The sequence below is a fragment of the Bos taurus genome, chromosome 19 (assembly GCF_002263795.3).
Source record: "Bos taurus isolate L1 Dominette 01449 registration number 42190680 breed Hereford chromosome 19, ARS-UCD2.0, whole genome shotgun sequence".
NCBI classification, from domain to species: domain Eukaryota; kingdom Metazoa; phylum Chordata; class Mammalia; order Artiodactyla; family Bovidae; genus Bos; species Bos taurus.
In genome coordinates, this window is record NC_037346.1 from 29,447,220 (window position 1) to 29,590,799 (window position 143,580).

The window sequence follows — 143,580 nt, forward strand, 5'->3', positions numbered from 1 at the left end:
CAACAGATGGAGAAATATAACATGTTCATGGATCAGAAGAATCAATATAGTGAAAATGAGTATACTACCCAAAGCAATTTGTAGATTCAATGCAATCCTTATCAAGCTACCAACAGTATTTTTCACAGAACTAGAACAAATAATTTCACAATTTGTGTGGAAATACAGAAAAACCTCGAATAGCCAAAGCAATGTTGAGAAAGAAGAATGGAACTGGAGGAATCAACCTGTCTGACTTCAGACTATACTACAAAGCTGCAGTCATCAAGACAATATGGTACTGGTGAAGAGACAGAAATATAGATCAATGGAACAAAATAGAAAGCTGAGAGATAAGTCCACAGACCTATGGACACCTTATCTTTGACAAAGGAGGCAAGAATATACAATGGAGAAAAGATAATCTCTTTAACAAGTGGTTCTGGGAAAACTGGTCAATCACCTGTAAAAGAATGAAACTAGAACACTTTCTAACACCATACACAAAAACAAGCTCAAAATGGATTAAAGATCTAAATGTAAGACCAGAAACTATAAAACTCCTAGAGAAAAACATAGGTAAAACAATATCTGATATAAATCACAGCAGGATCCTCTATGACCCACCTCCCAGAGTAATGGAAATAAATAAAAAATAAACAAATGGGACCAAATTAAACTTAAAAGCTTTTGCATAATGAAGGAAGCTATAAGCAAGGTGAAAAGACAGCCTTCAGAATGGGAGAAAATAATAGCAAACAAAGCAACTGACAAATAATTAATCTCAAAAATATTTAGCCAACTCCTGCAGCTCAATACCAGAAAAATAAATGACCCAATCAAAAAGTGGGCCAAAGAGCTAAGCAGACATTTCTCCAAAGACATACAGATGGCTAACAAACACATGAAAAGATGCTCAACATCACTCACTATCAGCTAAATGCAAATCAAAACCACAATGAGGTACCATCTCATGCTGGTCAGAATGGCTGCTATCAAAAAGTCTACAAACAATAAATGCTGGAGAGGGTGTAGAGAAAAGAGAACCCTCTTACACTCTTGGTGGGAATGCAAACTAGCACAGCCACTATGGAGAACAGCATGGAGATTCCTTAAAAGACTGGAAATAGAACTGCCATACAACCCAGCAATCCCACTGCTGGGCATACACACTGAGGAAACCAGAATTGAAAGAAACACGTGTACCCCAATGTTCATCACAGCACTGTTTACAATAGCTAGGACATGGAGAAGGCAATGGCACCCTACTCCGGTACTCTTGCCTGGAAAATCCCATGGACGGAGTAGGCGGCAGTCCATGGGGTCGCACAGAGTCAGACACAACTGAGAGACTTCGCTTTCACTTTTCACTTTCATGCATTGGAGAAGGAAATGGCAACTCACTCCAGTGTTCTTGCCTGGAGAATCCCAGGGACGGGGAAGCCTGGTGGGCTGCCATCTATGGGGTTACACAGAGTCAGATATGACTGAAGTGACTTAGCAGCAGCAGGACATGGAAGCAACCTAGATGTCCATCAGCAGACAAATGGTTAAGAAAGCTGTGGTACATATACACATTGGAATATTACTCAGCTATTAAAAAGGATGCATTTGGATGAGTTCTAATGAGGTGGATGAAACTGGAGCCTATTATACAGAGTCAAGTAAGTTAGAAAGAAAAATACCAATATAGTATATTAATGCATATATATGGAATTTAGAAAGATGGTAACGATGACCCTATATGCGAGACAGCAAAAGATACACAGATGTAAAGAACAGACTTTTGCACTCTGTGGGAGAAGGCGAGGGTGGGATGATTTGAGAGAATAGCATTGGAACATGTATATTACCATATGTGAAACAGATCACCAGTCCGAGTTCGATGCGTGAAACAGGGCACTCAAAGCCGGTGCACTGGGACAACCCTGAGGAATGGGATGGGGAGGGAGATGGGAGGGGGATTTAGGAAGGGGGACACATGTACACTCATGGCTGATTCATGTCAATGTATGGCAAAAACCACTACAATATTGTAAAGTAGTTAGCCTCCAATTAAAATAAATAAATAAATTTTTAAAAATCAAGGAGTGATGAGGTACATGAAGACATTTAAAGTAAATCCAAGGAGTTAGAAGTATAATTGATAGGGCAGGGAGAAGGGGTTGTCTTTTGATACTGAGTAGCTGGGAAAGGCCTCTCTAAGAAGGTGTAATAGATCTGAATCCTGCAGCTATGAAGGTGTGAGCTATATGGATGTCCAGGTGAAGAGTACTTGCTCTTCCTTTCCTCTCATGAAATGCAGATTACTGACCTTGTTTCTAGGGGAAGCTTGTCATCAGCATCTCTCACTGATCGGGCTAGGCTGGGTTTCTCACTTCTTCCAGGATTGAATTAGAAGATACTGGTCTAGGTCTCACTCTATTACCTGTTAATTATGCAACTATGGCAAACCGTCATCCTCTTTGTATCTCAGTTTCCAAAAGGATTCTGTCTGTCTCACATCATTGTGAATGTTTAGTGACTGATAAATTGTAAGTGAAAATGTTTTGCAAATAAAAGAGTCTATAGATGTAAGATGTAATTATTTTATATAATTATAATGACAGTGCTTTCCAACATGAGCTCAAAGGCATTTACATGGTATTTTAGTGATTGTTTCAGCTCAGCCTTTTCATTTTATAGATGAAGAAACTGAGGCCCAGAGAGGTTGGGCTGAATTGATAGGTGTATATGTGGGGCAATTGTACATCATATGTAATTTCTTTGTGAAATATTTGGTCATAATTTAGAGCCATGGTTTTCAGAATGTAGTCACTGAACTAGCAGCAGCACTAACATCACTGGGGGCGTTGTTAAAAATACAAATTCTTGGGTCCCAACATAGACCTACTGAATTAGGAACTCTGGAAGTGAGACCCCCAAACCTGCATTTTAACAGGACCTCTAGATGACTCTGATGCATGCTACATTTGAGCAGCACTAAAGAAAGGTTCAAGTAATCTCTTGGCTCCCAAGGAAGGATGTTGGCAGTCTTAATGCTCCAAGGAAGCCCTCAGCAAAATTGTTAGTAAATGGCCTCTGTGGATACTTTTTCTTATTGCCTTTCCCTCTCTCCAGCTTGCCTTCCTTCAGGCACATCTTGAGAGACCTCTTTCTATGCTTTTTAGTTGGTTAGCCAATAATTCTAGCTAGAGTATTAGTTGAGATTAGTATATTCTCAATTTAATTAGAGATTAAAGTGAACATCCTTAAAGAAGCCAAGGGTTCAGTCTCTACGAGTAGGATATGTAGACAGAGGATTGAGAGAAGGGGAAGTACTGTTTTGAAGTAGAGGGCTCTTGAGATTTCTTCTGATTTTGGTGCCTGTTGCTTATGTGGAGACTTATGAATTGAGTTGAGGGAAAAACATTCATGATCTTTTCAAGTATCAGTATGTTAATGGTCCCAGATTTTGCTTTCAGTTTTCATGGTCCTAAGAGCATAGAGAGTAAAGAAACTGGCCTTTGTACAAATTTTTAGGAGACGTTTTAGTATAATGGTGCCTGGCTAGATACAAAAACACTAGGGCATGGCCATCTCTGCTTAGTTCTGCTTGCATACATTTTAAATAGATTCATCTGTAAGTTAGAGAAAATGCCCCTTGCTCTTTGTAACATTTCACAGTCTTCTTCCAGTCTTAGATTCTTTCCATCCTAGTAAGTCCAAGCGACACTTATCAGGAAGGAATTGGACTTAAACTGCCTGCATTTTCCTGATTTAACATTAATCATGGAGACTGCCTTCTGCTTTCTCCTTGCTGGCATCCTGTTTGGATTCTTGTATCTGGTATCAATAATTTAGAAACAGTTCCCAAATCTCAATGATCCCTCATATCAGTTAAAGAAAATACAAAGAGCATTATAAGTATTTATATATGATCATGTGTGGTTTTATTGTAAGACATAAGGATATAAATCTATAAATCAGTTAATCTATGAAGAAGATGAAGAAGAATATTAACTAGCTAAATCCTTGCTGCCTTATTTAATCAAGGACCCCAGAGTAATTGACCCCTAGATAATGAAATCCACTCTCAACTCTCTACATAAGCAATTATTTAAATAGTTAGGAGACAGGATAATAAAGCAATTGCCCAGTGCTTTTGAGGTCAATAGGTTCACTCTACAGAATTTAATTAAAATTTGATAATAAACGCCTACTCCAGGCAGAATATTTCATTAGTCTTCATCATGACCTAGGTAAAATATTCCTTATAATTATGTTCTACTGCTTTTAAATTCTCTTCTCATGAAGCAGGTTCCTTATTGCTAATTAGGATTCCCACACTGGGGAAAGGAGACTTCTCACAGTAGCTTCCTCTTGAGAGAGGGATGCCCTGTAAAAGAGTAAATTGGGATTCGACTAGCTTGTTTTTAAATGTCTACAGAGTGAAACCAAATTGTAAGCTTTAAGAAGTATTTTTAAAAAGTACTCTGGCAATGGCTGTGATAAAATTTCAGTCACATTCTTTTTGATATTAAGAAATTTTTTCTAGTTCTTGTTTGAAATATGTATGGTACTGAGAAAATTTAGGTTTCTTGGTAAGCAGGAGTGTATGTAGAAATTGGGTCAAAAGGAAGATTTACCTTAAAAGTTCTGTCCTTCTTCTTGGAGAGATAGGTGGTTCCGAGGAAAAGCTTTTCCCTCGGAAGGAAATAAAATCTGTAACTACAAAGTAACTGTGAGGTTTGAGTGGTGTGAAACTGCCTACCTTTCTCATGCTCTCCCAGGCCTTTCCTTATAGCAGTGTTGGAGCCTTGCTTTCATGCTGCATTCTTCTTCATTTCTGTCACTGTCATCTGCAGTCTATCTCATGTAAAAAGCTCCACAGTCTTTCCAGGCTCTGTTCTTTCCTATTCTTCTGCATCCTCCACGCTACTACCAGAATTACATCAACTCTCCTCCACATGAAATGCGACCAGTTAGATGCTTGTCCTAATTCCTCAGGCCTGCGTGTGGGGCCGTGCCCCTCACAGTCAGATCTCAGCTTCCATCTCTGGCCTTCTCAGATGCTCTTTGCTCATGGAGCCTCTGCTTCAACTATTCTGAGATCTCATGCTGTTTTCTCTTCTTAGAATGCTCATCTCCTTTTCTCTTTCACATGATAGCTATCTACTCATCTTTTAGGAGCTAACTCCGTCTCCTCTGAGATTCCTTCCTGGATTCCCCAGGTTCGCATCTCATTCTCTGTTGTTACCACACTTTGTTTTCATGCTTCTCGCAGAGTATGCATGCTGTACCAGAATCTGAACTGCCATGACTTGCTGGCTTGAAGTTCAAGAGCAGGGACACAGTAGTCATATCCATGGTGCCCATTTCTGTACAGACACATTCTTGGTACTCAGTAAAAATGGTTGAATGGAATTGAGGGTCCATTAAACACCTTTGCTTCATTTCATTTGCCTTCTATTAAAGTTGGTTCACTGACCGCATTCATTTTTTGTCATTGTCTCTGACTGCACACAGTAGGAGCATAACAAATGTTGAACGAATGACTTAGTTCTAATAGCACTGTTGAGCTTGTAATTAAGAGACACACGTATTTTTAGATTGCAAAATTCTCTACTGATTTATTTCCTTGGTATTAAAATTACATTTGACAGTGACAAAGAATTTCACATTTTGTGCATTTCTTTGGTCACCCTTTCACATTAGAATGAATTACTCTTCACTTATGACTTTTGTGTGAACCTCCCGGCTCTTCACCCGCAGCTTGTTGACCTGGGACTCGGCAATGTCAGCCCGTTCCTCAGCCTCCTCCAGCTCGTGCTGGAGTTTGCGGAATTTGGCAAGATTGACATTGGATTGTTCCTCCTGAGAAAAGAAATGCATTTGAGAGAACAAGAAAATGTGACATTTCCTGATTCTTACTGCCTTTCTTACTAGGAGCAGCTACAGGATTTGCTTCATAAGTAAGAAGCAGAAGGTTCTGATCTTTGGTAATATACCTGTTTGGGACAGGGCATCCCACACATTCGCCCCTGTGTTGTTTGGGCTTACAAATCCCTGTTCATTATCTCTTATTTAACTCTCTTCTTGGCAAACTTAAGATGCTACAGTGACAACAGGGAGATCAAAGTAGCAGGAATTTGAATCAACCTTGTTTCTGTAAAACAAATTCTTAAAAGTAGGTGGAGAAGGCAATGGCAACTCACTCCAGTACTCTTGCTTGGAAAATCCCATGGACAGAGGAGCCTGGTAGGCTGCAGTCCCTGGGGTCGCTAAGAGTCGGACACGACTGAGTGACTTCACTTTCACTTTTCACTTTCATGCATTGGAGAAGGAAATGGCAACCCACTCCAGTGTTCTCGCCTGGAGAATCCCAGGGACGGGGGAGCCTGGTGGGCTGCCGTCTATGGGTCGCACAGAGTTGGACACGACTGAGGCGACTTAGCAGCAGGGTACCGTGGTAGTATTGGATGCAGAGAACCTTAAGGAAGGATTTTAGAATTAATAGTATGAGAAAGTGTGCATTAAGTGCTCAGTCGCTAAGTTGTGTCCGACTCTTTGTGACCCCATGGACTGTAGCCCACCGGGCTCCTCTGTCCATGGGATTTCCCAGGCAAGAATACTGGAGTAAGTTGCCATTTCCTTTTCCAGGGGATCTTTCTGACCCAGGGATTGAACCAGAGTCTCCTGCATTGGCAGGTGGTTTCTTTACTACTGAGCCACCTGGGAAGCCCATGAGAAAGAGAACTGCAACCAAATGAAAAAGAAATGTTCTGAGGTGGATTCATCATAAACTTAAATAAGGCTTAGATTCAGAGCCCTCATTTGCACACCTCTGCGAGTACTCGTTGTTGCTGAGTGTTTTAAATAGGGAGGGAAGTGAGTTACAACCAAGAAACATTTCTATACTACCATGTCTGGAAAAGTACTTAAGGAGACGTCAGAAGAAATGAACCTGAACCTCCAAGGCTCTGGTAATTAGTGTTATGGTTTTTTTCCTTCTAAATATTCATTTTTCAAACCCACTTTCATATTCCCAATTCTGTGTTCTTTGCCTTTAAAAAAAGCCTCTTAAATTCTTTGACCTTTTGTCTCCACAAAACCTGGCCCTGCTCCTGAACCTTTTTCTCTCGCTGTAGAGGTACTCACAGCCTCTTCAGCTTGTCTCTTGTAGGCCTTGACTTTGCTTTGTAACTTGTCCACCAAGTCCTGCAGCCTGAGAACATTCTTGCGGTCCTCCTCAGTCTGCGATGAAAGAGGTAGCAAATAGATAGTGTCATAATTTGAAAACAATTTATTTTTATTTTCTTGAAAGCAGTAGGCCTGAATTACATGGAAAAGCTCGTCACCTGGTAAGTGAGTTCCTTCACTCTTCTCTCATGTTTCCGAAGACCTTTGACAGCCTCAGCATTGCGCTTCTGTTCATTTTCAACCTCATTTTCGAGCTCCCTCACCTGTAAGAGTACAAAGATGGTTAGCCACTTGGCTGTAACTAGCAGCATGGGAGTTGAACGGGTTGGGAGCCCCACCCTGGCTTCTAGTTTCTGGATCTGCTTCTTCCCGCCCTTCAGGGCCAGCTGCTCAGCCTCATCCAGACGGTGCTGCAGGTCCTTCACCGTCTGCTCCATGTTCTTCTTCATCCGCTCCAGGTGGGCGCTGGTGTCCTGCTCCTTCTTCAGCTCCTCAGCCATCATGGCCGCCTAATTAGCAGTAAAACAAAACTAGTTGAGAAAGGTGAGACAGCCCATCAAGATTCTAGCTTGATGACCCAGGGTGGCCCTCTGCTCACATCAGTGATGGCCTTCTTGGCTTTCTCTTCTGCATTGCGAGCTTCCTGGACAATGTCCTCCATCTCTCCCTGGATTTGCGTGATGTCTGTCTCTAGCTTCTTCTTGGTGTTGATCAGGCTGGTGTTCTGTTTCAGATTAGTAAAAAAGAAGACAAGGTCATTTAATTGTATTGTACCTATTTACATTGTTATTTTTACTAGGCATAAAATTATTGATCATAAATATTCAGAATAAAAACCAAATCAAAGGTAGACTCTAAGTTTCACTTCTCTTCTTTCTACATACCTACATCTATTAATAAAAATTCTTTTAGATTCTTCCAGATGAAAATTAATTTTGGATACCGAGCATATTCAACTATTATCAGTGGCTGCTGTAAGTATAAAGCACGACCACTGCCCCAGGAAAAAATGTGAAGTGCTGCGGGTGGCATCACATGGCTCATGATGAATGGATTATTAATTTTTAGTTGTTTATTCACATTTGTTGGCTCTATATGGATAAATAGCATCATTATTGGTACAAAAATGAACCAAGGATCTCTTACATTTTTAGAAAGTTGACAGTATTTGAAATATGCAGTGAATTCAAGGATACTAATGATGAGTAACAAAAATGCATTTTAACTTGATTTTAAAATTATTTTGTAGTATGTGATTTTAACTTTTCATAATGGCTATTTCCATATGTCGCAACTTTAAAAAAGTATAAATAATATATGCTTATTGTAAAAAAAATAGTTGACATATAAACTAGCAAAAAAGAGACAAAGAATAATTACTATATTCTTACTACCCAGAGATGACTGTTGATAAAAGCTTTGCTTACACTTCTGGATGTTTTCTGGGTATTTTTAAAAGAAAGGATAATGCTTTCTATATGATTAAATTGCTTTTTAAACTTATTATATTGTGAATGTCTTTCCATGACATTTATTACATGAATATTAAGTGCTGCTTATTAGCCATTGTGAGGATATAACCACCACTGATTTCACAAATCCAGTATAAACAACAAATGCTGACTGGAGGTACTGTGGCCTTCTTGCATCTGATTTATCTGTTTGCAGCTTAGAGTTACAAGATAAGATGGGTTACCGATGTTGTAAATATGATTATTAATAGAGGGTCTTTTGTGCTTTTTTTAAACAGAAGTTTCTAGAACAGTAAATTATTTCAAATCAACATGATTAAGCCAGCCTATAAGTGTATTTGTGAATCTGCTGGACCCCGGTGCATATTTACTGCTGTACATTTTCCTGAACTCCTGGGAGGGACCCTGGCCAAGGTTCCTCCTTACTGTTGAACAAGCTTATCCTCTGCAATGGTCTTCAGCTTCAGGGAGTGCATTTGCTCAACCATAGTCCCAAACCTCACCTGTGTGTGCAGAAGCTGCACACGCTCACTGGCGTCCAAAAGCTCTTGCTCTGCCACTCGCCTGCTCCTCTCTGTCTGTTCCAGCGATGCCCTCAGCTCTTCAATCTCAGCTTGCATCAGGTTGGCTCTGCGCTCAACCATGGCCAGCTGCTCCTTAAGGTCATCCTGGCCCCTGATGGCATCATCCAAGTGGAGCTGAGTGTCCTGTGCAGATGGAGCAAAGGGCTCTTACACACGCTCCAGTTAAAGCAAATGCAACTTTAGGGTTACGTACACACATTGATCTTGACAACTGAGTGCGTGATTGGACAGGAAAAATCCTTAAGTCTCTTTAAAGACAAATTCTTTGTAGCTTGGGTGGCAGTTCTACCCAAGAACGTGATGTTATATTATTTTAGATCCTGAGTCATTAAAGACAATGCCATGAATAAAGCTATACAATTTTGCATTAGGAAAGTATCCTTAGAGATGAGCTAATAAAATGGTCTTATTTTATCAATGTTAAATAAATAGAGATATACATATTATGTTTCTATTTATACATTAAACACATGCAGTCCACGTAAGTGAAGTGATTTGTGCAGTGGTATGTAGCTAAAATCATTTATCACTACCTCTGTCTTGTCACCGCTCATCACTTTGTCTTCTTTTCAGATGACAAAGTAAATTCTGCCCTAGGCTTTTAAGAATTAAGCTGTTATTCGACTGTGTGCAGCAAAACTTCAATGAATTACTTTACTATTCAGATGACTTATGGCATATAGTCCTCCTGAAATATTAAAATTTGAGTCACACAATTACTCCCAGAGTGTATAACACCACGTTTGTTTATCCCAATGTACCTTCAGTACTCCTTGTGTGTTTCTAAGATTCTTTATTGCCTCAGTAGCTTGGCGGTTGGCATGGTTCAGCTGGATTTCCATTTCATTGAGGTCTCCCTCCATCTTCTTCTTGATCCTCAGGGCATCATTCCTGCTCCTGATCTCAGCATCTAGGGTGCTCTGCATTGACTCCACAACTCTGAGATGGTTCCTCTTTAGCTGATCAATTTCTTCATCTTTTTCAGCGATTTTCCGGTCGATCTCTGATTTCACCTGATTTAACTCAAGTTGGATGCGAAGGATTTTGCCTTCTTCATGCTCGAGAGATGCCTTTAGAAAAAGAAACATTTAAATTATCTAAGGAGTGCTTTTGGGGGGTACATTATGATGATTTCTTCAAGAAGGCATTATAAAAACTCACAAACTCTAATACAGCTTAGTTAACCTTTTAGTTCTATATTCCTAAAGTACAATTCAATATTTCTTACTGAATAACATGAGTTATCCCCTGAAAGTTTGCAGCATGATAGATCTCAGTGGCTATTAATTTTTCAATTTATGTATAATGCATAGGTGAGCAAACAAAACATGTACCTCTGCTTCCTCTAGAGCAGCCTGTAGTTCACCCTTCTCCTGTTCTATTTGTTTCTTTACTTTCTCCAGTTCATGGATATGCTTTCCTCCCTCTGCAATTTGCTCGGTCAGGTCAGAAATCTCCTCTGTAGTTTAATAATAAAACACAAAGTTCAGTTGAGAAAGATGAAAAATTGAAAAGATACCTGTCTACCATTTTTGAAAGTGAAACGCTACAAAGACTCACGCTGTAAGTTCTTGTTTTCTCTCTTTAGGGTTTCAAGTTGGTCCAGGGACTCCTCATAGGCGTTCTTGACTTTGAACAGCTCAGTGCTAAGAGAGCGGGACTCCTTCTGGGAGGCCTCAAGGTCAGCCTGAGTTTCCTCATACTTCTGTTTCCATTCTGATAGGACCTGAAAAGCAGTCAATTGTCAGCTGATGGAGAAAGGGAGACTAAGTATTAATAAAACGTGGGTGGAGTTTATATAGGCTGAGCCACCTTGTCAAAGTTCCTCTGCTTCTTATCGAGAGCCGCGCAGGCAGCATTGGACCTCTCCACGTCGAGCATGAGGTCCTCAACCTCATTCTGGAGCCTCTGCTTGGTCTTTTCAAGGGAGGCGCATTTGGCGTTCACCACTTCTACGTGTTCCTCAGCATCCTGCAGACGCTGGGCCAGCTTCTTCCTGAGAAGTTGGTCAGTGTGAATGACCAAGAGCAGAGTCAGAGTTACCGCCATGAACAGTTATCAAGCTTCTGACTAGCATATTTTCCCCAAGACTTTTTGCTCCTTTGCCCATGAGTTGTTACAGTTTTCTAAAAACACCTTCTCAGCACCTGTTTTATCTCTTCTGCAGTTCTGTTTTCCCTAGTGAATTCTTTTTTATCTTGGAGATATTCAACAATGTACAAGGTCATTTTGGTGTGTGTGCTGGTGGTAATGGTGGGGGGGGTATGGAGATTCTGAGTAAGCACTTTAGTGGAGCAAGTAATGTGAGGGTGTGAGGGTGAGGAAGAAGGGACAGCCATGAACAGGAAGCCTGGCATTAAAGACTTTTAACTTTGAATAGGATCCTCAGCCATTTTCTAGTATTGTCTTCTTTACGAATGAGGAAACTGTGGCCCAGAGTGACACTGTCAATGCCATACAATTAATCAATAGTCTTCTAGGTCTGGTCCCTTGAGAGAATAAATATTATTCCCTTATTACATTTCTCCAAAGTCTTATTGCTCTCTTTCAGCCCACACTCATAACCAGGATGCTTCCTCTGCAAAAGCTCATCAAACTCTCTCATTGTTTAATTCTGACAACTGCTGAGATAAATCAAACTTTAGAAAACTTCCTTCACTAGAATGCATTGGTTATTTTCCTTCCATGTGTACCTCCCATGAGTTTTATTCCACAGCGTGTGTAATTAGTAAGTTCATTGGTACTGGTTGTTAGTTAAATGATGGGAAAGTATGATAGTCTTATTCTGAACTAATAGTACTCCAGGTAAGGATAAACGGATTGCTGTTAATTATAATATTCATAATAATGTACTAGGTAGTCTCAGTGCCTCTGTTTCTCCTTATATTAAAGAAAATGAATTCTTCTTAATTCATAAAGGATATGCTGATAGTTATTAATTCATTTTGGTGGAAAGAAATTTAAGCTGCTTTTGTAACAGACCAGAATAGGGTGAGGGCTCTGGTCTTGGCCCGTTCTCTAGTGGACATACTCTGGGCTGACAGAAGGAGAATATGGTGGAGTCCACCACTCTACATAAATAGGCTGAAATCCTTCCCCTATCTCCATGGAATAGTCTCTTTCTTTTATTTTTCCTTCACTATTTTAAAGCGTCTATTTCTTTCCACCCGCCTTGCTAAGAGCTCATACTTGGCCTCCTCCAGCTCCTCCGTGCGCTGGATGGCATCCGTCTCGTACTTGGTCCTCCACTGGGCCACCTCGCTGTTGGCCTTGGACAGCGCCCTCTGCAGCTCGGCCTTGCCCTCCTGCTCCTCCTCGTACTGTTCGCGCAGCAGGTCACAGTCGTGGCGGGCTGACTGCAGGGCGTGGGCCAGCGCACTCTTGGCCTGGACCAACAGAAAGTGTGCTCTATAAGTTTATGTTCTGATCACTGATAGTCTCAGTGTAGAGTTGGATAGGGTGACATGCTGCAGAGTTCAAGTGACTGAAGGTATCAGCTGGAGAATTCTCACCTTAGTCTCCTCTTCTAGCTGCCTCTTTAATTCCTCAATCTGTTGTGTAAATGCTTGTTTGCCTCGGGATAGCTGAGACACCAGAGCATCTTTCTCTTCTAGCTGTCGTGAAAATTCACCTGTGAGAGACAGAATGTGGTGATTTAGTTCTGTTGTCTAGATGAAGAATAGCTTAATGAATGAAATAACACCAGAACTCTGTTATTTCATATGACAGGGAGAGTAACTCAAGAACTTCGATGCTGTTGAGAAGTTTATTTCTTGCTCTTTTCTGCAAAAAGTGTGGGAGTTTTCTTTGGTATTTTAAGGTTGAGGAGGGTGTTTTGAGTAATGCTGAGGCAAAAAAAAAAAATCTCTTCAGCCCATTGAGATTAAATTTTTTTCTGATTACAACCTGTAATCAACCTACTGTCTCACAGTAAAAAGATGGAGGAATAACATATCAATGATAAAGGGGTGTACATGGCCAAAGAAATGATTCCCTTTTGATAGGTGTACCCTGCACTCCAGGCCCTCCTCGTTCACTGACCTGACTCTGTGTGTAGATGTGCCTTCTGGACTGACAGTTCATTGATTAGGCGCTGGTGCTCCTCTTCCTTACTTTTCACTTCACTCAGTTGGTCCTCTAGTGTACGGCACATTTTCTCGAGGTTTCCCTGCGGTGCGAAGTAGAAAACAGGGAAAGATAACATGCTTCTCTTTGTAAGTCTGGGGAGCTGTAACTCTTTGCACAAAGGGGCTGAGTTTTCTTTACCTTCCTATCTACTGCAAAGCTCTGCATAATGCCTTGGATGCAAAGTCAGAGGCACCTGGTTTTGGCTAAATGAATAAATGAACTATTGTAAAAGTTAGATTATTGTCGTTTGGAAAACTAGAACGTCATTTAAATTCTGCATCATGGAGAATATGGTTTTTACATACTTTTTTTTTTTCTGTATTTTCATTCTTTCGTGGTAATAATGACAAAGTTTAAAGTGATTTTTCTACGAATGAGATAGGAAGATTAAAATAATTCACTTCAATATAGTACTATCTATTAATAATAATTTTAAAGTTTGAGATAACATCTAAGGCTTGTACAGTTAGATTAGATCATATAGAAACTCAATCATTTTGAGTCATGGAAAATAAGATGAAATGGGACAGGTTAGTACATACCTTGGCTTTGGAGACAGTCTCCATGTTGCTGGCCAGGTCGTCGATCTCCATCTTCATCTCGCTCTTCTCCTTCTCCAGCTTCTGCTTGACCCTCTGCAGGTTGTCAATCTGCTCCCCCAGCTCAGCCACACTGTCCGCGTGCTTCTTGCGAAGAGCGGCCGCCGTGGCCTCGTGCTGCAGGGTGGCCTCCTCCAGGTCCCTGCGCATCTTCTGGAACTCGGCCTCCCGCTTCTTGTTCATCTCAATCTGGGCGGAAGTGGCCCCGCCGGCTTCTTCCAGCCGCTCGCTGATCTCCTCCAGTTCCCGGGAGAGGTCTGAGCGCAGCTTCTCTGCTTTGGCGCGGGAGGCCCGCTCAGCCTCGATCTCCTCCTCCAGCTCCTCGATGCGGGCCTGGAGGTGAGGAGAAGCTCATTGTGAGCTCCTTTAAGCTAATTGGTAATTTTGTCATGATGGATGAGACTGACAGAAACCACGGACTTACCTGTAACTCCTTGATCTTCTTCTGCAGCTGCATCGCGAGGGCCTGTTCATCTTCAATCTTGCTTTGCAGATTGCTCATTTCAAACTCCTTCCTGTTAGGAGAGCAGCATGTTAGCTCACGCTATGTCTTCTTGCCAGTCTTCTTTTCTTAGTGTAAGTGAACATTTTTGTATGGCTGGTGATGAGGAAGTGCTAAGTGGGTGTTTTACAAGTCAGAAATGTACCATTTTCATTAAATCAAAAGTCAAAGATGTAATTTTTTTTTTCTGTGTGCCATGAAGTAATATTTTCGAGATCCAGATAGTGAGAAGCTTACAAATGTATTCTCTCATACTCACTTTTTAAGTTTCTCATCCAGTTGCTGCTTATCATTTTCTATATCCATTGTGGATTCTTGGGCCAGTTTTAGGTCACCCTCTAGTTTCCTCTTGGCTCTCTCTAGGTCCATGCGAAGTTTCTTCTCTTGTTCCAGAGATCCTTCAAGCTAAGTTTATAATGCATTTTATTTGTTTCAGTTCTTAAGCACCAAACGTAGCTTTCAAAGGCACAGGAGAATTTTAAAAGATACAGCAAATAGCAGGAAAGCTTTAATTATTATTTCTAAATCAGCAATTAAAGGCTTATGAGCATCACTGATGGTTCCGTGTCACAATAGTTTGTTTTACCTTAAGAGGAAACACTGTGTTTTTCACACTTACATCCTCCACTTGCTGTTCTAGCTTGGTTTTAGATTTGGTCAGGGTGTTGACTTTGTCCTCTTCTGCCTGCAAGTCATCCAGGGTCTGCTGGTGGGCCTCCTGAAGGGCCTTCTTCTCCTTGGTCAGCTTTGCAATGTTTTCATCAAGGCCTGCCATCTCTTCTGTGAGGTTTTTCACCTTTAGAGTTAAACAAATTACAGGAATATTAGTGACATTCTGTTGTCTTGATGAGAAACACAGTAATATTTTAGAATAATGTCAACCTGAGATGAAAAATGGAAACTGAAAGTTAACCCAGGCCTATGTAGCTGAAAAATATGGGAGATAAAGGTCAAGGTAAATGGATAAAAATGATGAAGACTAAAGAGATGACATAATTATAACAATATTATCTTTTCATATTCAATAATTTCACGATTAAATATGCAGTTAAAATATATCAGTAACAAGCTCACACTTGTAAACACTTTAAAATGGGTCATGATTTGTACCTTATTTTCTGTGGCGTGTTTCTCCTTCTCAACCTTGGCCAGTGTCAGCTCAAGGTCATCTATGTCTTTCTTCAGTTCCGAACATTCGTCCTCCAGTTTCCTCTTCTTGGCCGTCAACTCAGCATTAATCTCTTCCTCATCCTCTGCTCTCTCAGTTAGCTCTTTGATTTTTGCCTCAAGTTGGATTTTGGTTTTAATCAACTGGTCACACCTTTCCTCTGCATCAGCCAAGCCATCTGCTTCCTAGAGGGGGAAAGGAAACATATTCATTTGTTTAAGCTGTATCTGCAAATACACAACAATGTATTAAAAGGAGCAAACCTCAATGACTCAGTCAGAATGGTCAACACATATGCCAACTAACTTGTCAACTTAATCAAATGCATAAAATTTTAGTAATTGCAACCTACTGATTAAATAAATATAATAATGAATTTCTTCCAAATATCCGTGTGTGGAAGGTCAAATCAGTAAAAATTAGCCTTTTGGCAAAATCTGCTCCTTGACTACTTTGGAAAAGTTACTTATTCATTCTAGGGATCAGTTTTCTCACATTTGAGAGGGGATTAATTTAGCCTTTTTTCTGTCCTGGTAAAAGCAACATAACTTTCATTTTATGCACAAAAACATTTATTAAGAGTAGAACATTATAATGCAAGGGAAGGTTCTAGAAAGAAAGAATTTTTATGGATTTGTGTGTGTGTGACTTTGCTCACTGATGACCGAACTATGCATGAATGTGCATTGAAAGTAGAGGGCATAATTTGTGACTTTGCGTCTACTCTTCTTTAGGTCTGAGTTTTGAATTTTTGAAGGGTAAACAATTGCAACAAATATTTCAGTGGAAACCATTTATTTATAAATCTTCAGTTTAAAAAAGCCTCATATCCAGTCAGTGATTGGATGCTATGTAGCTGAACTGTGCAATGTCTCATACTCACAGATTGAACTTGGAGTTGTAAGTCATTTTTCTCTTGCATCAGAGTCACCATTTTCTCTTCAAGTTCTTTCCTTTTTGCCTCTGACTTAGCCAGCTCTTCTTTGGTCTTCTCAAATTCTTCCTTCATGTTGGCCATCTCCTTCTCTGTCTCTGCACTCTTGAGGAGGGGCTTGATCTTGAAATACAGCTTCATCCAGGGCCAGTGCTTGACGTTCATGAAAGCACGGACATTGTACTGGATGCAGAAGATAGATTCTCTGTTGGAAGAAAAGAGGCAAGTAAAGAAGAATGTGGAAAGTTAACATCTCTCAACAAAAATAATGACTGGATTAAGCTATGAAAATGTGGAGAAGTGAGACTTGTACTTGTTTCCTCACCTTCTCTCCATCATCTTCCTGAACTCCACTCTCATCAGGAACCCTCTGCAAATGGCCTGAGTGCGTGTGATGAGCTGAGCCAGCTTTTCATCTCGCATCTCCTCTAGAATTCCCAGCAGGCCAGCCTTAAAGAAAACCTTGCCAAAGAACAAGTTAAATATGTTACTTCTGCTCATAAGAAAGCCCAGAGGGGGTGAATTATGATAGAAATTAGGGTTGCTGGTACCTTGGTGTGACCAAATTTGTACTGGGTGTGGTCAATGTCAATAGACCCTAAAAGTTTCTCAGAAGCCTTCTTGCTGTCGATGAACTGACCCTCTGGGATAGCACTTGCATTTAGAACCTTATATCTGTCAGAATAAAAAGAATATAAAAATGTGGGTTTTCACTGAAAAAAAAAATGAAAGTCTTGGTAGCTACCGTTGAAAAAATTAATTTGAGTTTTGGAGAAAAAAATTCCATTAAAACCATCAATGCCTTTTGTAAAACTTGAGAAGATAGGATGAAAAACTTAATGACTATATAAACCAAGGCTTCTTTCTTTTACAATCACCTTTAAAATGGCTGGAGCTCATTTTTCAGGGAAAAGTCTTTCAAATGAGCTTGTGGCAATTTTTATATAGGCTAACACACTGAAAGGGAAAAATAAAGAGACACAAACCTCTGTTTGAAGTCCGCATACAGGATTCTGCTGGGGAAGCCCTTCCTGCAGATGCGGATGCCCTCCAGCACGCCATTACACCTCAGCTGGTGCAGGACCAGCTCGTGCTCCATGGCCCCTTAAAAAAGACATGTTCTCCATATAAGTCTCCTGAGAAGTCACACTGGAGCTTGTCTGGGTATCAGAAGTGCCTTACCAGGAGTTTTAGTTTCATTGGGGATGATGCAGCGTACAAAGTGGGGGTGAGTGCTCCTCAGGTTGGTCATCAGCTTATTCAGATTCTCCTGTGGAACCATGTTAAAAGTTTCAAAATAATTTCTAGTTGCATCAACAAGAGAGTTCCTATCGATGATCCTTAGTGAATTTGTCCCCATTTCACCTTTTAATGAGCTGTCTCAATGAAGAACAAGTCATAATGACCATGAGAAATCATATGTATGGATTATAGAGAGGAAATAATGGATTACAAAAAATCAGCCAACTTCAGTTTATTTTCCTCAAGCACTGCCAATCAGAGAAAATTTGTATTGTGACTTCAGTCATGTGAAGTAGATGTAACTGACTACATCTGCTTCAAAGAGGGTTTGATTTCATGTGAAATTTGCTTACTAGCAGGGCTTTTAGATATTGGGCTTAAGGGGTAAATGAGTAATTTATCCTAAAAGTTTACATGAAGAAGAGACACACCATGGGTCTTTTTGCTAAATTTTTCCTTAAGGAATTTTCCAGTTTTTTTTTTTTTTTTAGTATGTCACTACCTCAGTTTCACCATATATTTCTTTAAAATAATTTTTTAAGTTATGTTAATATTATTTTTTACAAAAGTAATCCTTTGGAATTCAAGAATATACTGTACCCTGAAAAGAGCTGACACAGTCTGGAAAGAAGAACCCTTCTTCTTGCCACCTTTCTTTCCACCGCCACCCTCTGAAAAATGAAATGGAAAAATTAAAATTATTTACAATTATCCACAGACATCATGGCTGCCAAAATTCCCTTGAGAATTTAAATTTGCACTCATTCACTTGTGTCATTCCTATTCTTTCCATGTCTCTCCCCTTTCAACTTTAGAATTAGAAGATATGTGTTGGTTCATGTAATAGGCATTTAGAATAACAGCAACAAAAACAAACAAAAAAACTTGTAGGTGAAAAGAATATATGTGGGCAAGGGATGGGACACAGCTACTCCAAACTGGCCAAGTCTGTCCCCTGCAGGAAGTGCCCAGGAGACAGAGTAGTAATGCCTCTTTAGTGCACACAATTCCAGGAGGGAAGGCAAAGTTGCATGCTTGGTCCCAGATGGTGAACCTCTGGTAACCTGCAAGGAAGTCCTATTTCCTATTTGCCGGTACCTTTGTCCTGTTACTTGCGCATTTGGGGTTTAGGAGAATCGAACTTCAATTTCTTAAGCACTGGTGGGCTGGCAAAAGATGTCCTCATTTCTAGCTTAGCTGAATCCTTGAAAAACCCAATATTGTTAAAATGGTATAAATGAGCTCTATGATCCTGAGTAAGTCCCTTAACCTCTTGGAGTCTCTGTTTCCTCATTGGTGAAATGAGGCTATAGACAAAGATGCATAGTGTCAACTGTAGCTTTGAAAGTCTGTGATCTTAGAATGATACCATGCTTATTAAATATACCTCTTTCTATTAGCTCCACATTGGCCAGTATTTTCAATGGTAGATTTTGTTGTATCTGTCTCTGATAAGCAATGTATTTCTGTTTTGAGACTCTTAAGGATATATAATTGATCTTAAAAATAACCTTCAGCACTTGGACCTCCAGCGAAGAGGAAAGCCAGAGTCTTCATTGCGGACTTCTGGTACAGCCCGACCACTGTCTCATTCAGGGGGTCCTTGTTCTTGTCCAGCCAGCCGGCAATGTTGTAGTCCACGGTGCCCGCATAGTGCACCAGGGAGAAGTGGGCCTCAGCCTTGCCCTTGGCAGGTTTGGGCTTCTGGAAGTTGTTGGACTTTCCAAGATGCTGTTCATAAAGCTTGTTCTTGAAGGACGTGTCTGTGGCCTTGGGGAACATGCACTCCTCTTCCAGGATGGAGAAGATGCCCATAGGCTGAGAGAATGAAAAGCAACATGCCACTTGAATTGTCTGCCTGCAGAAGTAATGGGTAGCATTCTGATCCTACTTGAGTAAATACATCATATCATTCTTTACAGTTAGTGAAAACTGATTTCTTTGGTTAGAAGTTGTTAAATGGCAAGGATTACTTGGGTGTCTATCAATACCCAGATGTGTGCTGGGCTCTGGGATATGATGGAGATAAGATGAAAAAGGAAGGACCTCTGGTAGAGTTTATGTCTTTGCCCCAAAGCCTTGGAGCAATGTTTCTCCAAGTGTGACTGGCAAATGGGTTATGTCAGAAACACCTGGTAAAAATGCAGATTCCGAGGCTCTACCCCACTCTTCCCCCAAAATGTTTCTAGGAGCGAGCTTAGGGGAATGTACAGGTTTACTCAGTACCTGTGGGGTCTTTGGCACAACTGAGAGCCCCTGCTTTCAAGTACTAGGAACTCCATCTTCAAATGCCAGCAGGAATGGCTCCAAAACTGACAAAGAAATAAGTGAATCATGCTCTCCTCAGAGCTCTTTAATAAGGAAAGATGGTTTAAGAATCAGACTTGTCATCAGACTGAGGAAGGGTAGACTTCTGGACTCTAGGAAAGACTCAGTCTCCTTTCATCAGATCATCTACCTCAGAGTTGGCCAAAGGACCTTCCCTGATCTTAGTTACCAATAGAAACCTTTTACCAGAGTGTGCAGTGAGATTTGTGATTTTCCTCTAAATACAGGTCAGCAGTGTGACCTGTGGTCTGAGAAAGGAAGGCGAACCTTCTCGATGAGCTCGATGCAGGCGGCCAGGTCCATCCCGAAGTCGATGAACTCCCACTCGATGCCTTCCTTCTTGTACTCCTCCTGCTCCAGCACGAACATGTGGTGGTTGAAAAACTGTTGCAGTTTCTCATTGGTGAAGTTGATGCACAGCTGCTCCAGGCTGTTGAACTAAATAAGTAGAAAATACAAGTGAACATTCTTCTTGTGATAACAGCTTCTCTTTGAAAGGACTCTTCTGACATAGTTAGCCTAACTGCTTCCTGCATGAAAACACAACCGGACTCAGAGTGATGTCCCCATACACAGAAGCCAAAGAGGTTCTAAGACACGGGTGAACCTTGCAAATACTAGGCTGAGCGGGTTCAAAGCTCTATGTAGTGTATGATGTCATTTACATGAAATGTCCAGAATAGGCACATCCATACAGGCAGAAAGCAGATTTCCAGGGGATGGGGTAAGAAGGAAATGGGAACTAACTGCTTAGGGGGGAGCGGTTGCCCACTGGGTGGATGAAAATGTCCTAGAATCTATTGCACACGTCTGTAAATACATCAGAATCCATTGAACTCAGTACTTTAACTGAATGAGATGAACTGTATGAGATGTGAATTATATCTCAGTAAAAAACTGTTATTGAAAACTCTCAAAAAGGTTGCCAGCTTACACTGTCCTTAGCTCTCATTTGAAAACATGTGATTTACTCTTCATATTGTTGCTTGGAACAAGATTATTCCTCTCTTCCCATGTTGGGTTGAGGATTTCTGGAAATGCTTTTGTTCCTAAACCCAGAAAATCTCATCCAGTGTCCATAAGTGCACTCATAGAGAAAGGTGTGGAAATGAGACCTCTGGATCAGACACTGAGACACTGTTGTTGGGGAGAATACTTGGGTAAACTGTATGGGAGGTATTCTGTCTCAGGCAGATGAATTTGAGTTTCTTTACCGTGCCATTTCCATCCCATCTACTGGCCATGGAGGGCAGGTAGGAATCTCAGAATTGTGCTTTGAATTTGTCCTTGTCTTCCACACAGCCATCTCTGCTAACTATGAAACTGCTAACTATGTGCTGGGGGATGGCGCTTAGGTCTTTAAATGCAGAAATCTTGTAATGGCAAATGATTCACAGAAGTAGATCCATTATCTGGGGTGCTATGAGCTTTCTATACAGGTCTTAGTTGAATTTACCCTGTTTGGGGTCAATACCATTTCCATTATCCAAGTTCACAGGTAGGAAGTGACAGAGGTGGAGTTTGAACCCAAAGTTGATGCCCTTTCATGGACTTTTTGATTGTCTTTCATGTGTCAATTTAAGGTGTTACGGTGTTAACTGGTTGTTTTTTTAAATAGACTCTTTCTAGTAATGACTGCTGAAGCAAGACTGGTAAGCTTTTCTCTTGCGAAGTTTCTGCTAACTCACATCAAAGATCTCAAAGCCAGCAATGTCCAAGACCCCGATGAAGTACTGCCTGGGCTGCTTGGTGTCCAGCTGCTGGTTGATGCGGGTGACCATCCACAGGAACATCTTCTCATAGACGGCTTTGGCCAGAGCGCCCACTGCATTGTACACCTTCATGGACAGAGTAATGATTATTGCTCTTATTAAAGACATGAACTGAAGTCCTGGAAAATGTGTGATTCATGAAGGTTGTGCACTTACCTGCTGCACAGTCTGGCCTTTGGTGACAAACTCATTGCCAACCTTGACTCTAGGGTAGCAGAGGGCTTTGAGCAGATCAGCAGAGTTCAGACTCTGGAGGTAGGCAGCCTTGTCAGCAACTGCAGAGACACAATTCAAACATCCAGCATGGCCTACTGTGGCCCCACAACACCTAGGAGCGGAGTAAGGAGGGAATCACTGCTATGTGGGGTTTGATTTGTGTGTCCATCAGATGCTCAGGTGTAAAAGAGACATGAGCTTGGAGTCGGTTTACTTGCCTATTTTCTCTCATTCAGCCCACTTGGGGGTTCATTTTGTACCTTCAGTGCCATCTGGTTCTGCTTGCTCCTCACGCTGCTTTTGCTTGAATTTTAGGTTCCCATAATGCATTACTGCCCCTGTGAGCTTGTAGATGGACACTCTTTCATCAGAAGTGAAGCCCAGGATGTCAATGGCACTCTGCCAGGAGAGATGAGAGGACAGAATTAGGACATAAGACACTAAATTACTTAGGAGAGTTTGTACTGTGTCCTGAACCACACCTACAGCAGGGTTGTCACTGTCATTCCCATATATACCAATTCGTTTTAAAAACTGCATGTGAAACTTACATCTGTGGCTATCAACTCTTCTTGGTCATCGATGCTAGGGACTGTGATCTCCCCTTGACTCACGTAGGCGTAGTCATATGGGTTGGTGGTGATTAGGAGCATTTCTGGGTACGTAGAATTCAGGGTATATGTTTAATGTTAGAAGGGACTAATAAAGATGTTAGCTTTTAACTTAACATATTTAAGCTTTTTCATACCAATTAGCTCTGGCTTCTTGTTAGACATGATCTGATAAAAAATATGGTAGCTTCTTTCTGCCTTCAGCTGGAAAGTGACTCTAGACTTCTCCAGAAGATCTGCAATGGGATTAGAGGGAAAACTGATAAAGTTCTGGGAGTGACTTTGGTTCTTGGGGTCATGAACTAAAAATTTCATTGGTCCCTTGTGATTTCAGCTGAATGGTCCCATGAGGTACCATGTAATTTTGTCTTTACCACTGTGGTTACTCTTACCCCTCTTGAAGGAAACTAAAGTTGTCTGTCTGAAGACATATTCATTTCTCATACATAGGATCCTTGACAATTGATTCTTGATAACCTGTTCCTCCTCAGTGTCTCTGCTCACTTAATAATAGTTACTAAGAGCAACATTTATCAAGCTTGCACTAAGGAAGAAATCTCATACACTAAACCCAACTAATGTACCCCTAGTCTTACTTTTTACTTAGAAAAATTTGAAATGTCTTGTGAGGCTGAAATCCTTCTGAGAAGCCCAACAATTCCTTGCAGTTTCTATAGCAGAGTTAGCTCCTGACTGAAGTGGGTGAAGCACACCTTTGGCTCTGGTTAGACTGGCATTTCCCAAGAGCTTATTTGGTGTTGCATAGGCTCTTAGTCCCAGCAGGAGCTGTAAGATGTTCCTCCAGTCTATCACTGTCACTCTGGATTCTGTTTAGAAGGTCCTGTTACTCACATGTTTCAATATCAGCAGAAGCCAGTTTCCCTGTGGTACCGAAGTGGATCCTAATGAATTTACCCTTGCAAGTGAAAAAGATGATGTTACATACAAAACAGCTCATGAGTAAGAAGAGATTGAAATAATGACTGAGAGATGCCTTTGTGGGCATTTAAGACCCGAGAAAACCCTTCTGTGACCCAGAGACTCACAAAGCGAGAGGAATTGTCATTCCTCACGGTCTTGGCGTTGCCAAAAGCCTCCAGCAGGGGGTTGGCACTGATGATCTGATCCTCCAGAGTCCCCTGCCAAGGCAAGAGTGGTGCTCACATCTGGGGCTTGGGAGTTTCTCACCTGACAGCCCACATGCTGACCTGGCAACCAGACCCACCTGCATTTTGCCTGAAGTTGGTTCCTCCTTCTTCTTCTCCCCAGTGACTGCAATTGTTGCAAAGTACTGGATGACACGTTTCGTGTTCACAGTCTTTCCTGCCCCGGATTCTCCGCTGTCAGATAAAAACCAAATCAGTATCATACTCTCTTGATGACTGTGGCTTTGTAGTAGAGCCTGAATCAGGCAGGTTGATTCCTCCAGTTCCATTCTTCTTTCTCAACATTGCTTTGGCTATTCGAGGTTTTTGTATTTCCATACTTTGTTCTAGCTCTGTGAAAAATGACCGTTGGTAGCTTGATAGGGATTGCATTGAATCCATAGATTGCTTTGGGTAGTATACTCATTTTCACTATATTGATTCTTCCGATCCAAGAACATGGTATATTTCTCCATCTATTAGTGTCCTCTTTGATTTCTTTCACCAGTGGTTTATAGTTTTCTATATATAGGTCTTTAGTTTCTTCAGGTAGATATATTCCTAAGTATTTTATTCTTTTCGTTGCAATGGTGAATGGAATTGTTTCCTTAATTTCTCTTTCTGTTTTCTCATTACTAGTGTATAGGAATGCAAGGGATTTCTGTGTGTTGATTTTATATCCTGCAACTTTACTATATTCATTGATTAGCTCTAGTAATTTTCTGGTGGAGTCTTTAGGGTTTTCTATGTAGAGGATCAAGACAGTATGGTATTGGCACAAAGACAGAAATATAGATCAATGCAACAAAATAGAAAGCCCAGAGATAAATCCACACACCTATGGACACCTTATCTTTGACAAAGGAGGCAAGAATATACAATGGAGAAAAGACAATCTCTTTAACAAGTGGTGCTGGAAAAATGGAGAAGGTGATGGGACCCCATTCCAGTACTCTTGCCTGGCAAATCCCATGGATGGAGGAGCCTGGTGGGCTACAGTCCATGGGGTCGCGAAGAGTCAGACACGACTGAGCGATTTCCCTTTCATTTTTCACTTTCCACTTTCATGCATTGGAGAAGGAAATGGCAACCCACTCCAGTGTTCTTGCCTGGAGAATCCCCAGGGCGGGGAAGCCTGGTGGGCTGCCGTCAATGGGGTCACACAGAGTCGGACACGACTGAAGTGACTTAGCAGCAGCAGCAGCAGCAGCTGGGAAAATGGGTCAACCACTTGTAAAAGAATGAAACTGGAACACTTTCTAACACTACACACAAAAATAAACTCAAAATGGATTAAAGATCTAAATGTAAGACCAGAAACTGTAAAACTCCTAGAGGAGAACATAGGCAAAACACTCTCCAACATAAATCACAGCAGGATCCTCTATGACCCACCTCCCAGAATATTGGAAATAAAAGCAAAAATAAACAAACGGGACCTAATTAAAATTAAAAGCTTCTGTACAACAAAGGAAATTATAAGCAAGGTGAAAAGGCAGCCTTCAGAATGGGAGAAAATAATAGCAAATGAAGCAACTGACAAAGAATTAATCTCAAAAATGTACAAGCAACTCCTGCAGTTCAATTCCAGAAAAATAAACGACCCAATCAAAAAATGGGCCAAAGAACTAAACAGACATTTCTCCAAAGAAGACATACAGATGGCTAACAAACACATGAAAAGATGCTCAACATTACTCATTATCAGAGAAATGCAAATCAAAACCACTATGAGGTACCATTTCATGCCAGTCAGAATGGCTTCTATCCAAAAGTCTACAAACAATAAATGCTGGAGAGGGTGTGGAGAAAAGGGAACCCTCTTACACTGTTGGTGGGAATGCAAACTAGCACAGACACTATGGAGAACAGTGTGGAGATTCCTTAAAAAACTGGAAATAGAACTGCCTTATGACCCAGCAATCCCACTGCTGGGCATATACACCAAGGAAACCAGAATTGAAAGAGACATGTGTACCCCAATGTTCATCACAGCACTGTTTATAATAGCCAGGACATGGAAGCAATCTAGATGTCCATCAGCAGATGAATGGATAAGAAAAGCTGTGGTACATATACACAATGGAGTATTACTCAGCCATTAAAAAGAATACATTTGAATCAGTTCTAATGAGGTGGATGAAACTGGAGCCTATTATACAAAGTGTAAAAGGTGAAAGGGAAGTTGCCCAGTCGTATTTCTTTGTGACCCCATGGACTGTAGCCTACCAGGCTCCTCTGTCCATGGGATTTTCCAGGCAATAGTCCTGGAGTGGATTGTCATTTCCTTCTCCAAGGGATCTTCCCAACCCAGGGATCAAACCCGGGTCTCCCTCATCGTAGACAGATGCATTACCATCTGAGCCACCAGGGAAGTATACAAAGTGAAGTAAGCCAGAAAGAAAAACACCAATACAGTATACTAACACATATATATGGAATTTAGAAAGATGGTAACGATAACCCTGTATGCGAGACAGCAAAAGAGACACAGATGTATAGAACAGTCTTTTGGACTCTGTGGGAGAGGGCAAGGGTGGGATGATTTGGGAGAATGGCATTGAAACATATATAATATCATATGTGAAACGAATCGCCAGATCAGGTTCGATGCATGACATAGGATGCTCGGGACTGATGCACTGGGATGACCCAGAGGGATGGTATGGGGAGGGAGATGGGAGGGGGGTTCGGGATGGGGAACATGTGTACACCTGTGGCAGATTCATGTTGATGTATGGCAAAACCAATACAATATTGTAAAGTAAAAAAATAAAAAATAAAAAAAAATTATGAAAAACAAATATGAATGACAAAGTTAACTATTATTGAGCCATTGGAATAAGAAAGGACTTAATAACCATGAAAGAAAAGGAAGAAGCTACAAAAAATAGTTTAATTTGAATACACAAAGATGTATTTGTGCATTAAAATTTTTTAATGAAAATAAATATTTGCCCTGAAGTAAGAAATGGCAACTCATTCCAGTATTCTTGCTTGGGAAATCCCACGGACTGAGCAGGCATGCTGTGTATAATATATAATTTTTACAGTTGTGTAAAATAAATAAAGATTAAAAAAAAAAGCCAAATCAGTAGAGTTCCTAAAACCAGCAGCTATTTCAGTCATGAAAACAAAGCATCAAGTCTACTTACGTGATCAGGATTGATTGATTCTCTCGGTCTATAAAAGAGAAATTATAGGCAGTCAATACCATTTTTAAATATATTTGTAAATGGTAAATTAATAAAATGGTATGAAGCTAGTATTTTTCAGCATCCTGAGGGCTTGGTGGTCCCCAGGCCCAGCACCTTTTCCAGCTCCCCTCTTTCCTGCTCCCTGAGGTTCCCTTCATCACATCAGCTTACAGACCACCGCTGAAACAGAACACTGCAAGGATGCAGCAGACTTTCTCTTTTTATACTCCACACTAAATGCACACCAAGTGGACTTGGGTTTTCAGGTGGATTTAGATGACAGGTTAGTAGCATGTTTATTGTAAGTACAAGAAGTAATGGGGAAAAAAGGCATTAGAGATATTTTTAGTGTGGGAGAAGGAGTCAGTATAGTAAAGGTGGTAGCTTTGGAAGTAATCATAGCCTTAGTCATATTTTCAGGGAAAACTAAAGGCTTATTTTGATGTTCTGCTCTCTCTGAAGAGGAAATCTCTCAGTCCTTTCCCCAAGGTGCCATTGTGCCTTAGAATTGTCTAGCTGAGACAGCATTCCAGGAAGAAGATTCATAGTGTGACCGCTCTAATTCCAGATACACCTTATAATCTGGAGTATGTTTTGGTTGGTTCTGGGCAAAGGGCAATGGCATTTAGAGGACCACCTCAAAGAGTGTGTTGAGATGAGTAGAGTCTCTTTCTCCTATGGTTAGTCTCTCTCTCCTAGAGTCTCATCTCCTAAAAAGATGCACATGGAAACATCCAACTCACCAGTCAGCATGAACTGATAGGCGTTGTCAGAGATGGAGAAGATGTGGGGCGGGGCCTCCTGGCGCTTTTTGCCTCGGTAGGCCGTCACCACCTCTGCATTGTACACTGGCAGCCACTTGTAGGGGTTGACAGTGACACAGAAGAGGCCTGAGTAAGTCTGCACCATAAAGGAAAAAAGGAATATAATTATTTAATGAGGACATTAATACTGTTTTTCAAAATATTAACCACCTGTGTGAACAGAGTCCATGAGAACAAACTCACATAGATCATCCAGGCTGCATAACGCTCTTTGAGGTTGTACAGCACAGCGGGCTCATGCAGGTGGGTCATCATGGCCATGTCCTCGATCTTGTCATATTTGGGAGGGTTCATGGGGAAGACTTGGTCTTCTTTCACAGTTACTGTCTGTTAGGTCAAACAAGAGGAGCCAGGTCAGTAAAGAAATGTCGGCTCTCCTAACTGGCAGTGGGGCCCCATCGCATCCCCTCCAGATGCTCTACTCACCGCCCCAGCTTCGGTCTTGGCTGTCACCTTCCCCCCTTCCCTGCTCTGCACAGTCGCTTTCACGAAGGACTCCTTAGGGTCCACCACGAAGACTGAGGTCTTGGCGTCAAAAGGCTTATTCTGGGCCTCAATGCGCTCCTTTTCAGACTTTCGGAGGTAAGGAGCGGCCTCCCCAAAAATAGCCATTTCCTGGTCTGAACTCATGGCTGTAGGTTACTGGTGGCAGCAGCGCAGCAGATACCTAGATGGAGAGACAGAGCTGGATGGTGAACCAGGGCACAGGTGGACCTCGTCCCATTGCTTTTTGGTCAGTATGCTTCAGTGGCTGTGCTTATTCCTTACTCTGACTTGAGGACTTACTCCTGTGTATTATGCCAGTGTGCTGGTAGAGCAGATCGCTGATTTGAAAGTCTTATCTTGATAGCTTAGTATTTGTGATATTTAAGCCACTATTCTATCCTCTGCGTTATTAGCCATCCTTGACAAATGTGGAGTAATTGACATTTCAACCAGCAACCTCTCCAATGTGTTCAGAATTTTTTCTTCTTCTCCTTTTTTTTTTTTGTTGTTGTTTCCTTTTCCAAACCCCCTGCCCTTTTTTTTTTTTTTGACATTGTGATTATAAAAGAAATGGAAAATAACTATTTCTAATGGCTTTACCATCTAAATGAACTTATTTTAAAAACTCAACTACTCAGGGAAATTTTCCTCCTGCCTCAAATTATTAAAACTAGATTTATTAATTGAATGTGAAAATTATTAAAATTGGATGTATGAAAAGGTAAATCTGTTATTTGAACAAAATTCCAGGTTGAAAACACCTGATAAACACAAATATACTCTTCATTAATTCAAAGGTATTAGGTAAGTAAAAGGATAAGTACAGTGAAAGCTGAAAATGCAACAAATGATTTTATCCTAAGTCATATAAAAGTCTTTTTCTGTAATCTGTTCTTAAAATTTGTGGAAGTCAGTGGTTTATCTAAACATAAGATAACTTTAAAAGACTCTTGAATTAAAACATCTGAATTCTTAGTAAAATTTCATAGTGATTGTGTATCTTTGGTCTATGATTTTTTTAAGCTAGATTTCAGCATACCAGTTGCTTTTATCTGATTCTTATTATTTTAGGTATATATCTATATGTTTATCTTCCCCTTTCTCTTTCTTTTAAAAAATATCAGTTCAGTTCAGTCGCTCAGTTGTGTCCAACTCTTTGCCACCCCATGAAATGCAGCACGCCAGGCCTCCCTGTCCATCATCAACTCCCGGAGTTCACCCAAACTCATGTCCATCAAGTCGGTGGACTTGATGGACATGGATGCCATCCAGCCATCTCATCCTCTGTTGTCACCTTCTCCTCCTGCCCCCAATCCCTCCCAGCATCAGAGTCTTTTCCAATAAGTCAACTCTTCACATGAGGTGGCCAAAGTACTGGAGTTTCAGCTTTAGCATCATTCCTTCCAAAGAACATCCAGGACTGATCTCCTTTAGAATGGACTGGTTGGATCTCCTTGAAGTCCAAGGGACTCTCAAGAGTCTTCTCCAATACCATAGTTCAAAAGCATCAATTCTTTGGTGCTCAGCTTTCTTCACAGTCCAACTTTCACATCCATACATGACCACAGGAAAAACCATAGCCTTGACTAGACAGACCTTTGTTGGCAAAGTAATGTCTCTGCTTTTGAATATGCTATCTAGGTTGGTCATAACTTTCCTTCAGCCCTCTAAATCTCTCTTCTGAAATGGATAGCCAGTATAAAGTTTCAAGCCAAAGTGAACTTTTTTTCTCACTCAAAAATTAATTATGAGAAAATAAGTCCTTTAGCCCAGACGAGTGACCAGAGTTAAAGAAGGTGGAAAGCCATGTGTTGGTTGCCAACAGCAAAGACAGCAACAGCCTCAACATTTTGTAGGCTTTCCAGAAGAAGTCTTGGTCCTTAATCATCGGGATTAAACTTTCCTTGACTAAGAAAGTTTGGGTGTTTGCCATGTACTGCATCTCTGAAATCTATCTAATTTGTACCCCTAATAGTCTCTTGACAATTCTGAAATTTAGACATTTTTTTAGATACTGGAACATTTAATGCTAGGGCTTTCTCTTGCAAGGAGAAAAGCTTTTTTTGCTTCTGTGTTTGTTTTCACACCAGGCAGTTTTGAATTAACAAAAATCTACTTTGCAGAGATTACTACGATGCAGTGTATCCATAGAACTCAGAAAGGATGCTTCTCATTTCAGTCTGAGATAAATCATTTCCCAACATGAGGGTCAGAAACCCCCAAGGATCCCCAAGGTCCTTGAATCCACCCGCACAGTGATAATGGTCTCAAGTTCAAACAAGCAACATTCCCAAACTATGTTTTCTCTTCTTTTAATGAATATATCTAATATAGCTGCTATATTTAACATAAACTCATTCAAAATAGTTATTAAATATATAGTATGTTTTTATCATTATGTATATTTTATATTTCTAGTGTAGTAGTAAAAGTACACGTTCCAATACATGGAGTGAGGGAGATCCGTTAAATGTTTCAGTTCCATGGAGAAGTCCTTGGAACCACTGATTTAGATCATAGTTTATAAGAGCTGGAGGCCCTTGAGTAGTCACGTAGGATTCAGCTTCCTTTATTTTACTGATGAGGAAACCGAGTCCCAGAAAGGTGAAGAGTCATGCAGTGTTCCAAAGGTGTGAGTGGTGGTGTTAGGATGTGAGCCCTGTTGTCTTAAGTCCAGGTTCAGTGCTAATTCCACTGCAACATGCTGTATTTTAAGATACACAAAGCCAACTGGCTTGACCCAGGCAAATAGAGTTGGTGCAAAGCCTGGATTGGCACCTGGGAATTTTGACTTCTATTGTTGCACGTTGTTGATTTTATCCCTCCTGATAATATCCTCAGAGGTTAAGTTGCAGTAATAGTTCATATTAAATATTAGATGTGATCCTTACATTCTTTCTGAAGTTCTCACATGTCAAAGAGAAGAGTCACTAGATTTTGTGTGGGTAAGTGGCCTGAAAAGCCAGAATTTTATGAGAAGCCAGTTTTAAAGAAGAACTGCTTCTTGTATCCTATTCCCAATACTAAACTAGGAAATAAACTGGTAGCTCTTTAAGACATAGCAATATAGAAATCTCTTTATTCTTTAGAGTGTAATAATAAATTACTCTTACCTCTTGTGTTACCAGATGCAGAAGGTAGCAGGCTCAAAGCAGAAACTACTGTTGAAAGACAAACAAGAGAATGCAGATTCTTTGATTTTTTTCCACTTAATCACAAAATATTAGTAACTGTATTGTGTACGATGTCATCTTAGGAGTGTCGGAGAGAGAAATTAAAATTTGGGAAATAGTAGCCATCTCCCTTAAGTGAATAATCATTTTTATCAGGAGTGTAAGACTAGCCAAGTGTTCTTCCACGTATACATACCTTAAAGGCTTTTGAGGAAGGACAGGACAGAGGCATTCCAACTCTACTTTTATAGAGACCGTTTTGCAAACACAGCAGCCACCTCAGCTGTCCCATCTGGGAACCTACTTGGCAAAACCTTTTTTAGCAATCTCTTTGCACAATATTCACTGACTGTGGCTGTGAATGGATATAATTAGAAATATTTCTTGACACCTATAAATAATTTGACAGAGGATGATCTAGGGTTCTTTATAGGTATTTGATAGGGATGGGGATTCAGTGCTTCTAAGGTTATTTCTCCAGCTTTGCTGTTGCATCATTCATCACAGCATTCAAAGCCAGGTTCCCACTATTCTCCTATAAAACTGGTCCAACAGAATGAGCTTGACATGAGGAGTTTAGAACTAATGGATTTGTTAGCCCTTAGAGCCATTAAGGAGCTGGGATGAATTTTAGATCTGACAGTATGACTGGAAGCAGTGAGTGATGGATATTGAAGCAGAAAATTTCCATCCCAGGTCCGGATCTTGGAAACACTAGTGATGGATTCTTTTCAAGTCTCCTAAACATGAAGGAGAAAGTTTAGGCAGATTCTCAGAGTAGACAGTAGTGACAGACCAGTGGGGGAGTCATATAGAATTTAGAGTGGATATAAACACGTTTGTCCTTTTCTGGAGGACATAGCTGTCTTCAGTTCACATGTTTTCACTGAAGAAACAACAAGATGCCATGTGATACTCCATGTATGTTTCCACTGAATAATGGAAGGAGACATAATACACATTCCTAGTTAACAGGCAAATCTTCATGACTATTTGTTGCTCAAATGAGGTGGGTAGTACACATTTTTATTGAAGGTGGGAGGAAAGCTATGGTATCCATAAGACTGTCTCTCTCTGAGTTGAGAACATGAGTGGGCTGTCACATATGCCCATAGTACATGTAAATTGGGTTTTGGTGGTTTTGCTATAGACAGCTGCTGCTGAACATGACAGGAAACCTATCTACTTGGTGTGACTGAGATCTGATGTGATATTGTTGGCTATCATCTGCTAGCTTAAATGACCCATCAGTGTGATTACTGTTTTCAAATGTCCTATTAACTTAGAATTTCTTTTTCATAATTTGCAGATTGAATCTTTTACAGGTTTTATTTCTTTGATACACTACCGTGGAAGAGTTGGTCAGTCTGTTCCCCGCCTCCCCTCCCCCAGTCTCCATGGAAATGATTCACAGAAATCTAGTGACTTACCCAAAATGTTAGTCTTGAAGCCAGAAAGAAGAGCTAACTTTTGATTTTTTTCTCAAATTTAAGATTTTCACAACTTATTTAGTTTTACTTTTTCTGGACCTGAATATCTAAATGATAGACATAAATGTTATCAAACACGTGTACTAGTTTTGGAGCTGAAAGATGAAAGAAGAAACTATGGATGAGATCAAGACATATAGGCTGAGTTATACAGGTAGAGCTACTGGGGATTCTCTACCTAATATCACAGCTTTGCCCAGTTGTAGATAGATTGACCATGCAGTTCTTAAAAAGTCTAAAGCAAGGAGTAGGTGGAAGGTGAGGAAGTAGAGTCGGTTTGTATATATAACACTTTTGAGAATTCTTGTAAAGAAAAGCAGAGAAATGACTCAATAGCTGGAGAAAAAAATAGGGTCAAGGGAGAGTTTAAGAAAGGATATAGTAGAGTGGGAGACATTGGAAATAAAACTGAAAGAAAAGGATAGTTCATCGTAGAAATATTCTAAGTAGGGGGAAGGGATGAGACTCAGAGCCAGGCAGAGGAGAGGGCCCTGAATTGGTGGAGAGACCTCCACATCAGAAGCTGGTTTTGCAGTAAAAATGGGTGGCCTTTTTCATCGGCTGACATCCAGTCTCTTTTTTCTTTTAATCAGGATGTGAGATCATTTTGTCAGGCAAAGAGGGAAATGGAAATTTGAGGAGAGTGGGAAGATTTGAAGTAGAGAGAAGTAAGAGTGAGCAAGCTGACTACGTAACTCCTGCACTGAAGGCTCACTGGGGTTAGTGATTGGGAGTTTCTCTGAAGTGTGGAGTAATGAGTTGTTTGATTCATTAGTGTCTTTGCTCTCAAGTGTGACAGGGGATAAGAGATGGCAAGGATGTTTAGGATTCTGTCAGTAGAATAGACAAAAAGCCAAATTATGAATTTTTGCTTAGCTGGGGGAAAAATAAAGATGAAATAGGGGCTGATGGATATGGAAGAAACAAAAGGTCAAAATATTGGAGATGTCAATGGAGTTAAAGAATTGTTATGTTGAGAATAGTCCAACAAGCAAGCTAGAAAATCAGGAGAGAGATGCTTGATTTGGTGACTTAGAAGGTTAGGCATTTTCTAGAGTAAGGCTGTGGAAGAGATGGAGTGGAGGCAGGAGTCAGTGTATTGGATGAACCATCCATGTGGGCACTGACGTCTACCAGGAATGTAGTGCAAATTGCATGGAGAGAGGAGAGGTGCCAAAATCTTCAATGAATGAGAAGTCATTAGGTGTCATCAATAGGTATGTTGAATAGCAGGGTAGCATGATTCTCAAGGAAGAGCTTTCTGTAAGAGGATAAACAGCAGTGGGGGTCAAGGGGGTTATCATTTCTAGCTTAGGACTAAGGCATTCTTAAGGCATTAGGGAATAATGGTCAGCTCTTACAAGAGCTTCTGGAGAAGCACTGATCTTGGTGGGTAGCAGATTTTAGTTCAAGCCAAGAGGTGGAGCATGTTCCAAGAGGCATGAGGAATCTCATGTTTTCCAGCACAGTCAATATTCAGTGAGGTCCCACTAAGACTGGCTGTCATTGTCAGAGCCTGCCTCTCTTTCCTGTGTTTCTGCTTAACATTTGTCCATTTTCCTATTGAGTTTTCTCATTAAGTCAGTAGCCAAATGAAATGGCAATATGAGATTGGAATATTAGGTTGTAACCACTAGCAGAGAATTGAATCATATATTAAGGACTGTTAAAAACTGCTTTATAAAGTATTTTAAAGTGCAACTCGAGGTGTAGCATTAAACAGTTGTCTCTAATGATTGGTAGAAAGCAGACGGAGGTGTGTAATACCCCAGAGGGAATCGTCCCCAGGAGCTGAGATCCAGAGGGTGCAGTTGGATTAACTTAACCTACTAGATAATGTAATTAAAAACATTTAATTTTGTATTGTTCCTTTTAAAGAGGTGTGTAATGTTCTTGTAAGACCTTTGTTGTATACATTCCTAATAGACAAGATAATGCTGTTTAACCTGCTCCCTGCCTGTGAAAAATAAGGGGAAGGCCCATGCTGGCCTCAGCACATGTAAATCTGTAGCAGTAATACCAGTTAGAGTAATGATAGTAATTGCCGTATACTGTAGAGAGGCACAGTGTGGGAACGAAAGATCAAATAATGACAGCAGGGAACCGACTTTTTGGAAAGATCAATTGACCTTCTGTTGCTAGTAGAAGTACTAGGAGAAAGTCTTATAAAAAGCACAGAAATTTCCAAAGAGACAGAACTACTGAAAATATATTCATTCTTAACAAGTGAGAAGACTCAGTAAAACAAACAACAGAACATCTGTAGTAGCAAAAAAACTAACAATTCCAGAAAATCTATAAAACATATTTCCCTCTCAAGGGGTCCTAGTCCCAACTTAGTGGATATAAAGTTTGCATTTTAAATACTTTGACGTGTCTATTCCAATTTTTTTCAACTTTTTTCTTTTATGTAGGTAATTGCTGTTTTATTTGTTCTCAGTCTTAGGATCAAGGATTTCCTACCATTTTATGAAGAAGGTCAGTAAATTCACTAAGAGAAATCCTTTTCTCCTGATAACTAGCTGATGCTCTGCCGGCTGCGATTTACACTCGGCTCTGCATACTCTTGTTTTGTATGTCTGAGATCTGCCTCTAGGCTTCACCTGCTCTTCCCACAGGGCCATGTGGTGTTTAGGGCTTTTCCTAACAGGGGCTGGCTTGGCTGCTCGTTCCATGTTTTATTTTTGGTGACTAAATACCATAAGTTATAAGTAATATGTTTGTTTCTTGTGGCACCAAAAGAAATTGACACTGTAAAAAAGAGACTCACAAGTTCCTTGCTGATAAATTTTTTATCTGCAAAAATCATAAGTACAAAACAGAGTGACAAAGATTTTCACATTTTGTGCATTTCTTTGGTCACTTTTTAGCATTTGGATGAGTTACTCTTCACTGATGATTTTTGTGTGAACCTCCCGGCTCTTCACCCGCAGCTTGTTGACCTGGGACTCGGCAATGTCAGCCCGTTCCTCAGCCTCTTCCAGCTCGTGCTGGAGCTTGCGGAATTTGGAGAGGTTGACATTGGATTGTTCCTCCTGAGAATAAATGGAAATGCATTTAAGAGGGGGAAATTTCAAAATTTCTAGTTTCTTAGATCAGCGGGTCTTGAATTTCTTATTACTTAAAAACAGTTCACTCTAGTACACCTTGTTTTAGCTTAGAGAAATGCTCTTGCATTAAAAAAAAAAAAATTCTCTCATGTTTCTGAAGTCATGGGTAGCAAGGAAGGACAGGTGACATTTGTCTCCAAGTTGTTCTAACTAAAAGTTCTCTTTTTATAACATCTAAACATCTTAGAACTACTGCTAAATATGCCAGCTTTCCAGACTCTTATTCTTTCCCCTTACCTCCTAGAATTCTGAGAATGGAACCAGACCTCTTAAAAATACATGTATACAATTTGTACTATACCAAGCTAGTACCCTTGACTATAAATTATTGTCATGCTAAGTCACTTCAGTCATGTCCAACTCTGCGACCCTATGGACTGTAGCCTGCCAGGCTCCTCTGTCCATGGGATTCTCCAGACAAGAATACTGGAGTGGGTTGCCATGCCCTTCTCCAAGAGATCTTCCTGACCCAGGGATCAAACCTTCATCTCCTGTGACTCCTGCATTGCAGGTGGATTCTTTACCACTGAGCCACCAGGGAAGCCCCATAAATTATTATTGTCACTTGAGTATAAATTATTGCCACTTAATGCAGTTTAAAAATTAAACAGGAAGTTGTTTGCCAAAACAGTCGATGTGTTCCCTGATTATATGAATTATATGAATATTTGAGCACATAGCAGTAAATTTGGGAAGGCCAGTTCTAGTTTAGTCTCTAGTAGTCATTCTTTTTTTAAAGGCTCATTAAGAACTGTCCAAAGTAAGGCTTTCCAATTTAGAACGTTTAGAAAACTTTGAGTCATTAAAAAATAGAACTTGAGAAAAACCCCAGATGGTCCTCTTATAAATGAAAGAGTAGGAGCCAGAGAAATGTTCTCTCTCTCTCTCTCTCAGACCTTAGATCAGGGGAAAAACAAAACCAGAGATGGTCAGAGGAACCAATTTGTGATATTTAGGTATGTATGTATTTATACTTCTATACCTTGGAAATTCATATTTTTATTATTTTTTCAGATAATTCACAGGCTGAAGAAATGAGATGAGGCGGAGTGCTGAGGATCTAGTGGTTGGAATATAACCAAGACCTTCTGAGACTTGATATTTAAAGGCTTACTTGACACCTTCACTGTGTATATATAATGATATCTCAAACAATGTTTCCAAAACAGAATTCCTGTTTTCTTCTTGGCCTACATATGTTCCTTCCTTAGTTTCTCATTTTAGTAAATTTATGTCATGTACCTAGTTACTCAAATCATAAATCTGATTAATTATCCTTGTTTTCCTTTCTCTGTCTTTCCAAGCAAAACCTATTAGTATATCTTCTAGTTTTGACCTCCAAAATATATCTTGAATCTCTCTACTTCTGTTTTCTCCACAAACCACTGGACCACTTGAAAACCCTTCTAAAATGTCTTCTTGTACCTAGTAGTGTTGTCTCACTATCCATTCTCCAATAGTAGTCAGAATTCTTTTTTAAAAAATATAAATCAAGGCATGACCAAACCAGCTTAAACCCTGCTGCGGCTTCCCCAGTGTTTCACTGTACCTCGAATAAAAACCAGACTTCTTATCATTGCCTAGAAGACCCCATGACCCACCCCCTGCCCAGGGCAGGGGGGTCTCTATTGCTGTTCCCCTATTCTTTCCACCTCTCAGACCAGGCTCTTTCCCACTCAACAGATTTGCATTGCTGTTCCTCCTTCCTAGAACACTCTCCACTATCTTGTCAAGTGGTTGGTTTCTGTTCATTCTTCACATATTCATTGAATCATCTTTCATTGATCCTTCCTTATTTTACCCTATTTCTTTCACCCCTTGAACTAAATTGGCTTGGATATATCTGAGAACAGGAGGCAGCCCCATCACCCCGAGGGGGACTGAACTCACCGCTTCCTCAGCTTGTCTCTTGTAAGATTTCACCTTTGCTTGCAGTTTATCCACCAAATCCTGGAGCCTGAGAATGTTCTTGCGGTCCTCCTCAGTCTGAAATATTTCCAAGAGTGAGTTTCTTGAAAGCACAGATACCATCCCATTTTGTTGTTTATTTGGTTTTTTGATCCCTTGTAGCCGAGGGGAAAACAGAGACGGGATATTTTCCTTACCTGGTAAGTGAGCTCCTTCACTCTTCTCTCGTGTTTGCGTAGACCCTTGACAGCTTCAACATTGCGTTTCTGTTCACTCTCAACTTCTCCTTCCAGTTCACGTACCTGCAAGATGAGTATTTTAGAGATGTTTACTCTGGTCCATTCACTCAGTGGATTTCTCCTTCTTCAGATGAACCATAATGCTGCTTTTACTCTGCTTTATATGTAGTATACGATGCCCTAGTCTAGTCACCCCCTTTATAAGCTCTTACAAAGAATATCTCTTCTGAATCTTTGTATGCCCCACATCATCTAACAGTGGGAGATTCTAAAAAAAAATCGCACATTAGATTAGAATGAGATGGGAATAGGCTGATCAGAAGACCCACCCTGGCCTCCAGCTTCTGGATCTGCTTCTTCCCGCCCTTCAGGGCCAGCTGCTCAGCTTCGTCCAGGCGGTGCTGCAGGTCCTTCACCGTCTGCTCCAGGTTCTTCTTCATCCGCTCCAGGTGGGCACTGGTGTCCTGCTCCTTCTTTAGCTCCTCAGCCATCATGGCTGCCTGATTAACAGTAAAACAAAACCAGTTGAGAAAGGTGAGACAGCCCATCAAGATTCTAGCTTGAGCACCCAGGGTGGCCCTCTGCTCACATCAGTGATGGCCTTCTTGGCTTTCTCTTCTGCGTTGCGAGCTTCCTGGATAATGTCCTCCATCTCTCCCTGGATTTGAGTGATGTCTGTCTCTAGCTTCTTCTTGGTGTTGATCAGGCTGGTGTTCTGGTTAAAATACCAAATTTAGAAATATTAATACATGAGAGCAAAATCAGGGTGTCCAATGTTCTAATGAACCCACAAGCTAATTAATTAAGATAACTAATTAGTATCCCTTCTTGTTCCATAAATTATCTGAGTTGACAATACATTTTTACAAGACAGTCAACTCTGAATGTCATAGTTCATATTAATAAAAATATTTGTTAATTCAAAAATAGTACGTATTTTAAACTTTAATCCCCCATATAACACTGTGAATAAATTTTTAAATAATATGAAGATTTGAGCAAGATTTTCATTTCCAGTATCTTTTGCTGTTCTGTTATGCCCACCTGGGTGTGCAGGAGCTGGACACGCTCACTGGCATCCAGGAGCTCCTGCTCTGCGATCTTCCTGCTCCTCTCTGTCTGCTCCAGGGTGGCCCTCAGCTCCTCTATCTCAGCCTGCAGCAGGTTGGCTCTGCGCTCCACCATGGCCAGCTGCTCCTTCAAGTCCTCCTGGCCCCGCAGAGCATCATCCAGGTGGATCTGGGTATCCTGTGGAATGAACGATCATTGAGACACCTTGTTCTCAGGGCTGCAGTCACCCACCTGTACTGGGACCATCTCCTGAACCCATTTACCTTGAGGATGGCTTGAGTGCTCCTGTAGTTCTTCAGGGCCTCAGCAGCCATGCGGTTGGCATGGTTCAACTGGATCTCCATTTCATTGAGGTCTCCTTCCATCTTCTTCTTGAGCCTGATGGCATCATTCCTGCTCCTGATTTCAGCATCCAACGTGCTCTGCATGGACTCCACGATTCTAATGTGGTTCCTCTTCAGCTGGTCAATTTCCTCATCCTTTTCAGCAATTTTCCTGTCAATTTCAGACTTGACCTGGTTCAGCTCCAGCTGGATACGCAGGATCTTGCCCTCTTCGTGTTCAAGAGATGCCTTAACAACAGCAAGGGGGTGACGTTAGCAAGGAGTGGAAGTGTTTAGTATTCTGGAGATAGGAATTAGCTACTACCTTTGTGCTACCATAATGCATCTTTATTCCACTGTTATAGAAATTTCTGCAATGTGGAGTTGTTGGTTTTGTATAATTCTATCTTCCCAGCTAGCTCATGCCCTTGAGTTTAGGGCCCTGACCTCATCTTTATTTTCTCAGTGTCTAGCACATAGTTTCTGATGTCCAGTTATGTTTGTTGTATGCATGGTCAATTTTCCATCCTCATATTTATTATTACAGAGTGAAAATTATTTTTCTTTTATCTTGATTCACCTGTTCTTGCATGTATTCGATCTCAGTTGCTTTCAAAATGGTTTTAGAGTCTACAGTAAAATGTGTACCTCTGCCTCCTCTAAAGCAGCCTGAATTTCAGACTTCTCTTGTTCCACTTGCTTCTTTACTTTCTCCAGTTCATGGATACGTTTCCCTCCTTCTGCGATCTGCTCCGTGAGGTCAGAGATCTCCTCTGTTGGTGAAAAACATTTAAAAATTCATTCAGTGAGGAAAACATTCTTTCAAATTCTTTGTTGGAGAAAAGGTAAAGTGTACTCACGTTGCAAGTTCTTATTTTCCCGCTTCAAGGTTTCCAGTTGGTCTAAGGACTCCTCATAGGCATTCTTGATCTTAAACAGCTCTGTGCTAAGGGAGCGAGACTCCTTCTGGGAGGCTTCAAGTTCAGCATGAGTCTCTTCATACTTCTGTTTCCATTCTGATAGGATCTGAGGGGCAAGGAATGGTCAGGAAATTGGTGGAGAAAGTTGGATGGGATGAAACCATTTTTTCTGGCAGCTTTCAAACAGAGTTGAGATGACTGGGGACTAAAAAATACTTATGAATGAGAAGAGTAGAAACCACAGGAGTGCCCCCTCCTCCCCACCTACTTATGGCAGGAGCTGCTGAGCACAGCCCGTGGATGGTTTGAATAGGCACACGGAAGGTGACCAGCTGTCCTCAGCCACATGTGAATGCTGAGGCAGAAATTGGTGCAGAAGTTACCTTGTCGAAGTTCCTTTGCTTTTTGTCCAGGGCTGCACAGGCAGCGTTTGTCCTCTCCACATCAATCATGAGGTCCTCAACCTCATTCTGGAGCCGCTGCTTGGTCTTCTCAAGGGAGGCGCATTTGGCGTTCACAGCTTCTACGTGTTCCTCAGCATCCTGCAGACGCTGGGCCAGCTTCTTCCTAAAATGTGAAATAAAGGCTCACACAGATACTCTTCTAAGGCATCCACTAAAACATTATCATTCCTGTCTGGCTGTACATTATTCACAGGAGAAATGACTAGATCTCTGCTTAAGTTTTCTCTTGAATAAGCAGGTCCCTTCCTTAAACTTTCTGTAGAATAAGATTCTCCCGGTTAAGTTCAGTCTTGAACTTTTGATTGCATTTAAATCTTTATATAAGAATGTTTTCTTTCTTATTGCAGAATTTAATGTCTACTTTTTAGTCTTTAATAATAGATTTCTTTTTCCTTCTACAAGTAGCTGTACTTTTACATCTCAAAAGGAGGACCTGTGGTTTAAAGCCAGATGTTTTTTCTCTTACATACCTATCACTTTGGATCAATTTTTTCATTAGTGGCTAAGAAGGAGGAGAAGCTCAGGACAGTATAATTGACTCTTACTCTATATAAGATGACATCAAAAGCTTCCTTTTTAAAAAATAATCTTTCAGCTTCCTGTTGCTCATGTCCTTCTTCCTTCTACCCTCTAACTTAATTTCTTTCCCCAGATAACCTAGAGTATTTGTTTTACTTGCTTAAGTTTATATCATGTATGATCTATTCCTAAGTTTTTGTTTGGGGAGCAATGGACATTTGTTCACATGGTATTTAATATCAGGTGCACTTTGATTGTTATCTCTATTTCCATTTTAAGTAAGTCTAGAACATACTTGGCCTCCTCCAGCTCCTCCGTGCGCTGGATGGCGTCCGTCTCGTACTTGGTCCTCCACTGGGCCACCTCGCTGTTGGCCTTGGACATCGCCCTCTGCAGCTCGGCCTTGCCCTCCTGCTCCTCCTCATACTGTTCCCGCAGCAGGTCACAGTCATGACGGGCTGACTGCAGGGCATGGGCCAGGGCACTCTTGGCCTGAGAACATAGCAATTGGTGACTTAATTTTATTATCTTTAAAGTGATGTTTAGTCCCTAAGCTCCTGTAGGCCACCAGAAGAAAATCTGTAGAAGTAAGCAGAAAACAACCTTAAAAGCAAGTATAATGACAGAAACAACAACAGTAATAAGTAGGGCTAACCTTTATCTCCTCTTCCAGCTGCCTTTTCAGTTCTTCAATCTGTTGTGTGAATGCTTGTTTGCCCCTTGAGAGCTGAGAAACGAGTGCATCCTTTTCATCTAGCTGGCGTGAGAATTCACCTATAAAGACCAAGAACCAGAAAACTCAACCTCACTTTGGAAATTAAAACTCCCAAGATACAAACTGGAGCAGGGGAAAGGGAGCTGGGGTTGAAACATGATGCAGAGTGTGGATTACAGCAAACCACGAATTTCTACGTCAACCCTGGTGAGCACATCCATGTGAAAATGAGAAGTAGGGAAGACTTTAAGGCAGATTACACTCTTCTGAACAACAGAAAAGATTTCAGGAGATATTTAAAATTGTTTGATCACAGTAGAAATAGATGAAGAAATATGTGAAAAGAAATATAAATCAGACTAACAAAAAGCATTCCAGTGTTTTTTGTCTATGGCAATGGTGTTGTACTAGTTTACCTTCCACTGAAACTTGACTGAAACAGAATTTATTCTGTGGAAAATAGGAGACTTGGAGCAGCACCCTTTGAACTGATGTTCAAAGAGAAATCCTGGAAGAATTTTTATATCGAGACAGTCAAGCGTCCTTCCACCCCAAGAATGAGTTGGTCTGTGGATAACAAATCAGTTCCTAAACTAAGTGTCATTTAAGTTTGTCTTCCATTCTTTAAGCACCATAATTTGAACATATACTATACAGTTGACCCTTGAACAACCAAGGGATTTCAACCCTTTCAGCAGTTAGAAACCCAGATATAACTTTACAGTCAGCCCTCTCTGTCCACACCCATGGACTCAACCAACTGTGGATAATCTAGTATTATAGTGCATTTTTATTGGAAATAATTCACGTATAAGTGGACCCACACTCTTCAAACCCATGTTGTTCAAGGGTCAAATGTATTATGTTAAAAAGAGGGAAAACCCTTTCAGCACCATTTTTGAACAGATAACCTGGAAGCCTTACCTGTTTAACATTTAATAAGAATCACAACTTCCAATTTTTTTTCATACCACTGGATTACTAGGAACAAACATGTAATGAGGAAAAGAAACTACAAGGGGCATTTTGATTCTTTGAGAAGACAATTTTTTCTTTTCATGAAATGTACTTACCACCTGTATAACAGTAATAACAAGCCTTACTTGAGTTTTGTTCTAGAAAGAACAATATTTGAATGAATATGAAAGAGTAAAAGTGGTTCTCCAACAATTTGATCCACCCATTGCTTTACTGGTTCAAAAGACCCGTAAAGCAATTTCCACCTCTCACTTGGGGAGGCAGAACTTTGGTAGAAAATTGGACAAGTTGGTACATACGGGGAGGAGTAAATGCAGAGACTCTCCAGTTTGGATAATCAGAACTCTTTGAATCTCACTTGCATGCTCCTGGTTAGATCGTGGTCCTGAATAGTTCCCTACTTAAATGTGGTGTTACCAGAAATTGTCAAGACTTCAGGGAAAAGACTGGAGTAAGCATTCTTGGACAGGTCATTTCTCTGCAACCGTAATCTAACATCATTAAAATGGGGATAACATTATACAGACTAATGAGGGTAAAAAAGTAATTAATGTGTGGAAGCATTTTGAAAAGTGAAAGTAAATACTGTTGTTGTTCAGTTATGTCTGACTCTTTGTGACCCTGTGGATTGCAGCATGCCAGGCCTCCCTGTCCCTCACAATCTCCCAAAGTTTGTCCAAGTTCATGTCCATTGCATTGATGAATACATGTCCAAGCCGGTGGTAGCTAAGGTGTTCATATTAGCAGCACCTCCCATGAGCTCAAGTAACTCAGTGCAGGGTTTATCAGCCAGTTGAGAATCCAAGGTAAACTGGTCATTCAAAGTCAGGACTGGTAGATGCCCACCTGATTCTGTCTGCAGACGCGCTCTCTGAGTCGTTAGGTCATTGATCAGCCGCTGCTGCTCATCCTCTTTTGTCTTAAGTTCACTCAGCTGATCCTCTAGAGCGCGGCACATCTTTTCGAGGTTTCCCTGCATTCAAAAAGTGGTAGATGGCATCATCTCAAGTATTTGGATCATGGAAATCTGCAGTAATCCCAGGATTCCATAGGAGCTGCTGTACTCATTTCCTTCGAGAATAAGCTATCTTTACAAACAAAACCAACAGAGGCCTTAGGCTGTGATGGAAAGAGTCAAAATATAACAGTCTAAACGTACTGCCATGAAATTGCCTTGTGACTCAAAACCTTTACTCAGTTGGCTCATCTGTGATATGAGAATAGTGATAGTCAACGATTCAGCTCAAGAAATTTTTTTGAGAAACAAATTATGTATTTGTGCTTAAGGGGAAAACAAAGAGCCTATTCAAGGTGAGGTGTTTTTAAAATTTCAAAATATACCATTGAATTGTATTTTTTATTGGAAAGAACTTGAGTTTTCAGGATGCACAGTCTTGGGGTACAGCTAGTCTCGTGTAAGAGGGAACACTCGCCCCATCACACTGGGGTTAGCCCTTCCTGCCACTAGCCTCCTGTCATAATCTCATCCTGACAGTTGCTAATGATTCCTGAAAGGCTTGCTCTCACCTGTCCCACAGAAATCTCTTTTAAGACTTAAATCATGATTGTACCTTGGCTTTGGAGACAGTCTCCATGTTGCTGGCCAGGTCGTCGATCTCCATCTTCATCTCGCTCTTCTCCTTCTCCAGCTTCTGCTTGACCCTCTGCAGGTTGTCAATCTGCTCCCCCAGCTCAGCCACACTGTCCGCGTGCTTCTTGCGAAGAGCGGCCGCCGTGGCCTCGTGCTGCAGGGTGGCCTCCTCCAGGTCCCTGCGCATCTTCTGGAACTCGGCCTCCCGCTTCTTGTTCATCTCAATCTGGGCGGAAGTGGCCCCGCCTGCTTCTTCCAGCCGCTCGCTGATCTCCTCCAGTTCCCGGGAGAGGTCTGAGCGCTGCTTCTCTGCTTTGGCGCGGGAGGCCCGCTCAGCCTCGATCTCCTCCTCCAGCTCCTCGATGCGGGCCTGGAGGTGGGGAGAAGCTCATTGTGAGCTCCTTTGAGTTGGTAATTTTGTCATTTTGCATGACACTGGTGGAAACCATGGATTTACCTGTAACTCCTTGATCTTCTTCTGCAGCTGCATCGCGAGGGCCTGTTCATCTTCAATCTTGCTTTGCAGATTGCTCATTTCAAACTCCTTCCTGTTAGGAGAGCAGCATGTTAGCTCACACCGTGTCTTCTTTTCTGTGTGTAACTGAACATTTTTGTATGGCTGGTGATGAGGAAGTGCTAAGTGGGTGTTTTACAAGTCAGAAATGTACCATTTTCTTTAAATCAAAAGTCAAAGATGTTATTTTTTTTTTCTGTGTGCTGTGAAGTAATATTTTTGAGATCCAGACAATGAGTGGGTTACAATTGTATTCTCTCATACTCACTTTTTGAGTTTCTCATCCAGTTGCTGCTTATCATTTTCTATATCCATTGTGGATTCTTGGGCCAGTTTTAGATCACCCTCCAGTTTCCTCTTGGCTCTCTCTAGGTCCATGCGAAGTTTCTTTTCTTGCTCCAAGGACCCCTCAAGCTGAATGTAAATAATGTTGAGTCAAAGAATTGCTTAGCTTACTTTCAAAGAAAATTTCCTTGACAGTCCTAGACTTACATCATCCACTTGCTGCTCTAGCTTAGTCTTAGCTTTGGTCAGAGTGTTGACTTTGTCCTCTTCTGCCTGTAGGTCATCCAGGGTCTGCTGGTGGGCCTCCTGGAGGGCCTTCTTTTCCTTGGTCAGCTTGGCAATGGTTTCATCCAGACCTGCCATCTCTTCTGTGAGGTTTTTCACCTAGAAAGGTTAAGAAAGAGATGATCTCTGTTGTAAAGCAGCCTAATTAGATGGCAGAGTCTCTATATGCTGTATAGAAGTATATTTCATACCTTATTCTCTGTGGCGTGTTTCTCCTTCTCAACCTTGGCCAGTGTCAGCTCAAGGTCATCTATATCTTTCTTTAGTTCTGAACATTCGTCCTCCAGTTTCCTCTTCTTGGCCGTCAGCTCAGCATTGATCTCTTCCTCATCCTCGGCTCTCTCAGTCACCTCCTTGATCTTAGCCTCCAGCTGGATTTTGGTTTTAATCAGCTGGTCACATCTTTCCTCTGCATCAGCCAAGGCATCAGCTTCCTGAGAAGGGATGGTAGACACTTTTAGGTCTTGTTCTGTGGACCTTTTCAGATTTTATTAAGAATTGAAACCAAATAAGTAAATTGTACTTTAAAGCTTTAGGTTAATTTTTATTAGTTTTCCATAATTTAGGAAATATTTATTGGGTATTTAAGGCACTGGAGATTTTTAAAAAGGAATTTAAGTTACAATTCCTGGTGAAATTATAATAAAATAAACGTATTAATGATGAGTTTCAGGATATTCTGTCCCAAAATATGGTACCTTGGCACAATGAATATCTTAAGCTAAAGGAGTTTGAGAAAAGAGCAGAAACAGGAAGACCACTCTGAACTATTCCTCTTGCCCCTTTTCCCTGAAACAAGCCACTAACCTTCTACATGGAAGGTTCCCTCTCTGTACTGGGAGGAAAGAAGGCATTCTTATTACAAGAGATGGGGAATTTAGGGCTGAGAAGGCTGTATAAACAAATCTTGTTAAACTAACTCTTATCTTTCTGTTTCTTCATCACTTACTACCCCAGTCCAGGACCCCCTGTCTTGTCAGTTCTTCACGTATTTATCATTTCTTTGTCTCAAAGGTATTAAAGCTTCATGCTCTGGTCACTTCTTTGGGTCTTCATTCTCTTATACAGGCTTACATATATACATAAAAATTAAATAAAGTTTGTATGTTTTTCTCCTATCAATCTTTGTGAGTTTAATTTTCAGACCTAGCCAAGGAACCCTAAGAGGGTCAATGAAATTTTTTTACTCCCCTACATGATAACTCCCCGTGTTTGCAGTCAGATTCTTTACCATCTAAGCCACCAGGGAAGCCCCAACCTGATTCCCATAATTTCAGTTAGCTGACTTTATTTAGCATTGTTTTCCAGAAAGGTTTAGTAAATGAAAAAAAAAGAAATGGTTGGAGCATATTATACTGAGAGGAGTTAATTCCCATGTAGTTATCCCTTGATTTTTGAAGGTATGATAAATCCATCCTCAGTTTGAAAAATCTTGAACTCCATAAACCATAAGGGAAGTCACAACTTGTGACTTGGGAAGTGCCAACCCAAGTATTTATAATTCACTTTTATTTTTTCTAGTTATGTGTCTAAAATGTGTGCACTCCCTAGAAGCGATGTAGATTCCCTTCTGAATTCAGAGAACTAGAGAGTAACTTTTAATATTTCTGTTATTGATTTCATTGGTGGCAGCTGAAATTTTCTTGTCATTTGAGTCACAGAAATGGGATAGACAGTGATGTTCATCAAATATCTCTTCCCAAGCCTCTGGAGACTTCTTAGGACATCACAACAAGAGCATCAACTCATGCTTTGCCTCACTGACACTATTTTTAGAAAGTGCTGCCATTATCTTGGCAATGATCTTATATTTTCAGGTACTGGAGGATTCCTAAAGAGCTAGTTGAGAGGGAAGTTGCCAGGAGGCCATAGATTTAAAAATTCACAATATTGGTTTCCAGTTGGTACATTTTCATCATAGAGTCTCCACCCTCTTTACTGTCTATATTGTTCTTTCTTCACTGTTCTTATTTGCATTTTTCAGTGGGGAGAATCTTAGGGAGCAAAGATCACTTTATTTCCTGCCCGTATTCTGCTAGGAAAAACACCAGGGGCAAAAGAAAATCACTTTTATTACTTTCTTCTCAACAGCACAGGATCCTCCGACAGAGCTGTTCATAATAGTGCATATGAAATTTTATGGAACACTTTGAGGATGGGAATTAGGAAAGACTGGTGATCAGTCCCTCAATAAGGTGCCATCTAGACTCTCCCCTAGTAGCTGCTGAATTGGAATTTTAGCATCAGATAGTAGACAATGGCTTCTGATACTCACAGACTGAACCTGGAGCTGCAGGTCATTCTTCTCTTGTGTCAGAGTCACCATTTTCTCTTCAAGTTCTTTCCTTTTTGCTTCTGACTTAGCCAGCTCTTCTTTGGTCTTCTCAAACTCTTCCTTCATGTTGGCCATTTCCTTCTCTGTCTCTGCACTCTTGAGGAGGGGCTTGATCTTGAAATACAGCTTCATCCAAGGCCAGTGCTTGACGTTCATGAAAGCACGGACATTGTACTGGATGCAGAAGATGGACTCTCTGTGATAGGAGCAGAAATGTTCAAAGTCAGGTATAATAGGAAACGGAATTACAGGGCATAGGCTGATGGGGTTAGAAAGTTTCCCATAGAGTACCTCCTCTCCACCATCTTCTGGTACTCCACTCTTGCCAAGAACCCTCTGCACCTGGCCTGGGTTCGGGTAATCAGCTGGGCTAGCTTTTCATCTCGCATCTCCTCTAGGAGCCCCAGAAGACCAGCTTTGAAAAAGACCTGTGTATGGCCAGAGTTGCAGATCAGAAACTTTACACAGACTCCAAAGGGACAGACACAGTGCCAGGTGGGCCTTAGAGACCATTACCTTGGTGTGACCAAATTTATACTGGGTGTGATCAACGTCAATGGATGCAAGGAGCTTCTCAGAAGCCTTCTTGCTGTCAATGAATTGTCCTTCAGGGATCGCACTTGCATTTAATACCTTGTATCTGTTTGAGCCAAACAAATAAGTGATATAGCTATTGTCACCAACAAGAACTCTTTCTGCCTTACTACAGAAACAGTTGAAAGGTTGGGTGGTCTAACACATAACCAAGTAATCATATCTACCTCTTTATCTATTCTTTGTATATTCAAAGGGTGTCAAACTTTTGGTATATCAATAAGGAATTTGTTAAATTTGTTGCTTTTTCCAGTTTTAATAGATGGTATAAAGGATAGGCTTATTTCATTGAAAAATTCAATAACAAGAACCTTGTAAAATAATTCACAGTGAGAAAGTCTGACCTCTGTTTGAAGTCTGCGTACAGGATTCTGCTGGGGAAACCCTTCCTGCAGATGCGGATACCCTCCAGCACCCCATTACACCTCAGCTGGTGCAGGACCAGCTCGTGCTCCATGGCCCCTAAAAAAAAAGATGTTTTCCATAGAATAATCTCCTGAGAAGTCATGCAGGAGCTTGTCTGGGTATCAGATGTGCCTTACCAGGAGTTTTAGTTTCATTGGGGATGATGCAGCGTACAAAGTGGGGGTGAGTGCTCCTCAGGTTGGTCATCAGCTTATTCAGGTTCTCCTGTGGACCCATATACATATCTGGTTAAAAATGCAGCATTTTTATACATTCATATTTATAGACATAATTGTCACCATCCATGAAATTTGTTTAATTCCAGTGAATAGTATCTAGATTGAATTTGCCAAGGGTTGTCTCTGAAAATAGCTCTATTTTCCCTATCTTTGTGCATTATAAACTTGCTGTTGAAGTGGTTGTTCATTCCTGTTGAATTTCCTAGTTTATTGTGTAAATTTATGGCATATTAACATATGGAAATACTCAACCCATTATGTTTTACGAGATACGGAGTCTGATTTACAAATTCAGAGTCTTCCTCCAACTCACCCCTTTCTTTCTTTTCCCAACTTTTCAATTGTATCTGCTTCTCTAGCACAAGTTTATTCTTTATAATTACATAGCTGTGCCCTCCTGCTGGTTTCATAGAAAGGGCTCTTATAATGCCTGCTTCTGGGAATTGGCAGAAAATGGACAGCCATATTACCAAGTGTGAGAGATCATTCACCCTATGGAAATTCTGAGTTTTCAGAATAACTGGAACTTCAGTTATTATAGATAGAATTCTTAAAAGGTAAGTAAATTTTCCTTAAGCGGTATTTCTTAGCACACCTTCTCTGATTTCTTATTTTCTTCTTTTAGAACAGCCTCCAAGTCCTGCCACTATTTTTTCTACCCTCACTTTTCAAAATCCACTCATTTTAGTTCTGTGCCAAGATGCACCTAAGCCTCTACCTCAGTTAGACACCCCCAGAAACTCAAGAAAATCTCCTGATTTGCTTTTCCAAGAAGAAGCTTTTATGTGTCGAATGACTATATTTCCCAGCCCCAATATTGAGTGTTACCATCTTATACGGAGTCCAACCTTCGGGCACCTGTATTTTCTACCTGCTGACTGTCTCTTCCAAGTTGCCCCAAACCTTCCTGAGAGACTCAGCACCACTACCTCTGCTGCCCTGGTTCCTTGAGTTACATTCAGTTCTAGAATACTTGCAAGACTGCTTCCCCTTCCCCACACAGTAAATTCAGATTTAATTTCCTGAATCTAATGAGAGAGAGAAAATGAGGTCCATACCCTGAAAAGAGCAGACACGGTCTGGAAAGAAGAACCCTTCTTCTTGCCACCTTTCTTTGGACCGCCCTCTGAGGGGAAGAGAAACCACAGGCACTCGTAGTACAGGCTTGCTTTATCTCATTTTATACCTTAGGTAGACATGAATTCTGTTGGTAATTACCTGCTTCACCAGATGCTGGGCCAGAGAACAGTAAAGCCAGAGTCTTCACTGAAGACTTCTGGTACAGCCCGACCACCGTCTCATTCAGGGGGTCCTTGTTCTTGTCCAGCCAGCCAGTAATGTTGTAGTCCACAGTGCCCGCATAGTGAATGAGGGAGAAGTGGGCCTCAGCCTTGCCCTTGGCAGGTTTGGGTTTCTGGAAGTTGTTGGACTTTCCAAGATGCTGTTCATAAAGCTTGTTCTTGAAGGACATGTCTGTGGCCTTGGGGAACATGCACTCCTCTTCCAGGATGGAGAAGATGCCCATAGGCTGAGAGAATGAAAAGAAACATGCCACTTGAATTGTCTGCCTGCAGAAGTAATGGGTAGCATTCTGATCCTACTTGAGTAAATACATCATATCATTCTTTACAGTTAGTGAAAACTGATTTCTTTGGTTAGAAGTAGTTAAATGGCAAGGATTAATTGGGTGTCTATCAATACCCAGGTGTGTGCTGGGCTCTGGGATATGATGGAGGGTAAGATGAACAAGGAAGGACCTCTGGTGGAGTTTGTGTCTTTGCCCCAAAGCCTTGGAGCAATGTTTCTCCAAGTGTGATGGGTTGTGTCAGAAACACCTGGTAAAAATGCAGATCCCAAGGCTCTACCCCACCCTTCCCCCAAAATGTTTCTAGGAGCGAGCTTAGGGGAATGTACAGGTTTACTCAGTACCTGTGGGGTCTTTGGCACAACTGAGAGGCCCTGCTTTCAAGTACTAGGAACTCCACCTTCAAATGCCAGCAGGAATGGCTCCAAAACTGACAAAGAAATAAGTGAATCATGCTCTCCTCAGAGCTCTTTAATAAGGAAAGATGGTTTAAGAATCAGACTTGTCATCAGACTATTAGGAAGGGTAGAGTTCTGGACTCTAGGAAAGACTCAGTCTCCTTTCATCAGATCATCTACCTCAGAGTTGGCCAAAGGACCTTCCCTGATCTTAGTTACCAATAGAAACCTTTTACCAGAGTGTGCAGTGAGATTTGTGATTTTCCTCTAAATACGGGTCAGCAGTGTGACCTGTGGTCTGAGAAAGGAAGGCGAACCTTCTCGATGAGCTCGATGCAGGCGGCCAGGTCCATCCCGAAGTCGATGAACTCCCACTCGATGCCTTCCTTCTTGTACTCCTCCTGCTCCAGCACGAACATGTGGTGGTTGAAAAACTGTTGCAGTTTCTCATTGGTGAAGTTGATGCACAGCTGCTCCAGGCTGTTGAACTAAATAAGTAGAAAATACAAGTGAACATTCTTCTTGTGATAACAGCTTCTCTTTGAAAGGACTCTTCTGACATAGTTAGCCTAACTGCTTCCTGCATGAAAATACAACCTGACTCAGAGTGATGTCCCCATACACAGAAGCCAAAGAGGTTCTAAGACACGGGTGAACCTTGCAAATACTAGGCTGAGTGAAGGAAGCCGGGTTCAAAGCTCTAAGTAGTGTATGATGTCATTTACATGAAATGTCCAGATTAAGCATATCCTTACAGACAGGAAACAGATTTCTAGGGGGTGAAGTAAGAGGGAAATGGGAAAGAGGTTGCAGGTTTGCACTGTCCTTAGCACTTTTATTTGAAAGCTTGTGGATTACTCTTCATATTATTGCTTGGTACTAGATTATTCCTTTCTTCCCATGTTGGGTTGAGGATTTCTGGAAATGCTTTTGTTCCTAAACCCAGAAAATCTCATTCAGTGTCCATGAATGCACTCATAGAGAAAGGTGTGGAAATCAGACCTCTCGATCAGACACACCTGAGACACTGCTGTTGGGGAGAAGACTTGGGTAAACTGTATGGGAGGTATTCTGTCTCAGGCAAATGAATTTGAGCTTATTTACCATGCCATTTCCATCCCCTCTACTGGCCATGGAGGGCAGGTGAGAATCTCTGGATTCTGCTTTGAATTTGTCATTAACTTCCCCATGGCCATCTTTTCTGCCACTGTCACCCTCATCACGTTCTTTATCATTTACTAAATGCTAAACTATGTGCTGGGGGACAGTGCTTAGGTCTTTAAATCCAGAAATCTTACAATGGCAAAAGATTTACAGAAATAAGCATGTTATGTGGAGCTTTCTGTACAGGTCCTAGGTGAATTTACCCTGTTTGGGGTCAATACCATTTTCATTATCTAAGTTCACAGAGGTGCAGTTTGAGCCCAGATCTGTCTCATCCCAAAGCTGATGTCCGTTCATGGACTTTTGATCTCCCTTCATGTGTCAGTTCAGTTTGTAGTGTAGTTATTTTCATGGATCTTTTTAAACATTTACTGTGGCAGCAAGATTTGTAAGTTTTCCTCCTGCTAAGTTTCTGCTTACTCACATCAAAGATCTCAAAGCCAGCAATGTCCAAGACCCCGATGAAGTACTGCCTGGGCTGCTTGGTGTCCAGCTGCTGGTTGATGCGGGCAACCATCCACAGGAACATCTTATCATAGACGGCTTTGGCAAGAGCACCCACTGCGTTATATACCTTCATGGACAAAGTAATGATCATTGCCATTAATAAAGGCATGATGTGAAGGCCTGGGAAGGATGTGATTCACAGAGGTTGGGCACTTACCTGCTCTACAGTCTGGCCTTTGGTGACAAACTCATTGCCAACCTTGACCCTGGGGTAGCAGAGGGCTTTGAGCAGGTCAGCAGAGTTCAGACCCTGGAGGTAGGCAGCCTTGTCAGCAACTGCAGAGACACAATTCAGACATCCAGCATGGCCTACTGTGGCCCCACAACACCTAGGGGCAGAGTAAGGAGGGAATCACTGCTATGTGGGGTTTGATTTGTGTGTCCATCAGATGCTCAGGTGTAAAGGAGACATGAGCGTGGAGTTGCCTATTTTCTCTCATTCAACCCACTTGGGGGTTCATTGGTACCTTCAGTGCCATCTGGTTCTGCTTGCTCCTCACGCTGCTTTTGCTTGAATTTTAGATTCCCATAATGCATTACTGCCCCTGTGAGCTTGTAGATGGACACTCTTTCATCAGAAGTGAAGCCCAGGATTTCAATGGCACTCTGCCAGGAGAGATGAGAGGACAGAATTAGGACGTAAGACACTAACTTATTTAGGAGACTTTATACTGTGTCCTGAACCATACCTACAGCAGGGTTGTCACTGTCATTCCCATATATACCAATTCGTTTTAAAAACTGCATGTGAAACTTACATCTGTGGCCATCAACTCTTCTTGGTCATCAATGCTAGGGACTGTGATCTCCCCTTGACTCACGTAGGCATAGTCATATGGGTTGGTGGTGATTAGGAGCATTTCTGGGTACATAGAATTTAGGGTGTATGTTTTGCATTAGAAGGGACTAATAAAGATGTTAGCTTTTAACTTAATACATTTAAGCTCTTGCATACCAATTAGCTCTGGCTTCTTGTTAGACATGATCTGATAAAAAATATGGTAGCTTCTTTCTGCCTTCAGCTGGAAAGTGACTCTAGACTTCTCCAGAAGATCTGCAATGGCAAGTGGACACGGGATTAGAGGGAAAACTGATAAAGTTCTGGGAGTGACTTTGGTTCTTGGGGTCATGAACTAAAAATTTCATTGGCCCCTTGTGATTTCAGCTGAATGGTCCCATGAGGTACCACGTAATTTTGTCTCTATCACTGTGGTTACTCTTACCACCTCTTGAAGGAAACTCATGTTCTCTGGCTCAAGACATATTCACCTCTCATGCAGAGGATCCTTGACATTTTGGGTATAATTGATTCTTGATAACCTGTTCCTCCTCAGCATCTCTGCTCACTTTATAACAGGGGTTATTACTAAGAGCAAATTTATCAAGCTCACACTTAGGAAGAAATCTCATACACTAAACCCAAATAATGCACCCCTAATCTTAGTCTTTTCTTATAAAAATTTGAAGTGTCTTGTGAGGCTGGAATTCTTCTGACAAGCCCAGCAACTCCTGGCAGTTTCTGCAGCCCCTGACTGAAGTGGGTGAAGCACACCATTGGATCTAGTTAGACTGGCATTTCCCAGGGGTGTGTTTGGCAGTGAGTGGTATTGCACAGGCTCCAGGCCCAGTATGAGCTGTAAGATGTTCCTCCAATCCATCACTGTCACTCCGGATTCTGTTTAGGAGGTCCTGTTACTCACATGTTTCAATATCAGCAGAAGCCAGTTTCCCTGTGGTACCAAAGTGGATCCTGATGAATTTACCCTTGAAAGTGAAAAAGATGATGGTATATATAAAACTGGAAGCACACAGTAAAAGAGATTGAAATAATAACACAGACAGCCCTCTCTGGCATCTAAAAGAACACCCTTCTGTGACCAGAGACTTACAAAGCGAGAGGAGTTGTCATTCCTCACGGTCTTGGCGTTGCCAAAAGCCTCCAGCAGGGGGTTGGCACTGATGATCTGATCCTCCAGAGTCCCCTGCCAAGGCAAGAGCGGTGCTCACATGTGGGGCTTGGGAGTTTCTCACCTGATAGCCCACATGCTGCCCTGGCAACCAGACCCACCTGCATTTTGCCTGAAGTTGGTTCCTCCTTCTTCTTCTCCCCAGTGACTGCAATTGTTGCAAAGTACTGGATGACACGTTTCGTGTTCACAGTCTTTCCTGCCCCAGATTCTCCGCTGTCAAACAGTTGTCAAATAAATGTGAGAATTTAAGCTCTATGACAAGTGAAACTGCTTCCTTTATTACCCTTGACTAGCCAATGTGCCTGTCTTTATATGTCTTTGTCAGAGCCCCCTAGGTTTTTCTCTTCAGCCCGTGTTTAGCTCGTATTATTTCTGTTGCTTTGCATTGATGAAAAGCTGAGACATTCAATCATTAATCATGCAGCACTTGTTTCTTGAGTGCTTAAAATGTGTCAAGCTCTCTTCTATGTGCTGAGGCCAGGGCTTGAGGAGTCCGAGAAGCAACTAACTCAACCATTATGTAGTAAATGAAACGATTAGTAAAAACTCTCTGAAGCAATGCATGCGTTCTTTTGCTTCCTTAGACTAAAGATACTCCCAAGTTAGGTCTTTGAAGGACTAGACATTCCTCCAGTAAGCCTTGAAAATGAACCACTGGTAATATTCACAAAGTGTCCAGCCTTTAGAAGGTATATACGCTTGCTGTCCAGTACTGGGTTCTGGCCACGTGTGGACATAGTGTTTTACATCTAATCCCTGGAAAGCTCTGGGACTTTTAAGGTTGGTCTAGCAAATGATGTAATTTGGGACATTGCTATTTTACATTCAGATGCAATCCGAACCCTATAATAAACAATAACGGTATTTAGTTCCTGGCTGATTTGCCATTGCTTTAATACGGGGGCATGAACTAATTTATTCCTTTGGTTAGTCATTTTCCCAGTGAAAATAAAACTGGAGTGTCAGAATAATAATACATACGTGATCAAGATAGACTGATTCTCCCGATCTAGAAGAAAAACAGTGGACAATCAGATTATTTACCAGCTACTTACACAGAACTTCCCACCGGGAAACATTGAGGGCATTGAGTGTAAGTGTCATATTCAGGAGAATTTTTCAGTATATTATTATAAAGGTACATGCAATGTTGTTATATCTCTCAAGTTGGGGAAGAGAAACATTAAAATGTTGTCACATTTTAAACTCCTTGAACTCCACAGAAAGTGTGTCCTTCTGGTTTGAAGGAAAGAGCAGTTCTTTCCAGAGGCACAGCTGTTCATTGTTATCTCTAGGCTCCAATGGCCTGCTCTTCATGGACAAATGCATATAACTGAGAAATGCAGTATACTCAGGATGCGGACTGTATTTCATAGTTCCAAATAGTGTTAATTAGGCCAAGATTGAGATTTGGTTTCTATGGATCAATCTCACACAGACACACACACACACACACACACATACACACATCTATCTGTCTCAAGATCCCAGACTGCAACCCTAACTGTGATCAGGCTTCCCAGAGTAGGCCATTGGGTCAAAGACAGATCAGAGAGGATGCCTTAATCAGAATAAAGTCTTTTGGGGAGGGGCCAGAAACAGCTTCCATTTGAATGCTGTAGTCCCCCAATACATTTCATTCAGAGAGAGGCTGCCATCTCTGAAATGGGTTCTGATAACTTTAAAGACATACAACACTTCTTAACCATCTAATTCAAAATCAACAAGAAACTTGGGTACTAAAATGATTGAACATATATTTTTCATTTCTGTTCAGGCAATACTATTCAGCTCTAACTTAACCTTTTTTGTGACTTGAATATATAAAATGAATCATATATTTCTCAGCAAGGAGACTGTAAACAAATTAAGCTTAATTGGGTTGGAGCAGCAGTGTGGTCTGATAAAGTTGTGGAGGTGGAATCAGGAGAACGGAGGTTTTTTCCCCACTTGACAGTGTGTGTATGCCTATTGTTTCCTCACTTTTGGTGTGCAACTAGGGGGCTTGGATTTGGATTTGGCTATTTCGAAGGATCTTTTTATGTTTTAGCTTCCCTGTTTGGTGATTATAGATGGTGAAAATTTTTGTATGATAAACGGTCAAGGCTCGTACCAGTCAGCATGAACTGATAGGCGTTGTCAGAGATGGAGAAGATGTGGGGCGGGGCCTCCTGGCGCTTTTTGCCTCGGTAGGCCGTCACCACCTCTGCATTGTACACTGGCAGCCACTTGTAGGGGTTGACGGTGACACAGAAGAGGCCTGAGTAAGTCTGCACCATAAAGGAAAAAAGGAATATAATTGTTTCATGAGGACATTAATACTGGTTTTCAAAATGTTAACCGCCTGCATGAACAGAGTCCATGAGAACAAACTCACGTAGATCATCCAGGCTGCATAACGCTCTTTGAGGTTGTACAGCACAGCGGGCTCGTGCAGGTGGGTCATCATGGCCATGTCCTCGATCTTGTCAAACTTGGGAGGGTTCATGGGGAAGACTTGGTCTTCTTTCACAGTTACTGTCTGTCAGGTCAAACAAGAGGAGCCAGGTTAGTAAAGAAGTGTCAGCTCTCCTAATGGGCAGTGGGGCCCCATCGCATCCCCTCCAGATGCTCTACTCACCGCCCCAGCCTCGGTCTTGGCCGTCACCTTCCCCCCTTCCCTGCTCTGCACAGTTGCTTTCACGAAGGACTCCTTAGGGTCCGCCACGAAGACTGAGGTCTTGGCATCGAAAGGCTTATTCTGGGCCTCAATGCGCTCCTTTTCAGACTTTCGGAGGTAAGGAGCGGCCTCCCCAAAAACAGCCATTTCCTGGTCTGAACTCATGGCTGCAGTTTATTGATGGCAGCCCAATCAAAGACCCTGCCTGGCAGAGGAAGAAAACATATTACAGAAATTCAGAAACTGGATCATTAGATTCATGTTTTTTTTTAAAAAAACAAACAAACAAAAACAAACCCAACCTTATTCCCTGACAGGTTGAGCACTAGCATCTTGCTGGGTATGACTACCTCCCTGGCTTGGCTGGAGGTGAAATGGCAGTCTCTGTGTTCTGTACCATTGCTGACAGATACTTATTTGGCAAGAGACTGTTGGTTCTGGCTCATCTTCTACCCGATATTATAACTCCTTTCTCTGTTTCTTTTGCATAAAAGAAAGCCGCTTATCATCAGCTTATACAGACACAATGCTAAGACGACAGCAGGATTTCTCGAGCTCCTTCACCTGTACTTCTTGTCTTCCAATCAGATTACAGGGACCCTGCAGACTGGGAGTATGTTCCTTTTATAGCATCCTTCACACCTCTTAGAACACATGCTGGGTGTGGGTAAGGACCAGAGTTGGCTTTATATATTAAAAGATCAATACAACTATGTTGCTAAAGTTATATGAACTATTTAGTGCCTGGTGAAAACCTTTTCATTATAGATTTGGAATTTACAAGGACCACATAATAATAAAGGAAAGCATAAATGTGAGGAGCTTTGTTTTGCACTTTCAGTTAAAAAATCCTGTTTTTACATCTACTACTCTTGTTCCTGTGCCATAATTTTGAGAAACTCAGCTTCTTCACCTGTCTTTAATATTTCTCAAAGACATTAGTTATTACTTAAGTTTTCTTGCTTTATTACTAGTATTCTCATAAAAATTTCAGGAAACTTTTTCTTTTCAAATCTGTCTCTTGTCACTTTAACATTCATTAATCCTGTCAATAAGAATCATATATAACCTATTTTATAATTTTTTTTAAATTTTATTTTATTTTTAAACTTTACAATATTGTATTAGTTTTGCCAAATATCGAAATGAATCCGCCACAGGTATACTATTTTATAATTTTAAAAAGATATTTTATTGAGAAAAACTCAAAGCACTTGAGTCATCTTCTCAATATTTTTCTATTCAAACCACAGTGGTTTGGATAGCACAATTAAAGTCCATTGTCTAGACTTTCCTGGCAGTGCAGTGGTTGGGAGTTCACCTTCCAGGGCAGGGGATGCAGGTTCGATCCCTGGCCGGGGAACTAACATGCCAAATGCCTCGGGCCCAAAAACCCAAAGCAGGAAACCGAAGCAATATTGTAACAAATTCAGTAAGACTTTAAAAATGGTCCACAGCAAAATATATTTTTTAAAAATCCTTTGTCCTACTAAAAATGCTCACAATCATTTTTCGTATCATATAATTTTTTAAATGTTCATTTTACAGAGTGTGAAACAGCATGCAGATTTCAACCACTTTTCCAAGTCAAAGATTCACTTCATTTTATTAATCCAGTAATGCTGCATCTCAAGGGTTTTTATATTATATACAGTGGTAAGAGCTGCAGGATAGGACATTTACATTTTCTCTGTAAATGAGCAATAATGGTGTGAAATGCTGCATTGCATATTGTAATTGAATTATTTAAAAGATAATCTGCAATGCTGGAAATAGAAAAAACAATGTATCTAAAAACTCCTGAAGCATTGTATTTATTGCAAAAGATACTGATTAATGAGAACCAGTTTCTAAAGTCTCCCTCTGAGTTTTTCAGGGAAGCATGAACAGCCATGAAATTGAAATGCTTTTATTTTGTAGCCCTTACCCTCAACCACTCTCCAAACCACTGCAGAAGGTTTCCTACTCCTTGCAAGGAATGAGAAAAACAAGCCAGTGCCTTACCTTGGAGATGCAACCTTGAAGTGGGTCAGAACTGTAAGAAAAAACGCAAATGTCCTCTGATTAAATGTGAACAGTTCCCAATAGTAGCAAGAATGATTCTGAATTGAGAAGCAGGAAATGACTGGGAACACCAAAACATCTAATTAAAATTGCTGCGGAGTAAGTTGGTGCTTCACTGGAAGGGCTCCCAGGGGCAGCAGGAGCCAGGATGTGTGGCATGCATGCGGGCAGCCAGGCATCCCTGCTGGCCCTTCAGACAGAGCTCTGTCCTCACACACACTTACCTTGAAGCTTTATGAGGAAAGACAAGTCATACTCATCCCCAGGGTACTTTTATAGGGTCAAATATGGAAAACACGTCGCCTCCTCCTCTTTCTTAAATCATATTTGGCAAAACCTGTTTTTGGCAATGAAGGTCTCCAAGCATAATTCCCTTCATATTAAAGATGTTTGGATATAATTAGAAATATTTCCTCTCACATTGGGTTAAGTGTATAAATCAATCTCCTATAAATAAGTTGAGTTGTTGGCAACCTGAAAGTGACTGCCTTTGGAATAATGTAAGGTGTTGTTTCAGAGATAGCCATGAGCTGGATTCCCTGGACTTTGTTGCCTGCTGCTCTTGTATTTCACTGAATCGCCTGTGTGAGTCTTTTCGACTGCCTGCACAATTGCAGATATTATACTAGGGAGCAAAGTTTCTGCTCTTTACCAGAGCACCAGAAAAAGATAGTTTCTCCCAAGAAGCCATGTTTTTTTTCTCCCAATTTATTGTACTTTTTCAAGGATGCTTGGAAATTTAATTTTACAATTTTCCTCATGAAGAGCAGCCAAAGATACACAGCTTCTTTTTTTTCCTTTGGTTAGTCACTCCTGATTCATTGTCAAATCATTTTTGCCAAGCCAGCAAAATCATTTTCCTTCACTTTTATTTTTTAGATGCAAGTTGCTTGTGACATTTGTTTTCCTCTATGAAACTCACCATAGAAAACACTAGAAAACAGGGCATTTATCTGTCTAAATATATAACATCTGTGACTTCTCTATCAGTTATCCATGGTATATATTTCACATTTTGCTTACAAACAATACTGGTACATTATTTTCTATTTTGATTTTTAATTTTAAAAATTTGGCTTATCGTCTTGATGGTCTTGCATCTCTTATGTCAGCATTGTTTATCTGGGACTGAGACAAAATTTGCTTAATATACCCTGCTTGGCAACCATTCCTGTATTATTGTACTGATATTTCAGTTGATTCAGTGCAAAGAGGCTGCCTTATGAAAGCAGATATCTGGAGATACTGTTTGTAACAGTCACATGATTTTATTGCTGTAATGGACTATCTAACCGCTATTCCTTACTTCACTAATAATGTAACGGAGATTCCAAGAACAGAAGAGAGTTCACAAATGACACAGCAGTGTAGACACTGGGCACCTGATTCGCAGTCTGGTGTGCTTGCTGGTAACTGAGTCGGTTAAAACCTTTAGGAAGGGTCTTTGGAGACTTGAGTCTGAGAGGGGCTTCCCTAGCCTAGCCTTCATCTGCTTTGTAACCACAGGTGCATCATTTTGCTTTTTTACACACTTTATCAGGAAAATGTTGAGTAATTTCAGGAAGAGAGAACATTTTAATAATGCTCTCAATAGAGTTCTGTGGGAATTTTAAGACAGCCTTTGGACTACTCTGGATAGAGTTTCCAATAAGTAGAAAATAGACGTTGGTTTTGGTCATTACTGCCAAGTTCTGAGGCACGCAAGTATTTACAGGTGGTGTGAGAACACAGTGAAAGGGGCCAGGGCAGTGAGAACTGATTCCACATCCTTCCTGAGCCAGTGTGACAGTGTGGATCCAAATTACCTGTGCAACTACTTCCGCACATATGATTAAGTCAATTCTCTCGCAGGGCCATTTAGACTGATGTGCTTTTTATTTAGATGGGAAATCATCATTTAGTCTTTACTTTATGCTGTCCAAGAAGGTTATATTTTTGGCTATGCATTGCAATTAAATCCAGCTTTAAAAAAATCTTGATTCTCTTGGGAAACTCCTCTAAATAATTCAGGTTGCTACTATATCTAGCTTTTGCACCAAATTCTTATCATTCTGTGGGTTTAATATACATTTGAATAATTTATTTGGGATCATATTTTATTGATACTTGTAATCATTTATTTTGACTCTTTACATAATTATAGGAGGCCATAAAGTCTGGAAACATAGGCTAATAAACAGCCTATTGATATTACATAATATATAGAATAATATTTTGCCTCCAGACTTTATGGCTTTCCTAGAGAGAAAAGTCTCATCTGACTGTTTCCTGTGGTTACCTATTATCCAGCACATATACTATGAATATATTGTGTACTGGTATTAATGATGAAAATCTTTCTGTGCTAATAATACCCATACTTGGAATTCATATTAGCTACGAATTCAAGGAGAATTAGCAAGGAGAATTCATGATATGCTTCAGGAGGCACCCCTGTGTGAGAATATAACTAGGGCCATTCCTTGCATAGACCTGGAAAATAGATTCATGTTAGAGGAAGCAGGAGCTTTCTGAGTTCCTACTAGACCCCAGTATCAAGGAAAGATTAGGAAGAAATAAAAGTAATTTCCATATTTCTGTTCATCAGAACAGGCTTCCTTGATCAGTGACAACATTATGGTCTTAAAGTATGACTATTCCCCCTAAGTTGCTTCAGTCGTGTCTGACTCTTTGCGACCCATGGACTGTAGCTTGCCAGGCTCCTCTGTCCATGGGATTCTCCAGGCATGAATACTGGAGTGGTTTGCCATTTCCTTCTCCAGGGGATCTTCCCAACTCAGGGATCAAACCCGCATCTCCTGCATTGCAGGCAGATTCTTTACTGCTGAGCCACCAGGGAAGCCCCAAAGTATGACTATAGACCTAAAATAAAAGCAAGTGCATAATTACTTCTTAGTGGCAGATCAAATGGGATTGTTTATATTCTATGATTATTTCAGTTTTGACTTTGCTTCAGGAGAGAAAGAAAAGACCAGTCTAAGGGTATTGCTTATACAGTGCCCTATGCTCTTTATTTCCTTTGCAGTAGAGTAGGATAGATGATAATTACAGAGAGAAATGACCAAAGACTTCACATTTTGTGCCTCTCTTCAGTCATCCCATAGCATCAGGACACGATCACTCTTCACTGATGATTTTTGTGTGAACCTCCCGGCTCTTCACCCGCAGCTTGTTGACCTGGGATTCAGCAATGTCAGCCCTTTCCTCGGCTTCCTCCAGCTCATGCTGGAGCTTGCGGAATTTAGATAGATTTGTATTGGATTGTTCCTCCTGAGAATAAAAATGGAATTGTAAGGAATGCATACTGAGCATCTTCATAGACTCTGTAGGCCTAAGGAAAGAAAGGACTTGGCATCTACAAAGTTAGAATACTCAACAGGAGACATTATTATCCTACCACCTCCTGGACTTTGCTTATCATTGAAATTAAGATTTATCTGGGGCTTTATGCTTCATAAAGAATTGCAGCTCTACTTTTGCAACCAAAACAGGGTAACAAATATGTACCACAAGTAAAGCAAGAAATAATATAAAAGCAGGAAAGAAGGCAAGGATAAAATCATGCTTGTTAATGCTTGCTGGAAGATGACGACTGTTCGCTTGAGTTAGATATTCTTCATCACTAAGGATGCATTTCTTAATAGCTTCTTTAAGTGGAAATAAATGTTGGATTTTATCATATGTTATTTTGGCACATTTCAAAGCAATCACTTTTTCCCTCCTACTTTGTATGTAATGATTCTGTTGACAGACTCCTTAATATTAAGTAATCCTTAGTTTGTAGGAATTAAATATATTTAATCACTGATGGACAATTTACTTAATAAAGTACGGGTTTCAGTGACCTAGTAATTTATCTTCACTACAACTATACTCATGAATAAAACTGCCTTTAGTGTCTTTCCCCACCCCTGTTCTCTTTTGGACAGGTTTTGGTATGAGGGTTATGCGAGCTTCTTAAAATGATTTGGAAAGCTTTTCATCTTTTCCCATGCTCTGAAGTGGCTTACATAGCTCAGGGATTATCTGTTCCTTCAAAATTTGAAAGACTTATCTGGAATGAGTTCATTTGCAGAAGGAATTCTGAAGTAACTTATTCAGCCAATTTAATAATTTATATTCTCTTATTTAAGATTTCAACCACCTTGATAGTTACATATTTTGCATTTAAAAAAATAATCTTCTTCCTGATATGGTTTGTCCCCTTTCTCATTTGTAATGTTGTGAGTTTTTACTTTCACTCACTTTTTATTTGATTATATATTTATTTTTATTAATTCCCAAGATATTACTGAGATTAGCTGTTGGAAATAGGATATACTCATTCATTCATTTCTATATTACCTTTAACAGTACCTCTTCATTATTTTACTATTATTTTTAGCTTCTTGATTGGACTGTCAGTTTCTTCATTTATTTTTATTTTTGATTCATAATGAAAGCATATAAAGAAATGAATTGTCCTTCAAGGACAGCTCAGACTACATTCAAGGTTTATAAAAGTCTCATCTTCCATGAAATTTTATTTACAGTTAAAAACTATTCAGTAATTGTGTTTTTATTTCAAGTTAATCCAAAAATTTTTTAGGAAAGTCAGTTTTTTAACATTTAAATACTTGGAAATTTTTCTTGATATTTTCTCATCACTTTACAACTTTATCACACTAGGGCTAGAGAATGTATTATTTCTGCTTTGAGATTTTTTTGAGGTTTCTTTGTGGATAGAAGGTCAACTTTAAAAATTAAAAAAAAGTACAAATATTTTTAAGAAGTACTCAGTCTTCTATAATGCAGACAGCTTATTTACTACAGTTAAATAGTAAATCTAAGTACTTATGAGTTTTTCTTAACAGAGGACTTTCTTCCCTTTGTCTTAAGAATACTTACAGCCTCCTCAGCTTGTCTCTTGTAAGATTTCACTTTCGCCTGAAGTTTATCTACCAAGTCCTGAAGTCTGAGAATATTTTTCCGATCTTCTTCCGTCTGAAAGATGATACAAACCACAGAGTCTTAGTTCAAAAGCACACTACTGTTGTGTCATGACATGGGAGCATTTCCTATATATACAAGGAGTGCTTAGCTGATAGAAACTGTTGCTGCACCTGGTAAGTGAGTTCCTTCACTCTCCTCTCGTGTTTGCGCAGACCCTTGACAGCTTCCACATTGCGCTTCTGCTCACTCTCTACCTCTCCTTCCAGCTCACGCACCTGCAAAGGAGTAGGCGCTTAAGAACTTTGATCCACTAAGGCACTGGGAATAAATGGAAATAGATAGATACTGGGAGACCCACCCTGGCCTCCAGTTTCTGGATTTGCTTCTTCCCGCCCTTCAGGGCCAGCTGCTCAGCCTCATCCAGACGGTTCTGCAGGTCCTTCACCGTCTGCTCCATGTTCTTCTTCATCCGCTCCAGGTGGGCGCTGGTGTCCTGCTCCTTCTTCAGCTCCTCAGCCATCATGGCTGCCTAATTAGCAGTAAAATAAAGCTAGTTGAGGAAGGTGAGACAGCCCATCAAGATTCTAGCTTGACGACCCGGTGTGGCCCTCTGCTCACATCAGTGATGGCCTTCTTGGCTTTCTCTTCTGCGTTGCGAGCTTCCTGGAGAATGTCCTCCATCTCTCCCTGGATTTGCGTGATGTCTGTCTCTAGCTTCTTCTTGGTGTTGATCAGGCTGGTGTTCTGTTTGAAAGTAAGTTATATGCTCTTTTAATCATGTTACCAAAGTACGTAGTGGTGGCCACTGTTTGATAAAAATTTCAGATAAAAATTTGGAAGTCAAATGCTCTTGAATATTATTCTGTTATGTAGTACAATTAATTAAAATAGAAATGTTATAGAATATTTAGCATCTTTGTACATTTCTTATAATTAGACCAAATATCTCTATAATTTTAAACTGCCGTTTACCAGTGAAACTACTCACAAGGATAAAATTATAACATGTTCAAGTATTTCTTTTACCACAATAAAAATGTCAATATTGATAGCCAGGGTCAATAAAGATACTAACACAAAAGAATATGGCAAGTTTTAGAATATTTTAAGAAGTTAATCACTAATAATACATGCAAGATGAAATAGCGAAAGATTTCTCAATAATGCAGTGAAAATTTGGTAGAAGTATAAAACCTGACTGTTATATAAAAAATTCAAGTTTATCTTTTCTGGGTCATAGGCATTTACTGAAGGTGAATTCTTTGTGCTGAATCTTACCTGGGTGTGCAGGAGCTGGACGCGCTCACTGGCATCCAGGAGCTCCTGCTCTGCGATCTTCCTGCTCCTCTCTGTCTGCTCCAGGGTGGCCCTCAGCTCCTCGATCTCAGCCTGCAGCAGGTTGGCTCTGCGCTCCACCATGGCCAGCTGCTCCTTCAAGTCCTCCTGGCCCCGCAGAGCATCATCCAGGTGGATCTGGGTATCCTGTGGAATGAACGATCATTGAGACACCTTGTTCTCAGGGCTGCAGTCACCCACCTGTACTGGGACCATCTCCTGAACCCATTTACCTTGAGGATGGCTTGAGTGTTCCTGTAGTTCTTCAGGGCCTCAGCAGCCATGCGGTTGGCATGGTTCAACTGGATCTCCATTTCATTGAGGTCTCCTTCCATCTTCTTCTTGAGCCTGATGGCGTCATTCCTGCTCCTGATTTCAGCATCCAGCATGGTCTGCATGGACTCCACGACTCTAATGTGGTTCCTCTTCAGCTGGTCAATTTCCTCATCCTTTTCAGCAATTTTCCTGTCAATTTCAGACTTGACTTGGTTCAGCTCCAGCTGGATACGCAGGATCTTGCCCTCTTCGTGTTCAAGAGATGCCTTAACAACAGCAAGGGATGACGTTAGCAGGAATGGACACATTTAGCAGCTTTTCTGCACACCTTTCCTTCGGCTAATTTTGTGCCATTTATTCCTCTGTTCAGTGTATGTGGCTAGTCCTAATTCTTTTCTGAATTTGTTTACAATGTACATTTTTGACTCATACCTCTGCCTCCTCTAAAGCAGCCTGAATTTCAGACTTTTCTTGTTCCACTTGCTTCTTTATTTTCTCCAGTTCATGCATACGTTTCCCTCCTTCTGCGATCTGCTCCGTGAGGTCAGAGATCTCCTCTGTTTGGGTGAAAGACGGGAAGAGACTTGATCAGACAGAAAACAGAAGAGAAAGGTACCTCTAAGGCATGAAAACTATTCAAAGTGAAAGGGACTCACGCTGCAAGTTTTTGTTCTCTCGTTTCAAAGTTTCTAGCTGATCCAAGGACTCCTCGTAGGCATTCTTCATCTTGAACAGCTCGGTACCCAGAGAGCGGGCCTCCTTCTGAGCTGCCTCGAGCTCGGCGTGGGTTTCCTCATACTTCTGTTTCCATTCTGCCAGGATCTGAAACACACACCAAAAGAGGTTACGTGGCTGGAAAGGACAGAGAACAGTGGTGGAGGCCGGAGGCTGTGCAGAAGTTACCTTGTCAAAGTTCCTTTGCTTTTTGTCCAGGGCTGCGCAGGCAGCGTTTGTCCTCTCCACATCGAGCATGAGGTCCTCAACCTCATTCTGGAGCCTCTGCTTGGTCTTCTCAAGGGAGGCGCATTTGGCGTTCACAGCTTCCACGTGTTCCTCAGCAGCCTGCAGACGCTGGGCCAGTTTCTTCCTTGAAGATTACACATGGTTGTAGAGAGAGGGAAACCAAACCGAGAATTATGAACTGTTACCGTGCTGAAAAGTGTGGGGAACTTCATATTAAAAATCTCCTTCATTCAAAAAAATATTGATGAGCTCCTTTTATGAACCAGATGCTGAGTACACTGCAGCGAATAGGACAGAAAAGATCCCTGCCTCATGAAGCTTCCAAAGAAGAGAGAGATAAACAATAAGCAAGTCAGAAAATGCATAGCGACTTATTGCAGATGTAAAGTGCAGTGAAGGAAGATAAAATGGAGTAAGGAGTGGGCAGCTATTCTTAGATATTCAGGGAAGTCCTTTCTGAGGAGGTAATGTTTGAGTCAAGATCTAAAAGAAGTCAGAGAGAGCCAGAGGGAGATCTGGCGGGGGGAGGTTGTTCCAGACACAAGAGGGGCTAACAAATTCCTGAAGCATCAATGAGCTTGGTGTGCCTGACAGCCAGCAATAAGGCTGATTATCTGTGTGAGTTATTCTTTTTAACTAGATTTTAGGCTCAGAGGTCAGTGATGGTGTTTGCTTTATTCATATCCTGTTCTCAGGGGCTGATAATGCCTGGCAGATAGGAGCTAATTAATGAATGTTTGTGAGTTAATTCACTGAATCCTCAAAGGTTCTGTTTCTGTGATTCAATGTTCAACATTCTCTGCACATTCTCTTATATCTGAGCACATACTTGGCCTCCTCCAGCTCCTCCGTGCGCTGGATGGCGTCTGTCTCATACTTGGTCCTCCACTGGGCCACCTCGGTGTTGGCCTTGGACAGCGCCCTCTGCAGCTCGGCCTTGGATTCCTGCTCCTCCTCATACTGTTCACGCAGCAGGTCACAGTCATGACGGGCTGACTGCAGGCCATGGGCCAGGGCATTCTTGGCCTGCGAAGAGAGTTATATGTTCATTTTACTGAATACTTAGTGTTTAATTCTTAAGCTTCAAAACCCTGTAAAAGTTGGTATAATGGACTCCAATTAGGGTCAGGGTAGGGGGAAATGAGTCTTATCTAGTTACCTTTATCTCCTCTTCAAGTTGCCTCTTTAATTCCTCAATCTGTTGAGTAAATGCTTGTTTGCCCCTTGACAACTGAGACACCAGAGCTTCTTTCTCATCTAGCTGACGTGAAAATTCACCTGATAGGCAAATGATATGGCACCACTTGTTAAAGCGAAGAAAAGGTTTTGCAAGACTGTATGAGAAATAAGTTGAAAATCTCAACACCCCCTTTTCAGTTGAGTGCTCGGGTGGTTGAATTCTCTATTGACATCATCATGCTTGATGTCAATTTTCTGATTTTTATGGTGAAAATAACCTAAATGAATAAATGCAGCTTAACTTCTCTTTGTCCTCTCCATAACTGATTCTTTCGGGTTACATTATTGTACAAAACCTGTTAATAACTGTCAAAGAAGGGAGTTAAACTTTTTAATTCCACATTGGCCCTGTTTCATAAGACTTTTGAGAGACTGGGTTATCCATTGCCCTATGCAGGAATTTGGTTCATTCTGGTTTAGCTAAAAGGAAGCACGATCTAAAACAGAAGCCCTGGACCCATGATGGAAAAACCCTTGGCCCCAGGCATCCCTTCTATGTGGCCAAATCCTCAAGGCCTTTGTGGAGCAGAGCTTGGCCCAGTCCTATGGAAGTCTTCACCTCAGCATCATCCCTAAGTAACCTTGTACGTGGGGGAGAGTCTGAACTGTCCGGTGAATCACATGTTCTCAGTTGCTTTTATTAGGCTCTCACATATCAGTTGTTTTAGACCACATCATCTCCACTTTTAGGCCTCATGGAGGAGGAGAGAGTTACCAGATTCAGTCTGCAAGCGTCCCCTCTGGGTTGTCAGGTCATTGATCAGCCGCTGCTGCTCCTCCTCCTTGGATTTCAGCTCGTTCACTTGGTCCTCCAGAGTTCGGCACATCTTCTCTAGGTTTCCCTGTGAGAGGAAAAGTGGAAGAAGCAAGTGCAGACATTGACAGCTACCATTTCTTCTAAAATAGAAAAAGATTTATTTTGACATATAAAGTAAATTATCTTGTATGTAATATATAGGAATTTTTTCTTTATCTTGTATAATATGATTGCTGTCCTAAGGTGAAGACACACATTGGGAGTTTTAAAAAGCTAATTGTGAAGCTTCATTCATTATTCCAGGCATTCCTTGTATTATCGCTCTTCCCAGATATCACTTTTTTTTAAAAACAAATTTAGGGTTTGGGCAACCCTGTATCCAGCAAGTCTATCAGCACTATTTTTCCAATAGCATTGGCCCACTTCATGTCTCTGTATCACATTTTGGTAATTCTCACAGTATTCAAGCTTTTCTTCATTATTATATTTGTTTCAGTGATCTGTGATCTTTGATGTTGGCACTGTGACTCATTGATGGTTCAGATGATGGTTAGCATTTTTTTTTTTTAAGCAAGAAAGTATTTTTAAATGAAGGGATGCATTTTTTTTTAGGCATAATGCTGTTGCACACTTAATAGACTACATTATAGTGTAAACATCATTTTTATACGCCTTGGGAAACCAGGGAATTTGAGTGGCTTGCTTTATTTTGATATTTGCTTCATTGTGGTGGTCTGGAACCAAACCTGCAATATCTCTGAGGTCTGCCTGTGATAAAAAAATGAAAGATCATGTACTAAAGATTTTGTGAAAAATGTAGTGACATATTTTCAAAAAGCATTTATAAATACTTCACTGCCTACTTATGTACAGTGAAACTGCATGTTGGATAGTTGAGAATTTTGGAGACCTGTGTTCCCCAGTTGAAGTGCTAGAGAACACGGACAGCCTGGTTCGCTGCAGATGTTGTCCTATGTTAATAGTGTGGTGGGGTTAATATGCTCAGCTTCTTTGAATTTTAGTTTCTTCCTATGATTGAGTGGAAATAATATAATACTGGTATCTTTCTTGTTTACCTCCTGGATTACTGCAAAGAACAAATCACCTGTGTGTAAAGGCCCTATGCAGACTGTGCACATAATGGGTCATTGCTGTTAATAACAATTTCTCAGACTCGGCAGTACCTTGGCTTTAGAGATCGTTTCCACATTGCTAGCAAGGTCGTCGATCTCCATCTTCATCTCGCTCTTCTCCTTCTCCAGCTTCTGCTTGACCCTCTGCAGGTTGTCAATCTGCTCCCCCAGCTCAGCCACACTGTCCGCGTGCTTCTTGCGAAGAGCGGCCGCCGTGGCCTCGTGCTGCAGGGTGGCCTCCTCCAGGTCCCTGCGCATCTTCTGGAACTCGGCCTCCCGCTTCTTGTTCATCTCAATCTGGGCGGAAGTGGCCCCGCCGGCTTCTTCTAGCCGCTCGCTGATCTCCTCCAGTTCCCGGGAGAGGTCTGAGCGCTGCTTCTCTGCCTTGGCGCGGGAGGCCCGCTCGGCCTCGATCTCCTCCTCCAGCTCCTCGATGCGGGCCTGGAGGTGGGGAGAAGCTCACTGTGAGCTCCTTTATGCTTATAACTATGGCTCTTTGAGCCAGACTGATAGAAATATGAACTTACCTGCAACTCTTTGATCTTCTTCTGCAGTTGAATGCCAAGTGCTTGTTCATCTTCAATCTTGCTTTGCAAATTGCTGATTTCAAACTCTTTCCTTTTTGAAAAGTAGTAAAGGATAACAGTTGAGTCCATAGTCAACATTGGAAGCAAGTCCATAAACAATTCTTTCATACTTACTTTTTGAGCTTTTCATCAAGTTGTTGTTTTTCATTTTCAATGTCCATTATGGACTCTTGGGCCAACTTGAGATCACCTTCAAGTTTCCTCTTGGCTCTCTCTAGGTCCATGCGAAGTTTCTTTTCTTGCTCCAAGGACCCCTCAAGCTAAATACAAATAATGCTGAGTCAAAAAGAATTGCTTAGCTTCCTTTCAAAGAAAATTTCCTTGACAATCCTAGACTTACGTCATCCACTTGCTGCTCTAGCTTGGTTTTAGCTTTGGTCAGAGTGTTGACTTTGTCCTCTTCTGCCTGCAGGTCATCCAGGGTCTGCTGGTGGGCCTCCTGGAGGGCCTTTTTCTCCTTGGTCAGCTTGGCGATGGTTTCATCCAGACCTGCCATCTCTTCTGTGAGGTTTTTCACCTTAGGAAGTAAAAACACTTTGCATTCATTACATGTTACATTTTGGTGGCTTCCGTTTTTTGCTTGTATTGCCTAGTAATGATAAAAACATAAACTTTCCTTGTATGTTTCATACCTTATTTTCTGTGGCATGTTTCTCCTTCTCAACCTTGGCCAGTGTCAGCTCAAGGTCGTCTATGTCTTTCTTTAGTTCCGAACATTCGTCCTCCAGTTTCCTCTTCTTGGCCGTCAGCTCAGCATTGATCTCTTCCTCATCCTCTGCTCTCTCAGTCACCTCCTTGATCTTAGCCTCCAGCTGGATTTTGGTTTTGATCAGCTGGTCACATCTTTCCTCTGCATCAGCCAAGCCTTCAGCTTCCTTGAGTTGAAAGCAAAATCAAAATTGGGAAGTAAGAATGAAGTATTATACAATGATAATGGTATAAATCTCCCCCATTAATTCTTTGGATTAAACTTTTATGAACCACTTGTCATGTGTGATTGCCAGATGCTCCACATTTTGGGAAAAACAAAATGTATCAGGTATTGTCCTGTTCATTTAGAAGAGTATATTCTACAGTAGGTTAGAAAGCTTAACCCCAACAAGCTACGATTAATTCAGAAAGCAATTAGTGACATAAAAGATCAGAGAAGTTGTTTCAGATATGATTTAATGAATGAAGTGGCATTTGAGTTGGGCTTTGAGAGATGGATAGGACTTGGTTTTGTAGAAATGAACTTATTGGGGGAAGGATCAGGAGAAGGGAAAGCATTCAGAAGTTTCCAGATGTAGCCACTACTAGCAAATTATTTCCCTTTGTAGTCTTGGAGGATGATCCTGGTTATGATACTTTAAATTCTAATTGAGGCATTAAGTAATCAAATTCCTAGCAACATATGTTTCTACTTAAGAGAGTTGGGGGTGGATGGAAAAGAGAGAGAAATTGATAGATACATTCATCAGTGAGCCTCCATATCAGTCTTTGGATACATAAAAGAAGAAAGTGTGCTGCACACAGGCAGGTAGTAAGCATGGTAATATAGGACAGTAGCTGAGTGATTCTCTAGGGACAAGAGAAGAGACTTCAGGATAGCTTTGAAGGGAATGGGGACAGCAAAACAGCTCTTTTCCCTTCTGTAATCTAAAGGAAGGAGTTATTATACCACCCCAACTTGACAGAAGAGACCAATCTTAATCAGCAGGAAAAAATATATGATTTTGTGATGAGTAAATTATACCAAACCAATTCAGTTCACTTCAAATCAAAGACAGTCTCATAAATTACATTTCAGAGTTGATGAAAGCAGTTGTAAAATGATTGGTTCAGGCATAGCAATGAGCAGGCTGGATGGAGGGAGAGAATTGGGGGCAGGTAGAGCAAGTTAAGTGCTGATGCAGCAACCCGAACGTTATATGATGCGCACTGACTATGGAGATGGATTGGAAAGAGCAAGTCTCATTTTAGAGATCAATAACAAACAATAATTCAGTAAAAACTGATGTAGAGTACTATCCGTTATCAGCTGTACACACTGTGATTTAAGATCCATAAACATCTAGAAGTTCAAGGAAGTTGCAGAGAAAACAAATCACTTTCTCCACGCTGTTCTCCCCCTTTGTATTTGGGCTGCTGCTGCTGCTGCTAAGTCGCTTCAGTCGTGTCCGACTCTGTACGACCCCATAGACGGCAGCCCACCAGGCTCCACCGTCCCTGGGATTCTCCAGGCAAGAACACTGGAGTGGGTTACCATTTCCTTCTCCAACGCATGAAAGTGAAAAGTGAAAGTGAAGTCGCTCAGTCGTGTCTGATTCTTAGCGACCCCATGGACTGCAGCCTACCAGGCTGATAGGCCATAACAGTTCTATAATTGTCCAAGGTTTCCTTTTCCATTTTAAGAATTAGTCTCAAAAGGAATTTTAGAGTATGTCAGAACTTGTAATTTTGAGAAACTATATAACTCAATAAGGTTTTTATAAATGACTAAAGGACTCATAAAAATCAGTTCAGCCACTGACTTATTAGATTACTCTGATCTGGGGAATTTCTTTAACTTCTCAGTGTTTGTTTATATCTTAAGTTTTTAAAATGCTTGAATGAATGATAATGGGGACTTTTCAGGGTTCCTTTGCTTTCAAGTGATACGCTTAGTACATATTTACTCACTGACTAACGATAATACCTATGAAGAGAGGTTAAAATGAAGAGGCTGTGATACTGTGCTTTAAGGAAAATGTAACTCATATAAGTTAATTTGTCAATAGGAAAAGTTGAAAATAGCTTAAAAATTTTAAGAAAGCTATCCTTTTTATGGATTTCTTCATGACATTGTTGGGCTTGCTTGACTTGGACTAAGGAAATGGGAGATTGTAATTGGCCAGAATGTTGATGCCAAGCCTGTCCCACTTTGATTTCAGCTTCTTCTTGAATCAATAAACAGAGGAGAGACCTTAAGAACTCGGGATCTGTATCAAAGGAAGAATCACAGGGTTCACTAGCTCTGCCTTTTACCCTGGTAGTTCAGTTCAAATAACTGCAAGTCAATTTGTTGGGCTAAATCCTGGGGGTTGGGAAAAAGAGATCCAGAGAGAAATAAGAATGACTGTCTTTTTTGAGTTTAAATGCAATCTTATACATGTGTATTCAGAAAATAGGGCTCCACTTTTCAGGCTGGGTTGAAGCATTAAAGCAGTCATTTTCTCAGAAAAATGACTGAGATTTGAGGGCTTGCCTTTAAATTGCTTCCTTCATGGCTGTTAAATTTGTGACATTGTTAAATAAATTCTTCAATTTCCCATTTGCAATTTGGAAGTAGTTCTTGCCTTCTTCATAGGAATGTTGAAAGTTAAGTGAAATACTGAAAAAAGCAATTGGAAATATTCTTTTTCAAGAAAAGGCCATTTGTAAATCCAAGGTGTTTGTGAAGTCAAGAAAATGGTGCAATTGAAGTCACTGACATGGTGCATTCAGCACAGAGGGTACTCACAGATTGAACCTGGAGCTGTAGGTCATTTTTTTCTTTCAAGAGAGTCACCATTTTTTCCTCCAGTTCCTTCCTTTTGGCCTCTGACTTGGCCAGTTCATCTTTGGTTTTCTGGAACTCTTCCTTCATGGTGGCCATCTCCTTCTCCGTCTCTGCACTCTTCAGCAGGGGCTTGATCCTGAAGAACAGTTTCATCCAGGGCCAGTGCTTGACATTCATGAAGGCTCGGATGTTGTACTGGATGCAGAAGATGGACTCCCTGAAATTTAACCAATGCAAATTAGATGCTGTGTGGATGATGGAATGAGATGAAATCTTGGTGATGAGAGTTGGAGGTTCTGCCTTCCACCATGTTCCTCACCACTTTCAAAAACACAAATGAAATAAATTGTATTTGGGGATGGTGGTCAAGGACTCATCAGTCATTTATTTCTCTTCGTTGGTGCTTCTCAAACTTTGGTGTGCATAAGAATCAGCTAAGACCTTGTTAAAATACTGATTCCTGGGCTATTTCCCTAGAGATTCAGATTCAGCAGATATGAGATGGGGCCAAAAATGTGCATTTTTAACAAGTTTTTAAGAGATGCTGATGATACAGGTCCAAGGACCACCCTTTGAGAAGTACTGCTCTGCTTCAGTGCTTTGCAAACTTTCCTATGTGAACACCGCTGAGAGCAGCGAAGGGGGAACCAGACCCCTGCCAGGTGTGAGGTGCAGGATAAAGAGACTCATTAAAAACTCAGTTTCTTTGAAAAATCTCTGGTTTTATATTTTAATGTTGTATGATTTTTGCATTCTATTCTTTAATATCATCACATTTGTTTTAATATAATTATTCTTAAAAATTGCCTTCATATATAGTCAATTGCCCAAGTGTATATATATATGTGTGTGTGTGTATGTGTGTGTGTGTGTGTATAGGGGGGTTATACCAAACTTATTTTTAATGAAATAAAATATAGTAGAAAATATTAGCAGAACTACAGGTGATAGAAAATCTGTTTCACGTAAATTATGTATTTACACACACAGGTATGCATGCATATACAGGGATCAGTGTAAAATACATTTCTCTCTGTGGATCCTATTCATATGTGTCCTACAGTTTGAGACACCTGACCTGTAGCCTTAGAGCACTGTCACTGCATCAGAGTAGATCACTAAAAAGTAAGATACCTTGGTGAAATTGTATTAACTTATTGAAAAAGTTCTTTCACCAATTTTGCCCTTAATAGTTTAAATCATAATAATTCAATAATATAAGTGATCAGACAAAGAAGTTGTTTCTGTATTTCATGTAAAACTGCTGTTGAAAATAAACGTGTGCTCTGCAGTTCAATATCTTATTTAATTATCGACCCAGTAAATTCATGTTAGAACCAAATGCTGGGGCAACATTTTGCCTCTGCTTGCTCAGTGGTATGTTTTCTCGTTAGATGAGACTGACACATCTCTCTCTCTCTTTTTTATTATGCTTCTCTCTCTTTTTAATTTTCTTACTTTTTCTTTTTTACCCGAGCATTCAGTTTATTCCATGGTGATTGCTACCTTAAGTACTTTGGTGTATGTGTATCTCCAGTTTAGCATCAGACTCTTATTCATCCCTCTTACTCTGGTAGACTTGTGATATCTGAGTCTTAATTGTAAGCCACCTCAAATGTGTTTCTGAAGAAGGAAAGTATGACTAAATAAGCAATATATTTGTATACCTCCTCTCCACCATCTTCTGGTACTCCACTCTTGCCAAGAACCCTCTGCACCTGGCCTGGGTTCGGGTCATCAGCTGGGCTAGCTTTTCATCTCGCATCTCCTCTAGGAGCCCCAGAAGACCAGCTTTGAAAAAGACCTGTGTATGGCCAGAGTTGCAGATCAGAAACTTTACACAGACTCCAAAGGGACAGACACAGTGCCAGGTGGGCCTTAGAGACCATTACCTTGGTGTGACCAAATTTATACTGGGTGTGGTCGATGTCAATGGATGCAAGGAGCTTCTCAGAAGCCTTCTTGCTGTCGATGTATTGTCCTTCAGGGATCGCACTTGCATTTAATACCTTGTATCTGATAAAGTAAATATAGTTTTCTAAAACTTGGTTTATTGATGAGACTAGAAGTAGCTAACATAAATGATTGATTTTTAAAAGTCAGAGCTTTAAAACAATTATTTTCTTCACAAGAAGGACATTGTATACGTAGATGGCCAATCTAGTTATCTGCTGTCTTTTTATTCCATTTTACCTTTCTGCGCAGTTGCAACTTTCCATTCTGCCTCATCAGACCCTGTTCTCAGGAAAGGATTCTATAATCTGGTTCACATTAATGTGTAGATGACCAATAAATGCATTTGCTATTGGTAGTGCTTAATCTCTACTGTGGTTTTGGAAGGATTAAATGAAATAACCCCAATATATTAAGCACTCAGAAATGATGTTCCCTAATTATTGAAGTTACAGTGGACATCCGTGAGCTAAGCTAGGAGCATGGTATATCCAGTGAAAAGTCCACAGAGTACCCACCAGGTGGTGTATCTTTATTTTAAAGGTGCTTTGAGGCTTATAACTTTTTACACTTTTTGTGGCAAATTAAAAATAACAAATAGAGGCATGTTTTTTACTAAATTGCTTTGCTTGCACTAAAACTCCAGGACACCCCATAATTAGGAGAGGCTGACCTCTGTTTGAAGTCCGCATACAGGATTCTGCTGGGGAAGCCCTTCCTGCAGATGCGGATGCCCTCTAGCACGCCATTACACCTCAGCTGGTGCAGGACCAGCTCGTGCTCCATGGCCCCTACAAATACATGTTCATGTTATTGCAGAGTTTTATTAAAGGGAGGGATGGCAGTCATGCTTTGTTCTTCGTCTCTGGAATGTCTTACCAGGGGTCTTCGTTTCATTGGGGATGATGCACCGCACAAAGTGAGGATGGGTACTCCTGAGGTTGGTCATCAGTTTGTTCAGATTTTCCTGTAAAATCAGGAAACCCTGTTATCTGAGTTTTAGACATGCTTATGAAAGCTTGGCAATGTCTATAAAATCAGTGTCCATCTGAGTTGAATGACCCTTGTGGACCATTTTCACTTAAGATAGCACCTTGGTAAGCTTCTCCTGAGAGGCAGTTTCCTTCTTAGTACCTCTTGTTCCACTCGAGTTTGCAGGAGTTACACACATAAAGCAGTCTTGACAGCTGAATCTTTTCAGTATCCAAGCACTATCGTCCTCTCAGCCCTGGCCCCTGGCCACCCACAAGCCTTCACAAAGCCATTGGCTTCCCATCCTAGATGGTCACCCTTTCTTCTGCTAAACTCTATGGTTCTCCAGTAAGGAAACATGCCTGCACTGCATTTGGTCTACTTCTCATAAATATAGCTTCCCCTTTTCAACTCTGTCAGCTTTGGGGGCATAAAGATTATCTGTAAGGGGAACCTACCAGTTACAATTGAGAATTGACTAGATTAAGAGCAAGGATACCATATTAGGTTCCTTAAAGACTAGCTGTCAGATGTTCATTAGAGCTACTGAGGACTTAGTCTTTTTGGGTATGTACCATTGCTTATTTCCACAACTCAATTAGATTATGAATAGCAGAGCACTACGTTTTATAACATATAAAATATTTTTTACTATTTGGCTTAGCACAAAAGATGACCTAATAATTTCCAAGTAATTTAAAGCTCTTCTCTCCAAAACTCGATTAACAGAAATCATTAGCTAAGGTTAATCCTGTCCTAAATGACTTGTGCTTTTAAAAACAAATTCACAAAGTAACAAGAGAGTGTCAAAAACAATTTCCTCCTTACCCTGAAAAGTGCAGACACCGTCTGGAAAGAAGAGCCCTTCTTCTTACCACCTTTCTTAGTTCCACCACTTGCCTCTGGAGAAAAAAATCGGAAAAGATGTCATTCAGATATAATTTTAAATTGACAGGGCTATATGCTGCCCATTTGTTGATTTCTGTGTTCAGATGGAGCATTTTTTTCAATGCAGTTGGCCTGTCTGTTTGAGGCTTAATGAATCTTATATGTCAATTAAGTTCATATCCATTTCTCAGTGACACTCAGTAAGCAGCAGATATGGAGGAAGAAGCAGGAGAGAATGATAGAAGCCAAGCCTTTTCATTGCTTAAGATGTTGAAAGTTCCTTTCTGGCTCTTGGCAGCAGGGCCTTCATCAGTGCTGGAGTGAATGTCATGATGCAGCCTGCTTCCTCAGAACTTGGAGGCACAGTGGATTTGGCCACAACCCTTCGTCCTGGGCTGGGATATCACTAGCTTCAGTCTAACACCATGTTTTGTAATATCAGGAGAAAACATTGGGATTTTTTTGAGCATTACCTGAGTCACCAGTTGGAGTCCCAGAGAAAAGGAAAGCTAGAGTTTTCAACGCAGACTTCTGGTACAGCCCAACCACAGTATCGTTCAGGGGGTCCTTGTTCTTCTCCAGCCAGCCAGTAATGTTGTAGTCCACGACACCCGCATAGTGGATCAGGGCAAAATGGGCCTCAGGTTTGCCCTTGACCACCTTGGGCTTCTGGAAATTGGCAGACTTGCCCAGGTGCTGGTCATACAGCTTGTTCTTGAAGGACATGTCTGTGGCCTTGGGGAACATGCACTCCTCTTCGAGGATGGAGAAGATGCCCATAGGCTGGAAGCAGCCCACAACACAATGTTACAACTCTATGTAAGCATTTTTCTCTGTCTATAGGCTTAAACAAGATGTATGAATAATTTAGTCATCATAAAACATAGTTTCTGAAACTTGAAACAGACCTTCTCAATGAGCTCGATGCAGGCAGCCAGGTCCATCCCAAAGTCAATGAACGTCCACTCGATGCCTTCTCTTTTGTACTCCTCCTGCTCCAGCACGAACATGTGGTGGTTGAAAAACTGTTGCAGTTTCTCATTGGTGAAGTTGATGCACAGCTGCTCCAGGCTGTTGAACTAAATAAACAGATGGGTTTACTTTTCTCTCTGCATATTGGGCATTTTAAAATATAGGACTTTTAATTCAAAAGTGTATATTGAATAGCCTTTAGATTATAGATACCAAAATCCTTGGGGACCTATGAAATCTACTGTTTCTCTGCAGTCATTTTATCCAAAATCTTAAATCATTAGTAATTCTTTTTTCTTGTACTTGCTTAAATTGACTCAGGTGTTTTTCTGAGTTCCTGCTTAATCATTCTGTAATTATTTCCTTTATCTTTTGCATTTTCTATTGACTCTGCTGCTGCTGCTGCTGCTAAGTCCCTTCAGTCATGTGCGACTCTGTGCGACCCCATAGACGGCAGCCCACCAGGCTCCACCATCGCTAGGATTCTCCAGGCAAGAACACTGGAGTGGGTTGCCATTTCCTTCTCCAATGCATGAAAGTGAAAAAATAAAGTGAAGTCGCTCAGTCATGTCCGACTCTTAGCGACCCCATGAATTGCAGCCTAACAGGCTCCTCCGTCCTTGGGATTTTCCAGGCAAGAGTACTGGAGTGGGGTGCCATTGCCTTCTCCGTCTATTGACTCACTTAGCAGCTAATTTGCAACCTATTAGAAGCTGACTGGAATGTTCTCTCTGTTGTGTGGAAGCAGTCATAGTCAACATTGCGAGGGAGCAATAATCACCACCTTTATTTTTTAATGTGAGATTTAAAAAAATCAAGTATCTAATATCATGTAAAATATGTTAACACACACTCATATTTTTTTGGAAAAGAAAAGCCAAAATGTTGACATTAAGTGGATATATATAGTGGAATCCCCGGTAGCTCAGCTGGTAAAGAATCTGCCTACAATGTGGGAGTCCTGGGTTCGATCTCTGGGTTGGGAAAAATCCCTGGAGAAGGGAAAGGCTACCCACTCCACTATTCTGGACTGGAGAATTCCATGGACTGTAGTCCATGAGGTTGCAAAGAGTCAGACACGAGTGACTTTCACTCGTGAAAAGTGACTTTTCAGAGTGACTTTCACATATAGTGGAATCAGTCTGGAATTCTTTTCTTTGATTTTCAATGATTTCTGCCATGCCTAAGTGTTGTGTCTATAATTAGAAGAAAATAAGCTTCTTTAAAATTATAAGGAAGAAAAAATGTATTTTATAATCAAACTCGAATTTTTACCCCATATCACATTGAGAATTAAGAGTTCCTTGCATTGAGTTTATTAATGCTGTTTCTAAACTACTGATACTTTCTCAGCTCTTATCATCTGCCTATATGTTTCTGAGTGGTTTCTCTACCATATATTGAGAGCATATTATACATTTCACAGATTTATTTTGATGTTTTATATTAACTTCACTTTGCATTGTGGGATTTTTAGACTTCTCATTACACCAACCTAATTCCTGACTCCCTTTAGATCATGTAGTGAGTTAAAGCATCCTCATTAAGTGGATTATTTCTCATAGTAGTGGAATTGCCACTACAATAAATATTTAGTAGCTACCCATTCACTCTCTTTTAAATTTCAGCATAACTTTGTGACAGTGGTAATAAAAGGTTGTAATATTCACAAATTTCTTCTTACTAAGTATCCGTTGCTTTATTGTAAAAACCCCTTATGAACTGATTACCAACTCACATCAAAGATCTCAAAGCCAGCGATGTCCAAGACCCCGATGAAGTACTGCCTGGGCTGCTTGGTGTCCAGCTGCTGGTTGATGCGGGCGACCATCCACAGGAACATCTTCTCATAGACGGCTTTGGCCAGAGCACCCACTGCATTGGTTACCTTGAAAAAGAAAGGAGTATTTCTTGAGGTTAATAGAGGACTGTAAAATGCCTGCATCCCTGGTGGTGAATTTGAATTATGTACCTACCTGCTCTACAGTCTGGCCTTTGGTGACATACTCATTGCCAACCTTGACCCTGGGGTAGCAAAGGGCTTTGAGTAGGTCAGCAGAGTTCAGACTCTGGAGGTAGGCAGCCTTGTCAGCCACTGAAAGGAAGAAAGGATAGAATGATGTTATTGCCCACAGCAGTCCACTTCCTTAAAAAAAAACAAAACAAAAATAATAAGCTACAGGCATTTTGTGCAGTGTTTTAAGAATATCTTTTGAGTATTCTTACCTTCTCCACTCACCCCCCAATAAGTTCAAGACCTTTATTATGGGTAGTGTTCCCCAAAGAACTTAGAGATTGTAGCAACATGTGTCTAATACCCCTGCCACATATATCCTATCTAGGTCTACTTTCAAATGCAATTCTTGGAAATGAATTTGTCTTCTCGGGAGAGCTCAAGGGTAGCAAGTTAAGAACATCATTTTCAAGCAGACGTGAAGTCAGGCAGGTGACTGGGTTGGTACCTTCAGTGCCATCTGGCTCTGCTTGCTCCTCACGCTGCTTTTGCTTGAATTTCAGGTTCCCATAATGCATCACAGCCCCCGTGAGCTTGTAGATGGAGACCTTCTCTTCATTAGTAAAGCCCAAAATATCAATAGCACTCTGCCAATACAACCAGTAGAATAACTGTCAAGTTAGGATCCACATGCATACTATCAATACTTCACATTTGGATTCCTGATTTTTTGGTCAAACCGAGGAAACTGCCAGTACTGCTGCAGAGCAAGGAACTCCTTAGATTCGAGACCTAGGGAGCTGGTCAGTCAGAGGCCAGCACAGAGCATGGGAATCACAGGTGCATACCTTCTAAAGATGCCAAAAGTAGATTTTAAAATAGAGAATACGGATAGTTATGTAACTTGTTGTTTTGAGAGGTGGAACAGATTCTTGAAAGATAACATAAAGTCATCCAAATGATTGTTTCTAAATTCTTAGAGTAAGTGGAAATATAGAATGGGAGAATAATGACTCTGCATTTAACTTATTTTCTGGATTCAAAGGAAAATTGTTTAACTTGAATCAAATTGCCAGTTTCAAAATGACTGATAGACAAGAAAAGGAAAAATAAGCAACCATAGCAGGGAACTGGAGGCGTGGGGGGGTGCTCTTTTATTGGGTGCTCCAATAAAAGAGCACTTATTACTGTTACGAGGCTTCCCAGGTGGCTCAGCAATAGAGAACCCACTTGCCAATGCAGGACCCATAGGTTTTATCGCTGGATTGGGAAGATCCCCTGGAGGAGGAAATGGCAACCCGCTCCAGTATTCTTGCCAGGATAATCCCATGGAGAGAGGAACCTGGCAGGCTACAGTCTGTGGGGTCGCAAAAGTGTTGGAACGACTGAGCAACTGAGCACACACACACAGATTTTAAAAAATGGTTTAGGGAAATTCAGAAAGGATAGATCATTAAGACTATTAAGAGAAAGTGAGATGTAGGAGCACATGCCAGTCTTTTCTGTTGACTCCAGGTCATGCCCATCTTTGAAGTTTTGTGATTTCTACTGGAAACTGAATGTTTATCTAGAGGGACCATCACTCCGTCCAAAATAATCATTCTAATTTTCTTGTGTTTTACTTACATCTGTGGCTATCAGTTCTTCCTGATCATCAATACTGGCCACACTGATCTCCCCTTGACTGATGAATGGGTAGTCATATGGGTTGGTGGTAATCAGAAGCATCTCTAAGTAAATGGAAGAAAGCAAAAGTAAGCAGAAATATCCTCTTCATTAAAATGAGAGATTATGAGACAAATTCTAAGGCACTAGAATGGAAAAAGCCAGGATATATTATTGATCAGTAAAAAAGGTAGATGATGGAAGAGCATGTAACTCTGATCCTAGTTACTGTATGTATTTAAAGATTTCATCCAAGTGTTCATAGTGGTTGTTTCATAGTGATAAGATTTGGAGGTGTTTTCAGTTTTTCCTTTTGAATTTTTATGAAGAGCACACATAAGTTTCTATCAAACTTACAAAGCGATTTTCAAAATAAAGATAATGTATACAGTTAACAAAATTCCACCATGGAATACCAAGTTGACCAGGCATCGATAGGTGTAGGTGAGATAAATTTTGTAAAGAAAGGATGACATTTCTTACCAATTAGTTCTGGTTTCCTGTTTGATGTGATCTGGTAAAAAATATGATAGCTCCTTTCAGCCTTAAGCTGGAAAGTAACTCTAGACTTCTCTAACAGATCTGAAAAGAAATTAATAACAAACAAGAAAAATTCATATGAAATGCAAATTTTATTTCTGTTCAGTGTTGTAGGTCATAAGAAATAGAAATGGTGGTAAAGACTATCCAGGCACTTACATGTTTCAATATCAGCAGAGGCCAGTTTTCCTGTAGTGCCAAAGTGGATTCTAATGAATTTACCCTTGAAGGAAAAGTTAATATTACTACTTCGTTTCTGAATCATATCAAATCTTTGAGAAACTCAAAACACTAACATTAGCACTAAGTGCTAAAGTTTTAATAGTAAATCAATTCAGACACTATTGGTATCAGGTTTAAAAAAAAAGCTGTATCTCCTATTTTGTAGATAAAACAATTTTAATTTAAAAATCTGTGAATAATTGTAGGTAATGAAAGATAAGAACTCAGATATAGGGTCACATTTCTTTTTGGACAAGGCTTGGATCCATATTATTACGTGCTTAGAGGAAAAGGAAAGAACCCTGGTATAATGGGAATGAAAAAGACTCAGAGAATGTATTCACAAACATCCCATAAATCTTGACCAGTGAGTAGTGTCCATGGTAATGTCCAAGAGACTTACAAAGCGAGAGGAGTTGTCATTCCTCACGGTCTTGGCGTTGCCAAAGGCCTCAAGCAGTGGATTGGCACTGATGATCTGATCCTCCAGAGTCCCCTGCAGAGAAACACAACAGCAGTGCTCACACGTGGGGCTTCTTGAGCACCCTTTCCGTCATGATTCTGACATGTCCATCAGACCCACCTGTATTTTGCCTGAAGTTATTTCCTCCTTCTTCTTCTCCCCAGTGACTGCAATTGTTGCAAAGTACTGGATGACACGTTTTGTGTTCACAGTCTTTCCTGCCCCGGATTCTCCGCTGTTGAATAAAAACCAAGTCAGTAGAGGTCCCGAAGCCAGCAGCTATAGCAGTCGTGAAAACAAAGCATCAAGTCTACTTACGTGATCAGGATTGACTGATTCTCTCGGTCTATAAAAGAGAAATTATAGGCAGTCAATACCGTCTTTAAATATATTTGTAAATGGTAAATTAATAAAATGGTATGAAGCTAGTATTTTTCAGCATCCTGAGGGTTGGTGGTCCCCAGGCCCAGCATCTTTTCCAGCTCCCCTCTCTCCTGCTCCCTGAGGCTTCCCCCATTGCATCAGCTTACAGACCACCGCTGAAACAGAACACTGCCAGGAAGCAGCAGGCTTTCTCTTTTTATACTCCACACTAAATGTACACCAAGTGGACTTGGGTTTTCAGGTGGATTTAGATGACAAGTTAGTAGCATGTTTATTGTAAGTACAAAAAGTAATGGGGAAAAAGGCATTAGAGATATTTTTAGTGTGGGAGAAGGAGTCAGTATAGTAAAGGTGGTAGCTTTGGAAGTAAACATAGCCTTAGTCGTATTTTCAGGGAAAACTAAAGGCTCATGTTGATGTTCTGCTCTCTCTGAAGAGGAAATCTCTCAGTCCTTTCCCCAAGGTGCCATTGTGCCTTAGAATGGTCTAGCTGAGACAGCATTCCAGGAAGATTCATAGTATGACCGCTCTAATTCCAGATACACCTTATACTCTGGAGTATGTTTTGGTTGGTTCTGGGAAAAGGGCAATGGCATTTAGAGGACCACCTCAAAGAGTGTGTTGAGATGAGTAGAGTCTCTTTCTCCTGTGGTTAGTCTCTCTCTCCTAGAGTCTCATCTCCTAAAAAGATGCACGTGGAAACATCCAACTCACCAGTCAGCATGAACTGATAGGCGTTGTCAGAGATGGAGAAGATGTGGGGCGGGGCCTCCTGGCGCTTTTTGCCTCGGTAGGCCGTCACCACCTCAGGGTTGTACACCGGCAGCCACTTGTAGGGGTTGACGGTGACGCAGAAGAGGCCCGAGTAGGTCTATGCAAGCGAATAACAAAGAATAACTAACCAGACACCTTTCCTGTTATTTGCACAGCTCAGTTATTTAATGAATTTTAACAGAAAAAGAACACTCTAAGTAAGTGGTCTACACATCTTCAAGGTATCAGCATGGAAACTAGTTGAAAGGTTCAACAAGATAGCAAAATCTTGAGGGTGAGGCATACAGTTTAGATTCTTATTCCTCTTGGGATTTGTCACAGTGATTTTCACACAGTAGGAGATCCAAAATTGTGGGTTTTTTAAAAAATGTTTAATACATTTTTACCATAGTTTAGAAAATAGGAGTATATTTAAGATAGTTCAAATTCATGAAAATGAATTTATGATCTAGGAAAATGAATTTATGGTACCTAAGTACTCAACAGTATGAAATAGGTAGGTGAACTATGGAAAAATCTTCTTAAGATAGTATGATTCAGACATTTAAAAAGGCAAACATGAAGGTATGCAGCAATACTGGGGAAATATTTGTAAACCACTCCTGAATTGTGAAGAAACAGAACACAGAATGATGGGGATACATTACGATTACAACAGCTGGATTTCCAATATTTTTGACATCTGGTCTAGGGTAACTGCCAACCAAACAGAATGGATTCTGACACTAATCACAGGCACACCTGTTTAGGTGTTGTCCAGCTGAATAGCAGCAGTGACTACAGCATTCAGAAATGATGAGAATTCCCTGATGGTCCCATGGTTAGGTCTTTGAATTCCCGATGCAGGGGGCATGAGTTCAATCCCTGGTCAGGGAACTAAGGTCTTGTAAGCTGTGTGGTGGGGCCAAAGCAGCAACCACAAAACTGTACAGAAATGTCCACCTAACGTAGTAAATTCAATTAGTATTACTGAGTTTGTGTTATGTGAAAAGTCTCTGCAAGGCCCTAAGAATGAAATATAAACGTTATTTTTCTTTGAACATATGATACTGTTCCTTGAGGAATTCCCAGTCTGTGTAGGAGATGGACATGTAAATGATTCATGCTGAAAAAACATTGTCAGCATTATTGCAGGGCAGAAACACCAGGACACAAGGTTGAACTCTGCCTGGGGAAGTTGGCAATATTCCATCAAGGAAGTGCTCCACTCAGAAGGGACCAGAACACAGAGATACAAATTGCTGTTATTTGGGGGGATTGAAAATTGGTCTTTAAAAACATTACTTTTAAGTGTTGAAACATAAGTTTATGTTTTTCCTCTGGATGATTCTGCAGCAGGAATGGGGATGAGGGGAGACGCAGGCATGTGGTTGAGATGTAAACAGTAGCTGCTACCGTGTTTGTTCAGGGGATCTGTGGCAAACCCAGTCCATGTGGACAGTGGCTTTGCCTGGGAAGACAAAAGATTATGTGCCAGCTGTTGGGTTGGGCCTTACAGTAGCAATCGTGAACCTCTTAGTTAGTTACATTACTAGTGAAAGTGCAGTGAATCACTGTCTGTGACCCATTTGTAGTACAGTGAGCTGACAGGGTCTAGTGGTCAAAACCACTTTGGGGTTTGGGGAGCACTCACGTAGATCATCCAGGCTGCATAACGCTCTTTGAGGTTGTACAGCACAGCAGGCTCGTGCAAGTGGGTCATCATGGCCATGTCCTCGATCTTGTCGAATTTGGGAGGATTCATGGGGAAGACTTGATCCTCTTTCACTGTCAGAGTCTGGTAAACAGGAAGGATAACTGCTTATGTCAACCAAGTGGCCAAACAAAATAATCAGTAGCATGTGGCCAGCTCCTGGACTACTCACCGCTCCTCCTTCGGTCTTCACTGTCACTTTCCCACCTTCTCTGCTCTGGATAGTCCCTTTGACAAAAGATTCCTTGGGCTCGGCCACAAAGACAGATGTCTTGGCATCAAAAGGCTTATTCTGGGCTTCAATGCGCTCCTTTTCAGACTTTCGGAGGTAAGGAGCAGCCTCCCCAAAGATGGCCATTTCCTGGTCCGAACTCATGGCTGCTGAACTCAGAGGTCCTAAAGGCGATGAAGCATTTCTTACTAGAGATTCTGAATTGTCATCTATACGCATAAATCTCTACCTTGATGATATTTCATGGGCCCAGTTGGAAATTTCACCAGGCAGATGCACTGTACTCCATGCTGTAGTTATTGAAGCAAACATAATCATAAGAAATCACCAGGACTCAAAGGCATCTGGGGTCACTGTGCACCCAGCAGTGGACTCGGGGCTACCTTCTTTCATCCTTCAAGACTGATGTTCTAATAAGAGAGCTGAGGGGTAGCCTCACAAGCTGCTAAGGAGCTTGTGACCTTGGGTTGCCCTTGATCCTCTGTGCCTCAGCATCTCCGTCTTTAGGGATCACAATGTTGCCTTTTGTATCCACAGCCCATGAGACAGCGTGAAGACAGTTTGAGAGAAAGTTAAAATTTGAGTAAGAAAGCAATTTGAACAAGTTCAGGCTATGACTAAGATAGAAAATGTCATTTATTATAATGTAAGAGAATTCCATTTTTTGCCATATAATATGAGAACTTTATTTCCTCCTTTAGGTGTTCAGCCAGAAGTGCTCATGTTCAGTGGATTTGGCAGGAGGTCACGTTATAATTTTGTTTATCTTTTTTTTTTTTTTGAGTTAGGTGCTTAGTAGAATTTCTCTAGCATAATTTCTTTGCATATTAAATCCAGTTAATCAGCTTAACCCAGTTAAACTAATTGAGGATAAAAGCAAACATTATCCTCATTCTTCTGCACTGAAGGCTCACTTTCCTGTTCCACATCTCCTTCCGAAGGCACAGGCTCAGGCTGTTCCATTCAGTGTTGTCTGCAGATCACCGGCGACATCAGTAGAATGAAAGGCTTGGCAGAGGATGCTACTTCAGTCATTAAGTGATCGAGTTACTTGAAACTCACTTTAATCATCTACCCACCAGCCTCTCTCTTTAGAAATGCAGTGTGTAGTAGTGGGCAGACTAATACCTTCATTATTTATGTAACAAAAATTTCAGTGTTCTGGTTTCATATAACACCTAGCATTGGGTAAGGTGACTTTTTAAAACTCTTCACAGAAGTAAAAGCAGCCCGCTTTCCTAGGTTCTTCTTTTCTTACTTGTTAGATATCGTGTTTGCTAAATGAATTCTAAAAGCAGGACACATTTTTACAAAGTTGAGATTTTTAACCAGGGAATCTTAGTGCAGATGTTTTTTTCCCCTACGGAAATGATATTCTTTTCACAAACTTTTCCTTGCTAAAATGTCATCCCACCAGTGCCAGAGTCCTAAGACTATGTGCCTTGTTCTAAAAGGCAAGCTCTCCGTCCCCTTCTCCCTCTCCTGCATCTTTCCTGAAATACAGTTGTTAGGTATTTACTGAGACAAGCACTTTCTCAAAGGTTGCTAAGTGACACACATCCATCCCAGAGGCTCTTGCCTTCTCCAGGGACTGGTTAGTCCAAATCTTACCTTGTTACCAAGTGAGAAGACGCAGCCTGGAAGTGAGACGGTTCTATAAAAGAAAAAGGAAAAGCACTTGATTAATTAACCAAAAAGAAAACAAAGCAAACCAAAAACTCCATTTGCTACAACACTGGGTGTTGTTAACAGAGGGCAACCAAAGCCATGGATATAAAACGTGCAGAAGGAGCAGTACCCTAGGCAGCAGCTGCAGCCGACACGGGGTGGTGCGGCTAGCGTCCCTCTTGAGAGTCTGGTCCTTGTTCCCACTTACCTTGGAGCTTTTTAAAGCAGGACGAGTCAGCCTCATTCCAAGGGCTCTTTTATATGGATAGCTATGGAAACAATGCAGCTGCCTCTTCTTTCTTAAGTCAAAAGGAATTGTTTGGCAAAAAAGTCTTGGCAATCTTGAGTCCCCGCATAATTGTCATTCATGTTAAGAATGGTTGGATATAATTAGAAATATTTTTCTTATTGAGTATGTGGATAAATCTCTTATGGATAATTTGAGAAGATGATCTGAAAGGAAGGTTCATGCTGGTGGATACAGGCAGTGGCCAGGCATCCAGAATACCTGGCTTCTCTCTTAAATTCCTCCTGGCCTTGCTGGGCATGCCTTTCGGGCTTGTTGCATCACTTTTCATATTTGACAGATTAAATGGTAGAAATAAAATACAAATATTTATTTTAATTTTGCGAGGGTTAATTTTCACCTGTTGATCCTTTCCTTCCAGCCCTGTAAAATTAAGCTCCATGCCCTCAAGGATTTAAAAAGAAAGTCCTCTTTTCCAGTCTTCTTGTAGTTTGGGGTGTACCCTTACTCGTTTCCTGTCCTCCTACTCAGTTGACTTGCCTGCAGAAAAAGAGAAAAGCTGAATATTTCAAAGGGCTTTTTGGGCGCACACCCCAGTGTTTTTCATGTCAACACACTGGGGAAAAAATAACGTTTAGGTATTGTGCTAGAAAAATGGGGGTGTGCTTTGGTTATGTATTAATATGTACAAGCCATGGTGAGAACATGTCTTTATACTTCTTTATGTGATATAAATAGAATAAATATACACGGCATTAAGGAATATATTAAATACTGAATGTGTCTAAAACTTCCAAATAATTTTGAAAAATCTTTTAAGGAGAAATTTCAGCTTGATGCCATGAATCAAACTTGTTTATATCTGACTTTGTACTTGAAGCCATGACATGTTCCCTTATCAAAAATAGTAAATGAGAATGTGGAGTAAGTGCATTCCTGATAATTACCATTGTAACTTTGCCCATAAAGGCTATGCTAACATAAAACTATATGTGTGTGTGTGTGTACACACACATATGTGTATATTTTTAAACAACTGTTGAAATTGTAAACATTTGTAGCTCTTTTTCCTTGATTGACAAGTATAATGCTGAAATTTGAAGGATAATGAGAATAAATTTTGAATCCACTTGAACTCTTTTTCATGTCAAGTATTTCGAAAGGTGATGAAGCCATAATCTTCACGTGTTAGAGGACTCATCCTGTAGCAGGATGGTCATCACTGAAAGGGCACCTCGGCCACAAATACAGAGAAGTACCTGAGAGAGTCAAAGTCCAGAATTTGGAGCTACCAGTTGGAACTGTCTCCACCAGAAAAATCCCTTGGCCTTCCAGCACCTCTGCGCTGGCTGGCAGCTCTCTGGCGGTATGCCCTGTTCCAGGCATCCTGGAACAGCAGCCCTCCCAGAAACTCCAGGGGTCTCCTGCCTACGGCTGGCAGCACCACACTCTCAGCTGGCTCTTAAGTACATGCCCTTCTTGGTTCCACTCAGCACATGATGAATGCTATCACTGTGCTTGCCTGCTTTGAGGGTTGTAGGGTACAATATCCATGCAACTTTTTAAAAAATATATAAATTTATTTCATTGGAGGCTAATTACTTTACAATATTGTATTGGTTTTGTCATACATCAACATGAATCCCCCACGGGTGTACATGTGTTCCCCATCCTGAACCCCCCTCCTTCCTCCCTCCCCATACCATCCCTCTGGGTCGTCCCAGTGCACCAGCCCCGAGCATCCTGTATCATGCATCGAACCTGGACTGGTGATTTGTTTCATATATGATATTCTACAAGTTTCAATGCCATTCTCCCAAATCATCCCACTCTCTCCCTCTCCCACAGAGTCCAAAAGACTATTCTATACATCTGTGTCTCTTTTGCTGCCTCGCATACAGGGTTATTGTTACCATCTTTCTAAATTCCATATATATGCGTTAGTATACTGTATTGGTGTTTTTCTTTCTGGCTTACTTCACTCTATATAGTAGGCTCCAGTTTCATCCACCTCATTAGAACTGATTCAAATGTATTCTTTTTAATGGCTACATAGTACTCCATTGTGTATATGTACCACAGCTTTCTTATCCATTCGTCTGCTGATGGACATCTAGGTTGCTTCCATGTCCTGGCTATTATAAACAGTGCTGTGATGAACACTGGGGTACCCATGTCTCTTTCAATTCTGGTTTCCTCGGTGTGTATGCCCAGCAGTGGGATTGTGGGGTCCATGCAACTTTAAGTCAGCCCAGACTGCCCTCTGAGGAACCTCTGGCTAATGTCTCACAGCCAGAGACCACCTCCCAAGACTCTGGCCTCTGCCCATCAGCCACCCTGTGACTGCTGGAATCAATATTTCATGGCACATCAGTAGCCTTTTTGAGGCTGAGACTCACTGGTTGCCAGCTCTGCTTTCAGGGGAACTGTGGTTCTATTTCCCCACACTAAGCAACCAATTTTTACTGCCCAAACCAATATTTTGACATGTCTGGTTCTGTTCTTGCTGCCCATGGGCATTTTCTCTATACTTTATTAAATACTTCCTGTCTTATGTTCTTTACAAAGCATCCTTAACTTTTAAGTCCTGTCATGGTTCTATATTCTGCTTCCTCAGTTTGTAAACTCCTTTGGCGAATATTGTATTTATTGACAGAATTGTCTAAAATATATATTTTAGTGTAAAAAAGAAAGTGCAAAGCCTCATTTCCAGTGGATGAGAAATACTTCTAATTGTCCCCTGTGGAGCTGTGTGGCTCATGATTTGTCCCTGGTAGATGTTCTCTGAGAACTAGGGCTTAAGGAATATGTCTACCAGGATAATCTGCTTTTCCAGTCTACAAACAAGTCAAAACATACATTCTCTTCTGGAATTTTTCTTGATTTCAACAATATTTTGGCCACTGCTCTAACAAGTCAGGTGCTTTTGACTTTCCATTGCTTACCCCTTGAGATATGTGTCACATTTGGATCTACTGACAACTCAGGAATAGGGGGATTCAAGAGTGAATATTGGCCTGTGCACTTAAAGGTGAGCCAAAGGGAATGTCAGGCACTGATTGTCTTCAGAAGTCACAAGCTAGCTGGGGGGAAAAAAAAAAAAGCTTTATGAAGCAGCTTGGGTCACCTTCTGAACAATGCGATGGCAGGTTTAAAAATACAGCATACATATTTGCAAGGAAGGAGCCATATTTTAGCCATCTGTTTGATTTTCATCAACAGCTAGAATGGTGCAAATGTATAAATAGTGCCCCCCAATTCCAGCTTACAAACTCTTGACATTCCAGATTTCTTTAATAATTGTCGTTCCCAATAGCAAACTGGAATCTGGATTTGCCATGAATACACAGAAGCTGGGTATCTCTGGAAGTTACTAAGCCTCCCCAGTAGACTCCATTTCCTGATCTATAGAATGGATAATGAAGTGATACCTCATAAAGATGTTTAAAGAATAAATAATACAATATCTAAAACTTTAGAACAGTGTCTGGCAACATTATTAATTCAAAGGATATTAACAATTGTGAGTTCTCTGTCCCCCATCTGTTGTTACTTCTTATTGTAAATTCTCTGTTGCAGTGAAGTAGTTTTCTTTTCTGATTCACGTCTGAGACAATACATGCTCGTTTCATTGATTATTTCACTAAACATTTTCAGAACGTTCCTCTAAGTCAGGCTCTTAGGTAAGCTCCCCGCTGCCACTGTGGAATGTCTGACTCTCTTTTGTCATCATTCATATGTCTCATGTATATCGAAATCCAGCCCAGGACTTACCCAGACATTTCCTTCCGTTATCCTACCTGATAGAGGAAGGGTAGTTTGGCCTGGAAAGAGATAAACTGGTGTAAGAGACAAACTGTTACATGAAGACAGTTGTGTAGAAATGGAAATCCAGTCTAGAGAACTGGTGGTAGAAATGAAAAGAGAGGATGTTGAAGAAACTGGTTCACTGGTACTTTCCCAGGAGAATGGAAATTAACATTTGATAGCAGGGTCGAAGGGAGACTGAGGTTTCATGCTATGCCTTTCATACTTTTTGATTTTGTGCTGGGTATGTGTTTAAAAGAAAAAATTGATGATTGGTTAAAAGAGGACCCCTCTAAAAAACACAGCAAGAGAATGAGTGTAATTGAAAGAAGTATGGCCACAGAATTAAAGAGATGAGAGACGGAAGAGTCACGATCCTAGAAAGTTCTCAGCAGCCACTTCTGTTTTCTGTAGACGAGACTCATTGAACCACATGTTGAAAACTATGGGTGTCGATGTCGTTTTCTAGGAATGTGCAGACTTTTCTGGTTCAGATCGATCCCTTTGCACTAGCAACCCACATGTATAAAGTCCCATCGTAAAAATCTGTACTTTTAAATATGTAGTCACAGAATTCCCTGAGAATTTGCTTTATAAAGAAAAAAGAAAATGGCTAGCACTCCCAGTGGGAGTGCTCATAACTGAAAGCTTTTCAGAGAGATGGTGAGAGTCATTCAAAAGCCATTTATAAATTGGTTTTGTCATGTATTTCTGCTGCTGCTGCTAAGTTGCTTTAGTCCTGTCCGACTCTGTGCGACCCCATAGACGGCAGCCCACCAGGCTCCTCCGTCCCTGGAATTCTCCAGGCAAGAACACTGGAGTGGGTTGCCATTTCCTTCTCCAATGCATGAAAGTGAAAAGTGAAAGTGAAGTCCCTCAGTCGTGTCTGACCCTCAGCGACCCCATGGACTGCAGCCCACCAGGCTCCTCCGTCCATGGGATCCTCCAGGCAAGATGTATTATGTGGTTCTTTTTAGTAGATGCAGATTGGGCTTTGAAATAAAGCCTTCGTTAGTCCTACTTGAAAATAGATGTGGGAGAGGGAAAGTTTGTATCTGTGAGCACTGGTGGGTAGAATTGTTCAGGAAGTTGCTGGAACGACGCTGCGCTAAAATGCAGGAATCCAAAGACTTGTTGTGCATGAAGCAACCTGTTAAGAGCTTAGGAGAGAGGAAGATAGGCCATGTCTGGTGTCCAACACCCAGCAGTCCCACCAGCACAGAGCATGGAATCTGTGTGTGGATAAGGGAGCTTGGTGAGCATCCTTGGAGAAATTTGGGAGAAGAATAACTAACTCCCTTAAGACCAAACCAATGTTTGTTTTCCTAATTACAAAAGTAACATAGGTATATGGATATTCTGGAATTGGGAAAAGAATAACAAAAGAATGAAAGCCAAGATAATTTATTTCTCAGTGTTAGATGTGGGGAAAAATGCACTCACTTCTGTACATCTCAACATTCACTTACCTGCTTGTATCAGGTTAATTTGATTATGCAGTTAAGAGGTATAATAAGTATGTTTTGGTCTATATTATTCTCCAGCTTATCAAATAGTAGACATTAATTCATGTTCGTTGAATGATTAAAAATAACATAATTTTGATAATGCCAACTATGTACTAGCATTTTATAGCCTGTAAATACCTTGTGGGCATTATCTTACTTTTGTATTCTGAAGCTCTGGAGTGTGGGTGGAGAAAATACACATTACCCATTTCATATTTGAATTAACCATGATTCAGAGGGTGTGTCAAATGGCCGCCTGTGCAGAGCAGAGCTCAACTGCTCCACTCTCCTCTGCTTATAATGCCTAATATATGTAACTCCAATTGCTGTTCATTTCAGAATTGCTCTAACTCCTTTACATAGATTGTTAAGATGTACGTTAGTCAAATTCTAGCCTTCACCAGTCGTCATACAAACCTTCTGGGGAGGTAAGATGATTGTGCCCATATGAATTTACCACTAGTTATTCTGGAATGCAGACAGTCTGAAGTGTGCACCCCGAGAGGAGATGCAGTGGAATAATTCTCACCCCCGCCTTTGCTACCCTGTGCTCTCAGTCACCCCCAAGTTAGTGGCTGCCTGTAACAGAACACATACGTCTCACGTGCAGAGATGGGATCTAGGGGAAGGAGAGCCTTCATAGAAGTGACATCTGAGCCGGTCCAGGAAGGAGTGGGTAGGACTTGACAGGTAGAGATCCAGGAAGAAAGAAAGAATGGAGGCAAGAATGGAAACAGAAAGATCAAAGCAGGAAAGAGGGGGAGCTTGGAGTCTGTCTGAGGGTGAGGGAGCTGTCTTGTCTGATGTGAGTCAAACAGCTGTGTAAGGGAGACGTCTAGGGAGGCAAACTGAGACCAGGTGTGTCAGAGGCTGTTTCTGTGACTAACCCATTAAGAACAAAATGTCTTTTCTCCAAACTGCAACTGAGGCTGACCGTAGCACCTGCTGCAGGAGCTTTCTGCCTTTATCCCCAGACCACTGACCAACCCCCAGCCCAGCTTCCTTGGTTTTCATCCAGTTCTGCACTGTGTTTATTTCCCAGCCCCCATATCCTCACTCACCGTGATAGCCTTTCACTACTGGGGCCCTATTCTGCCTTTGATCTGCCTTGAGCTCTTCCTCCCTGGACTGCCCTTGCTCACACTGTCAGGACATCTAACCTTCACCCTCTCCCTTGACTATGGCCCTTCCTCACACTGATGTCTCTTGAAGCGTGAAACAATTGTGACTTCTGCTCTGTGCCTATGTTGCCCTCCCAAACCCACTCACAGCCTGTGACCACAAGGCGCCTCAAAGGCTATACAGAAGAGTTTGACATGAATAAAATAGATATTTAGCCTTTATGGGATATTGAGCAAAACAACAGTCCATGAATTCAGAATGCGATACCATTGAGCACTAAAATCTTCTCACACATGGTTTAAAATAAAGTCTACCCAATGTTTCTCTGAGAAAATTTTATTTGATTGTGATGGGATGTTTTAAGTCAATTTTTAGGAATGGAAAAAGTATTCAATTAAGTCTTTCTTTGCCTTTGTACCAGTTGCAATGAAAAAAGCTCAATCAAAATAATTTTTGTTCTGTCCTACCAAGATCATTCTCCTCAGAAAAAAAAAAATCCCCCCAAAAAGTGAATTTAGAAAAGAGTGTGAGTTTGGGATGAGAATGGAATTCTCATGGTCAAAAGAAGAAAGATTTTTGCTCGTTCTGTGAACTTGATATTTCACGGAGAACTGGCTTCCTCAAAACTGCTGCTTTTTGTTTGCTTTTGGCTTGCCCCAGTTGAGCAACTGGTCCAGTGGACAGGTGTTGATGAAAACAGGGCTGAGCTCCAAGTCTGAGGAGTATTTTTAGGTCTTGAGAAGGCAGGTTTCTTTATTTGAAGGAAAGGATGATAATGTCATCCAAAGCACTAGTTCTGTGTAGAAGCTGGCTCTTGGCAGGACTCAGGGAGAACACTTCAGGAGAGGTGCAGCCAGGGGCTAGGCATCCAGACACCGAACGTGGTAGAGACCCAGTTGCTCTAACGGCCTGCCTGAGGAACCTGACGGACTTTTGAGTGAATTTTCTCATTCTTTGTCCCTTTTATACACTGTCAGTGAACACAGGCATTGGGGGTGTTTTGATTGTCCCATGGAGACTCAAGCCTCATGTTCTGTATTCTTTCCCCCTTGAGCAATAAAAATAACCATTGAAACCCCCAAGTCACGTCATACTGTCATGATATGCCAGCTGGCCAATCTTGAACAGTCCTCAAAGTAAAAGGTCTGTGAAGAGACGATGGATGGAAGATGGAGTCCTGTGTGTGTGCACACGTGGGTGCCGTGCGTGTTTAGTGCCCCAACCTCAGACTCATCACAGGGCAGCTGGGTGTTTAGATAGGCCTCTCCCCTGAGGTCCTATAGAGCAGAGGATTCTAAGTTAGCATTCGGGGAAATCAATACTTTAGGTGACATAAGGAAATCAAAGTCCGAGAAACTGTCTTCAGCTGAACCTTATGATGTTTATTCAGCTCCTCAGGTCCCATGGGCAAAGACTTATGAACAAAAATTTTTTATCTGTAGATTGCCTTAAATGGTCTCTTGTATCCTGGGAAGCTTTTCCAGAGATATCAGCTTTACTCAAAATGTGTCCTTAGGACTCTTAGTCCAGCATGATATAAACTTGGGACACACTGCCCTCCACCTCCTTCTGAAGAGTGACTGTGCACACGGGCATGATAAACAGTCTGAGCATAAATCTGATTTCATTGTTCTAAAGTTTTCATATATCTCCTTAGCATGGGCCTTTTTTTTCTTTCCCACTTTGTACTTGCGCCATATTGCTAAATGCAGAAAGTATTATAACACAATGTGTGTGGTGTTCAGTCACTAAGTCATACCTGAGTCTTTGAGACCCCATGGACTGTGGCCCACCGGGCTCCTCTGTCCTTGGGATTTCTCAGGCAGGAACACAGGAGTGGGTTGCCATTTCCTCCTCTAGGGGATCTTCCTGACCCAGGGATCGAACCCACATCTCATGTGTCTGCTGCATTGGCAGGAGGATTCTTTACCACTAGCACAACCTATAGCTGTTCCTGAACTTGATTTTTCTGTGTATATGTCATTAATTATATCAGAGGTAATCAGAGGGGTCTGTGTGGATGGACTGCTGTATGTGCTGTATATGTGTTTTCATAAGTTCTCCATAGAATTCTTATCTATACCAAAATTTGAGAAGCCTCAATGCAACTATTCAGTCAGAACTGAGACCAACAATTACGTCTTAAGGACAAAGAGTCCACCAAACTTATGGGCTCTGTCCTTGGTTTTTAAGCCCCCACCCAACCCCCCACCAGTCCAGACTTAGTTTACTTTTATCCCCAACTCCACACCCTGCCCTCTGTCTTCTGTGCTTCCTCTGCTCTCATGGCCACCCAGCCTTGCTAATGCTGTCTTCACCAGGTTTTGTGCCATAGACCCCTCCCCAGAGTAATTTTAAAATGTATGCAATGAAACATGTAAGATTTCAAGAGACACTTACACTAAAGTTATACTGAAATACAGTTATCAAAATATTTTAAAAGGTATATTGATAAAAAAGCCATACTTGCATTTCCTGTAAGATCTAGAGGCAGACCTGTGGCTGTTGTAATTTCACAGAGGTAATGTCTATAAACAATATTTGAAATAGCTATAGTTAACTGAAATATGATGTGAAAATACCTGTAGTTTCTTTTGGTGACAAAGTCACAGGTGCTGCTCCCAGTCCTGGTGTTTGTCACCAAATGGACTCAGTTAATTTCACTGTGGGCTGTGTTAGTCGCTCAGTCGTATCTGACCCATTGTGACCCCACGGACTGTAACCCACCAGGCTTCTCTGCCCATGGAATTCTCCAGGCAAAAATACTGGAGTGGATTGCCATTCCCTTCTCCAGAGGAATTCCCAACCCAGGGATTGAACACTGGTCTCCTGCCTCGCAAGAAGATTCTTTACCATTTGAGCTACAGAGAAGTCTCTAGTTTTTCATTAAAAATTTGCCAATTCCTGCCTGCCTATCCATATATCACTTAGTTTTCAAGACCCAGCAGCCTGTTTAACCCTCCCTAATGGCACCCCACTCCAATACTCTGGCCTGGAAAATCCCATGGATGGAGGAGCCTGGTAGGCTGCAGTCCATGGGGTCGCGAAGAGTCAGACACGACTGAGCAACTTCACTTTCACCTTTCACTTTCGTACATTGGAGAAGGAAATGGCAACCCACTCCAGTGTTCTTGCCTGGAGAATCCCAGGGACGGGGGAGCCTGATGGGCTGCTGTCTATGGGGTCGCACAGAGTCGGACACGACTGAAGCGACTTAGCAGCAGCAGCAGCAGCAGCAACCTTCACAGAGGACACACATTTCTGGATCTTTTGTGTAAATGTAACAATAACACCCAGAAAGGCACTTCATTTGTTCATAAAATTCAGCTGTGTTTTATCTCTCCTATCTCACTGTGAGTTTCTTGGAAGCAGAGACTGGACTTGTGCTTCTTTTGAAATTCCATTAGCAATGGCAAACAACATGGTGATGGGCAGATGGTACTCCAGTGGTTCTTAACCCTGGACGCCCATCAGAGTCACTGCAAATGCTTGGGTCCTGCGCCCTAGGCCAGTGGCTGTCAAAGTGTGGTCCCTGGACCAGCAGCATTGGCATTGCCTAAATCTAAATTTGTTAGAATGCAAATTGTTGAACCCTACCCTGAAATAACTGAATCAGAAACTCTGGAGGTGGAGAGGAAAGCAGTCTGCTTTTGAGAGGCACTGAAGTTTGTGAACCGTGAACTTCCTGATGTTCAAGCTGGTTTTAGAAAAGGCAGAGGAACCAGAGATCAAATTGCCAACATCCGATGGATCATCGAAAAAGCAAGAGAGTTCCAGAAAAACATCTATTTCTGCTTTATTGACTATGCCAAAGCCTTTGACTGTGTGGATCACAATAAACTGTGGAATATTCTGAAAGAGATGGGAATACCAGACCACCTTATCTGCCTCTTGAGAAACCTATATGCAGGTCAGGAAGCAACAGTTAGAACTGGGCATGGAACAACAGACTGGTTCCAAATAGGAAAAGGAGTACGTCAAGGCTGTATATTGTCACCCTGCTTATTTAACTTCTCTGCAGAGTACATCATGAGAAACGCTGGACTGGAAGAAACACAAGCTGGAATCAAGATTGCTGGGAGAAATATCAATAACCTCAGATATGCAGATGACACCACCATTATGGCAGAAAGTGAAGAGGAATTAAAAAGCCTCTTGATGAAAGTGAAAGTGGAGAGTGAAAAAGTTGGCTTAAAGCTCAACATTCAGAAAACGAAGATCATGGCATCCGGTCCCATCACTTCATAGGAAATAGATGGGGAAACAGTGGAAACAGTGTCAGACTTTATTTTTCTGGGCTCCAAAATCACTGCAGATGGTGACTGCAGCCATGAAGTTAAAAGACGCTTACTCCTTGGAAGGAATGTTATGACCAACCTAGATAGCATATTGAAAAGCAGAGACATTACTTTGCCAACAAAGGTTTGTCTAGTCAAGGCTATGGTTTTTCCTGTGGTCATGTGTGGATGTAAGAGTTGGACTGTGAAGAAGGCTGAGCGCCGAAGAATTGATGCTTTTGAACTGTGGTGTTGGAGAAGACTCTTGAGAGTCCCTTGGACTGCAAGGAGATCCAACCAGTCCATTCTGAAGGAGATCAGCCCTGGGATTTCTTTGGAAGCAATGATGCTAAAGCTGAAACTCCAGTACTTTGGCCACCTCATGTGAAGAGTTGACTCATTGGAAAAGACTCTGATGCTGGGAGGGATTGGGGGCAGGAGGAGAAGGGGATGACAGAGGATGAGATGGCTGGATGGCATCACTGACTCGATGGACATGAGTCTGAGTGAACTCCGGGAGTTGGTGATGGACAGCCTGGCGTGCTGTGATTCATGGGGTCGCAAAGAGTCGGACACGACTGAGCGACTGAACTGAACTGAACTAAAGTTTGTGACTGTCCTAGGGATTCTTATTCAGAAAGTATAGGGTGGAATTCAGGGAACTGAATGAAAAAGTACCATTATTCAGTAAACTCCATGAACTGGAGGGTATGGTTCAGTTTTGCTCACCATTCTTTCTCAATCGTCTGACATATGGTCAGGACTCAGAATTATTTGTCAAAAAAAAGAAAAAGAACCAAAATGTGATGTATCTGAAGCCCTCTAATTAAGTAATAAACAACTGTATGTCTCAGTGTCTGATGACTTTTATAGGAATTAGGTGAAACAAGCCATTTGGAAGATGAATATTTCCTTCAAAGCTGCCATTTATTGCAGGGCATCAGTTATTCAATAAATGATGTACTTGTGGCTCATCTAATAGTTCCAGCTACTGATTTAGGTTGTGGGAGAATTTTGAGAAACAAGACTTGAAACCTAAAAGTTTTAACCAAGTTAAATTTTGCATTATTTTTTTCTATCAGGAGAACTTGCCATGCTGAACTTACTAACAAACGGAACTGGGTTCAACGCCTGGCATGCAACAAAGTGAATCTACTGACCCCAGCTTGTGGAGAAGGTAAAATACAGCATTTATTTGTAGAGCACTAAGCAAGGAGAATGGGAACTCATGCTCAAAGACCTGAACTCCCCAGTGGCTTTCAGGAAAGGGTTGTTGAAGAGAGTGTGAGGGAAAGGGTCACAGATGCGTGATCAGCTTGTGCAGTTCTCTGATTGTTGATGATGAGGTAAGAGGGTGATGTTTTAGGAATCTCAGTCAACCTTCTGGCTCCAACCTTTCTGAGGTTTCTGTGCCAGTGGCCCCCAATTTTCATCTGGTAGGAGTTTGGTTTCTGTTAAAACAACCCGAGGATATGGCTAGGGATATTATCTGTAGCCCTTGAAGCATCAGGAATCCTTGACTTTGTTTTATAGCTAAATTATTATTATTCTCTTTTACTTGACTGCTTTCCTTTGTGTTTTCATTTTCTCACTTCTCTGATGAAATTTGCTTTTTGGAACTCAGAAGGCCTGGGAGGCTAAAACTTTTCTGTTGATACAAACAAGAGGCAGGGGACACAGGGTGGGGATTTGCCCCATGAAGGCTCTATAGGTTCCTGCTCAGGTTCAAACCCTTTGGGGTTTTCTGATCTTCCTGACTAGTGAGTATGATGTGAGCTCTTGTACCCTACAGAATGAAGGACAATCCTTCTGCATTCCACCTTCAGATATAGGTAGAATAAACTAGAGCTAAAGGGGTATAATTTCCAGAAAACCGTAATTTACATTCGAACAAAAGGCTGTCAGAGCATATATTTTGCTCTTTAAATAGCATGTCACTGATGTATTGATTCTACTATGTGAAAATCATTGTTTAAGACCTTCAGGGAAATCTGAGAAATATTCCTACCCTCCAAGAGCTCACAACCCAGGAGAGAAGGTGAAGCAGGAATACAGCTCGAATCCCTCCTCATCCTCTTTAGTGCTTCCCAGGGCCTTTGCCAGTTGATTTCTTTAATTATCTTTTCACTTCATTGTGGGTTTACTGTCTTTCTGCATTACAAGGCAGAGCATTCTTTTCACAGTTGAGCACTGCCGTGGTTTTCTGTCTCTTGCTTTTCTTTTTCTTGTAAAAATCATTGTTGTTGCTGTTTGTTCAGTCACTCAGTCGAGTCTGACTCTTGGCAACCCAATGGACTGCTGCACGCCAGGCTTCCCTGTCCTTCACCAACTCCCAGAGCTTGCTCAAGCTCATGTCCATTGAGTCAGTGATGCCATCCAACCATCTTGTCCTCTGTCGTCCCCTTCTCCTCCTGCCTTCAGTCTTTCCCTGCATCGGGGTCTTTTCTAATGAGTCTGTTCTTCACATCAGGTAGCCAAAGTATTGGAGCTTCAACTTCAGCCTCAGTCCTTCCAATGAATATTCAGGATTGATTTCCTTTAGGAGGGACTGGTTTGATCTCCTTGCAGTCCAAGGGACTCTCAAGAGTCTTCTTCAACGCATTGGAAAATGCAAATCAGTAAACATTTACTAACCCTGGATCTGGGCTAAAAGAGTCTTCTTATTCCTTGAAAACTACTTCTTACTGGGGAACTGGGCCTTGGATGGCAAAGGGAACAAAAAGCCCTGCTGGCCAGGGAGGTCTGGCTGTCACTTAGCACAAACGTCCTTCTCTTATGACAGCCTCTCGCACACTTGACAGGCCTGTCTCCAGGCTTCCAAGGCTCTTCTCTCAGACCTCTTTCCTCCTACCACTACGTGCTAAAGTTAGTTGAAGTTAAGCGTTTTTTTTTTGTTTGTTTGTCTGTTTTAACAATAAATAATACATTGCTCTTTGTAGTGAAAAACTGTTTAAAGTGAAGTATGCAGGGTAAATGTAGACCTCCTCCTCCCCTCTCTCCCAGGTCAGCAGCTAGAGCAAGCCCTCCAGATCAGTGTATGCAGCTTCAATATAAAGACATCTTTCTGTGCATTTTGCACTACATTTTCCAAATCTTTTCATGTTGGAGCATATGTAAATATACCTATTCCGTAGCATGAATGTGCGTCATGTAACTTCTGATGGACATTTCTTTCTTTGTTGTCTTTCTCACTCTCTCCCTTTGCTGTTACAAAGGATGCTCCGGTGGATATTCTTACACAGATTTCTGAAGAAAACTTACAATCTTATACAATTAACGAATCTTTAATGTAGCTAAGTTTTATTTTAATACATTAATGTGATATAACCGTACTTTGAAAGAAATAGGTATCCTTTGTTCCCAACCATTTATTTAATAGGCCCTCTTGTTCCTATTAGGACTTCCCTGGTGGCTCAGATGGTAAAGCGTCTATCTACAATGTGGGAGACCTGGGTTCGATCCCTGGGTTGGGAAGATCCCCCTGGAGAAGGAAATGGCAATCCACTCCAGTACTACTGCCTGGAAAATCCCATGGACAGAGGAGCCTGGTAGGCTACAGTCCGTGGGGTTGTGTTGGACATGACTGAGCGACTTCACTTGTTCCTATTGGTCTAAGATGTAAACTGTATCCTGAACTAAATTTGCATGTATACCTGCTTCTGACTCTTCCAGTGATTTGCCTTTCTATAGATTTCTTTGTCTAAACCAACCATACTTTCCATGCCATACAGTTAGGATAATCTTATAGAATGTTTTCAAATTTGGTGGGGCAGGTCTTCAAACACTGTTCTCAAAATATTTTCATTATTTTTGTTCATTTTTTTTCCTTATGGCTGAGTTTTAGTGTTAGTTTGTCAAGTTCCACTTAAAAATTACATTGGAAATTAAAAAAAAAAAAATTAACATATAGTAGAATTAACTTTGGGGGAAATGTATAGTTCTGTGAGTACCTACGTGTGCAGATTGGTGTAGGCACCACCCCAGCCAGGATATGCAACACTTTCATCAACCTGTTACTGTCAGACTTTCCTCCAGCTGTAGCTCCTGTCATCCACTGTCTATTCTCTGCCACTATAATTTTGTCTTTTTGAGGATCTTATATGCATGGAATCGAATAGTATGTAGCCCTCTGAGACCGATCTCTCAGTCAGCATGGTGCCTTTGAGATTCACCCAAGTTCTTGAGTGTGTTTCTTGCATTGTAAAGTAATATCCCACGGCATGAATGATTCCAGTTTATTCATTCTTCTCTGCTGAAGGACACTCAAGTTGTTTGCAGTTCGGGGCCACTCTGAAGAGAGAGTCATCTTAAACACTCACGTACAGATTTTCATGTGAACATAAACCTTCATTTTTCTTGGCTAAATACCCAGATGTGGGATTTCTGGGTTGCATGCTGAGTTTCTGTTTAATTGTAAAGACTGCCAAACTCTTTCAGAGCAGCAGTCCTGTTTGCATTCCCCCCAGTCGTGTCTGAGAGTACAGGCCCTGCAGTATCCTCATCAGCCCTTGCTGTTGTGAGTTCTTTGTATTCTGTCATTCTGATCAGTGTGCAGTGGGATCTCATCATGGTTTTAGTTTGCATTTGCCTAATGGTTAATGATGCTGAACATCTTTTCATGTCCTTATTTGCCATTCTCACATTCTCTTTGGTGCAAGTGTCTGTTCACATCTTTTGCTCATTTTAAATACAGGCTATTTGTTTCCTTATTATTGAGTTTTGAGGGTTCTTTATATATTCTGGATGCAAATCCTTTGTTGGTAAGGGTGGCTTCATGGGAGTGTGACCCGTGTGGTCACACAGACCTATGCTCAGAGGAGCCCCATTTAATGTTCTGCTGTTGCAGCTGAAATTCTTAATAAGTTTTCATCAAGGGGTCCCACATTTTCAATTGGTACTGGGCCTCATAAATTATGTAGCTCATCTTATTTGTTGATATAAGATTTGCAGATATTTTTCCCCATCAGTAGCTTGTCTTTTTTTTTTCTCTTAACAGTGTCTTTCTCAGAGCAAAAGTTTTACATTTTGGTAAAGTCCAGTTTATGGCTTTTTGGGTTTTTTTTTTTTGACTGTGCTTTTGGTGTCATGACCAAGATCCCTTTGATCACAAAAAGTTTCTCTTGTTATCTTATAAGTGCTTTATAGTTTTATGTTTTAAAACCTTAAGATATATGATCTGCTTTCAGTTAATTTTTGTGTAGTATATATGATTATGATTTAGGTTTTACATTGAAACTTTGGCAACGTATTTAATTTATAGATTCATTTAGGAAGCACTGGCATCTTTACAATGTAATATTTTTATATCCAAGAACATGATCATGTTTTTTAAATGATTCAAGTCTTTTATGTCTGTAAAACTTTATAGTTTTATCCACATATATTGTGCTCATTTTTAGTAGTTTATTCCAAGATATTTTGGAGTTTTTTTTTGCCACTTGAGTGAGATTTGTTTTCCATTATGTTGATCAGTTCCTTTATAGTTGATGGATATAGTTGAAAAGAAAGCTGTTGTTTTTATGCTTTGATCGTGTGTCACAACCGCTTTACTAAAGGGTCCTGCTCATTGTTTTCTTTAGGCAGGTCTCCAACAATCCCTTCCCTCCCACTTCCTGTCTTTCCCTTCTGTCAGCTAGGAGCAGGAATGGGGTGGGGTGTCAGTCCTGTGAATTCTGCTGAAATGACAGATGCCGACCAGCGCTGAGGGTCAGGAACTGACCCCATTTGCTGTGAGGTACTTAATGCCATTGTTCTCAGCTCTGGGGTTTAAGAGCTAACTGCATCAGATAAACACTAAACACATTTTATCAGTCCATATTTTATTCAGCTCAAGTAACAGACTAGTTGAGTGGCATTTACTTTTTAAGATGTGTTTTGTTTTTCTCACATAACAAGAAATCTGAAGGTAGGCTGTTGCTGGTGTTGGTTCAGCGCTTCAATACTACCACTAGGAATCCAAACTCTTTTAGACTTGGGGGAAAAAAAAAAACTTTTTACATTGAAATTTTATGTTCACAGGAAAATCACAAAGAAATTACAAAGAGTTCTCATATACCCTTCCCCGAGTTTCTCCTAACATTATTGTCTCCTATAAAGAACATTTGTCAAAAGTAAAAAGTTGGTACATTGTTATTAACTAAACCACAGTTTTTTGGAATTTCATCAGTTTTTCTACTAATGTGTTTGTCCTATTCCACCCAATCCAGGTATCACATTACATTTGGATTTCATGTCTCCTTAGGATCCTTGGAAGGATCTGGTGGCTCAGATGGTAAAGCATCTGTCTACAATGCGAGAGACCTGGGTTCGATCCCTGGGTTGGGAAGATTCCCTGGAGAATGAAATGGCAACCCACTCCAGTACTCTTGCCTTGAAAATCCCATGGATGGAGGAGCTTGGTGCAGGCTACTGTCCATGGGGTCGCAAAGAGTCGGGCATGACTGAATGATTTGACTTACTTACTTTAGGATCCTTGTGTGTCTCTAAGCCTTCATTTGTTTTTCATGACTTTGACACTTTTTGAAGATTACTAGCCAGTTTGTAAATGGTTCCTCAACATGGTTTGGCTGGTGTTTCTGATACTTAGCCTGGGATTGTGGGTTTAGGGGAAGAATGCCCCAGAGGTGGAGTGCCCCTCTCATTGCATCATATCAGGGGCCACATGACCTCGACAAGATTAATCCCCTGTGATGTTAGCCCTGTGACTGTCAACTGGTAGTGCTAAACTTAATTACAGAAGTAGTGTCTGCCAAATCTTTCAGTCTTTTTATTATGGAGAATTTGAAACATACACAGAAGTAGAGAGAAGACGCTTGTATGTCTAACTTCAACAGTTATCTATCTATAATTGATCTTGTTTCAATCTATACTTACACTCACTTTCCCAGCAGCCGCCACTGAGCTATTTTGAAGCAAGTTGTAGATACCATAGTTCAGTTCAGTTCAGTTGCTCAGTCATGTCCGACTCTTTGCGACTCCATGAATCGCAGCACGCCAGGCCTCCCTGTCCATCACCAACTCCCGGAGTTTACTCAAGCTCATGTCCATCGAGTCAGTGATGCCATCCAGCCATCTCATCCTCTGTCATCCCCTTCTCCTCCTGCCCCCAATCCCTCCCAGCATCAGGGTCTTTTCCAATGAGTCAACTCTTCGCATGAGGTGGCCAAAGTACTGGAATTTCAGCTTTAGCATCATTCCTTCCAATGAAAACCCAGGACTGATCTCCTTTAGGATGGACTGGTTGGACCTTCTTGCAGTCCAAGGGACTCTCAAGAGTCTTCTCCAACACCACAGTTCAAAAGTATCAATTCTTTGGCGCTCAGCTTTCTTCACAGTCCAACTCTCACATCCGTACATGACCACTGGAAAAACCATAGCCTTGACTAGACAGACCTTTATTGGCAAAGTAATGTCTCTGCTTTTGAATATGCTATCTAGGTTGGTCATAACTTTCCTTCCAAGGAGTAAGCTTCTTTTAATTTCATGGCTGCAATCACTACCTGCAGTGATTTTTGAGCCCCAAAAATAAAGTCTGACACTGTTTCCACTGTTTCCCCATCTATTTCCCATGAAGTGATGGGACCAGATGCCATGATCTTCGTTTTCTGAATGTTGAGCTTTAAGCCAACTTTTTCACTCTCCTCTTTTACTTTCATCAAGAGGCCGTTTAGTTCCTCTTCACTTTCTGCCATAAGGGTGGTATCATCTGAGGTTATTGATATTTCTCCTGGCAATCTTGATTCCAGCTTGTGCTTCTTCCAGCCCAGCGTTTCTCATGATGTACTCTGCATATAAGTTAAATAAGCAGGGTGACAATGTACAGCCTTGACGTACTCCTTTTCCTATTTGGAACCAATCTGTTGTTCCATGCCCAGTTCTAACTGTTGCTTCCTGACCTGCATATAGGTTTCTCAAGAGGCATGTCAGGTGGTCTGGTATTCCCATCTCTTTCAGAATTTTCCACAGTTTGTTGTGATTTTCAGTACGGATCACTAAAGTATAAGGACTTCAAGAAAAATAGCCACAATATCACGGGGCTTCCCTGATGGTAGAGTCTTCCCAGATGGTAAAGAATCTGCCTGCAATGCAGGAAACCTGGGTTTGATCCCCGGGTCGATATCATTACCATTTCTTAAAAGCTTTATAATCTTGAAGCTGTTTCTATTTTCCCAGTCTGCCCTCCTTGGCGTGTGATTCTTTATCTTGCTGTTTAACAGTTGCAAGAAAGCTACTCTATCTTCAGCCATCACATTGAAGTTCAAGGCAAGACACCACGAGGCAGAGTAGCAAGAAATCACCTTTCCCAGACCCCTCCTCCCTCCCTTACACCCACAGACCTGAGTGAGGTCTCGCCTTTCATCTGCCAGAACTATGTCGGTGGCTGCCATTACTAACAAGGCAAGTTGGAAAACTGAGTGTTTGTCTTTCCAACCTCTGTAATAGAGGATTATATGGATTAATAAGGTGAGGCATAGTTGCTAATAAGCCAACATATAGTATCTTTCACACTAGTTTTGGGAAGAGAAAAGTTTTACTTGGCACCTGTCTCCATTCTGTGAAACTAATCATTAGAACTGGATGAGGACAGAGTGGAATTGGCAGCAGGAGTAGCTGAGTTGCTGAGTCGTGGCGGTGATCACATGTTGCTGCTCTTGGCCTGATGAGGCCTTCAGGATGAAGCACGAATGAGCATATTAGTGGAGGAGCCCCAGGTGTGGGTGCTAGAGCCACATGGGGCTGGAGCCTGGCAGTCATTGTGCTGCTTCAGTCGTGTTCAGTCGCTTCAGTCGTGTTCGACTCTCTGTGATCCCAGAGACGGCAGCTCACCAGGCTCCCCCGGCCTTGGGATTCTCCAGGCAAGAACACTGGAGTGGGTTGCCATTTCCTTCTCCAATGTACGAAAGTGAAAAGTGAAAGTGCAGTTGCTCAGTCGTGTCTGACTCTTCTCGACCCCATGGACTGCAGCCTACCAGGCTCCTCCGTCCATGGGATTTTCCAGGCAAGAGTACTGGAGTGGGGTGCCATTGCCTTCTCCGGGCAGTCATTGTAGTTTGTCTTCAAACTTCAGGGACATGGGTGTTAAAGAATGTCATTCCGTAGGTCATAAAATGGAGGCTTTTCTAGATTACTGAGTAGGCTAAGTAGGGAGTCTGAGAAAAGTTTGATTTTGATAACTTTAGTAAGAACTTTGCAAAATAAAAAAATTTAGAAAGAAGATACCAAGTTTCAATGAATCTAAGATGTATCATTAGTTTATATACTTCTAGCAACAAAAATATGCTACCAATAAACCATGATGTGCCTTTGAGTATAAGGCATATCCTGGCTTCAGAAATGTTAAACTGTGTGGAAATGTGTCTTAGTATTGATAAAATATGGTGTTTTAATTATGTTAGACAAGTAAATTTCAGGTTTTATATATTACAGCATTTAGACTTTATAGAAATTGAGGCATAATCAGATCAATGGACTTTCACCTGTACTACCACCGAGATTAACATATAACACTTTCCCACCATCTCAGGAAGTTTCTTTGTGTGCCTTCTCAGTCAGAGCCTACCACAAAGGTCACCACTTCTGATTTTTCCACCACAAATCAGGTTTGTCTGTTTGGGGACTTCATATAAATGTCATCCTTCAGTTTGTTCTCTTTTGTGTCTGGCTCCTTAATTCAGTGTAATGTTTTTGAGACATATTGATCTATATAAAGTATAATCATTGTTTATAAAGTATAATCTGTTCTCCTGTTGATGGACATTTGGGCTGTCTACACTTTTTCTTTTTACTATCGTAGTAAAAGCGTCTGTGAGCATGTGTGAACAAGTCTCTGTACAGACTTGAGTTTTTATTTCTTTGGGATAAATACCTAGAGTGGAATTACTAGATCATAGGGTGGAGAAGGCAATGGCACCCCACTCCAGTACTGTTGCCCGGAAAATCCCATGGATGGAGGAGCCTGGTAGGCTGCAGTCCATGGGGTCGCGAAGAGTCGGACACGACGGAGCGACTTCCCTTTCACTTTTCACTTTCATGCATTGGAGAAGGAAATGGCAACCCACTCCAGTGTTCTTGCCTGGAGAATCCCAGGGATGGAGAAGCCTCGTAGGCTGCAGTCCATGGGGTCGCACAGAGTTGGACACGACTGAAGCGACTTAGCAGCAGCAGCAGGGTGGTGCAGGCTTAACTTCATAGTAAGGCACCAAACAGCTTTGCAGAGTGGTTTTACTGGTTTATACTCTCAGCTACAAAGTAGAAGAGCTCCAGTTTCTCCATATCCTCCAAACGTTAGAAATTGATAGTCTTTTAATAAAATTTTAACTAAGTAGTAGGTATAAAGAAGTATCTCATTGTGGTTTTAATTTGCATGTCCCAGACGGCTAATGAAGTTGCATGTATTATCATGTGCTTTTTGACCACTTGGATATCTTCTCTTAGGGAATTCTCATTGAAATCTTCTATCTATTTTTAAAACCTGAGTGATTTGGTTTTTTTCTTATTGAATTGTAGGAATTCTTAATTCTTAAAGATTTTCAGGGCAGACAGAACACTTGCAACCACCACCTCCTCTTCCTTCCTGCTCTCCCAGTTATGTGTAGACTTTGTCAGGGTGTCCATCTCACATTAAATCTGGTATCATCATCTTTACCTTCTTTTTGGTAAAACTGACAATTACTAGTATAATTCATAGTCATTTGCTATCTAGGTAAAGCCTTTTTGTTATGACTCCCCAAAACAGAGAGTAAATGACCCTAAATGGGAATCAAGTCTATTAGCAGGACATGTGATTTCCAAATCTTTGTTTCCAACAAAATTAAGAAAAAACTCTAACTTACCTACTAATTGATCATTAAAAAAGTTTTTTGCATACCACTTTATGATTTTAGCTATATGACCTGTGAAGCTAATAGTAAAATATTAATTTCTTTGATAGAATCCCTTTTCTTCTGTTTGTTTATATAAGTGAAGTTTCAGCACTTACATCTATAAAAAGAAAAACAATACCAAAAGAATTAACTCTGGAAACCTTTTCTCAAAATTAGTAACAGCTATCCATGGATTTATGAACTAATTAAAATATGAAAACAACCACATCCATCTCATTAAAAAATACCTTTTCAGTACAACTTTACTATTTATGTTTGGTCATTACTTATCAAAACATCATATATTTAGATTTTTTAATTAAATTTTTACTTACCAAAATTGTAATAATAGCAATGCAGAAAAACCTCAAAAAATTAATCTCAAATAATAGACATATTTTATTGCATGAAGGAATGATGGCTCACTTAATAGCAAAAAAGAACATTCATTACATTGTGATCAAATTCTGGGGAAGAAATAAAATAGAAATACAATTTTAAGTAATAAAAAAGAACAGTGGAAATTTGGCCTGTTATAGAAGATCTTGTTCACATATTTTAGATTTTGGAAACCAGATGCCATGGTATTTAGATTCTGTTGTAGCCACATAAAAGAGGTAATTAATAGTTTTATTTAAAAATGTCAAAATGTCAAAAAATGTCAAAATAAATGCAAGATTATTTCTTTTCCAGCCATTTAAAACTGATAATGAAGGATTTTGGATGTCAAACTAAAAATATGGGAGGGGACTCAGTTTTTCAAAATTCCCAGTGGTACATGAAGGATAACAACAAATTGATCATGGCTTCAGTTTTGGTTCAGGCCAGTGCCCCCTCCATCCCTGGAGGTAGTAGGGTGAGGGGAATCACCTTCTCTGGAACTGTCTAGAAATACAAACAGAAAGCGGAGAATATTGGGAAGGGGCAAAAGAGGTTGGCTGATTCAGAGGCAAGCAATCAACAAGTATAAGAGGAGAGACCACTGAAAGGTCAGTAGAGTCAAGGTAAGCATTTCCCCCATCTTCAATAGGAGTAAATGTGCTTGTTTGAAAGCAGAAGGGAAGAAGCACTGGTTAAATGGGGTCTAGGGGTCCAGTGGTGATGTCCTGGGGGAGGAGAGGAAGGGAGGAGAGAGAGACAGTGGGTGTGTGACTTTGTAAACAGGTTGTGGCAATTGACTGACGCCCCTGAACTTGAACTGCCTGGTAGATGGACAAGCACAGCCGGTTATGGCTGAGTAGAGTCTCCTGGGGATTCCTGTGGTAACAGAGAAGCTTTTTTCTGCAAGGTCTACTCCCAAGCCACAAGAGAGCAAAACACTCTGTTGAATAAATGGATACTGTTCAGACAAAGGGTCCAAACTTCCAGTTGTAAGATGAATAAGTTCTGGGGATCTAATGTTTAGCGTAGTGATTATAGTTAATAATTTTGTATCATACACTTGAAAATTGCTAAGTGAGTACATCCTGTATGTTCTCACCACAGAAAAGAAATGGTAATTATGATGTAGAGGTGAGTTTAGGTTATGGAGGTAATCATTTAAAATACGTAAGTGTATCAGATCAATACATTGTATACCTTGAACTTACACTTGTATCTCAGTAAAGCTGGGGGGAAGAAAGGGATATTTTTGTTGTTTGTTAGGCATACCCCAACAAATAAAAATGCACTTCCAGGGTATAAGACTGAGTCCCTGAACTTATTACTCTTTATTGGTTTCAGGCAACAACCATTGCAGTAGTTTGACCAGAAAAGCTCTTGGTAAATCATATCTCCTTGGTAAATCATATCATAACTGTCTATAGCTCCTGTATCTTTATGTGAAGATGTTTAGTTTTTAAAACTCTTTCTTGAAGTATAATATAAACACAAAAAGGTAAATGTATCATAAGATTATTGCTTGATGAATTTTTATAAGCCGAATCTACCAGGTAACCCTCATCCAGGTAGAAAGAGAACATCACCTGCACCTCACCGCCCCTTCTCCGTGTTAATCTGATAGTGTTTAAACTTAGCTTAGACCTGAAGCTAGGAAAACAAAAAACGAACCAAAAAAAATTATAGTCTGCCTTTGAAATAACATGACAGCGGGTTTAAACTGTTAACTTAGTTCTCTGAGCATTTCACTGCTGGAAAACTGATTTCAGAAACACTTTGGGCCTAAAAACCACATCTTTAAGCAAAAATCTGAATTGCTCATAGAATGATTTTCTTCTTTTGATACATCAGCAGAATCTGTCAAATGACTGGTGGATTGGAGAGAAGTAGAAGATGTGAGTTTTTATTAAGCAACAATGAATGAGCAGAGAAGCAAAATATTAGCCAAAAAAGTGGGAACTAGACCTAATTTGACCTAGGATCCTGCTTTATAAGTGTGCTCTGTGAGTGAAGTGTACCTAGTAGCTTTGTAAGGTGTTTTATTTTGTAAAGGTGATTATTGTTTGGAGAAGCCCTTTTTTTTCCACCTTGTTTTATACTATAATAATGTCAATAGTGTCTAGTCACAGTATCTAGTTTTATATTTTTATAGAGTGTCAATACATTCATTTTCATTGTTCTGATTTTTTCCTTTTTTATTTTGTAGCTATACAGATCTGATGTCTATCCTCATTTGTTCTAATTAGCATACCTATGCTTATGTCAATGGAGGGTGAGGCATATGAGTGGATATGGGGCCTGTCTTTTATAAAACACTGGTGTAGAGCCCCCATTTCTTTTTTTCCCCTGGAGTAAGATAGAAAAAGCAGTTGAGGGTTGGAATGGGAAAGGGCAGGATGGGAAGGGAAGAGATCAGAGTCTGAAAAGTCCTGGGAGTTGTTTCTGCTGAAGCTGTTGGTTAAACCAGGGGACCAGATAGCCAAGCAGAGGTAGACAGGATACTTTCCCTGTGTCCTGGGCTCCCTAACCCCACCTGGCTCTGCAGGGTCTGAGGGCTAGGAGGCAGCTGCCATTGGCTGGTGCCTTCCAGTTCCCTTTCCTCTAACCATGCCCTGGCTCCTGGGGCTGGGCTAGGTCTTTTATAAGTACACGTATTCATTAGTGCACACCCTCAGCCTGGCGCATCTAGCTATTAGAAAAATAGCATTGACAGCTGTTTGCTTGATTATCAACAGTAGCCAGAGAAGTCAGGTGAGTGTCAACTTTTTTTTGGTAGTTAGAACATTTAACATGAGGGTGAGAAACATCAAAGTGTTAGTTGCTCAGTTGTATCCAACTCTTCGCAATCCTATGGACTGTAGCCTGCCAGGCTCCTCTGTCCTTGGGATTCTCCAGGCAACAGTACTGGAGTGAGTAGCCATTCCCTTCTCCAGGGGATCTTCCTGACCCAGGGATCAAACCTGGGTCTCCCACATTGCAGGCAGGTTCTTTACCATCTGAGCCACCAGGGAAGCCTCTTAATACTTTTTTAAGTGTACAATAAATACAGCACTGTTAGCTCCAGACACGATGTTGCACTGCAGATCTCTAGAACTTTTTCATCTTGCATGACTGAAATGTCACACCTGTTGACAAGCAACTCAGCATTTCCCCCTCCTTACAGCCCTGGAAACCACTATTTTGCTTTCTGCTTCTATGAGTCCGACTATTGTAGGTTTTGCATATAAGATGAATCATGTAATATTTATCCTTTTGTGACTTATTTCACTTAGCTTGCTGTCATCAAGGTTCATCCATGTTGTGACAAATGGCAGGATTGCCTTCTTTTTCAGGGCTAATATCCTATTGGGTGTATAGTATAAAACACATTTTCTTTATCCATTTATCCACTGATGTACATCTAGGTTGTTTGTACATCTTGGCTACTGTGAATAATCCTGCAATGAACAGGTGAGTATAAATACCTCTTTGAGGTCCTGACTTCAATTCTTTTGAACAGATAGCCAGAAATGGGATTGCTGGATCATATGGTAGTTCTATTTTTAATTTTTTGAGGAACCTCCATACCATTTTCCATAGCAGCTGCACCATTTGTGAATATATGATATGTTATCTTAAGTTACTTAAGTAACTGTCTCATTGCAGTATGGACACCATGTGTACCATTACCACTTCTCAAGAAATACCTATGCAGTAGTTATAACTTTATAGGCATTTAACTTTTGATAAGAAAGGAACTTGAATATCAGAAAGGAACTTGGAAATTGGGAAGATCTTGCCCTTTGATTTTTAAAAAATATATATGATTTTTTTTTTCTATCAAAGGTAGTTACCACTAGCTTTTCCTTTTTCCTTCCCAATTCAATACTTTAAGTTTATTACTTTTGGGCTTCATTTAAATGTCCACTTAAACTAATTTAAATGTAATACGTGGCCCTTGACACTCTGCTACTTTCTGTCAAAATGGACTATTGAAAATGCAGCCTTTCAAGGGGAAAGGTTTCTGCCCACAGAGTGGGGTTGTATCATCACTCTGTGAAACAACAGTGACTCAGAAGCTCAGCCCTGTAGGCAACTGACATGTTGAGGTCAAAAAAGTTACAAATGTGTTCCTGTTAATGGAAAAGTGTGAGGGTGTCTGGTGATTGGAGATCAAGTAAAATATGGAGGGAGGAGTTAAGACAGTGGGCTGCGAAGCTGCAGGGAGGAGGCTGTGGGGGTTGAGGACCAGTATAAGTTTTGGAGGACACTGGTGATGGGAGAGCAGGGCTCAGCCAGTGGAGAGAGGAGGAGAAGGAAGCAGACAGGATGAAATTAGAAAGAGTGAAATAAGATGAGAGGTGGCCCCTGGAATACGAGAAGAGGGCATCATGATACTGTGGAAGGAGGGATGGAAGGAGAGCAGAGAAACCGAGGATGGCAGGACAGGTAGATGGGGGGAGGGCAGTGAAATTGGTTTCCAGTAAACCCACCAGCATCCTATCTGCCTATAGAACTATGGCCTTGAAATAGCTCCCATGGAATGCTAGAATATCTAGAAAGGTAATTGGATGCAGAGCATCTGTCAGTTTACTGAGCTTCGGGAAAGGCAAGAGCTTGGTTTCCTGACTTGTGAATACACATTTACTCCACTAAGAAAAATTCAGGGACTCTACCTCATCCAAAGCAAAGTGAGTCCTTTTTTTTTTTTTTTTTTTGGATCAGCTTAAAAAAATCTTTTCACTTGTCAAAAGTTCCAAAAGTAGTACATAAGAATATTGGTATTATATATTTTGCTAGCAACTAGTAATAGTTATATCAGGCAACAATCTTAATAGAAATGAGCATGTCTTATGCAGAGATTTCTTCTTTATTCATCAGTCCATCAAAATAAAAGAGTTTAGGCAAAGAATTAAAATCTCCTAGCTGAAATGTTCTCACTGTTACTGTCCTGAAAGAATGAAATAAGTTCATATGCAGGAGAGATGCCTCCATTTAAGAAATGAACTGTGTCTGCTAGTAAGGAAAGAATACTGCCTGCCCTGCATCTTCTGAGGCTTTATGCTGCCCAGGCACATCCAGAGCCTGGAGTGCTAACTAGATTGTTACCCTTGGGTGGCTCATGTTCAACTCGATGAAAGACGACTTGTGTTGAAAGACATGCCACCTTCATCTGGAACTCGTAAATTTGAGCTGGGACACATTTCTCACATAGCAACCTTGAAATAAACAGGGTGGCTGCTCACCCAGAAAAAAGTTTTCATATGCTGAGGGGGCTGGATTAGATGATCTTTCTGATCTTGATACAATTCTAGTCCTCTGTAGCCCATTCTTCTGCCTTTTAAATATGCCTATGGTCAGGGGTGGAGAAGGCAATGGCACCCCACTCCAATACTTTTACCTAGAAAATCCCATGGACGGAGGAATGCTGCAGCCCATGGGGTCGCTAGAGTCGGACACGACTGAGCAACTTCACTTTCACTTTTCACTTTCATGCATTGGAGAAGCAAATGGCAACCCACTCCAGTGTTCTTGCCTGGAGAATCCCAGGGACGGGAAGCCTGGTGGGCTGCCATCTATGGGGTCGCACAGAGTCGGACACGACTGAAGCGACTTAGCAGCAGCATGGTGAGGGGTTCTCAACTTGTGCTGCTGGTGGTATACACTGAGGCAGTGTCTCTAAGAGGGCAACTTGGGAGTATCTATCAACACTTGAAATGCACAAATCCTTTAGCCAAGCAGTTCTGCTTCTAGAAATTTAAATTTTACCCTTAGTCATACTGGTGCACCAGTATATATGCTGAAGACTCGTTGTAGCAGTTTTGTAACAGGAAAGAAAACAACAAGATGGAAAAGGCCTGTATATCCATCACTGGGAGATTGAATGACTATGTCATGAATACACATTCAGTGAAATACTACTAATCTGTCTAATCAGTATTAGAAAAAGTATGAGATAAATTTACATGTGTTCTTACCTCTGTTAAGGCATATATTTTTGTCTTTTCCCCCTCCAACACTTACAACAGTACCCAGAACATAAATAGGTACTTGTAATTATTGTAAGTGACTAAAAGAATGATGAATGGGTTTTTAAATGAGTTTAAAAATACCTATTATAAATGCCCAAAGAGCACTCTGTAGTTCCCAGGCCATTTCATAACTGGATCCTTGGTCTTTTCCAGTTGTAATTGTAGGAGGTATAAATATTTTACACTACTCTATCCTTGAAGAGTAGTTTGTTTTGTTTAGTAGTGATTAGGCTTCATCCCAAATTCCAGTGACACCCCCTGGGGCTGTAGACTGTGAAAGAACCACTGAAGAGCCTCACAAACACGGTTCACCATTCAGAGCACTCCACAGACGAGATGCTTACAGCCACAGGTGGCTTAACTATGCTTGAAAACTGAATAGAAAACAGATTGCCAGCTGTTCCATTTAAAAACATTTTCCTTGATTCCATGTTAGTTTTAACACAAACTCAGCAAAGCTCACTCCTTAAATGAGACAAAATATTTCAAAAGAATGTGTGTTTGCAATGAACATGAAGTTTCCTGTCAAAGAGTTTAAAGTGTTAAAAAGAACCTTCAGGCCCCAGCTGGAGTCACTCATGCAAAGTCCCACCAAGACTGAATACCTAACCTCACTGCAGTTTCAGCCAGGAGTAGAATTTTATTTTATTTATTTTTTTTTTTGAGAGGAGTAGAATTTTAAACCAGGCAGACTGGAAATTTCTAGTCAACACCAGTGAGCTAGTCTGCTGGAGAAGACCTCCTGCCCTCCCCTAAGGGCACATGACCTTGCCTGAGATAATCCACTCCTTTAATCTCTCTGTCTGTCCTTCCTTCTGCCTATAGAAGCTTTCCATTTCGTACAACTCCTAGACCACTCTTCTGTTTGTTGGGTAGGATGCTCCCTTATCAGGACTCTTGAATAAAGCCAATGGGATCTTTAAATTTACTTGGTTGAATTTTGTTGTTTTTTTTTACTAAAGATATATACTTAGTGAAAAGAAAATAAAAGTGTTCTTTTCTTGAATAATAATGTAAGAAACTTTTAAGTCCTACCATGAACCTATTTGTTACTATGAAAGGTTGGAGAGCATGATTTCCTTCCCTTTTGCTATTTCATTTCTTTACCTCATGTTTATTTTTATTTTTCTACTCTGTGCATTTCAACAAAACACCTGGGGATATACTCTTACAGGAATTTGAAATTTATAGGGCCACATTCCCAAGTCCTTTGTAGAAGAAATCATAAAGCCAAATAAATACAGCCACACCTGTTGGTTAAAGATACATGTTACAGGAAATAGAGCTGCCACTCATTTTCCTTTGCGTGTTTGTGAGAATATTTAAGGACTTGTTTCAAAAGAACTGCTGAAAATGTAGAAACCTAGCATCATCATAAAACTTGCTGAGATGCTGGGTCCTGGATTTACAAATACACTCCCTCAGCACCCTCGTTGCACTGGATAAGCCAAGCCTTGGCAGCCTGTCATGGCCACTGAAATCGGTATGACTCTTGTATAGTCTGACTTAGAAACTTAGAAGAGTATAGCTTTGGATTGGCAGCTCTAGGACCTTAAGGACCACGATATTGCCCTCCACACCTTCTTATTTGGGGAGACAGAATTGAAGGAGATGAATGACGTCACTGCTTACTATGAGCTAGATCCTGCCTGCATCCCTGCACCTTTCTAATGGATTAACTGAGGAATGTGAAGAAATGTGTTGGAAATTTGGACTCCTCGTATAAGTGGAGCCTAAGGCCGCTTTGTCAGTTTATTCTATGGCAACAGTTCTCCCCACTTCCCCACCCCCACTTTTTAATGCCTTTAAAACATCCAACAGATTTTAGTTTTCCACCTCATATTCCTTTCCTGTCCCAGGATCCTGTGCGGCACACCACATTTCACTGAGCTGTTCATGAGCCTTTAGGCTCTTCTTGGCTGTGACGTTTTCTCAGACGTCACTTGCTTTTGATGACCTTGACGGTTTTGAGGAGCACTGCTCTGGTGTTTTTTAGAATGGTCCTCTAATGTCTGATGTTTTCTCATGACTAGGTGGGCTTTGGGTTGGGGATTATTATCCCAGAGGTAGAATACATTTTCTGATAACACTGACTTTGACTACATATTGGTAGTACTGGCCAGGTTCTCCACTCTGAACTCTTCTTTCCCCTGCCTGTACTGTGTTCTTTGGTTGGCTCCTGTGTCCCTTTGACGTAATTCCCATTATTGTGTGTGTGTGGAGGGGTGGGAGGGTATTGGTTTCATCACGTCCTTACTTTCTAGCACCATGAGATGCTCCAGGCTCATTCTATATTTCCCTCCCAATTTTTCATTAAGCTATTTCTGCAATAAATCCTCTTTCCTTTTATTGGAGAATGCTTTTGGAAACAAGTATCTAGGTTTAAGGTGTGTTTGTTGCTCCTGGGGTCTTTTAGGCCTTTGCTGACAGCAAAGAAATACATGTGTATCTACTGATCTGTGTACATACACATTTATGTAACTATCTATCTATTAAGCTAAACATGAGTTCATCCTGATGAGCTTTAATCTAGTACCACAGGGCTCATTCCAGCCTCCTTCCTTTGCTTATATGTAAACTCTCAGTCCAACAGGAGACACTTGGCTCCCAATACTGGCCATTTACTTCATTGTTCAGCTTCACTATACATGTATAGAAGCATCAGAATTATCATCCTGTACCCCAGTCCATTCTAAAGGAGATCAGTCCTGGGTGTTCATTGGAAGGAATGATGCTAAAGCTGAAACTCCAATACTTTGGCCACCTCATGCAAAGAGCTGACTCGTTGGAAAAGACTCTGATGCTGGGAGGGATTGGGGGCAGGAGGAGAAGGGGACGACAGAGGATGAGATGGCTGGATGGCATCACTGACTCGATGGACATGAATCTGAGTGAACTCCGGGAGTTGGTGACAGACAGGGAAGCCTGGCGTGCTGCGATTCATGGGGTTGCAAAGAGTCGGGCACGACTGAGCGACTGAACTGAACTGCCCCCATGAAACAATTGTATCACCTAGAGCACCATGCTCGTGCTGAGTCCCTTTTGTTTTTGGTCTTGTAGACCTATTTCCAAATTACTTAGGTCAGCACTTTTTAGCCTGACTCCCTTCAGTGAAGTGGTTTCATACATTTGTAATATAGTTACAGTCTCTTAGAGTCTGCCCTCCTTACTGGGATCCCCTGACCTCCTAAATTTTTTTTTCCCCCCAAATTGCTTACATCAAAGTTCACTCTTCATGCTATAAATTCTATGGGTTCTGACAAATGCACAGTGTCCAACAAGTAGAGTATCATGAAGCATAGTTTCAGTGCATGTCAGACAGAGAAAGAAAATACTGCATGATATCACTTACATGTGGAATCTAAAAACCACAACAAAGTAGTGAATGTAAGAAAAAGAAGCAGACTCGTGGATATGGAGAACAAACTAGTGGTTGCCAGTGAGGAGGCAGCCTGGCATAGGGTGGCGGAGTGGGAGGCACAAGCTATTGGGTATAAAACAGGCTTCTAAGGATGTATTATGCAGCACAGGGAGTGGAGCCAATGTTTTGTAGTAACCGTAAATAAAAACGAAAACTTTTGAAGTAAAACCTTAAAAGAAAAGTATATAACAGATCCAGGAAAATGAAACAGTTGTTTCACTGGCCTAAATATCCCCTGTGATTCACCTGTTCATATCACTCCCTTTCCCTGAGCTCCTTGCAGCCGCTGATCTTTTTACTGTTTCTACAATTTTGCCTTTGATAGAATTCTATATACATAATTGGAATCACACAGCGTGTAGTCTTTTTAAAGTTTTTTTCACACAGTCATATGCACGTACGTTTCCTTCGTGTCTTTGTGGTTTGGTAGCTCTCTCTGTTTTTATCATTCAGTATTCACTCCACACAGTTTGTTTATCCATTCACTTATTGAAAGACAATTTGACTGCTTCCAGTTTTTGATGACTTCATATAGTTGTTAATACACATTCACATGCAGGCTTTTGTGTGGAGATAATTTTTCACATCAATTAGGTAAATCAATTTCATTTTGACATGAAACTCACAGAGAAATGTGAATGTTTTTAATTTAACAATGATAGGAAAGGAGAAGCCACTTTCCAGTGGTTTATGACTCTTTTTCTAAGTTCTTAAAGTGGCCATGTGATCAACATTTATCCTGTTCTTCTAACCACCATCACCTTGAGTTTTAACTAAACACAGTTGTACTAAGACATTCCACAAGTGGATAGGACTGAGTAGTTTTGGTAGTATCTATTTGAGTATGAGTACCTCAATTATAACTGACGTAATGATGGATGAATTTGGTTCTTTCCTAGCTACCCCACCCCCTAAGCAAAATCTGCCTGATACAAGAAGCCTCAAATGAGAAAATTCTCCAATAGAAATGCAATAACCTATTCTGGGTTCCAGTCAAAGGGGTGGGAGGGTCTGAGTTCTGCTGACATTTCAAGCTCACCTTTGTCCATGTTCCCTTTCCCTATAGTCTCCTGGGTAGTGTTTTCATCATACTAGCTCCCAGGGTTTTCTCTCATAATAGGCTCCCTGTTGTGACTGGGGAGAAAGAGTTATATTTCTTAACCCTCACTGAACTGCGATGTTGGCCTGATGCAGGGAGACCTCTCCATGCTCAAAGCCAGGAGCCATGGGCAACAGGATACCGAGAGTTCAAGAAGAAAGTCGTCATAAGGGAACCCAAAGATGAGTGTTTCCAAACTGGGGAGGAGGGGGCTGCATCGTTCTCTTCTGGGACTCCTGCTCACTGTTACAGCTGGTGGTCTGCTGTGGTAATGGGAGGAGCTGTTGTGGAGAGTGGCCTGTGCAGTGGTGAGGTGGGTCGCAGCCTATGCAAGCCTCCTCCTTCAGTGTGCTCGAGACGTCCCTCGCCTGTTCTCAGGATAGTCAGCAGTGTCATATTGCAAGAGAAGTTTCCCAAAATTCTGGGTGTCAGACTGATCTATATACTACCTTGGGACCCTACAGAGGTGTAAGGAAAAGCTGGAGTTTCTTTCAGTTCTACTCTGAAATCTTTCATTCCATATCTCTATCAGGTTATGATTTGTATTCCACATTTATAAGCACACAGTTTGCTAAATTGCCTTCTTTTTCATATATATGTTTATACTGGTGTTTCAAAGCCTCTTTAACAATTCATTTCATGTACATATTTGGCAATGTCAACATCCTTGTTCCGTAAGAAATTGTGGCTGGCCCTATCTACAGATTAAATAAGATCTTATTTAAATATCTAAAAACAGAAGATCAACTTCTAACTTACCAACAGTGATACCACTGAACTCTTTAGATAACTGTTAGTAATATGAAGCATATCGTGCATATAAAGGCATGTACAAGGTATATGCATAGTTTAAATAAAAATCAGTTTTCTTCACTTGAAGTTGTGGCCTTTCATGATGTAGAAAGACCCCACGCATGTCACCTTGGGTCTGCAGAGATTTTCTGACTTCCAGCAGCAGGATTGGAACCTGCTTCTACTCATTCTTGATCCAGTGGGCTGTCACTGTTCAGCTATGCCATGCTATTATATCTTCTTTTTCTCTTTCAGTTTTACTGAGATACAGTTGACATGCACAGCATAGTGGATTGACTTACACAGGCCATGAAATGGTTACCACAGTAAGTTTAGTGAACATCCATCATCTCATGTAGATACAAAAAAGAAAAAGAAAACAAACTTTTTCCTTGTGATGAGAACTCTTAAATTTACTCTCCTGACAACTTTCATATATAACACACTGCAGGGTTGATTATTTTTATCACGTTGTGTGTTACATCCCTCCTACGTACCTATTTTATAACTGCAACTTGTGTCTTTTGACGGCCTTCATCCAACTCCCTCTCCCCCTGCCTCAGTAACCACAAGACTGATCTCTTTCTCTATGGGTAGTCTGTCTTAAAAAGCATATATTTGACATTAATTCTGAACAAGAACCATCTTTCAAGTCAAAGTAGGTGCCTAATGATTATTATCTACAGCCATTCTCTATTACTTTTCACTTGATATAAAAGTTCACTTGTTCTGGACCCTCAGAGGAGCAAAGACCCAAAAATTTTGATCTCATTGCATAATGAAGGTAGTGAGTGGATAGAAATAGTTTCTGAATTCTAGAAATGATGACCACATGGCTTTCAGACAGTGACAGATTCTAACAAAGTGCTACTTAGATTCCTCTGTACTCTGGTGCTGCTCAAAAGTGGTCCACAGACCAGTAGCATCCACATCACCTGGAAGCTTGTTGGACATGCTGTGGCCCTGCTGAATCAGCATCTGCATTTAGCAAGACCCCCAGGTGATCCTCACGTACCATAAAGCATGCTTCCTAGTCCAGTGTCCAGGATGCATAGTCAGACATTCACCTAATTCACATTTAGGGCACAGAAGATGATTCCCCAAATTCTAGAGTCTCACGAGGAAGTAAGAATGGGGTTTTTTAGAATGACTTTATCTCCTAACATGTTGTTTCTTAGATACACACATTAATGTATATCTTAGAGTGAGTAGTCAGTCTCTATGTCTTTGTCATCCTTCTACTTGGCCACCTGAAGCCGTCCTGAGATACATACCTAAGAGTGGGAGCCAGTCTTGTCTCTGCAGGGCTCAGGACTAGAGAGAGAGCCTATGAAATTGCAGCTTACATCAAATAAGCTGGAGTCAGCTTCATTCAGTGTCATTGTTAAATGACAGTTTTGAGGATGTGGAGATAAAATGAGGAAATCAGTTGACTCAGCAGGGCAAGACTCAAAGATGAAATGCTCTACAGTGTGACTGAGAGTATGCATCTCTAAAATTAATTCTCATGTCTGAATTTTTGGTTGTCAATCATACATCAAACCCCGAGCTGTAAGTCATGAGTTTCATGGGTTTGTTAGCAGATTGACTTGTTTGAAGTAACGCTTGAAAGACATTTCAAGCATCTTAAACTTTGATCTCCCTATTCCAGGGTTTCTCAAGCTGTGCCCTGTTGATGTGATCATTCTTTTCTGGGGGGCAGACCTGTCTTTGTGCATAGTATGTTTAGTAGCATCCCTGGCCTTTCCTCTATGAGACACCAATAGCATCTCCCCTCCTGAGGTGTGACACAACCAGAAATGTCCCCAAGGGGGAGCAAAATTGCCCCCAGTTGAGAACCACCACCATATGCGAAAGTGAGTATTCACGAGAAAGGTAATGTCTGTTCCTTGGGAATTCTGCCTAGGTCATGACCACAGTATATACCAGTGAAGCTTCTGCCTGGTGCCTCTGCAGCCATTAGAATCTGGAGATCCTGGGAGACAGCTGTCAACCAGGTAGGGCATTGTTTGGATATGCAGAACCATCAATTCTCAAGAACAGAATGGTGACTCTTTCAGAAAGAGCTTCACAGCCATGGTGACCCTTGGTCTTGTCTTCCTTGACCATAGATAGCCCTGGACTCCCGGTGACCCTATAATTTCTTAGTCAGTTCAGGCTGCTCTAACAAAATAACAAAATTGTCTCCAATTCTTAGATTCTACAGCCAGTGCAAATATCCTCTTTGAAAAAGCTTTAGGGATGGCTGGTAATAGCAACAGCCCCTAAAATGACCTCTGAGACTTTGCCCTTCTTAAGACAGATCAGCCTTGGTCACTGCAATTCACATAAGTGCTGACTCAGGGGGAGTTTCTTCTCTTGTCTTCTCCCCAGCCCTGACTGTCTTCTTAGATGTTAGCTGGGTCACAAAGATCATCCCTCTAGTCCTTTTGCTCCTCTTGAGACCCCTCCGGTTCTTCCACATCCACAGTTACTCGCTACTTCATTTACCTGCCTGCTGCTTTTTTTCCCTGCCTGCTATTTGCCCAAGACTCATCTCGGTTTTCATTTGTCCAACTTCTCTCCTTTGAGATCCCACTCCCACCTCTTCCCAAGATGCTTGTGTGAAAGGACACTCTGAGACCATCACTGACCTGTCCTCCCATCCTGGGGAGAGCCTTCTGTGCCCCCTCTGTGAATACTGACGTCGTCGTCCTCTTCCTGGAACTCTGTGCCTCGAAGGGGGGACCGCTCCCGACGGCATCTCTTCAGCCTCACTGCACTTATCCATCTGACTGAACAGTGGCTTTTATCATTTGTGTGAAAATAGGGGGAAATTATATCACTCTAATGGATAGTTTGTACAATTGACTCTCTCATTTTTTGATGATTCTACATTTGCTAGTTTGCCTGGTTGCTAAAATTAATTGGTACCCCACTCCCAAAATAAGTACTCAGGAACTTTTGTGGCTGGGACGGATTGGGGGCAGGAGGAGAAGGGGACGACAGAGGATGAGATGGCTGGATGGCATCACTGACTCGATGGACGTGAGTCTGAGTGAACTCCGGGGATTGGTGATGGACAGGGAGGCCTGGCGTGCTGCGATTCGTGGGGTCGCAAAGAGTCAGACACGACTGAGCGACTGAACTGAACTGAACTGTGGATAATGCTTAGGGTGGTGAAAACTTTGAGTCACCAAAGTTGGACATTCTCAGCTGAGGGAGAGCAGGGTGACACTCTGCCTTCTCACTGAAAGTATCTTCTCAGGGTCTATTTGGTGTCACCTTTTTTTGGTAACTTTTTTTTTTTTTTTTTTGCATTTTTATGACTGTGTTGGTGATCTTGCTGTTTAAAATGGCCCTCAAGCATAATGATAGCATCCTGTTTCATGTTCCAAAGCACAAAAATGCTATGATGTGCCTTATGGAGGAAATAACGTGTTAGATAAGCTTCTTTCAGCCATCAGTGATAGTGTTATTAACTGTGGTTTCAAGGTCAATGGATCAACAACATGTATTAGACAAGTTGTCTTTAAGCAGAAATACACAAAACATTGCTTATTGACTGATTGATGAAAATATTGTGACCAAAAGTTAGCAGGAACAGAACCTTGTATTCCCCCTAGGAGCAATCAGCCAGTATTCACTAACTTAGTGTTCACAGCAGCAGTTTCATAGCATGTGACAACCACGAATAACAAGGCTCATGTGTACATCGGTGTGTATATGTGTGTATGAGCGCTCACTTGAAGGATATGCAGACCACTACTAGCACTGATTGCTTCAGAGACGAAACCAGGCAGCTGGGGAACAGCAGGGAGGAGACTTCTTACTATAATACCTTTGTGTTTTGTGCCATATAATTAATACCCATCAACAAACTAAATTAAAACAGTTAAAAAGCAAATAATAAAATGAAGACAATACAGTTTAATCATTTTCTCTTCCATTTTAGGGAAGCAAAGCAGCTCCCACCAAAACTCCAGTCACTCAGACTCCCTCCCTGGTCTTCTAGGCCCTGCAGAAGCCGCCCCCATGCTCTGCCTCCCCAGCTGTGCTTCTCACCACCCCCTTCATGAGCATCTCAGGCCATCCATCTGGTCTGCTCATTGCTCAGCACGTTGGCAACTCTGCCATCGCTCACTCCGTACTTGCCATCAGAAACACTTTTGTCCTCTCTCCCTAGCAACACCTTGCTTTTCCTTCAAAGTCTTTGGCAATTTTCCTGATTGCCCCACCCAAGGAGGTCTTTCTCTTCCTTGTTGCAACCCCTTGCAGAAGTCCATGGCCCAGGAGTTTTCCCTAGTTTGGTGATTTTAAAGTCTGGTCCCCAGACCAGCAGCATTAGCATCACCTGAAACATCTTAGAAGTGCAACTTCTAGGGCCCCACCCCAGACTCACTGACATAGAAACTCTGGGGCAGGGCTCAGCAATCGTGTTTTAAACCCTCCAAATGATTCTGATGTATATAGTAAGGTGTGAGAACCACTGTTCTTGAAAATTCACGGGAAAGAAACACAAATAAACAAAGGAAAGTCAGTAAACAAATGAAAAAGCACTCAATCTCACAATTAGGGAAGTAGAAATGAAAACAACAAGGAGATATACTTTTTATCTTTCAGATTGGTAAAAATTTTAAAGATTGATTAAAATCTCATGTAGCAGTAGGAGCCAGGAAACAGATACTTGCATATCCCACTAGAAACATAAACCAATATAACATATTTGGGAGAGGGGGTTGGTAGTTGAACTTATAATTTAAAAAATGCACATCTCATGACCAAGCAATTCCTCTTCTCAGCTTCTCTGCTAGAGAAACACTTGATTCAGTGCATAGATAGACACACAAAGACATTCATAGTGCTGCTGTTGGCAATGGGAGGAAGCTGGAAAGCGCCTAAATGTTTCAGTAGAGAAGTGCCCAAGCACCCTAGCACAGCCACTGAGAAGTATTATGCAGTAGGTGAAAAGGATGGGGTGGCTGTTTATGTACACACGTGGGATTTACCCTGAGACATTGCGGAACGCAAAGGCAAGTTGTAGAAATATATATAAAATATGGCACCATTCAAGTTAGAAAAGACACACCCAAATGCTCTAAATTTTCTCTGAGTGTGTAATTATGAAAGTGCATAGAAAAGTAGAACAATTATTACCTCTGTAGGGGGCAGAAGTAAGGAAGACAGATCTGGAACAGAATTTTAAAAAGACTTCCAATTTAGCTATAATTTTAAAATTTCTTAGAAGATTTGTGTATGCAAGTATTTCTTGACCAATAAACAATTTTCAGTAGCAAAAAAAAAAAAACCTTTGGAAATAATATACTAATTTGATGGTTCTTAATCATTTTTTGGTCATGACTTCTGAGATTTCAATGAAGACTTTCCCCCTACATTCCACAAAGTTATAGAAGTTTTAGTTTCATTTCAGGGAATTTCTAGATACTCCAAAGCCCACCCCTAGAGCTCTCAGGCTTTCTGGACCCTGGGCTGAGAGTTTCTGGCCTGCATGAGGATCCTTCTTTGCTTTTTGCTCTGGGCTCCATGACCCTCTTTGGCATCCGTGTCCCAGAGGAGTCATAACGTCTGACAGCTATGTTTATGAGTGTCAGCAACTCTTCTTCGACAGATTAAATTTCCCCAGAAGGTAGATTTTCGCTGACATCTTAATACTTGGAAAGGAGCGGGTGATCCTTGAGGAGTGAGTGAATATAGCATATGGGTTGTTGAGCCACAAACAGAAGCTGATCTGTGTCAAGGAAGCTTCAAGCGCCCTGCATCTGATCTTGGAATTCATCGGGTTCTTTTTTTAAGTTCTGCCGCGTCATTCTCTCATCACATGCACACGGACCCTTTTATAGTGTTTTCCACTTGGCTGTAAAAATAGATTTTGGTTTTTGCTTTTATATTTTTAAAGAAGAAAAGGTGAAGAAAAGGGCTGACCGTTAGCCCTTCGGCTGACCACCATTTTCAGCCCTAAAATTTTAATCAAATTTTCTTTCCACTGTTTCAAAATGGTTGCTGAAGGAAGGCTTTTATTTGCCCCTTTTTTAGTGTCCTTTATGAAGAAGGTGCTGGGAACCCACTCCAGTACTCTTGCCTGGAAACTCCCATGGACGGAGGAGCCTGGTAGGCTGCAGTCCATGGGATCGCTAAGAGTCGGATACGACTGAGTGACTTCCCTTTCACTTTCCACTTTCATGCATTGGAGAAGGAAATGGCAACCCACTCCAGTGTTCTTGCCTTGAGAATCCCAGGGACAGAGAAGCCTGATGGGCTGCCGTCTATGGGGTCGCACAGAGTCAGACACGACTGAAGCGACTTAGCAGTAGCAGCAGCAGTGTCCTTTAACTTCTATGCAGAGTACATCATGAGAAACGCTGGGCTGGAAGAAGCACAAGCTGGAATCAAGATTGCCGGGAGAGATATCAATAACCTCAGATATGCAGATGACACCATCCTTATGGCAGAAAGTGAAGAGTAACTAAAAAACCTCTTGATGAAAGTGAAAGAGGAGACTGAAAAAGTTGGCTTAAATCTCAACATTCAGAAAACTAAGGTCATGGCATCTTGTCCCATCACTTCATGGGAAATAGATGGGGAATCAGTGGAAACAGTGTCAGACTTTATTTTTTGGGGCTCCAAAATCACTGCAGGTGGTGATTGCAGCCATGAAATTAAAAGACGCTTACTCCTTGGAAGGAAAGTTATGACCAACCTAGATAGCATATTGAAAAGCAGAGACATTACTTTGCCAACAAAGGTCCGTCTAGTCAAGGCTATGGTTTTTCCAGTAGTCATGTATGGATGTGAGAGTTGGATTGTGAAGAAAGCTGAGCGCCGAAGAATTGATGCTTTTGAACTGTGGTGTTGGAGAAGACTCTTGGAGATCCAACCAGTCCATTCTAAAGGAGATCAGTCCTGGGTGTTCATTGGAAGGAATGACGCTAAAGCTGAAACTCCAATACTTTGGCCACCTCATGCAAAGAGTTGACTCATTGGAAAAGACTCTGATGCTGGAAGGGATTGGGGGCAGGAGGAAAAGGGACGACAGAGGATGAGATGGCTGGATGGCATCACTGATTCGATGGACGTGGATTTGAGTGAACTCCGGGAGTTGGTGATGGATGGGGAGGCCTGGTGTGCTGCAATTCGTGGGGTCGCAAAGGGTCGGACACGGCTGAGCGACTGAACTGAACTGAAACTGTGTTAAGTGACGGAGTCAGTTGTCAGAAAAATAAGCTCCCTGGTAACCTACTTCTTGTTCTGTCCAGCAGTTGCCAGTAAATTTCTGGTCCGTATGTGCCGAGCCTGAATCTAAATGTGCCATGCATACCTTTGCCGTGCGTGCCTTGCACACAGGCTCTCTGGGGAAGCACTTGGAACCTTCTCTCTGTGCCCTGCCCCAGTCCCCACACCATGACAGGTTTAGGGGAGCCCTGGAGAAGCTGGCTGTGGCTGGATTTATTCATCCTTTCCCTAGCTTCTCTTTGATTTACTTGTATCCTAAGTAGGAAACGAGAGGTCCACACACTGTATAGTATTTTCCAGGAAATGTGGATGGGCATTCCTTTAAAACAACAAGAGCAACAACTGTGCACTCTGTTCATTAGGAATGCAGCTGAGTATCCTCGAGTGCTTTTTCCTCTTGGGGAATATTTTCTGCAGGTGGTATGGAAGCCTTTCCATAGCCTGCTCTGACCTGTCTTCTCAGGCTGACTGCTTGCTTCCATGAACTCTTGGGTCCAGCCACACTTTATTTATTTATTTATTTATTTATTTTTTCAGCCACACTTTAAAAAACCTTTCCTGCTTCTGAGTTTCTGCTTGTGCCCTTCTGACCCTCCCTCATATGGCCTCTGAAATGGTTTTATTCATCATGACTCAGATTCCCATCTGAGTTTCTCAGAGAGAACCCAGATGAGCATCCTCATTCTCCCTTGAGTGTTTATAGAACTTCTCTCTTCCACTCACAGAGGACTTCTCTGTGGAACATTTGTTGTAGCTGCTGCTCAACAAACGTGTATTGTTTGGTAAGATGCTCAGGAGGGTTTCTGTGAGGAAAGAGCATCTGAGTTGAAATCTGTGTCTTCAAAGGTACCAGCCATGCAAGAATCAGAGAAAGAGCATTAGGTCCAAGAACAGTAGGTGCAGAGGCCTTGAGGCAGGAAGGAGCTTAGCATGTGGGTGATCAAAGGTTTCCTTTTTAAAAAGACTTTTTATACAAGGACTGTATCCCCTTACAGCCTCTAGCATGAAGTAAGGCTGCTAGACTGTCATCTCCATGAGGGTAGATTCCAACTCTGTCTCACTTTTCATGACCAGGACAGCGATTGGTTCATACCAGACACTCAGACAGATGGAGGGATGGATGACTGCTCATTGAGTAACTGAACGACTTCTCTCTGGCCTGATGACAGTTTTGCATCAAAGCCAGAATGGACCAAAGGACTCCTTGCCTTCCTAAATGTGGGTCCGTGCTGAGCAAGCCCCTTCAGCTCTCTGTCTAGGTGGTTCAGCTCACCATGCATTCAGTGAAATAAGAACAGGGCACTTACTTCCTTTTTGGAGGGACATTGTCCACATGAGTGAGATCTCATCTACCAAATGTTTGGAACTTTTGGAAGCTGCTCAATAAATTCAGACAATTCCTACAGCATGGCTTAGCCAGCGGGCAGCCAGAAGTCATCGTATGTGAGGTTTCACCCCAACAGCGTGGGGATCCACTGTGATGGTCCCTGCGCTCACCGCTGTAGGATTCCAAAGCCTCGCACCTCTGTTAAGCTTTTGGAATGTGGACAAAGCATTCCATCATGTTAGCGGGGCACTCGCTTCCATGGTGCTCGGCTTATTGTTGTGGTCATTCCAGGGCTTCTGTCTGGCCTTTGTCTTGCATTCTCTCATGGAGAAGCCTCTGCTACAATCACTCAGAGTAATCCCTAGTGCAGTGGTGCTTTTAGTGAATTGAGGAGGCCGTCCATTCACAGAAGCAGCTCTGTAGTAAAGTCAGTTTTCAGGAGCATCAGGTCTAATAAAGAATTATAATCAAGAGCTTTGTTAAATAATGAGCCTCCCTACTAATACCTTCCCTCTCAAACAACAGTAATAAGCACAATGGTTAAAACTCCCGGCCTGCGTCAGCATTCGGGATAAGCATCAGGCATATAAACTACTCTAGACATCTTTGAAATGGCTAAGTGCAATTTATCCTTTCAGCGCTCTACTTTTCAGTATTGTTTCAGGGTTATAAAATAGTAGAAATAGTGGAAGTGGTGGTCACTTGTTCGGGTAGGGGAGTGGGTGAAGCACTTAGATGCTCTTTCTCCAGTGATACCAAGACATGCCAGTTCACCCCACCAAGGGGTCAAATGTTCTCTAAACAGCAAAAGGAAGTGCTGGTGGAGTGATAGTTTTTAGAAAGAATTCTCAGCGCATTCCTATTTGCAAAGCCGCCCTATTGCTATTACCACTGCCGTGGCAATCCAGACTTGAGTGCAAGTACAGAGACCATATAGGAACTGTCCTGTGGTTCGCGAGCTGAGCTAAACTTGTGGTTCAGCTTCGTTTTTGCACAGCAACAAATGACCTGGGCCGTTTTTCAGCACACAGCCTAGCTGTTTTCACTATTCGACTTGAAATGTCAGGTCCAGCACTGACCTGGTGCAGTAGTCAGGGTCACACATTGCATGTATGCTGCTGGTGATGGTTTATTCACTAAGTCACGTCCAACTCTTGCAGCCCTGTGGATTGTAGCCTGCCAGGCTCCTCTGTCCACAGGATTTCCTGTACTAATGTATAACTGGTAAGGGTGGGAAGAAGAGACAGGATGCGACGGCAGGGTCCATGCCTCCTGGCCTAGCCTGCTTTACCATCTCCCGATTACTGTCTCAGAGGGCATTGCCTGAGATGCAGTTTGGGCTTAGACACGTGGTAGCACTGGATCTAATCATATGACCCTTTTTGCAAATTGAACTGGGGCATCAGTTTGGCAGCTGAATTCCCCCAGTGTTCCCTGGTGCACATGTCACAGGTCCAAAGCATTGGCCAGCCTCTAACATTAGAGGGCCTCTGCCTCCCAGGACTCACAGTCCAGATGCTGCCAGGCAAGACCACCAGTGTGCCCAGGGTAACCATGCTCTGGGTCTATCTAAGTAGAGCCCAGTTTGGAATGAACTGGAAAGACTCTCTTAGCAGCAGGAGGGCACATCATGAAAGACTATTATTTGTCCCACAGTTATAATAAAACTTGTTTCTAGCTGGTTTCTATTTATTTCCAGAAGAAGCAATTTTCCCTCTTTCTCAAGAGGTCCCAGGAAGGAATGTTTGACTCTTAATAGTCAACAGATAAGGAAAGTCTCCTTGAATCCTTCTGGATGAAAATCTTCCTATTAGACCCTTATGCATGATCAAACAAACTCAGTTTTAAGGGCATGTTTTCCACCTGTTAGGACTAGTTTTCTAGTCCTAAATAAAATTCATGACTAGGAGACTGAGGGTGTACTCGATGGACTATTTTAGCTTTTGCCTTTAGTTCTTTGGGGATTTGCATCATGTTAATATGACTCTAAACCAAAAACTGTGAGCCTTGGAGCCTGCAACTGCAAACCAAACCCTAGGCTAACAATTCTCTCCAAAGTCCTAATTATATTTCCAATTAAACCCACTTTATGCCTTCACTCATACAAAATACTCTGAGCACCCAATGTAATTAGGTACTATAGTACTGGTGTTTATTCACCATAAAGATGAGTGAGATAAAGCAAGAGAGAACAACCATCGCCTCTGCTGAGTCTGGTGGGAAAGACAGACGTGGACACAAATGATAAATGCAATATGCCAGGGGCTAGATTCATGGGTCTGACACAGTGCGGTGGGGAGAGGAAGAGTCATTCTTGCGGGACTAGGGGAGGTTTTGCTGAGACAAGGACAGAATTGGAATTTGTTCTTGGCCGGGGGCTTCGCCAGACAGACTCAAGAAAGCGCATTCCCATTGGGGAAACCACATGGGTGGGATCTGCAATGCTGGAGCTTCAGGAGAACTTGATGTGTCTGTGAGGCAGGAAGAAAACGCAGAAGTATCTGGAGACATAGTAGAGACAAGGGACAAAGGGCCTTCACCTAGAACAGTTCTGGACCCTGTGACACATAAGCAACTAAAGTCCAAAGGGCTCTACCATGCAGCCTTTTATTATTGTTATTTATGTAATTTTTTTGCCACGCTGGGTCTTCAGCGCTTCACGTCGGCTTTCTCTAGTTGCAGTAAGCGGGGGCTGCTCATCGCAGTGACGTCTCTTGTCGCAGAGCACGGGCTGTAGGACGTGGGGTCAGTAGTTTCAGCACATGGGCTTAGTTGCCCCACAGCATGTGGAATCTTCCTGGACCAGCGACCGAACCCAGGTCCCCTGCATTGGCAGGCAGATTCTCAACCTCTGGACCACTAGGGAAGTCCCTCCCACACAGTCTACCAATAATATTATTACATTATTTGTAAAATAGGGGTAAGAGTAGCTACCTTCTTAACTGGAAACATAAGGAGCAAGTAAGAGAATATATGTGATGTGGTCAATCAATGCTGATTGCTAACTATTTACAAATGTTGAATTCGCGTTAAACCAAGACTAATGCTAACATTTTGTGGGAAACCTATGATTGATGATATAGGCCAGGTCTCCTTGGTCAGGTCAGTGCAGAAGTCCGGAGTTGGGTAGATCAGTTGAGGTCAGGTAACCCCACCACTTGATTTCTGAGAACAGCCCCGATGGGATTTACAGCTTCGGCCCCATCCCTTGGCCAAGTTTGCAGTGTGGGGAGGACACGGAGAAGCTCATTCTGTCCTCAGATTTCTTTCCATGTGGGGATCAAGGAGGGGAGCCCAAGCCTTGGATCATGAAGATGTCCTAGCCTCTCCTTATGTAAGATGATAATGTCAAGGGTGCCTGGCACCAGCAAGGGAACGTTTCCTCCCTCCAAGGCTCCTCATCCCCACATGATGACTAGGTGCCTGCTGATATTAGACCTTGCAGACTGCCTTGAAAGCCCTTGTTTCTCTCCCCCTTTTTCTTTAATAGCTGTATTGCAGAGTGGGTTGTGTTTATGCCTCCTGGCAGTGATTATTACCTTAAGCAAATTTTTAGTAGACTTTTTTTTTCTTTTGATCTATCTTATGATCACAGCAAATTGGGCAGAAAGCACAGAGAACGCCCATTCACTTCTTCTCCCTGAAACACACAAGAGCCCCGCCCCCCCATCAACATCCCCCATTGGAAGGCACAGTTGTGACCGTCAGTGGATCAACAATGACAAGTCATTATCATCCACATTCCATACTTTACTTTAGTCTTCACTCTTGGCGTTATACCGTCTGTAGGAATTGCTGACTTTATACGAGAAACTGTCCCCAGGAAAGCCTGTTCAAATAATTTAGTGTGAGGCTTGTGATGCTAACTTATTTTCAAATAACCTGATTTGAAGGAAAGCATTGAAGGTGGAGTAGAAGGAGAAAAGAGAGAAAGATAGACATGATGGGAGGAAGGAAAGAAAGAAGAGCGAGGACATCCACTCACCCAGGCGGGTCCCACCCCCAATCTCAGAAGCTCATCACCAAGAGAGGTTAATGATTACTCTTGCCTAAAATGCCCATGCTTTACTCCTGTTTCCTAAGTCTTTTTCTGCCGTCTCACAGTGTCTCCGGGCCTTCCTCTTCCTGGAAGGAGAATTCTGCCTTTGAATCTTTCCTTGAAGCTTTTCACACACATCCTCCAGGCCTCTGAGATGAGGCCCCCAAAATGTGAAAGAGGAAAGTTTTATTTTGAAATAAAAGGCTCAGAAACAGATTGAGGCAGTTCTAGAGATTTTTTTTTTCAGCACCTAAGATAGCTTATTTTAATTGCTCTTGGAAAGTTCTTCTGAGGAAAGCTAAGTCAGCCTCTTGGGCTGACAGATGAAACCTTCTGAGAAGTTGGCTGCCCCCAGAGCCCTGGGCAATGCTGAGACGTCCTTCCAAACAGGGACCCAAACAGCTGAAGGGCTCCAGTTACCCAAGACGTGAGTGACATGGACACTTGGGCAGTTGGAGAAAAGGAAGGAGTGGGCAAGGGAGCTGGAGGAGGAAAGGTCAGAGGAGAAAGAAGGGCAGTGACAAGAGGGAGGGGGCAGTGAGGAGGAGGAAGGCAGGGCTGGCTGAGCCATGGCTGTCCCTCAGTCTGAGGAGATCGAACTGCCCCTGACCACACCCCCACTGGACTTTGGGGACAGGGTGGTGCCCTGCTGTGAGCCTCAGGGTGTGATTGGCTGTTTACCAACCCTGCTCAGGCCGGAAGTAGAAACCCCTCTGGCCTTCATCACTAAAGTCCCCTCACGCCAAACAACCACGGTACATGAAGCTGGCCGTCCTGGACCCAGCAAGCAGAGTTTGTGCTGAACCTTTGATTCAGGATTTAAAGATGTTATTGAGTTTTTTCCGAACAGTGCATTAAAGTGCACACCCATTTAAATGTGTTGATTTTACCCCATTTCTGCTCTTTTGCACTTTCTGTATTTTTCTACAATGATTGTGGATAGCACTGATAGTGATAAAGATAAATGATTGCCATTATAAACACTGAATTGGCTTGAAAAAATTCACAAAGTAATTTGTAAAATTTTATAGAGAAATCAAAAATTTAACCTTGGTTAATGTGTGAGATGGAATTGAAACAAGGGCTGGGAGTTGCCAACTTTTTAAACCGTGTCCATATTGTTTGACCTGGTAAAACCAGTGTGTATTAGTTTTATCATTTATTTTAAGGTAAACTCAAACACTTTTTTATTTTTGTCATTTGAAAAAAAATTTGTTGAACGGTATTTTCTTGGCTCTTTAGCAAATCCTTTCTGCCAATTTTGCATGCTCTGGACCACCTGACAAAAATTGAATTTGGCGTTTGTCCCCTATATGAGTCATAGAGGCCTTTCTGTCACAAGCAGATGTTCACTGTATGAATTCATACGTGTGCATTAATTCAGAGCTTCAATAACTTTATTTCAACTATGAAGTTTCAAGCCGACAGAATAGTCTGGAAAATAATTTAACAAATATTCCTGACCCACCATTTAGATTTAACAAATGTTATTTTTCCATGCTTGCTTCACCTCCTTAAAAAAAAATAATAAAATACTACAGTTATTTATCCTCTGCTTTCATCTCAGTAGCATCTGTTTCCCTGAAGTTGGTGTGTATCTTCCTCTCCAGTGTTTTACACTTTTTATGTGTGTATCCTCAAACACTATGCACTGTTATTTCATATTTTAAAAGTGAAATTGCTCAGTCATGTTCGACTCTTTGTGACCCCATGGACTGTAAGTGCATAGAATTCTCCAGGCCAGAATAATGGAGTGGGTAGCCTTTCCCTTCTCCAGGGGATCTTCTCGACCCAGGAATCGAACCCAGGTCTCCCATATTGCAGGCAGATTCTTTACCAGCTGAGCCACCAGGGAAGCCAAAGAATACTGGAGTGGGTAACCTATCCCTTCTCCAGCAGATCTTCCCAACCCAGGAATCTAACTGGGGTCTCCTGCATTGCAGGCAGATTCTTTACCAGCTGAACTACCAGGGAAACCCTATTTTAAAACTAAACCCAAATATTTTGGTGAAAGTGAAAGTGAAGTCACTCAGTCGTGTCCGACTCTTTGCAACCCCATGGACTGTAGCCTACCAGGCTCCTCCGTCCATGGAATTTTCCAGGCAAGAATATTGGAGTGGGCTGCCATTTCCTTCTCCAGAGGATCTTCCCAACCCAGGAATTGAACCCAGGTCTCCTGCATTGCAGGCAGACGCTTTACCATCTGAGCCACCAGGGAAGCCCTAATATTTTGGTGCTGCTTACATAATTACTTTTTGATGTTTTTCATCAACTTTTTTTTTGAGATTTGTCCAAGTAAATATATGTAGCTCTGGTTCGTTCATTTTCATTGCTGAATAGCTATTCTATTGTAACTTATTTATCCATTCTCTTATTGATTCAAGACATTTCTGATTTTTCCCATTGTAAAAAGTGCTGCATTGGACATCTTGTCTGTGTCTTCTTGTACACTTGAGTCCGAGTACATTCCTGGGTTGTCTGAGCAGTGGGACTGATGGGTCACTGAAACACCTTTCAAAATTTAAGAAGAGAGAAATGTGCATGGTTTTAGGTTTTCTTCTGGAAGTTTGGTTTTAATAATAATTCTGGGTCATTTCATTTCATCTAAGGATAAATTCTTCACTTCCATTCTCTACTTCTTTCCCAAAGTTCAAAACTGGGAAACCTCTTAATCAAAGCCCAGATTATGAAAATCTATCATTCAGAACTCAAAGAACTGGAAATTCCCTGGTGGTCCAGTGGCTTTAGGACTCTGTGTTTTCACTGCCCAGGGCCCAGGTACAATCCCTGGTCGGGGAACTAAGATCCCACAAAGCCACATGGTCAAAAAAAAAGAACTAACTCAGCCTGAAGCTAAAGTGGAAACTGGCCAATAAGTTACTTTTTCTTTCTTTTCTCTCCAAATATTGCACAGCAATTTGAAACATTAAACAAGATGCCAAGATCAATGAGCTTATTCAAAAAAGAAAATAGGTTTTGGTAACTAGGATGATGGATTTAGAATCCCGAATGGTTCTGAACCAGGCTGAAGGACGGCCCCGTGCTGTTCCCTGATGGGGGTCCCATAATGGCATTTTCCCCTCCTTCTAGATCAATTTCAGCATGTGGGCATCAGCAGATTCTGGGTGATGGATAGGCAGCTTCATTTTAATAGCCTGTTGGTTCCAAGTGACCTATGGCCTTTCCAGAAGAGGGAAGATAAACCCTGCTGCCACTGCCCTGTTCCCGCCTCACGCCAACCCTGGGATCCATCACGCCTCTCAGTCTGAGTGCCCCCAAAGCTGACAGGCCTCTGACAGGCCAGCGGCTGCCTGGTACCTGCGCTCACCTGAGCTTTCAGCCCCTCCCCGCGTGAGCACCTGCCCTGAGGTGTGCAGCACCTGTTCCCAACCTTCCTGAGACTTCTCGGTGCTGCAGGCACCTCAGCCCATGTGCCCCAAAGAGTGCCGCAGGCACTGGCTGTGACACAACGTGGCCTCTGGTGGCCTAGGGCTAAATCTGTTGCATTTTAGTAGTTACTAATTTCCAGGCATATTTCACAAGTTTTATTGCTGAAGACAAGGCTAAAAGGCTAAAATAAGCATTTAAGTTAAAAAAAAAAAGTTTTAAAGAAAAATATTAAGTACATAAAAGTGGGAGTGTCTGTGACACATGCTTTGAAGAGCACGTGCAGGTAACTAGATTTAGGAAACATCGCCTGAGCCAAAGCAGTCTGGGGTAAGGACTCCAAGTCACTGGATTTCCATGCACTTCACTCACCTGTAGATTGGTTTGGGCCTGTCGTTTTGATTCTCTGTTTGCTGCTGCTGCTGCTAAGTCGCTTCAGTCGTGTCCAACTCTGTGCGACCCCATAGACAGCAGCCCACTAGGCTCCCCCATCCCTGGGATTCTCCAGGCAAGAACACTGGACTGGGTTGCTATTGCCTTCTCCAATGCATGAAAGTGAAAAGTGAAAGTGAAGTCGCTCAGTCATGTCCAACTCTTAGCAACCCCATGGACTACAACCATTTTCCGGGCAAGAGTACTGGAGCGGGTTGCCATTGCCTTCTCCGGATTCTCTGTTTACCAACCTGGAAAATATGGGGGTTGGACTAATCAGTGATTCTTAGCCCCGTCTTTACCTTTGAATCTCCTGGGCAGTGTTTGAGTACTGATCCTCCCATCCTCTCCAGACCCACTCAGTTAACATCTCTAGCTCAGTGTGGTTTAGAAGCTTCTCCAGGTAGTTATAGGCAGGCGAGACTGAGACTCACTAGACACAGCGATGTCTGAGGTTCCTCCCAGGTCTAAGGTTAATTGATTTTCTGATCCCGCAGACAGAAAATGAATGCAAAGTAAGTGCCAATGCATTAACAGCAGAGGAGGCTCGTTGTCCCCTCAGGCTCAGCCCCTCAGGTGTAATCTTTAACCGCTGCCCAGGCCTGGGGCGACGCTGAATCCTTTCTCTTGGTTTCACCAGTTCCTAGGACAGCAGCTGATGTGGAGTAGTTAATAGATATTGGATGAAAGAATGATAAATTGAAGTTCAGGAACATAGGTTTATCGGGGCATCTAGGATTAATCATGTGATCAGAGGTGAGTAGACAGATACACAGGAGAGGGTTTTTTTGTACCATGATTCCAGTTTATCAGTTTTTCAAGGGATCTCTCCTGGGTCCAAGAAGTGGAGCCAGTCTTTGTCCCCGGTGGTCTCTTCCTGGTGAATGGGATCAGGAGGATACTTGGTGACCACACAGAAAAGGTGGACCTTCTGTATGTGCTATTTCTATACAGTTCTGGTGATCCCATAACCTGGCCTCCATTTCTTTAAGGCTGTTTTTACGTAAAGGGTCAAAAATCGACCAGCCAGAATCAGAGTCCCTGTTGGACTTCCTAGTGACACGATGATAGATTTTCCTCCTCCAGTTTCCCTTTGTGAATATTCACACAGACCCTCACCCCGCCATTTACACTTGTTACCACAACAACGCCTCCTGAGTGTCGGGTTGTTTTGGGTTGAGTTGGGCTGCTTGCTCACAGCATACTTGGGACAGGCGCTTTAATCTCCTCAGTAAGTCGCTCAGATCACCCTGCAAGATGGGTTACTTCTGGAAAGCCATCCTGGAGACAGCTAATCCTGTCCTTCTTGCAGGCTTGACTTACGGAGATGGCATCTGCTGATCTCGCTTTCTGAGAGCAGTCTTATTTTGAGTACTGCAGTGCTTCGTCCACCTTCTACAATTACTGCGACTAAAAATACTTCAGAGGGTGAAGAATCTTCAAGGGGACTTTGCAACCTGGCCTGTCCTCCTTGTATCTTGATGCCATATTTCAAGGCAGTATCCTTGTTGCTGTGCTAAGCTGCGTATTACCCGATAGACCAATATTTCAGATGATAGTTGATTGTAGGCCAGCCTTTATGCTGACCTTTCTGATCTTTTTGCCTTTTCCCTACAAACGCATCCAAGACTCATGTTGCTGTTATTCTCCTGAACCCAGTACAACCACCGTTTTGACTCAATGTGCAGAATTAGCCGCCTTCCCTGTGCCTCATGCCAAGGCTTCATTTTCTCACATAGATGTGAGTGTCCATCCATGGGTATCAGCCATGATAACCCTTCAGGCCCCTGCCCTCTCCCACCACCAATAGTATAATTTGGGATATTCCAGAGAAACCTAAGACCGGAAGAACAGAGATGTATTTGTGTTGCACAAGTGCTATAATTTTCTAGAGAAAATTATGAAACATACTGCTACAAGTCCAAACTGAACTCTGGGTGCTCCACATTCCTGTTTGCCATTGATTCTGTTACTGAAGGGAACGTGAATCTGCTCTCCCGATGTGTAGCAAAGCCAATCTACTGATACCAGTTTGTGCTGAAGGAAAGTACAGGGAGCCAAGCAAGGAGAATGGGCAGCTCATGCTCAAGAGATCTGAACTCCCTGATGGCTTTCAGGGAAGAGTTTTTAAAGACAGGGTGAGGGAGAGGGTCATGGGTGTGTGATCAGCTTCTCCATAATTCCCTGATTGGTTGATGATGAGATAACAGAAAGATGTTTTGGGAATCTCAGTTTTCTGGTTCCAGCTGGTCTGGGGTCTATATGCTGGTGGTCAGCATACAGCCAACTTCTACCTGGTGGGGTTTTAGTATCTGCAGAACAACTCAAGGATATGGCTCAGAGTGTTATCTACAGCCCTTGAGGAGCAACTAAAGGTCCTTGGCTTTGTTTAATGACTAAACTATTACTAATTTTGTCCTGTTTGACTGTTCTCCTTTGTTTCTGCATTTTCTCACTTCTCTGATTAAATTTCTTCTTTGGAACTTGAAGAAGGTCTGGGAGGCTAAAGCTTTTCTATAGACAAGAGGTGGAGGACACAGGGGAGTCTCTCTTAGGGAAGGCCCTACAGGTCTTGCTTGGTTTCAATTTGACGAGCTCTGTGTCACTCAGAGTCCCTCACATGCCGGTCAGTTGCCAGTCCTGGATTTCAGTTGTATATTTGTTAGACTCCACCACCTTGCTGCCCCTGGTTTTCAGCATGATAAATAAAAGCAAGTGCTTCCACCATACAAAAATGGAGGAGTGACTTTGAGGACTTGCTCTTGTGTTAAGGAAAATCTTTCTTAAACTTAATTTCTATGTTTCTTCCTGTACCTGTGGTCTAATTGCACCATAGGGAGTGGCTGTGTCTGTAGGTCCTTGCATGTGATTAAAACATTTAAAGGACATACAAAAAAGTGGAGACAGTGATTACTTTAGGGAAGAGTACTGATGAACTGGGTGGGGTGGGAAGAGACATTATTTTTTTACTTTACTTTTAACTTTTGGTACTGCTTTAGACTTCTACATTCATTAAGTAAGACATTATGTCTGAGATTATATGATCTTCTGAGTCCCTTCTGTACACATGTGCTCAGTCGAGTCCAACTCTTTGCAATCCCTTAGGCCGTAACCCACCAGGCTCCTCTGTCCATGGGATTTCCCAGGCAAGAATACTGGAGTGGGTTGCTATTTCCTACTCCAAGGAATTTTCCCAAACCAGAGATTGAACTTGTGTCTCCTACATTAGCAGGTGGATTCTTTACCACTGAGCCACCTGAGGAGCAGTCCCTTCTCTAAGAGTTTGTAATTCTCTTGTGTGAGGGTTTATTTTGTACTTTCTTTCTACAGTCTCTTTACTGAATTCAGTTTGGTTGGTTATACAGAAACACCTCATTTTTCCAAGCATTACCTGAGAATGAAATTTTCCACACTGTGAATTCTCCAGGTTAAGGATTCTAATTCCTTTACATTGTTGAAGTTTGGAGTAATTACTAATGGAATACTTATAAGTTGTGTTACATCCCTTCCTACCCTCTTTTTATACAGCTTTATTGAGAAACAGTTCACCTACCATAACATTCACCTGTTGAAATTTGAGTGGTATTCAGCATATTCACAGAGATGGACAACCATCACCGCAGTCTAATGTTAGGGCATTTCAACACCCCGCAGAGAAACTCCATACCCAGTAAGTGGTCAGCCCTGCTAATTGTAGTTCTGTCTCTATGGATTGGCCTATTCTAGACATTCCACATAAATGGAATCATATAGTATGTGGTCCTTTGTTTCTATCCTCTTAAACAGATCAGAGTTAACAGTGTTTTGCCTTTTTCTGATAAATCTGGCTTGCTGTTGTTGACAGTATGCTTATGATGACTTCAAGAAATACCAAGGCAGGGAGGCCGTTTGACTTACATTCCCTGGTCCATTAAGATGTACATGACCCTCTCTCTTGCCCAAGTCATCAAATGACTTCAATGCCTTGTCCCATGACTTTTAACCCCTGTTTTAACCATCATTTCTTTTCTGGTTCCCCCAATTTTGCAAAGTTGGACCAATAGCTCCTAAATTAGATCAGATCCAAAGTCTCATGCCTTCTCTTGACCTAGGCTCATAATATAACTCAAATGTAAACCTCTTTGGTATCTCTCTTTCTCCTGGAGTGATGAAATGAACCGACATCTTCCTCCTTTTATTGCTATCTTGAGCATCTCGTATCATCCTGCCAGCTAAATTCCACTTTAGCAATAAATCCCCCACAAGTATTTTATGATCTCTCTGGTTTAAGCGGTGTTAAACCCTTTGATTCCTTGTATCCTTCCTCTCCCCTTTCTTAAAATAGTCTGTAGCCCTATGTCGAGGACTTTCTCCACTTCCCTTTCTCTAAAATTGCCTAATTGTAAAGGAACAGTTTCTCTGAAGAACATGCATGAGCATAACATTTCTGAATGCAAACCTCCAGGCAGGGTGGGGCAGGGCAACCCCTAAGTCAGTGTGGCACATGTCTGCCAAGGCCAAGGGCATCTGAGTGTTTACAGGGAGAGAGGATACTTGACTGTCCTGGGCAGTAGCATCTCTGTAAGTATCTTCTTTATCTTTCGGTGGGCATGGTGTGAAGAGGGCAAGTTTACTCTGGGGCACTGTTTCCAGTTTGGGTCAGACT

General features: G+C 41.5%; 4 protein-coding genes across 6 annotated transcripts; all 4 read right to left on the reverse strand.

Annotated features, from left to right (window-relative positions):
• Positions 1-5,636: 5,636 nt before the first annotated feature.
• Positions 5,637-28,207, reverse strand: MYH4 (myosin heavy chain 4; the record flags this gene model as incomplete). The annotated part of the gene is made up of 37 exons (XM_002695806.6): positions 5,637-5,835; positions 7,120-7,215; positions 7,320-7,424; positions 7,500-7,670; positions 7,760-7,885; positions 9,137-9,340; positions 9,979-10,287; positions 10,552-10,676; positions 10,778-10,943; positions 11,030-11,213; positions 12,407-12,603; positions 12,730-12,848; positions 13,259-13,385; positions 13,888-14,277; positions 14,369-14,459; positions 14,706-14,851; positions 15,066-15,242; positions 15,557-15,799; positions 16,498-16,753; positions 16,874-17,010; positions 17,100-17,223; positions 17,535-17,652; positions 17,731-17,818; positions 18,391-18,461; positions 19,302-19,608; positions 20,386-20,556; positions 21,807-21,956; positions 22,047-22,165; positions 22,367-22,505; positions 22,658-22,761; positions 22,855-22,953; positions 23,570-23,633; positions 23,764-23,856; positions 23,943-24,057; positions 27,018-27,045; positions 27,803-27,959; positions 28,067-28,207. Coding segments are annotated over 37 exons (5,610 nt in total), but the record flags the coding sequence as incomplete, so codon positions are not given.
• Positions 28,202-28,537, reverse strand: LOC132343045 (myosin-1-like). Its single transcript, XM_059878501.1, has one exon. It carries the CDS (start codon positions 28,511-28,513, stop codon positions 28,238-28,240), a length of 276 nt encoding a protein of 91 aa, XP_059734484.1. The 5' UTR covers positions 28,514-28,537; the 3' UTR covers positions 28,202-28,237.
• Positions 28,538-35,805: 7,268 nt separating this feature from the next.
• MYH1 (myosin heavy chain 1) lies at positions 35,806-60,136 on the reverse strand. 2 transcript variants are annotated; one of them, XM_010815980.4, is made up of 40 exons: positions 60,099-60,136; positions 59,815-59,845; positions 57,772-58,015; positions 57,529-57,672; positions 57,265-57,421; positions 56,133-56,160; positions 55,250-55,364; positions 55,071-55,163; positions 54,882-54,945; positions 54,137-54,235; positions 53,940-54,043; positions 53,649-53,787; positions 53,339-53,457; positions 53,099-53,248; positions 51,828-51,998; positions 50,746-51,055; positions 50,586-50,653; positions 49,426-49,513; positions 49,228-49,345; positions 48,806-48,929; positions 48,581-48,717; positions 48,230-48,485; positions 46,146-46,388; positions 45,877-46,053; positions 45,653-45,798; positions 45,328-45,418; positions 44,851-45,240; positions 44,126-44,252; positions 42,242-42,360; positions 41,882-42,078; positions 40,987-41,170; positions 40,544-40,709; positions 40,332-40,456; positions 39,624-39,932; positions 39,334-39,537; positions 38,879-39,004; positions 38,619-38,789; positions 38,248-38,352; positions 38,033-38,128; positions 35,806-36,067 (listed from the first exon to the last, which is right to left on the reverse strand). In XM_010815980.4, the coding sequence occupies exons 3-40, from the start codon at positions 57,973-57,975 to the stop codon at positions 35,915-35,917; spliced, it is 5,817 nt and encodes a 1,938-aa protein (XP_010814282.1). In that variant the 5' UTR covers positions 57,976-58,015; positions 59,815-59,845; positions 60,099-60,136; the 3' UTR covers positions 35,806-35,914. The 2 variants fall into 2 exon arrangements, with proteins under 2 accessions (XP_010814282.1, NP_776542.1); NM_174117.1 differs by lacking the exon at positions 60,099-60,136 and having other exon boundaries at positions 35,808-36,067; positions 59,815-59,837.
• Positions 60,137-62,846: 2,710 nt separating this feature from the next.
• On the reverse strand, positions 62,847-89,269 carry MYH2 (myosin heavy chain 2). 2 transcript variants are annotated; one of them, NM_001166227.1, is made up of 40 exons: positions 89,205-89,269; positions 88,940-88,982; positions 87,269-87,492; positions 87,037-87,180; positions 85,344-85,500; positions 84,564-84,591; positions 84,366-84,480; positions 84,186-84,278; positions 83,720-83,783; positions 83,504-83,602; positions 82,982-83,085; positions 81,864-82,002; positions 81,378-81,496; positions 81,140-81,289; positions 79,338-79,508; positions 78,903-79,212; positions 78,370-78,443; positions 77,449-77,536; positions 77,243-77,360; positions 76,509-76,632; positions 76,284-76,420; positions 74,578-74,833; positions 71,729-71,971; positions 71,437-71,613; positions 71,211-71,356; positions 71,037-71,127; positions 70,561-70,950; positions 69,335-69,461; positions 68,540-68,658; positions 68,210-68,406; positions 67,321-67,504; positions 67,074-67,239; positions 66,850-66,974; positions 66,375-66,683; positions 66,085-66,288; positions 65,425-65,550; positions 65,165-65,335; positions 64,977-65,081; positions 64,762-64,857; positions 62,847-63,144 (listed from the first exon to the last, which is right to left on the reverse strand). In NM_001166227.1, exons 3-40 carry the CDS (start codon positions 87,470-87,472, stop codon positions 62,992-62,994), a joined length of 5,823 nt encoding a protein of 1,940 aa, NP_001159699.1. In that variant the 5' UTR covers positions 87,473-87,492; positions 88,940-88,982; positions 89,205-89,269; the 3' UTR covers positions 62,847-62,991. The 2 variants fall into 2 exon arrangements, with proteins under 2 accessions (NP_001159699.1, XP_010814355.1); XM_010816053.4 differs by having other exon boundaries at positions 62,858-63,144; positions 89,127-89,227.
• Positions 89,270-143,580: the final 54,311 nt, after the last annotated feature.

Excerpts from the sequence above, each read along its gene's own strand:
- LOC132343045 (XM_059878501.1), bottom strand. The coding sequence starts at position 28,513 with ATGAGTTCAGACCAGGAAATGGCTATTTTTGGGGAGGCCGCTCCTTAC.
- MYH1 (XM_010815980.4), bottom strand. The coding sequence starts at position 57,975 with ATGAGTTCAGACCAGGAAATGGCTGTTTTTGGGGAGGCCGCTCCTTAC. Across the intron at positions 57,422-57,528 it reads ATGCAGCCTGGATGATCTAC|ACTTACTCAGGCCTCTTCTG; the intron begins GTGAGTTTGTTC and ends TTTATGGTGCAG. Across the intron at positions 54,946-55,070 it reads ATGACAACTCCTCTCGCTTT|GGTAAATTCATCAGGATCCA; the intron begins GTAAGTCTCTGG and ends TTCACTTTCAAG.
- MYH2 (NM_001166227.1), bottom strand. The coding sequence starts at position 87,472 with ATGAGTTCGGACCAGGAAATGGCCATCTTTGGGGAGGCTGCTCCTTAC. Across the intron at positions 76,421-76,508 it reads ATAAATTTGGTCACACCAAG|GTCTTTTTCAAAGCTGGTCT; the intron begins GTAATGGTCTCT and ends GGCCATACACAG. Across the intron at positions 68,407-68,539 it reads AACTTGAAGAGGAGATAAAG|GCCAAGAATGCCCTGGCCCA; the intron begins GTAACTAGATAA and ends CTCTCTTCGCAG.